Below are 144179 nucleotides of genomic sequence, written 5' to 3' on the forward strand. Positions count from 1 at the left end.
TGTGATTCTCTTGCCTCAGCCTCCTAAGTAGCTGGGACTACAGGCGCCCGCCACAACCCCCGGCTATTTTTTTGTTGCAGTTTGGCCGGGGCTGGGCTTGAACCCACCACCCTCGGTATATGGGACCAGCACCCTACTCACTGAGCCACAGGTGCCGCCCGGAATTAAACATTCTTTAAAGACAACAGATTGAGGACAGAAATGTTTTTACCCCAGTTGGGGACCATCTCATTCACACAGCAGCATCACAATCACGCTTGTCAATGATTGGCTGCTAGTTCTAAAAATGACACTGAAAATGATTATTGGACTAATCCTGCTGGGTCCTAGTTCTGCTGAATGCTTTTTGGCAGGAGAAGGTGTCCTCCTGAGGGCCGATGCATTGCATCAATATGAGACAGTGCAGCCCTGGGCTTTTGAAATCAGCATTGCTTTTGGTGGTGGCAAACCAACATTGTTTGCAATATAAGCTACTATTGATGGTTGTCACAGTTAACTACAATACAGAAAGCTTAAAAGACTAAAATAGTCCTGGGAAGATGTGCCCATATGAAAAATTTAATTGTGCCTGAATGATTTAAATGTCTAAGTCACTGTATTCTCATAAGCACAAAACTTAAAACTGCAATTGACTCCGTCCAGAAAAGAGGCAAAGCCCATAGGTAAGAAAAAAAAAGTTAACTTCTTTCCCAGGAGTGCCCAATGGACCCTCCTGTGCCTACATACTCTTTACCATTCAGCTAACACATGCATTTTAAGATGATATATGGAATTTCAAAGTAAACTTAAAACATTCTAGAAATAAGATAACCACAGTGATAATTTTTCTTCCTAAAATGATCTGTCTATATGTCCCTTATTGAACAAAAGAAGATATCACAACATTTTTACATAGGAATCTCAGTTTTATTTCAGTATAGCCTTTATTTCTATGAAACATAAGTTGGTTAATATCAGAAAAGGCAAGGATCAATACACGTAAACCCCAACGAAAAGAAAACAATGGGTAAAACAGAGAGATAATAATGGGAATAAGAAACTGCCAAAAATGTTTCTGCTAGGATCAAAAAAAGTAGGACAAATAGCTAAAGGTTGGAATTTATGTCAACTCTGGCCTAATGGGCACCATGTTAAGGGTATGCAGCACCCCCTGGGTGAAGGGCTCAACTACAACTTGGACTTTACCTAACAAATGCAATCAACGTAACCTAATCATTCATGCCCTCTTACAAATCTGGAAAAAAAACAAAAACAAAAACAGAAATTGAAATTAGGTCAAAGAAGTAACCAAAGCATGAAATGAAGTCAACAGGGAAACTGCAACAGAACCTACAAGTCCACTCATAAATGGTAAAATCTGAAAAGTTATATAATATTCTTCTCATAACTGATGCCACTGATATAATCTAAAAAATTTAAACCCTTAGTCAAAGCGTTTAATTACTTTTTTCAAATTATATGAGATCATATATCATATATACCCACGTATCTATCTTGTCCTGAGTCAATAAGAATGCTTTTAAAAAATTCTGGAACTTCAATTAGATTGTATCCTTTGGGTCTACAAAGTGAAGTTGAATTGGTCTGTGGCTCCCTCTGTTGAGAAACTTGTTATTTGGGTACTAACTTAGTTAACTTCATCTACTTTTGGGACCAAGACCAGGTATAACACCTATATGATAGTGGTAAAAATACAAAAACTTTCTCTTTGGTAGACCCAGGGATTAGGCCCAGGGATTTAAGACTATTGAACTCATGATCTACAGATTGTAAACGCCAAGCATCCCTTAAGCAAAGATCTTTTTCATGATAAAGGCAGTGTCCAGTAATGGGATTAGGAGTCGTCCACATTTCTTCTCTTCAGCTTGATCCAGATGCCATTACACGGACGAAGAATCAGCTCTCCTGACAGACCTAGTTCTTCTCTTTTCTGGTTGGATTCTACCCAAAAGTGCCGTAGGATGCAGGAGAGAATGGTCTTTTCTTCCATGATGGCAAACCTTTGACCTTTAAATTAAAGTAAATACCATCACTTTAATTATAGATCTACCTCAAATTTGAGAAATAAAAGGCCTTATTATAGGAAGTGAGCAAGTCTCTATTTTTGCAGTAGGCTATAGGAGGATCGGATTCATTGAGACACTTGTTAAAAATAAAGACTGCCACCTGGTGCATCCTGACAGCTAGGGTGGGCCAGGGATTCTGCGTGTTAGCCAGGCTAAATACAGAATCCTAGACTCATTGAAGTTTGAGAATAGTTATTCTAGATTGCTGCTTATTGGATCTTTAACTTACTCTCAAGCCATCAAATAAGTTTCAAATTCATCTATTTAAATCTGGCCTCATTTCACCAATGCCTGCATTTACATAATTGATAAAATGCTATAGATAAACACTAAAGCTAAAAGTGTTTATAATGCATGGTGGCCTGCACTCCCTTTGTGTAAGTACTCCTGGCCGTGTGTGTTTTGTTCATGAAAAGTGCAATTTTTAAAAGCAACAAACACAAATATTAGGTTAAACATAACTATTTAAAAGCAACAAACACAAATATTAGGTTAAACATAACTAATTATATAAATAAGTTTCCAACCATAACAAATTATATTTCACTTTAATCCAAAATAGATGACATTTTAAAAGTCTACTGTGAAACCAATAATGCTTTTCATTATGGGATGAACTGTTATCTCTCTTCCCTCCACTGCTAAATTTCCTATGTTGATGGCCTGACCCTCAGTCCCTCAGGATGTGACTGTGTTTCACTGATTTTTCAACTGGTGTGCCATGAACATTTTTGAAGATTGTTAATGAAATTATTTTTGAACACAGTTCAAAGAACAATAAGTATATTCCCTTTTACACTCTCTCTCTCTTTTTTTTTTTTTTTTGAGACAGAGTCTCACTTTGTTGCCCTAGGTAGAGTGCCATAGAGTCATAGCTCACAGCAATCTCAAACACCTGGGCTTCAGTGATCCTCTTGTCCCAGCCTCCCATGTAGCTGTGACGACAGGCGCCCATTACTGAGCTCAGATAGTTTTCCTCTTTTTAGTAGAGACAGGGTCTTGCTGTTGCTCAGGCTGGTTTTGAAATCCTGAGCTCAAGTGCTCCTCCCAGCTTGGCCTCCCAGAGTTCTGGGATTACAGGTGTAAGCCACCTCACCTGGTCCACTGTTTGTTTTTCTGATCAACATAATTAAAGCGTGCTGTGGAAGATTAACTACAGGTTCAAGTGTGCCACGAGATAAAAGAGATTAAAAACACTGCTGTATTTGGAGGCAGGACCTTTAAAGAGGTCATTAAGCTTAAATAAGGTCATTAGGTCATTAGGGTGGGATCTAATATAATCCAACTGAAGAAGTTAGAACAGACACATACAGAGGACAGACCAAGTGGAGACACAGGGAGAAGATGTCATTCTACAAGCCAAGGAGTAGAGGCCTCCCAAAAAATCCACCCTGCTGACACCCTGATCTTGGACATCCTGCCAACAGAAAATAAACTTTTATTGCTGAAGCCCCTCCATCTGTGTTAAGTTACGGCAGCCCTTGACAAACGAATGCCCTTTCTGACAATAATATATTAAAACTATAATTCACAGGAAAGTGGAGGAAAAAGGAAATGATTTTTGAAAGGTCATTGCATGTGGGCGATGTCACAGCACATCTCACAGAAATGATGATGAGAAACCCACTATCATGGGGCCTGCATGCTCAAACCCATTTGGACAGATACAAACCTATACAGTTCCTGGGCCCCGCAGAAAAGGGCACATAGGCGTACGGATGGCGTCCTTGGGCATTCTCGGGAAAGAAGCGCTCTGGCTGGAATTCTTCAGGATTGGGGAAGTATCTGGGATCTCTGTGCAATGCATAGGGAATGATGACAGCTTCGGTGCCTTTCACAACTTTGTAACCTGCTGTGAAGAAACAGGCAATGATGTGTCATGAGATTGGAACAAGACGGACATTAAGAAAACTTCACTATCCCTACTATTTTAATTATAGAATATTTACCCACTATGCAGTCTTCGTTAAGAGTCCGGGCAAACAAAGGAACAGAAGGAAAAAGGCGAAGGGTCTCCTTAATAATGCATTCCAGGTATTTCAGTTTCTTCAGGTCTTCGGAGGTAGCAGGACGATCAGACTTCCCTGGTTAAGGCAAGAAGATGACAATGAAAGAACTCTCTAAGCAGTGGGGACAGCAAAGAAGAGAATATGAATCAAAGCACTGGTGCTAAACTCTGACAGCTAACGTAGAAAATCTAATGTCATGATAAGCAAAGTAAAATGAGATTCCATGTGGGCCCGGCGTGGCGGCTCATCCCTGAATCCTACCACTCTGGGAGGGGAGGCCAGGGCAGGAGGATTGCCTCACCAGCCGAAGCAAGAGCGAGACCCCATCTCTACTAAAAATAGAGAAACTAGCCGGGCATTGTGGTGGGTGCCTGTAGTCCCAGCTACTCGGGAGGCTGAGGCAGGAGGGTCGCTTGAGCCCCAGAGTTTGAGTTGCCGTGAGATGTGAAGCCATGGCACTCTGCCCAGAGTGAGACTCTGTCTCAAAGCAAAAAAAAACAGAAAACAAAAGCCAAGATCGTGGCAATGAGAGAAGATAACAGCAAGACTTTGTCCCTGAGACACCCCTGTTGACATCAGCCTAGGACTTTTTTCCAGGTTGCTTCTGATATAATGGAAATTTATCTCCTATCAGCATGACATATCTTTTCCCTCCTTTGTGGCCAGAGGGGTTCTGCAGGAAATAGCCTTCCTTCACCCCCCCAAATAGCTTCACCTGTTACTCTGTGCTCCCAAATAGCATCTTCTTCACCCACTCACATGCACAGCCCGTGACTCTCCAGTGCTTTCGGTGTCTGCTCCCCTCAGGGTAGACCCTGAGGGCAGTAATGGCATTCTGTGAGTCCCAGCATCTGGCCCCATGCAGGGGAGGTGACTGGCGACTGTCTGCAAGTGCCTGGATAAGGGACTGCCAAGGGGATGGGCACTGGGGAGGCTGCTGTCTGGGAGCAAAGGATCCTGCACACGGAGCCTTCCTGCTCGTTACACTGTGTTCACAGCAGGTCCCGCCGTTCTGCCTCCCTGAGCAAGAATGACACCGGCTTCAGCGCACTTAACGCCCGCAGTGTAACTAGCCAAGAGGCCAGACATACCGAACACTTCATCCAACTCATTGTCCACTTTTTTCTGGACTTCTGGGTTAGAGCCCAATAGGTATAGGGACCAGTTTATTGCAGCTGCGGTTGTATCGTGACCCTACAATTGGAAGGAAAATGGCAACTTAAAAGGCACAGTTATGGACAATCCTTAAAGAACTCAAAATAAATCTTCCATTTAATCCTGCAATCCTGTTACTAGGGATCTACTTAGAAGGAAAACATCATTTTATCATAAGTACTTTCAGATTGGCTCAAATTACAATCACTAAGATGTGGAAGCAACCCAAATGTCCACAACCCAGGAATGAATTAACAAACTGTGGTACATGTACACCGTGGAGTGTTATTCATCCATAAAATCATGGAGACTTTACATCTTTTGTATTAACCTGGATGGGGTTGAAACACATTCTTCTTAGTAAAGTATCACAAGAATGGAGAAGCAAGTATCCAATGTACCCAATACTAATATGAAGCCAGTAAATGAACTAATACACTCCCACAGAAGAGAAAAACTCAAGTCAATTCAAGTTAGGGGGAAGGAAGAGGAGGGAGGGGGCAACGTAAGGGCACATGGCACAGCTCCTGGGTGTGGGACGCAACTATAAGAGGGACTCTACCCAACAAATGAAAACATGGTACCATAATTGTTTGTACCCTCACATTACCCTGATATAAAAAAAGGCAGAATTATATTGAGATTAGGAACAATGATAATAACTCAACTTTGAAATGTCAGTTCACTGAGATTTGACAGCTGCAGTGAGACTGCAGAACCTAATAAATTAATTCCGCACAGCACCTTGTCTTTGAGAGAAACCAGCAAAACAATCCCCAGAACATAGAAGTTCATGCTTCGAGATGACCTTTCAATGTCACATGATGTGGTACCCCTTGCAGGACGAGTGCTGATAAAGGGGCATCCCCAAAGGGCAGCCTTTTGTTCTTTTACTTCAGATTAATACAAGGGAACAAATGTTTAAGCTACATTGTTTTTGTTTCCAAGGTAAGGTTCAAGTTGTAGTTGAGCCCTTCACCCAGGGAATGTGCCAAACACGCTCACATTGTGCACCTTAGGGGAGACCCTGCCAATTGCTCTCCCCCCTCCCCTCTTTTTTCTTTCCCCTCCCCCTGGCTAAACTATACGTGTGTTTTTATTTCCTGTGGGCATGTAGTTGTTTATATATTGGTTTCATATTGTATTGAGTACATTACATTCTTGATTTTTCCATTCTTGTGATACTTTACCAAGAAGAATGTGTTTTCTTTTCTTTTCTTTTTTTTAATGACACACAATCTCACTCTGTCCCCTGGGTAGAGAGCCGTGGCATCATCATAGCAATCTCAAACTCTTGAGCTTGAGCAATCCTCCTGCCTCAGCCTCCCCAGAAGCTGGGGCTACAGGTGCCCACCACTATGCTCAGCTAGTTTCTCTATTTATTTTAGTAGAGATGGGGGTTTCGCTCTCGCTCAAGCTGCTCTTGAACTCCTGAGCTCGGGCAATCATCCCTCCTTAGCCTCCCAGAGCGTTGGGATTACAAGTATGAGCCACCTAAGTAGAAGAATGTGCTTAAACTCGATCCAGGTCAACATGAAATATATGAAGTCTCCATCTTTTTCATGACTGAATAGTACTCCACGGTATACATATACCACAATTTATTAATCCATTCATGGGTTGATGGGCACTTGGGTTGCTTCCACATCTTGATGATTGTGAATTGAGCTGCAATAAAATATTCTGAGCTAGACCTTTTGGAGGGGAAAAAAGTCTGATGTTCGGGAGCCAACTTGCCAGATGTGTACTTCTTTGCCTTCTCCCATTTTTAAGGGAGGCTTTACCTACTGAAGGTGTGGACACCAGCAGGTACATGTGTGGTTCTGAGGAACATCCTCTGCATTGAGATATTAACAAACAGCCTCATTTAACACTCACTGAGTTTTAGACAAAATTCTAAGTGCTTTGCAGAAACGGACTCAATTAAGCTTCACAAAAACTCCATGAAATACTCTTTACTATTATTTACATTTTAGGATTAAAAATGAAGACAGTAAAAACAACATTAAAAAAGGTCTGGTGTAAGCTGGGCGCAGTGACTCACACCTATAATCCTAACTCTCTGGGAGGCCGAGACTGGTGGATTGCCTGAACTCAAGAGTTCAAGACCAGCCTGAGCAAAAGTGAGACCCCCATATCTACTAAAAATAGAAAAACTGAGGCAACAGGATCTCTTGAGCCCAAGAGTTTGAGGTTGCTGTGACCTATCATGTCATGGCACTCTACCCAGGGCAACAGCTTGAGACTCTATCTTTAAAAAAAAAAAAAAAAGGCCAGACATAGTAGCTCACTCCTGTAATCCCAGCACTCTGGGAGGCTGAGGTTGGTGGATCTCCTGAGCTCACAAGTTCCAGACCAGCCCATGCAAGAGCAAGAATCCATCTTTACTAAAAATAAAAAAATTAACTGAGTGTGGTAGCAGGCGCCTGTAGTTCCAGCCACTCAGGAAGTTGAGGCATGAGGATCTCTTGAGCCCAGGAGTTTGAGGTTGCTGTGAGCTATGATGAGGCCACAGCACTCTAACCTGGGTGACAGAGTTATCAAAAAAAAAAAAAATTAAATAAACTTTCCCTGCACCAGACAGCGTAGGAGGGAGAGGCAGGAACTGAACCCCCAGAGTGGCTGATGACGGAGATGACCAAGCAGAGTCAGGCGAATGCCCCTGGCTATTCCCTGGCACAGTGGCCTGCAGTAAGGGAAACACAACCTCTAATACTGATGTCTACACCAGGATGACCTTGGTCTTCACCACTCACTGTGTGAGGCATTAATTCTTCTCTCCCCCCAGCTCACTAGCACACTTCCATGAGCAAAAGTAGTGAGTTATTCAGGGAAAAACATGTATCCAGAAAACCAATAATAATATAACCCTTCTTGGAGCAAGACTTTTTAGGACAAAAAGAAAGAAGATACATTATCTCCTCTATGGGAGATCTGACTTCTCCATTTTCCCTGTTGTAGCACAAGTGATCATTGTAACATTTTATTTTCTAGGCAGAAATCTCTGAAGCACTTTTTTATTTTTCTTTTTTGAAACAGAGTCTTACTGTGTGTTCTGGGTAGAGTGCTGTGATGTCATAGCTCACAACAACCTCAAACTCCTGGGCTCAAGAGATCCTCCTGCCTCAGCCTCCCGAGCAGCTTGGACTACAGGTGCCACAGTGCTTGGCTAATTTTTCTATTTTTAGTAGAGATGGTGTCTCATTCTTGCTTGAGTTGGTCTCAAACCCCTGAGCTCAAGAAATCCTCCTGCCTCAGCTTCCCAGAGTGCTGGAATTGTAGGTGTGAGGCACCCCACCTGGCCTGAAACACATGTTTTATAAAACAGCTCCTAAATTGAATTGCTTAAGCCTCATTCTGAAATTTCAAACCTATATATAGCCTGTAAGTCTCTGATACTGGTACCTCACTGCATTTTTTTTTTTTTTTTTACAGAAACTAAGCAGAATTCCAGGCAGGGTCTGGCCCTTTTGCTCAGTTTTCTACTGAGTCATGTGGGGATGTCCTCTTGCTAAACAATTGTAATAGCTCTTCTGGAATTTATAAACAGAAGCCTGATCCAAGTGTGTAAGAGAAGAAGTCTGCTGAACTTCCTGTTTCATCTTGTCTGCTCTCAGACAGGAGACAGGCAGGAGGAAGCAGATACACATGCCAGGGTTCAAAAGAGGACAGCCAGGGAGAAAACCTCATAATTAAAGACTGGACTCTGGCTTGAAGGTGTGCAGGTAACAGCCTGCACCCACCTCAAGGAGGAGGTCATAATACTGCACTTATGCACTGAATGCCTCCTGTGCAGTGCAAAGGGGGAAAGAGCAAGAATTTTAAAGGATATGAGAGCTGGAAGATGGACGTCTGATGCTTTTCATGAGAGTAGAAGTCACTGGTGTGAGATGTGTGTGTGTATGTACACCTGTGTGTATGTGTGTGAGTGTGTACGTGGGCAGGGTGGTGAATGTGATGTCCACTTCAACACCAAATAATAATAGCCAACATCTGCCTCTGTTGCCCTGGGGTGAGTGCCTTAGAATTATAGCTCACAGCAACCTCAAACTCTGGGGCTCAAGTGATCCTCCTGCCTCAGCCTCCCGAGGAGCTAGGACTACAGGTGCTCGCCAAAGTACCTGGCTGTTTTTAGAAATGGGGTCTCACCCTTCCTCAGGCTGGGTCTCGAACTCTTGAGCTCAAGCAATCCACCTGCCTCTGCCTACCAGAGTGGTAGGATTACAGACATGAGCCACCGCGCCTGGCCCCACATCCTTCTGTGCATGATTCCTGGTGAACTTTTAAAAATGGAATTATTGGGTGGCGTCTGTGGCTCAAAGGAGTAGGGCATCGGCCCCATATGCCGGAGATGGCGGGTTCAAACCCAGCCTCGGCCAAAAACTGCAAAGAAAAAAAAATGGAATTATCATAATTATTCCATGAGGCCTGTGGTATTAAAGTAAGAATACTGAACTGCCTGAAGTCAGACATCATATGTTAGAGGTAGGATTTAGTCCAAGAGCCCATACTTAACACCTGTATATTTCTCAGCTAATTTATTTATTTATTATTTATTTATTTATTGTCAGAGTCTCACTCTGTCACCCTGGATAGAGTGCTGTAGCATCACTGTAGATCACAGCAACCTCAAACTTCTGGGCTCAAGCAATCCTCCCGCCTCAGCCGCTTGGTAGTTTTTCTATTTTTAGTAGAGACAGGATCTCACTTTTGCTGGTCTTAAACACCTGAGCTGAAATGATTCACCTGCCTTGGCCTGCCAGAGTGCTGGGATTACAGGCGTGAGCCACCACACCCGGCCTTCTCAGCTAATTTAGTTGTCTCTTTTATGCTTAAGCTTTCTTTTTAGTAAAGTGCCCTGCTTAAAAACATAGCTTAGAACTACCAATCTACAAAACCATTGATCAAGTCCATCCCTCTAACACAGAGATCTGAAAAGACTGGAACCATCTCATGGTTGCTAGTAAGCATAGGGCAGGAGCCCGAGCTAAGGTCGGTGGAGCCTTAGAGCCTCGCCCCAGAAGAAGGAATTCAGAGCCCAGGTGGCATGATCTTTTAGGTGGCATGATCTTTAGTGTGCACTGGAAACTCCAGTGCCTTTTTGTTTCCCTGGAGATCACCATATGGGGCTTTTATTTCTTGTTTTTGAGACAGTGTCTCACTCTGTCATCCTATGTGGAGTGCTGAGGCATCATAGATCATAGCAACCTCAAACTTGTGGGCTCAAGCCATCCTCTTGCCTCAGCCTCCTGAGTAGCTGGGACTACAAATGCCACCAGGACACCTGGCTAGTTTTTCTATTTTTTAGTAGAAATGGAGTCTCACTCTTGCTCAGGCTGGTCTCAAACTCCTGAGCTCAAGTGATCCAAAGCTATTCTTTATTTTACAATTCACATATAGATTTTCCACTTAGAACTGGAACCAGACAAGGTTGTCCTCTATTGCCACTACTATTCAACATGGCGCTAGAAGTTCTAGGCAATACAATCATGCAAGAGAAGGAAATAAAGGCATCCAAATGGGGGCAGAGGAGGTCAAATTCTTGCTCATTGCCAATAATATGATCTTATACCTAGAGTACACCACAGACTCAACCACAAGACTCCTGGAAGTGATCAAAAAGTACAGTAATGTCTCAGGATATAAAATCAATGTCCACAAATCAGTAGCCTTTGTATATGCCAATAATAGCCAAGATGAGAAGCTAATCAAGGGTGCAATTCCCTTCACAGTAGTTTTTTTTAAAAAATGAAATACCTAGGAATACACCTAACAGAAAAGGTGAAGGACCTCTACAAAGAAAATTATGAAACCCTAAGAAAAGAAATAGCAGAAGATAATAACAAATGGAAGAACATACCATGCTCATGGCTGGAAGAATCGACATTGTCAAAATGTCTGTACTACCCAAACCAATGTACAGATTCAATGCAATCCCCATTAAAATACCAACATCATACTTTCAAGATCTGGAAAAAATAATTCTTCATTTTGTACGAAACCAGAAAAAAAAAAAACCATACAGCCAAGGCAATTCTTAGTAATAAAAACAAAGCCGGGGGCATCGCCCTACCAGACTTTGGGCTATACTACAAGGTCATAGTTATCAAAACAGTATGGCATGGGCACACAGCCACCTGATCTTTGATAAACCAAACAAGAACATATACTGGGGAAAAGAATCCTTATTCAGTAAATGTTGCTGGGGAGAACCGAATAATCACATGTAAGAGACTGAAACTGGACCCACACATTTCACCACTTACAAAAACTGGATAAAAGGTTTGGCACCTGTATCTCAGTGGTTAGGGTGCTGGCCACATACACCAAGGCTGGTGGGTTCAAACCTGGCCCAAGCCTGCTAAACAATAATGACAACTGCAACAAAAAAATAGCCGGGCACCATGGTGGGCACCTGTAGTCCCAGCTACTTGGGCGGCTGAGGCAAGAGAATCCCTTAAGTCCAAGAGTTTGAGGTTGCTGTGAGCTGTGATGCCATCGCATTCTCCCTAGGATGACAAAGTGAGACTCCATCTCAAAAAAAAAAAAAATGGGTAAAAGATTTAAATCTAAGGCATGAAACAATAAAAATTTTCGAAGAAAGTGTGGAGAAAACACTTGAAGATATCAGCCTGGAAAAAGATTTTATGAAGACTTCCATGGCAATTGCAACAACAAAAATAAACAAATTGGACTTAATTAAACTGAAAAGCTTCTGTACAAATAAGGAGACAACAACCAAAGCAGATAGACAGCCTACAAATGGGAAAAGATATTTGCATATTACAAATCAGACAAAGGCTTGATAACTAGGATCTACAAAGAACTCAAATTAATCAGCAACAAAAAAGCCAACAATCCCGTCTATCACTGGGAGACGTGAATAGAACCTTCTCAGGGAAGATATGTGAATGGCTAACAAACATACCAAAAAATGCTCACTTTCCCTAATCATCAGAGAAATGCAAATCAAAATCACCCTGAGATACCACCTATCCCCAGTAAGATTAGCCCACATCCCAAAGTCCCAGAGCTGCAGATGCTGGTGTGAATGTGGAGAGAGGGGAACACCTACACTGTTAGTGGGACTGCAAACTCATACAGCCTCTTTGGAAAGGAATATGGAGAAACCTCAAAGAACTCAAATTAGACCTCCCATTTGACCCTGCAATCCCACTACTAGGCATCTACCCAGAAGAAAAAAATGATTTTCTCATAAGGACATTTGCACTAGACTTATTGAAGGTCAATTTACAATTGCTAGAACGTGGAAACAACCTAAATGCCCATCGACTCAAGAATGGGTGAACAAATTGTGGTACATGCACGCCATGGAATACTACTCAGCCATTAAAAAAGATGGTGACTTCACATCTTTTGTAATATCCCTGATGGAGCTGAAACACATTCTTTTTAGTAAAGTGTTACAAGAATGGAAAAGCAAATATCCAATGTACTCAATACTAATATGAACCCAGCAGATGATCCAATGCATAGCAGAAGAACTCCTTTCAATTCAAACTGGGGGGAGGAGTAATGAGGGATGGGGGGTTGGGGTGGTCTCACTGAATGGCACTGGGTGGGGGGTTGGCACACCTTTTGTGTGTGGGACATAACCACAAGACAAACTCTACCTTTAGAACCATGAACTGGTTACATTCTCTTCTGCAGGTCTCTTAGCTGGAGCAACTCACGGCAGCGGCTAAGTGCTCATTTGCTAGAACTTCATAAAGTAGGTGGTGAGGACATGGACTTGTGGGTTTGGGAGGTCAGAAGGAAGTGTGGAGCAAAATAGAGAACTGAGAGCAATTTCTTGCTGCCCTTCTGCTTGGGAAAAGTCTGACGAATCTCAGGTTTTCTTAAGAAAAAAAGGTGTTGATTCTTCCCAGCCATGAGCATGGTATGTTTTTGCATTTGTTAATATTTTCAGCTATTTCTTTTCTTAGAGTTTCATAGTTCTCTTTATAGAGATCTTTCACATCCTTTGTTAGATAAATTCCCAAATATTTCATCTTCTTTGGCACTACTGTGAATGGGATAGAGTCCTTAACTGTTTTTTCAACTTGACTATTGTTGGTATATATAAAGGCTATCGATTTATGAATGTTGATTTTGTAACCTGAGACGCTGCTGTATTCCTTGATCACTTCTAAGAGTTTTGTAGTAGAGTCCCTAGTGTTTTCCAGATATACTATCATATCATCTGCAAAGAGAGAAAGTTTGATCTCTTCTGACCCTATATGGATACCCTTGATCGCCTTTTCTTCCCTAATTGCAGTGGCTAAAACTTCCATTACAATGTTAAAAAGCAATGGAGACAATGGGCAGCCTTGTCTGGTTCCTGATCTGAGTGGAAATGATTCCAATTTAACTCCATTCAATATGATATTAGCTGTGGGTTTGCTGTTGCACTGCTGGTGGGAATGCAAATTAATACATTCCTTTTGGAAAGAGATATGGAGAACACTTAGAGATCTAAAACTAGATCTGCCATTCAATCCTGTAATCCCTCTACTGGGCATATACCCAGAAGACCAAAAATCACATCATAACAAAGATATTTGTACCAGAATGTTTATTGCAGCCCAATTCATAATTGCTAAGTCATGGAAGAAGCCCAAGTGCCCATCGATCCACGAATGGATTAATAAATTGTGGTATATGTACACCATGGAATATTACTCAGCCTTAAAGAAAGATGGAAACTTTACCTCTTTCATGTTTACATGGATGGAGCTGGAACATATTCTTCTTAGTAAAGTATCTCAAGAATGGAAGAAAAAGTACCCTATGTACTCAGCCCTACTAGGAAACTAATTTAGGGTTTTCACATGAAAGCTATAACCCAGTTACAACCTAAGAATAGGGGGAAGGGGGAAAGGGAGGAGAGGGTGGGGAAAGGTGGGTAAAGGGAAGGGGATTGGTGGGATTACACCAGCGGTGCATCTTACAAGGGTATATGTGAAACTTGGCAAACAGTCTGTGAAGCTAGTGAATGATGCCCCATGATTATATCAGTGTACACAGCTATGATTTAATAAAAAAAAAAAGAAAGAAAGAAAGAAAGAAAGAAAGAAAAAAATGTGTCCACTGTTCTAAGGAACTGCTACTTAACCATTTTCTTAAATTACACAATTTCTTTTCTTTTCTTCAGTCACTGTAGAGACTGTCAAAAATTGCCAGGGCTGACTATATTTCAAGTCATCATGGTGAAGTATTGAGAAAAATTTTCAATTCACAATAATTGCAAATTGGATAAGCCTCATTGGCTACAATACTGTCACTGCACAAAGCTAATCACACAATTGCTAATTAAAATAGAATGAATTGTCCTTAGTTATATGAAACTACTTTAAAATTTGATTAAATTGGCTCAGCACATGTGGCTCAAGCAGCTAAGACGCCAGCCACATACACCTGAGCTGGCAGGTTCGAATCCAGCCGGGCCTACCAAACAATGATGGCTACCAAAAAAAAAATAATAATAATAATCGGGCATTATAATGAACATCTGTAGTCCCAGCTACTTGGGAGAAGGGAGGCAGGAGAATTGCTTGAGCCCAGGAGTTGGAGGTTGCTGTGAGCTGAGATGCCACAGCACTCTCTACCCCAGGTGACAGCTTGAGGCTCTGTCTCAAAAAAAAAAATTTTTTTTTATTAAATTTTCAAAATAATACTAAAGATCCTTATAAATCACCAGAATTTGTTTAATGATATCTGAAAGCTGACCAGTCATGGTGGCTCACACCTGTAAGCCCAACATTCTGGGAGGCTGAGGTGGGTGGATCCCTTGAGCTCAGGAGTTCAAAACCAGCCGGAGCAAAAGCAAGACCCTGTCTCTTCTAAAAATAGAAAAAACAGCCGGGGGTGGGGATGGGTGCCTGTAGTCCCAGCTACTGGGGCAGGAGGATTGCTTGAACCCGGGAGTTTGAGGTTGCTCTGAGCTATGACACCATAACACTCAAACCAGGGCAGCAGAGTGAGACTCTGTCTTCAAAAAAATAAAATCTGAAAGCAACGTAGCAGTATAGAATACCTCAAACATGAAGGTGTCAACTTCTTCCCGAATAGCTTCATGACTCAGCTTGTTTCCTTCCTCATCAGTCACACTTAAAAGCAAGTCAAGGAAAGCTCTTCGTTTGTTTTTGGAGAAGACAGAGCCCTTGTCACCTTCACTGTCTTCTGCATATGTCCTCATTTCACTGGCCCGTTCAGTGATGACCTGTAGGATTTAAAGAACAGTTACGTACTTTGGTTTAGATTTTGGTACAGCTTGATATTAATAATATATTTGGGCAACAGGGCACAGTGAGTCTGGGGAGATAAGACTCCAGGCATCTCTGGCTGGTGGGACCTGCCTATAATCATCCCTTTGAGGATATAGGGAGTCAGCAAGGGACTTCTGGACCCCAAGAGGAGGACAAAAACAGTGGAAAACTGTCAAATGGTTGCATGTGTCTGATCAACGTAATCCGACTGGCAGCCATAAGTACAAGCAGCAATGAGACTGCAAACCGGAAAGGCCTTACCTGTGAACTGTTTCGGTGTTTTTAGAGTTGGCACTCAGTTGAACTGCCTTTAGGGAGCGCTTGAGCAGGAGTGCAGAGACCTTGGGCATTGTCTAGGGCCCCAGACTGAGCCGCTGAGCTGGACGGAGCTAATAGTGTTCAGCTGTGGGCCGCAGGGAGCCATTGTGAGAGAACTGCCCTGGCAAGCTCCGCCCTCAGCATTGCAGAGCAAGGATGGGGGGAGCTAGTAACTTAGTGACTGAGCAGCCTAAAGGTGGGGTCTGAGCTGCCTTACAGCCTTAACCCTCAGGGGCAGAGTGAGACCAGTTTTGGCACACTGGAGCCTTGGGCTGTTGCCCTGGGCAGAGTGCCATGGTGTCACAGCTCATAGCAACCTCAAACTCCTAGGCTTGGCGCCGCCCAGACCTCCATAAGAGCTGCGCTGTGATCCCCGACCCACGACCCGCACCCACTGGGCCTCCGCATGCCCTGACCAGGAACTGCAGGAGCCGCGCAACCCTGCCCCCTCCCTCCTGTACCCTCCCTGCCTCCACACCGGCCCACTCATCTGACCAGGGACTCTGGTAGTCGTGTGCCCTCTGGAGCCCTCCCTGCCTCTGTGCAGAGCCCTTCTCCTGGCCAGAGGCTGCTTGGAGCCTTGGGCTCTCTGTGCCAAAGTCACTGGGCACCAGGCACTCCCAGAACCATGCGCACCACCTCCCGCCCTGTTGCCGGATCCGAGTGTGTCACACTCCGGAGCTGCTTCCACAACCAGAACTCCCTGGCTGGGGCAGCCCCAGAGGAACTACACAGGGCTACTACCTACAAAGATCCAGCAACAATAGAGTGATCCCGCTGGGGTCTAATCTTGGAGAAAACACCTCCCCAGCTCTGAGGATGGCCAGAGGCAACAGTGAAAAACAGAATTGGTCCAGCAATCCACCCGTATTCGTTTCCCAGAATGCTAGGATTACAAGAATGAGCCACTGAGCCCAGCCTGATGAAACTTAAAAAAAATTTTTTTTAATGCCATGAAAATTAATAATTTTTAAGTGCTATTTTGGCAGTCTTTCCAACACGAGAATAGGATCATAGTTTCCTGAAAAGTTGAAATGGTAAGGAGAATGCAATGATCATATGATGGGCTAATTATAGATCACTATTAACTACATAAATACTGTATTGGAGAAAAGAAACAGAAAGGTGATTAGTCCATTCTCCCTGTATGCTGTGAGTCCTCTGTCTAGAATGCTCTTTCCTCAGACGCCTGTGTGCCTGGGTCCCTCCCTCCTTTCAGGTCTCTGCTTATTGTCACATTAAGAAAGAAAGATCGTCCCTCATCACTGCCACTGTCATCCCTAGCGATTGCTAGCTTCTCAGACCTACTTTATGTTTTCTCCATTTCACTTGCCACCTGCATAATAATTATTTATTATAAGTAATAAATAATAAGTTTAATAATAAGTTTACTATTATATTATACTCATTATTATAGTATTTTATTATAATTCCTGTTTAGTATCTTTCTCCTCCAGGTCATTCACGCAGTAGCAAATTTGTCCTTGTTAATTGATATGTTTACAATGCCACAAGAGTACTGCTTGGCATATTAAGAATGCTCATTAGAATCCTCTCTCCTCTCCTCTCCTCTCCTCTCCTCTCCTCCCTTCCCCTCCCCTCCCCTCCTTTCCTTTCCTTTAGAATGCCCATTAGATTTTCCTTTCCTTCCCTTCCCTTCCCTTCCCTTCCCTTTCCTATCCTTTCCTTTTTCTTCCTTTCCCCTCCCCTCCCCTCCTTTCCTTTCCTTTAGAATGCCCATTAGATTTTCCTTTCCTTCCCTTCCCTTCCCTTCCCTTTCCTATCCTTTCCTTTTTCTTCCTTTCCCCTCCCCTCCCCTCCTCTCCTCTCCTTTCCTTTAGAATGCCCATTAGATTTTCCTTTCCTTTCCTTTCCTTTCCTTTCCTTTCCTTTCCTTTCCTTTCCTTTCCTTTCCTTTCCTTTCCTTTCCTTCCCTTCCCTTCCCTTCCCTTTCCTTTTTCCTCCTTTCCCCTCCCCTCCCCTCCCCTCCTCTCCTCTCCTTTCCTTTAGAATGCCCATTAGATTTTCCTTTCCTTTCCTTTCCTTTCCTCCTTCCTTCCCTTCCCTTCCCTTCCCTTCCCTTTCCTTTTTCCTCCTTTCCCCTCCCCTCCCCTCCCCTCCTCTCCTCTCCTTTCCTTTAGAATGCCCATTAGATTTTCCTTTCCTTTCCTTTCCTTTCCTTCCTTCCCTTCCCTTCCCTTCCCTTCCCTTCCCTTCCCTTTCCTTCCCTTTCCTTTTTCCTCCTTTCCCCTCCCCTCCCCTCCCCTCCTCTCCTCTCCTTTCCTTTAGAATGCCCATTAGATTTTCCTTTCCTTTCCTTTCCTTTCCTTTCCTTTCCTTTCCTTCCCTTTCCTTCCCTTCCCTTCCCTTTCCTTTTTCCTCCTTTCCCCTCCCCTCCCCTCCCCTCCTCTCCTCTCCTTTCCTTTAGAATGCCCATTAGATTTTCCTTTCCTTTCCTTTCCTTTCCTTTCCTTTCCTTTCCTTTCCTTTCCTTTCCTTTCCTTTCCTTTCCTTCCTCCTTCCCTTCCCTTCCCTTCCCTTCCTTTTTCCTCCTTTCCCCTCCCCTCCCCTCCCCTCCTCTCCTCTCCTTTCCTTTAGAATGCCCATTAGATTTTCCTTTCCTTTCCTTTCCTTTCCTTTCCTTCCCTTCCCTTCCCTTCCCTTCCCTTCCCTTTCCTTTTTCCTCCTTTCCCCTCCCCTCCCCTCCCCTCCTCTCCTCTCCTTTCCTTTAGAATGCCCATTAGATTTTCCTTTCCTTTCCTTTCCTTTCCTTCCCTTCCCTTCCCTTCCCTTCCCTTCCCTTTCCTTCCCTTTCCTTTTTCCTCCTTTCCCCTCCCCTCCCCTCCCCTCCTCTCCTCTCCTTTCCTTTAGAATGCCCATTAGATTTTCCTTTCCTTTCCTTTCCTTTCCTTTCCTTTCCTTTCCTTTCCTTCCCTTTCCTTCCCTTCCCTTCCCTTTCCTTTTTCCTCCTTTCCCCTCCCCTCCCCTCCCCTCCTCTCCTCTCCTTTCCTTTAGAATGCCCATTAGATTTTCCTTTCCTTTCCTTTCCTTTCCTTTCCTTTCCTTTCCTTTCCTTTCCTTTCCTTTCCTTCCCTTCCCTTCCCTTCCCTTCCCTTTCCTTTTTCCTCCTTTCCCCTCCCCTCCCCTCCCCTCCTCTCCTCTCCTTTCCTTTAGAATGCCCATTAGATTTTCCTTTCCTTTCCATTCCTTTCCTTTCCTTTCCTTTCCTTTCCAATGCCCATTAGATTTCCCTTCCCTTCCCTTCCCTTCCCTTCCCTTCCCTTCCCTTCCCTTCCCTTCTCTTCCCTTTCCTGACAGAGTCTTACTTTGTCACCCTAGGTAGAGTGCTGTGGTATCATCATAGCTCACAGCAACCTCAAACTCTTGGGCTCAAGTGATCCTCCTGCCTCAGCCTCCCAAGTAGCTAGGACTATAGGTGCCCACCATCACGCCCATCTAGTTTTTCTATTTTTAGTAGAGATGGGGTGTCCCTCTTGCTCAGGCTGATTTTGAACTCCTCCCACCTTGGCCTCCCAGAGTGCTGGCATTACAGGCGTGAGCCACTCCAACTGGCCTATATTAGGTTTATGTAACAAAACATAAAAATCATGAACTTACCAAAAGTTCTGGAAATGAACAGTGGTGATGGTTGCATGACATTGTGGGTATACTTGAAGTCACCAAACTGTATGCTTTGAATGGTTATTTTGTTGTTGTTGTTGTTGTTGGGGATTCATTGAGGGTATAAGAAACCAGGTTACACTGATTGCATTTGTTAGGTATAACCATTCAATTGCTCAGAATGGTTATAATGGGAAATTTTTTGTTATGTGTATGTTACCACAATAAAAAAAAAAATAGGAACTTACATTGTTGGTAAAAGTATGTAGGATCTTAAGGCCCTTTTTGTGTTCCCATCCTTCCTTAAACATAAGATACCAAGACTCAAGCCAAAGCCAGGGCATCTTCATCCTCTGGAATATCAAATCACTCATCCTAGAAAAAGTATAAAAATACAGCAGCTGTTCGATGTGCACTTCTCAAGCATCTATTTGGTACCTGCTGAAGATAATTGTGGACATGATGATGATTTATCTTAGAGGTTATTAAGAGCTCCATGCGTGGGCTCTTACACAGCCAGTGAAGTTTAAGAAGCTAGCAGGTTCTTTAGAGAATGAAGAATACATTATTAAGCATCCTTACTAGATAGCCTTGCAGCCTGTGCCTCTGTTTCTTCAGGGAGAGCTTCCAATTCCCAAGACTGCCTGGCAGCTTTTGTATCAAATATTAAGATGAAATTTATCTCTCTCTGTGTTTTCTTTTCTTTTGTTTTGTTTTTTGAGACACAGTCTCACTCTGTCACCCTGGGTAGAGTGCTCTGACATCATAGCTCACAGCAACCTCAAACTCCTGGGCTCAAGCGATCCTCCTTCCTTGGCCTCCCAAGTGGCTGGGGCTATAGACATCTGCCACAATGACTGGCTAGTTTTTCTATTTTTTTTTCTTTTTAGTGGAGACAGGCTCTCGCTTTTGCTCAGGCTGGTCTTAAACATGGGAGCTCAGGCAATCCTCCCGCCTAGGTTTCCCAGAGTGCTAGGGTTACAGGCGTGAACTGCCAGGCTTGGAAAAATCTGTCTCTGTTTAAGGCCACTCATTTGCCTGATCACTCCTGTGGAGGGACAGAAAGTTAACTGGCTGCCTTCTTGCTCTGGCAAGTGCTCACTGAATACCCAGCTGTCACATGGCCATTCCAAGCACCTCCCTCTCCCTTCCAGTGATACAGCAGAAAGGCCTGGACAAAATTCCTCCTTCAGAGCCAGCTCAGGTGCAGGACATCAGAAAGGCTTTCTCTGGCCACTCACTCTGTAAAATGTATCTGTTTTCCTATGCACTTAATCTTTCCTTTGTAAGCAAGTTATCACGATTCGGAAGTCTATGTTTCTTTGTCTGATGCCTGTCTCCCAGGCTTCTGCTTCGGGGACTCCTATAAACCAGTCAGTACCTTACACAACAATTGGACAATTATAGATGCTCAGTAAATATTTTTAAAATGAACTTATAGACAGACTACGTCAAACCAAATCCTGACCCTACATCTGAATACCCAAATAACTGCAAGCAATTTTAAAGTAAGATCGATTGGTTTTCATTACAGAAACAATGTCTGTACTCTGTAGAAAATATGGGACAGGAGAGCAAATGACAACACAGGGCATCCCCAAGGTCACCATCCATCCATCCGTACATACGTAAGGAAATGGGAAATGTAGCTGAATGTACCTTTATTTATAAAATATTCATTACAAATTTCTACAAAATATTTACAAAATAATTTTCTACATGCTGGTACATAAATATGAAAATATTAAAAATGTAAAATAATATAAATTATGAGTTTATATTATTTAAGGGGAAAGGGGTGAGGGAGCGGAGGGAGGAGGATGGGTGGAGGGAGAGTAATACTGTGCATCTTATAGGGTACGTGTGAAATTTACTAGGTGGAGAATATAAATATCTTAACATAATAACTAAGAGAATGCCGTGAAGGCTATGTTAACCAGTTTGATGAAAACTATTCAAATTGTATATAAAACCAGCACATTGTCCCCCACGATTGCATTATTACACAGCTATGATTTAATAAAAAAATTTTTTAAATAAATAAAAATGTATAAAGTATAATATGAGTTTGTTACTTTTCATATGTCTGGCAGCCTTGGGGACACATACCAGACACCACAAGAAAGAGAAGCTTGGCACGTACACACACAATGATAACCACGGCTAACATTGTGGTACAGTAGCTTCTAGATTGTTTTTCTATGAATAACTTTTTAATATTGTAATGGTTATCATACTATAAAAAACCATGTGTATCTCTTATATATATGAGCGCAACTTGTAAGCATCATTACATACATCATAATCGATCTCATATATTATATAATAATAATTTAAAAATAATTACTGCATAATCTGAATGTGTCACAATTTATTTTTTTGTCATAATTTATATAACTATTCCTCTGCTGCTTAAAGACATGATTAAACAATGAGGTTAACTTTTTTCTTTTGAGACAGAGCCTTTCTCTATCCCCTTGGGTAGAGAAAGGCATCATAGCTTGCAGCAACCTCAAACTCTTGGGCTCAAGCAATCCTCCTGCCTCAGCTTCCCAACAGGCACCTGCCACAATGCCCAGCTCGCTTTTCTATTTTTAGTAGAGACATGTCTTTCTCTTGCTCAGGCTGGTCTCAAACTCCTGCACTCAAGCAATCCCCTCGCCTCAGACTCACAGAGTGCTGGGATTATGGGCATGAGTCACTGCTCCCGGCCAATGAGGGTACCGTTTATGTAACATTTCATATTGAAACAACAAAAAAAGATGCAACACAGAAATGATTAGCAAAAATTTTTAAAGTTCAAATTAATAATAATTTTAAAAACAGTTGAAAGGATTCCATTTACCTATAAACTGCACGGACATACTCGGAATCATCATTACTCTGAGCACCAATATTCTTCCCCATGGCTGTTTCTACAAAACATGGTGAGATGCAACCAGTCAAGCTAGGCACGCAGCTTGTGCTTACTTTGCAGAGGCAGATGTGAATCCTGCTCTGTTCTTACACGTTTTAGAATTGTTCTTTCTTCCTTTGCTCCCCTTTTCTCTTTCTGCTTTTCCTAACCACTTCCCATTTTTCCCTCCCTGTTCCCTTCCCTGTGACTATCTGCTTAAGCCCTCCGTGGCCACTGCTTCTTGGGAGGCTAAGGTCACAGTGGAACCACCATCCTATCTAATCCCTCATTTACCCTCCTAAAGGAATGCGATTTTCCACTGGGGCCATTTAATCTTTACACCATCAGTTTAGAGACAAATCAATGAGACTTACCACAGATGATGTCTAAGGCACAGAGAGTGATGTAAAAAAAGCAGTTAAATGCTTCTTGGTTGACGTGGTTTTCAAGCTTATTAACTAATATATTTGCTTGTTCATTCATGACATCTAAGAAATCTTCCAGAATGGTAAAGTGGAAAGTAGGTGTCAGCATTTTTCTCCTGGAGCGCCATTTGTTTCCAGTACTAGAAATACAAATACATGGTTACAAAAAAAAGAGAAGTAACCTCCAAAACAAAGGCTAAATCTAGCCAGGTCAACAAAATCCCCTTGAAATAGTTTAACAGCTTAATTTACAGATTTTCAAATGCTCTGGACAGAAAGACAAAGATATATATAGAGAGATTAGTATATGCACAAATACAATAGATCCTCTGTCAGTCGTCCACCCAAGGGACTAGAACAAACTGGTGGTCACTATACGGAACCAGGCCTCCTGTACTGATATGTACATGTGGTTCATGTTTGGTCTATGGAAATTAGGTCAACTTAAGGAGGTGGTCAGTGTAGGGAGGGGGTCAGCTATGGAGGTGCTACTATATATAAAATACGCATGCATAGCTAAAAACACAACTATTTTAGACATTGTTCTATAACACTGATATTTAATATTTAAAATAGCACTTCTAAAATTAAAAATTTTAACAACTCTTCTCAGGTTCTAAGCTCTGCATGCGTACAAATAAGAACTTTTCTCTCTTCCCTACTAAGACCTTCTTCCTCACATGATCCTTGACCTCCACTGTGCTTGAGTTCTACGAAGTCCCTATGAGGCTCCTGCCTTCCTCTTGCTGAGCTATCTGTCAGAGGATGGAGTCCTGGTTCTGAGTACCAGCTCAAGGACTGAGGTCGCTGTGATCTCTGATTAGATTTTGGAGATTTCCCTGCTCCAGACATTCCTTTGCTCTATCCCTCTGACATCAGGACATACTAATTCTTCTTGGAACCCCGGGGATAGTCACTACTGAACACCACTGCTGGAGGGCACTGCACACCAGGGCACTTGTCAGGCACAGGTGCACTGTTGGCTGGACCTTTATTTCCAGCCTTTCTCCTCCTTCCTGAGAGCACAGTCTTGCCATGAGGGGTGAGGGGGAACTACCTCGTGTTAATTCCTGAAATAACAAGTTACACACAGGAGGAACCTTTGCTATACGGTGTCTTTACAAATTTCCACAGACATACCTGGTAAGAAGTCCTAGGCCCAGCCATGGTTCTAGAAACTTGTACATGGAGGATTTGTCAATTTGCTTTGAACTAGTTAAAATTACCTTAGGAAGAGAAAAAAAAAAATTGAGAGATATACAGACATCAGAACAACTTCAATTATAGGAACACCAGGCTAGAACACAACTAGTTTTTAAGGCAGCATCACGTAACCTTTATTTTCTCTGTGGTTCATTTTCATTCCTGTGCCTTGAAGAAACTCAAGAAGAGTTTTGAACACACAACTGTCACTCAGTCTTGGGGACTAAATAGAGTTGAGGGAGAGAAAAATGTCCAAGAAGATTCTCTGGTTCTTTCCATAAACTAGGAATGAGGGTGCGGGGATGCAAAGCTGGATGGAGAGAGGAGGAGCCTATCTGGGAAGGCAGAAGTCGGGAGTTCATTTTCAGGTATGTTGATGCTGATCTATTCAAGATGCCATGTTCTAAAACAAGGGGGCAGCTCAGGATAAGGACTGAGTTAGACTGTTAGCAGCATGTAGGTGACACTGGAAGCCATGTGTGTGATTGGACCACCTAGCATTAGACTCAAATCAGAGAGGGAAGAGTGGCTAGGATTGGGCCCAGACTCCATCTGCATACACCAAACCTATTTGCACTGGGTCAACTGTGGCTGAAATCCTATGGCTGGTCTGTCTTCTCTGAACTGGCATTCTGGAGGGTGGTACAAGAGAAGCACCAACATTCTTGCCACAATAACAAGAAAGCCATATCCCAGCATTCTCACCTTACAAGGAAAAGATCTACAGCCTTTTTTTGATTCAGAATCTCACTTTGTCACCCCAGGTAGAGTGCTGTGGCATCATCATAGCTCACAGCAGCCTCAGACTCCTGGGCTCAAGCAATCCTCCTGCCTCAGCCTTCTAAATGTCTGGGACTACAGGTGCCTGCCACAATGCTCAGCTAAGGTCTACAGCTTTTTTGAGGGCTAATTTCCACAGCATGGATTAATGATATCTACAGCATTCTCTTTTAAATGTGGAATAACAAATTTATTATCAATATAAGATGGACCCTGAGCGCCTCAGAGGAAACACACATTTTATTAATCAAATCATTTATTTCCAGAGTCTAAAGCCAGAGTCTGGTGAATAACAAGTGCTCACCTTGTGGAATATCCTATTTATGGTTCAAAAAAACTATATCCTTCTATAGACTTTCCAAAACAGGAAAGCAAATATTTTGGGACCTAACAGCAAATGTGCACTTATATTTGGAGGATATTAGTCTTGTAGGATTCAGACTGCATCTGGAAAGCATGAAATGACGCCTAGGCAGCCTAACGTAGTTAATGAAGTGCTGTTTCCACGAACTGATGATACTCTATTTATTCTGATGAGGCTGTCATGCTACTGAAAATACAGGGCAATATTATATTCATCACATACCCACCTCCACATTTTCAGCCTTATAAAGGGCCAACATTGGCACTGGTCCAACCCAGAGTTTTAGCAGTGGCATATGGCGGTATTCTTCTGTGTACTGACTTAGCTGCTGAAAAAATTCTGGGAGAAAAATATTTAAATTCAATCAAGCCAAGAGTTTTGTGAACAAGAAGTATGGAGAATTCTTAACCTAAAGTTGACCTTCCATTTGATCCTACAATACCATGACTAAGTATTATGTAGAAGAATAAAAATCATTTACCACAAAGACATATGCACCAGAATTCATAATTGCCAAGTCATGGAAGCAACCCAAGTGCCCATCAACCCATGAGTGGATTAACAAACTGTGGCATAAGTATCCCACAGAGTACAGTTCAGCCGCAACACAAGATACAGACTTTACCTCTTTTATGTTAACCTGGATGGAGTTCAAACACATTCTTCTTAGTAAAGTATCTCAAGAATGGACCAACAAGTATGCGAAGTACTCAATATTAATATGAAACCATTATAAAACAACTACATGCCCACAGAAAAGAAAAAAACACAAGAATCGTGTAGCAAAGAGGGAGAGAAAGAAGAGTGGAGGGGGAAGGAGGGAGGGCAGGAGGCGGGATCTCACCGAATGTGCACAATGTGAGGGTGTTCTGCACACCCCCTGCCCCGACTACAACTTAAACTTTACCTTACAAGTGAAGATAATGTAACCTAAAAATTTCTCCATCGCAGCAAGTGTGCAGGCATGGATGTTTATAAACAAAAACTTAAGTCTGATTTCATAAGGGCTTTCTACAATCAGTTCTGTCCAATAGAATATGACTTTTTGCTTTCATATTAAAAATTTGATGAGTGAAGCAAAAGCTAGTGAAATGTGTTAGCAGCATGCTGAACAAAAACTTCAGAGTTTTGTCTCACTATACAGTACATTGTGTAAAGGAAGAAATGTAAATCCTGTAGTAATTGATGGTGAAAACTTTTATGAGCTTTAAAATAAAGTTCATTTTACGGTGTCATTTAAAAATATTAATTTGAGGGCAGCGCCTGTGGCTCAGTCGGTAAGGCGCCGGCCCCATATACCGAGGGTGGCAGGTTCAAACCCGGCCCTGGCCAAACTGCAACCAAAAAATAGCTGGGCATTGTGGCGGGCACCTGTAGTCCCAGCTACTCGGGAGGCTGAGGCAAGAGAATCACTTAAGCCCAGGAGTTGGAGGTTGCTGTGAGCTGTGTGAGGCCACGGCACTCTACCGAGGGCCATAAAGTGAGACTCTGTCTCTACAAAAAAAAAAAAAGACTTACTAAAAATATTAATTTGAATAAAAAAAAAAGAATTTTGTGGTTTCTTGTACCCTCAATGAATCCCTAACAATTAAAAAAAATTTTTTTAAAGAATTTTGTGAACAGATTGTACAGGTTTCACAGTCTCCTTTTGATAAAGCTACTAATTACAGAATGTTACCATTTCAGGAAAGCTAGTATAGGGCACAGACAGGACAGAACTTCCATGTCATTCCTGCAACTTTTGTGTAGGTCTAAAATTATGTTGAAGTAATATTTGCCACTGCATGTACATATAACCTGAAGCATGCTAGTGATGGTAGAATAATTACTGTTGGGTTCTGATGTACCAAAATGTGCTTTCTTTTTCTAATCATTGCCCCATATCAGAGCTAGTGAGTGGTGTACCAAGATTCTAGAACATACCATCTTAACCCTCACACCATCCTGCTTCAGAATAAAATAACTGTCAAAATTGCTGGGCCCAATCACCAGTGTCGAAAAAATCCTGCTTCACACTAATATGTGTTACATTGCCCGCCTAGGTCTGGTGTGACAGAGGGGACAAGGAGGTCTGGATCTGAGGTTTGAAAGCATCAGGCCCAAGAGCTTGGAGCAGTCAGGACACTCCACTGTGTGGCTCTGGAAAACACCAGATTGGGGGTCAGAGGCCACTTGGAAGCCAACTACACAACTCAGAGTAAGATCACTAAGGCTAGAATTTGGACATTAACTGTCCCTTGTGTAAAAAAGACAGGTTATCAAGAATTAGGACGTCGTCTTACTCTGATATTTCCAACTTTGTTACTATTTTTCTTTTTTTTTTTTTTTGAGACAGAGTCTCACTCTGTCACCTTGGGTAGAGTGGTGTGGCACCAGCCTAGCTCAGAGCAACCTCAAACACCTGGGCTCGAAAAATCTGCCTGTCTTAGCCTCCCAAGTAGCCGAGACTACAGGTGTCTGCCACAACATCTGGCTAGTTTTTCTATTCTTTTTTTTTTTATTAAGTCATTTGTAGGCAAAATCTCACTCTTTGTCAGGCTGGCCTCCAACCTCTGAGCTCAGGTGATCCACATGCGTCAGCCTCCCAGAGTGCTGGGATGACAAGGCATGAGCCACTGCGCCTGGCTGAACTTTGTTCCAATTAAAGAATTTATTCTATCATTCTCCAAGATAAAAAATAAAATAAAAACAAAAACTTATTCTAACTAAGTCATCTAGAAACTTTGCATGTATTACATTTAGTTCTTTAAATAACTGTGTAATACAGTTACTTTTACAATTAAGGGGGGGAACCTACTAGAGGGTTTTAAACAACTTCTCAAACAACTTGGTTACAATGCTGGGAATTGAGCAATGGTTTTCCTGATGCCAAAACCCAGTACTCATTGGTGGAATAAAAAGTCCCTTTGCCAAAGACAGAATGTTGTCATTCTCTTTGCTCAAAAAGAAATTCCAAGGGGAGTTACTTTATTATTATTTTTTTTAAGAAACAGAATCTCACTTCATCGCCCTTAGTAGAGTGCTGTGGCATCACAGCTCACAGCAACCTCCAGCTCTTGGGCTTAGGTGATTCTCTTGCCTCAGCCTCTCAAGTAGCTGGGACCACAGGCGCCTGCCACAATGCCCGCCTAATTTTTTGTTGCAGTTTGGCCAGGGCCGGGTTTGAACCCACCACCCTGGGTATATAGGGCCAGCACCCTACTCACTGAGCCACAAGCGCTGCTGGGGGAGTTACTTTAAAAAGGCGAATAAGTCTCACAGTTTGTTTTGAAACAGGTCTTACTTACCAGAGATTTTTAATTCTCAGAATCCCCAAAAGAATATGATGAAACTTTTTAAGTATATCACTTTCCAAAGGTAAAGGGGTATGAAATCTATACTTCTACACAATTATTTTTAATATCATAATACTACAGATTTAAAAAGGCAGTTAACTCTGCTCTTAGTATTAACCGATAGGACTTTCATATCTAACTGTTGGAGCACTTGTAACATCAATTGACATTGATATTTGGGTGGTAAAAAGTTTACTTGGATATTTTTTGTTTGGCCAGAAAATATTTTGTAAATGTTCCCCATGAACCCTCATCTTCTTCCTATGAAGTTGAAGTGTGTTATTTTTATTTGGGGAAGCAGATGAAAATGAAATAATCCTTCAAGCGGGCGGTGCCTGTGGCTCAGTGAGTAGGGCGCCGGCCCCATATGCTGAGGGTGGCGGGTTCAAACCCAGCCCCGGCCAAACTGCAACAAAAAAATAGCCCGGACGTTGTGGCGGGCGCCTGTAGTCCCAGCTGCTGGGGAGGCTGAGGCAAGAGAATCGCGTAAGCCCAAGAGTTAGAGGTTGCTGTGAGCCATGTGATGTCATGGCACTCTACCTGAGGGCGGTACAGTGAGACTCTGTCTCTACAGAAAAAAAAAAAAGAAAGAAAGAATCCTTCAAGCTTTGGGGTTAATGCCCAGCCTGTAAAATGATCATTAACAACCCCAGAAGAAACGGAGTTCTGATCTGGGCCCACTTTAAAACATGCCGTGTTGGGCAAATCTTTTCAACTCTGGCTTTTATACCCACAAAAATAAAGTGCTAAGATCTAATTCACCCTCCTAGAGGAACTGCAAATACCAGGTATTTTGAGAGCTTTTGAGATGGATGCCAGCAGCCTCCTGGGTGCCAGCTGCCTCGTCACCCCTATAAGATGGGTGCTGGCGGCCACACAACGGGCCTCACACCACCCCCTGGGTAGGAGGAAGGGGGAAAAGAGGTAAATGAAACGATGCCAAGTACCATCACTCTGAGACCGGTCCGGACCGGGCAGAACAGGACAAGATAAGAATGGGCCAAGAACTGTCATCAGAGAGTTAACGAGCTAAGTGCTGTGACAAATGGTTTGACTTACCCATTAGTTGCTAGATCTGCATCGTGTTACCTTATTGTTATCCAACTGCCCTTTATGTTACCTATTGGCTAAACCACTCAATTGCAAGGTTCGCTTCTGTAAGAGAGGAAATCGGGACCCTGTGCTCGCTTTTTGCTTCTTTTGCCAATTTTCTTTTTACTTTTAATTATTAACTTTCAGCCCACTTGTTTGGCTCGTTGCCAACTTTAAGACTAGAAAAACCCCAACTTCAGACCCTTCAATGCTCTCTCACTTAGTCTGCTTTAGACTTTGCTGAGACAGCCCCCCTTAATGAAAGCCTCCTTTCGAAATTCTCATTTGAGTCGGTCCTTAAGCTCGCCCCAGAACACTTTCAAATGTAAGGTGATTTTGTTTTTTTCTCATCAGTGAAACATTAGTCTCTTTTGAAAAGATAATTTCAATGTAAAAAAGCACTCTTTCATAAAGAAGGCTTTTGAAACTTGCCAAGTAAGGGGCAACCTCCTTTAAAGGGCTAAATTACGAAGGTCAAAAAGGAAGGGAAGTCCTGACCTAGTGATGTTGGGTGGGGAGTGTGGAATGACCGTCTAATCTCTTATTTTATAAAGGGAGGCTGGGAGAGGGCAACACTGAGGTTTAAAGAATTTGCCAGTTTTAAAGTATCTGCTGTGTGCCAAGGGAGGGTACATTCGGCGTCACAAGCCAGCCCAGGAAAAAAGGCAGACCGGGTTTTGAGAGCTGAGCAGCTGTGAGGAGGGAAAGGAAGGCAAAAGCCGGGGGGCAGGAGTTTGGAAATGCTGCCCTCCGTGTCCTCCGCGGATGTCCACTATGGGACGGGGTACTGGGAATGTCAGCAGGTGTCAAAGGGAGACAGCGGGTGTAATTAGGAATCCAGTTCTCCACCCTCCTAGCAGCCAATGCTTGGGCACTGGAGTTCCCCCCAAGTGGGGGTTGAGGACGGAGTGGGGAGAGGGTGAGAAGGGAGGTGCAGATCGGGGGTGTGGCCCCAGGAGGGGCGCCTGCGAGGGGGCACGGTCCCTACCTGCCCCGTCCCGCTTCATCATCAGCGCGTGACCCACCAAAGGGTAGGCGCTGGCCACCGTGGGGATGGGCCTCATCTGGTACCACTTCCGCGCGTAGCTCGCCACCATCTGCAGGACGCTCAGGGCCAGGGTGGCGCCGGCCAGGGAGACGGCGCTGGCCGCGCCCCAGAGCAGCAGCCTCTGCCCCACCAGCCACAGCCACAGCCACACCATGTCCGCGGCAGCCGCTGCGCTTGGGGACCGCGGGGTCCCAGCCGGGCCGTCTGAGGGGCGGGGACAGGAGGCCCCGGCCACGCCTTTCTTCCGTCCCCGCGCCCAGGGGACAAAAGCGAAACAGCGAAAACAGCTTCTGGGCCCTGCGTGCACCCGAGGGCGCCCCCGCTGGGATGGGGACAAGGGGACGTCACATTTACCGGCAGCTTCGAGATGGAGACGACAGGAGAAAGTGTCACCTCGGCAGCCTTAGGCACCCTGGGGCCACCCGCGTTTGGCTTCTGGACCCTGCAGCTGGGGGTGGGAGTCGCGGGAGCGAGGGGACAGGGCTGCGGCCGGCCGGCGGCCAGGGGATTTGGACTTGAATGGGCCTTTGGAGCTGTCACCGCGGGCTTCTTGCTCAACGTGTCGCTGCTGCGGGAAGGTGCGTCGTCCTGGCTCCTGCCGCAGGCTCATTGGGAGCAGCGAGCAACTTTAATCTAGGGGACACACCTGTCAATTTGTGCCAGTTGTGTTCAACGACATGGTTATGATCCAGATGTTGCATTTTCCCAAAGTGTCTTCTGACCCAGGGAAGCCACAGACCAGGAGACCAAGACAGGGCGTGCAGGAAGGACCCAGGAGGGTTTAGGCGGATGGGGACAGGATGGGGGCTGCGGGGGCGACGCGAGAGGACGGAGAGAGGGACGTGGCCAGGACTGTTCCCTGACGCCCCATTTCTTCTCTCTAACCCCAGTCCTGCCTCCTTCGTTTTTCTACGCTTGACACTTCCTACAAAGGCTAGGAGGGTTCCTTGGGAGTGGCAGGGACCTACTTTAACCGCAGTAAAGTGCCCAGAAAGATGAAATATTAAGAGCGCCCCATCCCTATTTTAATTAGATGAGTTTCTAGAAGCCACTGCACGGCCTGCTTTGATGGATGCACAGAAAGACACGTCTGAGATTTTTCTCCAGTTGATTGTTTTTGTAACTTATCTATATATGCTGACATGGAGAGAGGTTTATTAAATATTAAGTGAAAACAAAACAAGTTGCAGAACAGGTACCTTCCTTCTGATGTCTGGAAAGAAAAATACTGACCAACTCTATTCAGTGGGGATTGCAAAAAGGAGCTTAACACTTTTTGACTGTTGTGTATCACTTGAAGACTGTTTCTTCCCTCCCCTCCCTTTTCCTGTCCTCCCCTTCTCTTCCCTTCTCCTTTTTGTTTTCCTTTCCCTTTTTCTGAGACAGAATTTCACTCTGTCACCCAGGCTAGAGTGCAGTGGCATCACAGCTCACAGCAACTTCAAACTCCTGGGCACACAAAGAGCTTGACAAATACTTAATGAAGCCATAAATCCCCGGTGATTACCACGTAGGACTGCCATCTTCTGAAGTGGAGATTACACTAGAGTATTCATAAATGAGCTCAAAACCATCATAACCACATGTGGACATATGTTTTGAAGCCACTGGGAGAATCTTGCCATGTAGTTAGAAATAAATAAACAAATACCTGTGTATCAGGAACTGCAAAGTAGCAAGATACTTTCACAAATTATATACATATTAGGAGTGTAAAAATCCTTTTCCAAATATAACAAAAAAAATTTTTTTTTGAGACAGAGTCTCACTATGTCGCCCTCGGTAGAGTGCTGTGGCGTCACAGCTCATAGCAACCTCAAACTATTTGGCTTAAGCGATTCTTTTGCCTCAGCCTCCCAGGTAGCTGGGACTACAGGCACTGGCCACAAGGCCTGGCTATTTCTTTTGTGTTGCAGTTGTCATTGTTGTTTCAGCGGGCCCAGCCGGGTTGGAACCCGCCAGCCCCGATGTATGTGGCCGATGCCCTACCCACTGAGCTACAGGTGCCGCTCAAGTAATAGATTCTTATATGCAAACCTCTAAAGGCAACCAAGGTAAAGCTACCATAGAATATATTCAGTGGTTTTCTAAATAAAAATAATTTATTTTGGATACTCTGCCTTAATGTTAGTTTAGGCTTGCATTATCAGCACTTTCTCTTCTAAGAAATCAGATGGTTCCTGGAAGTTGATATAAAATAGCCTAAATGGTTCTGAAAGAAACTAGCTAGGGGTGGCTAGCTCCTTGAGCAGCAATTATGCACCAGAAAGATCATAAACAGTGACCCTATGAATAGGCGCACAAGATTACCCATCTGTCTAAAAATTCCTCAAGTTTGAAAACTGCTGAATGAAGACTGATACTTTCTCTTAAAGCCACTCATAGATAATGTTTGAGAATAATTTAGAAAATTGTTGGGTGGGCACAGTGGTTCACACCTGTAATCCTAGCACTCTGGGAGGCTAAGGTGAGAGGATTGCTTGAGGCTAGGAGTTCAATACCAGCCTGAACAAGAGATAACAGAAAAGCTATCTGGGCATGGTGGTGCAAACCTATAGTCTCAACTACTCAGGAGGATTGCTTAAGCCCAGGAGGGTTGCAGTGAGCTATGATGACCCCACAGCGCTCTAGCTCAATCTTAAAAAAAAAAAAAATAGTCAAATGATTTGTTCTGCATTGTGTGGGAAACTAAGCATTAGGAATATTCCCCAGTGAGATGGAGCTGTGGCCATCCAAAGGAGGTATGAGTATGGTGGTTATTCTTATTTCCACTCTTACATGTTCCACTCCTATAGAAAATGAAGTCAACAAAAGGAATTATCAGCCAGGCATGTGGCTCAGGCCTGTAATCCTAGCTCTCTGGGAGGCCGAGGCCGGTGGATCACTTGAACTCAGGAGTTCAAGACCAGCCTGAGCAAGAGCGAGACCCCAACTCTACTAAAAAGATAGAAAAACTAGCCACGTGTTGTGGTGGGCCCCTGTAGTCCCAGCCACTTGGGAGGCTGAGGCAGGAGGATGGCTTGAGCCCAGGAATTTGGGGTTGCTGTGAGCTATGATGATGCCATAGCACTCTACCCAGGTGGCGAAGTGAGATTCTATCTCAAAAAAAAAGAAAGAAAGAAAAATTCAAATTTCAAAAAAAAAAAAAAAGGAATTATCAACTGGGGCACAGCGTTAGGGTCATGTTTGTATTATTACTCTACGATCAGGAAAACACTGATCCTAGTCTCAACTTACAGACATCTATAGGTAGGCAATAATCCTCTTTCTTGACAACTGAAATGTGTCTGAAAATAACTTATTATACACGTATATCTATGTGTGTGTATATATGTAACATTTATATATATAAGTTTGTATATATAAGTTTCATTTTGGATTAATATAAATCAAACTGATCAAATATAAAAGAAGAGATTATTCTGATTTGGGATCTGAGAATAGTAAATGAGTTGAAGAACTTAAAGGAAAACAACTGAAGGAGGGACAAAAGAAAAGTAAACCTAGAGCCTTGCCTGTTTGATGATTTTCTATAGTAATGTCAGATGGTGAGACATGTTGTGACAAGCAGGGCAGATGGACAGAGCAAAAAGAGGCGGAGTTCTCCCTGGGCAGGTGGCATTGCACAGGTGACATCTGAGCAAAGGTGAAAAGTGTTTGCTGGACGGTGCCTGTGGTTCAGTGAGTAGGGCGCCGGCCCCATATACCGAGGGTGGCGGGTTCAAACCCAGCCCAGGCCAAACTGCAACAAAAAAATAGCCGGGCATTGTGGCGGGCGCCTGTAGTCCCAGCTGCTCGGAAGGCTGAGGCAAGAGAATCGCGTAAGCCCAAGAGTTAGAGGTTGCTGTGAGCTGTGTGACGCCACGGCACTCTACCAAGGGCAGTAAAGGGAGACTCTGTCTCTACCAAAAAAAAAAAAAAGAAAAGTGTTTGCTGCTGCAAAGCCCCCAAAACAGAGAAACACTTCAATGTTAGCAATAAAGATGATATTGCATGCAGTATTTATGCTCATATTCGTCTCTAAAAATTGATGAACTTGTACATGGGCTGCCTGAATTTGAAAATAAAATCAGTAAAAGAAAATGGGCTTGGGAGAATTAGCCACCAACATTTCTCAAAAAGGTTCATGACAAAAGCACTTAAAAAAAACGGTATGGGGGGGCAGTGCCTGTGGCTCAGTGAGTAGGGCATCAGCCCCATATGCCGAGGGTGGAGGGTTTAAACCCAGCCCCATATGCCGAGGATGGAGGGTTCAAACCCAGCCCCAGCCAAACTGCAACAAAAAATAGCCGGGCGTTGTGGCGGGCGCCTGTAGACCCAGCAACTCGGGAGGCTGAGGCAAGAGAATCACCTAAGCCCAGGAGTTGGCGGTTGCTGTGAGCTCTGTAAACCACAGCACTCTACCAAGGTTGATAAAGTGAGACTCTGTCTCTACAAAAAAAATAGTATGAGGGACAGGTTCAGTGTAATCCTAGCACTCCGGAAGGCCGAGGCGGGAGGATCCCATGAGATCAGGAGTTTGAGACCAACCTGAGCAAGAGCAAGACCCCGCTCGTCTCTACTAAAAATAGAAAAATTAGCTAGGCTAGTATGGCAGGTACCTGTAGTCCCAGGTACTTGGGAGGCTGAGGAAGGAGGATCGCTTGAGCCCAGGAGTTTGAGGTTGCTGTGAGCTACAATGCCATGGCACTCTACCCAGGGCACAGAGTGAGACTCTCTCAAAAAACAAAAACAACAAAACATAAAAATAAAAAGGCATGAGAAAGTCAGCCTCTTATTCAGTCTGAGATATTATCTCTAATACAACTTTGCTATTTTTAAAGAATGGAGTAACATCTATTAGTGACTAGGATTTCAATGGAATTACTAACAGAATGAGACCCAAAAAAAAATCAATATACAAAGGTATAAATGGTGTTTTCCTATATAACCTGTTCTGATATGCTAATTAGAGTGTGCATACAGACACACACTAATTATGTTTGTGTATAACTGATAAAATGAGGAATTATAAATACATGTTAGGGTATTCTGAGCAAAGCTCTAATATTCTTTAGAACCTCAAGAATGCTCCCAGCAAAGAAGTGCAGTGACTTTTCATTTCATTCTCTTTATAATGCAAAGTATTCAAGATTATTTATTTGTTTGTATTTCTCTCCATCCAACATCTCCCACTGTCACACAAACAGGTAACTAGAATAATACTTGTCCATCCAATTTTCAAGTTATAAATGATGCATCAAGGCTCTGAATGCTCCAGAGTGCTGTAGTTCTGGTGAAGTCATTTCAAGATGCCACTTGGAATCTCTTCCTTGAAGTCAAACTTGTCCTCTGAAGAGATTTAGGCAGATATTGTGAACCTGAAACATCAAAGTAATTCTTAGTAAAACCTTAAACATTCAGGCTGAGCTTGGTGGCTCAGGCCTGTAATCCCAGCACCCTTGGAGGCTGAGGCAGGAGGATCCCTTAAGCTCAGGAGTTTAAGACCATTCTGAAGAAGAGGAAGATTCTGTCTCTACTAAAAATAGAAAAATTAGCCAGGCATCATGGCAGGTGCCTGTAGTCCCATGTACTCAGGAGGCTGAGGCAGGAGGATTGCTTAAGCCCAAAAGTTTGAGGTTGCTGTGAGCTGTGATGCCACAGCACTCTATCCAGGGCAACATAGTGAGAGTCTGTCTCCAAAAGGAAAGAAAAAAAAATAAAAAAACCTTAAACATTCAACTCTCAAAAGGATTGTTTTGTACGTTCCATGCAGATAATTTTTAAAAATATTTTATTTTAACATCACTTTTGCATGATCCAGGAAGTTATATGTAAAAATTGTCATTTGGGGTCCTGAATAAAAGGAAGAATGTTCCCCCTGCCAAAACCAAGCTCAGGTACTGGACATGAGTTGCCTCAGAGCTAGTTACTTCTGTGCAGAGGTGGGTCCTCAAGGCCCAGGAAGTGGAGCAGGGTGCTCAGGAGACTCTGTGGCTTCACAGAGGCAGAAGCGATGCCAGTCATTGCAAGATCATTGCCACTAAATTCTCCTTATTTTATTTTCTACCACAGATCAAATGAAAAGCTGATAAATTAATAGCTCCTGGTACTTTTTGAACTGGAAGCAAAGCTAGCAGGGAGGCCCCTACATGCCTGCTTGTCAGAGAAAAAGAAAATAAATCCTCAGAACTACAAAAGTGTCTCCCTTACAGAGCCGCAATTATCTCTACAGAAATACAAAAGGCCTTTGACCATCAGTGACAACAGCTATCTCAAAGTTAATAGACTGTGGGGACAGACTGCATATAGATTTAAATCAAATTCAGATCCTGCTTCTCTGTCCCAGCCTCTACCTCTGCACACCCAAACTACTGATGAGACATTTCCACCTGGCATGCTGCAGGAGCCCATTGAACTCCCTCAAGTTCCCTATCTTTACCCTCCTGCATGGTGAGCTAGGTGGTCCTTAAGGCACACACGACAAACACCCTGTTTTCAATTGCAGCCATTAGCATTGAACTTGGCCCAAGGTGAGCACTTGATACATTGTTACTGGTTAATGGGGAACTTGAATTTGGCCCAAGGTAAGCACTTGATACATTGTTACTGGTTAATGGGGAACTTGGCTGCCTACTTTCCCCCTGACCATCTACAACAGGCGTCCTCACACTTTTTAAACAGGGGGCCAATTCACTGTCCCTCAGACCGTTGGAGGGCCAGACTACAGTTAAAAAAAAAAAAAAAGAACTATGAACAAATTCCTATGCACACTGCACATATCTTATTTTGAAGTAAAAAAACAAAATGGGAACAAATACAATCACACAGCCTCATGTGGCCCGCGGGCTGCAGTTTGAGAACCCCTGAACTATGTAAAAAAACGACATCAGATAGGCTGAGTGGAGTGGCTTACACCTGTAATCCCAGCATTCTGGGAGGCCGAGGCAGATGGATTGCCTGAACTCAGGAGTTCGAGACCAGCCTGAGCAAGACTGAGGCACCCCACCCCCACCCCTATCTTTACTAAAAATAGAAAAACTAGCTGGGCATGGTGGCAGGAGGCTGTAGTCCCAGGTACCCAGGAGGCTCAGGCAGGAAAATCACTTGAGCCCAAAAGATTGCTATGAGCTATGACACCATGGCACTTCTACCCAGGGAGACAGAAGGAGACTCTGTCTCAAAACAAAAAAAATACCAGTAGCATGACTATTTTAGAGAAAGAACCGTTGTCATGAGAATGACAGCTAAATCTGTGTTATGCAGTGCTTACATTCTACTAAACTTATTTTTGGAATATAATATATTAAAGATTTCCTGTAAAACAATAAATTATTCTTGACATTTCAGATTATCTATAATGGAAATGGTTCATAAATTCTGAGCAACGGATGCCTGGCACCCAGCTAGGTCCTTTACATGGACTTCCAATATTTATTTTATCTACCCAGACTGGTATAAAAGAAAAACACTAAGGCCCAGGGAGGTTGGGATAATCTCGAGCAACACATTTGGTGACAATGCTATGCTACCTCCTTGGAAAGACAAATAATGTTGGCAACAGTTTTGAAAATTCAAACATCACTGGCCTGGATTCAAAGTAGAATGCTATTCTTCAAATAGCATCCAAGCCTAAGACTATATATTCATCCATAAAAGTCTATGTTATAAAATAATTAGTAAATTTGTATTAATTTTCTCGAGCACTTTTATTATTAGGTGTTCTTAGAGAATCTAAGAGAAGGGTTTCATTTAGAAGTAACACATGAAAACTCTTTAGCAAAGAGAGAATGTGACTTCTTCTAAGATAGCATTTTGCTGGCTTTAATGAATTACTTTTTCTGAGAGTGAGGGCTCCAGTTAATTCAAAGCATCTGGACCTTTTCTCCTACATGGTCCAACAGGAGGTGAGTGCTTGTCTGTGCGGGTTTGCTGTTTGCTGGACGTTTCTGAGGTCAGGCCACGGACCACAAACAGTTGCTATTTCCTCCTACATCGTCGACATAGGGTTACCAAGGTAGATAATCTTCAATCTCACTTTCTGCAACTTAATATCTCATGCAGGTTACATCATATTAATAATATGTGAAAAAAGCTGACCTGTCAAAATACTTTGACCTGTCCACGTGTAGCCAGCAAATTCTATTGGCATCAACGAACCCTTCCGAGGTGTATCTGACTATTTAGAAGGAAAACAAGATGAGGAATGAGTTTTATTATTTCAAATATTGCTTTCTAAAAATCAAAGTCAAAGGTTGACAGAGCACCTACTGGGAACATGTGGGTTGTGCTGGGCCTTGTCAGCTGCTCCAAGGTCATAGTTCTTTCTCGAACAGGTGACAACTCTATGCTGTTGGGCACTGCACTTAAAACGCGGCTTTGTGGGTGCCTTCCTCTGTACTGAAACAGAAGAGAATATGTTGTTGTTTACAATAAATGCAACCCTTGAAAAGACAAAATCTACATCTGCTACAATCATTCAATCCCTTATGCAAAAATTTTTATTTAGATACTGCTATGTATCAGGTTCAACTAAGGATAAATAACTATCTGGGGAAATGTATTTTAATTATGTAATAGTGTTATTAAACCTGATAAAATGGCAGTGTCCTAAGAGGCAAATGTGAATGAAAAACTATCACCACATATAATTATTAATATTAAATTGTGATCTGCAGGCAGCACCTGTGGCTCAGTGAGTAGGGTGCTGGCCCCATATACCAAAGGTGGCGGGTTCAAACCCAGCCCCGGCCAAACTGCAACAAAAAAATAGCCGGGTGTTGTGGCAGGTGCCTGGAGTCCCAGCTACTCGGGAGGCTGAGGCAAGAGAATCCCTTAAGCCCAAGAGCTGGAGGTTGCTGTGAGCTGTGACATCACAGCACTCTACTGAGGGCAACAAAATGAGACTCTGTCTCTGAAAAAAAAAATATGTATATATAAATAAATTGTGATCTGCATAAAAATACAAATCTGGATCGCTGACGTGTCAGACTTTTTTATGTGATGTCTGCCTTCTTTTATTATTTCATTCTACGGTAAAATACTAAAGCTTTGTAACTCTTGCCTTCTTGGAGTCCAGTGCTGTGCTCCAGGTTGCACAAGATGTTAAAGAGAAAAGCTTGCCTTGGTTGGTTTTTCTCTCTATGCAACTTTATGTTTTGACAGTGGGGTTCTTCTGTATTTTATAAAATAGAGACAAGTTACGTGTACCACAGTGAAGTGAGGGGTCACTGTAAATCTGGAGGAGACCTAGCTGCACACATACAATTTCCCTCAATTTTTTGCTACTACAGCTGAGTCGAGCACAGAAGATCTTGCCTCCATGTTGTAATTAATATGCCAAAGGTTGGTCATAAAAATAAGGCCTGATAAAAATGACTTGGGTAATAATTTACTAAGCTCTTAATTTCATGCCAGGCATTATTTAACATATGAGTTCATTGATTCCTTATAAAAATTTTTTTTGATTAGGAATCACTATTACCCTTTTATAGGGGAGTCTCCCTAAGGGTCAGGGACATTACAGTGACTTGTACCAAACCATACAGAAGACCCGAGGGGCAGGACCAAAGGCAGACCTCCCTGAACCTTCACCGGACCTAATCTCATACTTTCTCCTTTGCTACGCCATCTAACCATCAGATATTTCTCTGACACCTGGACTTTATGATTTAGTTCATTCCACATTTTAATCTCCCAAAATAGTGAAAACCTTTCACCCTCTATAAATTCTCACAAGCCATTCACTTTCTGCAGGCAGATTGCAGAGCCATTTTGAAGACAGTTAATCAGATCATTCTCATCATGTTGCTGATTTCACTTGGAGGTGCCAAGGTTATTTTTGCTTGTTTGTTTTCCAACAGACTATCGAAATTTAAGGGCAATGAAATTTGTCTTACGGAAACAGAGCGGGGTCCAGGGACTGCTGTGTTCTGCTCCCCAGGGTCTGAGCTTATTGGGGGTAACCTGTTACGTGAGGTCTGAACTGGTGGGGAAGACAGGTTTTCTGGGCCAGTTTGCCTGTAAACACAATATCATGTAACAGCATGTTAAATAGATTAATGCTATGAAGTCCAATTTCATTTTTTAATTTGCCAAATTGATTGTAAAATTGATTTGTCAGGAATAATGATAGGAGACTATTCCCACCAGATACTAAGCTTCAAAAATTAAATTGGTTCTTGCACAAGAATAGAGAGATACAGATTCTAATTCATTTGTTTATTACTGATAAAGTTATGAAAAATACAATATGAAGGCCAGGTAAGGTGGCTCCTGCCTATAATACCAGCACTGTGGGAGCCACGGCTGGAGGATCCCTTGAGCTCAGGAGTTTGAAACCAGTCTGACCAAGAGTGAGATCCGCCTCTACTAAAAATAGAAAAACTAGCCAGGCATGATGGTGAACACCTGTAGTCCCAGCTACTTGTGAGGCTGAGGCACGAGGATCACTTGAGCCTAGAGTTTGAGGTTGCTGTGAGGTCTGATGATGCCATGACGCTCTACCCAGAGCAACGTAGTGAGATTCTGTCTTGAAAAAAAAAAGATACAATATGATAATTTTTGACCTATAAAACTATCCAGCTTAAAAAAAAACATAGTAACTAAAATGTGGAGACCACAGGGAAAGAGATAGTCTTGTGTACTGGCAGTGAGGCTACAGATTGGTCAACCATTCTGGGAAGCAATTTGGTGAAATATTTCAAGAACCTTAAAAATACTCATCATCTTTGACTTGGTAAGTTTATTTCTAGAACTGCCCCTCCAGGAAAATATTTTAAAACATCTTTCTTAAGATTTATATAAAATGATGTGCACTGCACATTGTAAGAATTAAAATACAGGAAAAAATGGAAAAGTTTTAGTAATAGGGAAAAGCTTAATTATTATACATGATTTATAGTGATTAAAAGTATGCTTTCATTGGGAGGCCAAGATGGGTAGATCCCTTCAGCTCAAGAGTTCCAGACTAGCTTAAGCAAGAGGGAGACCCCTTCTCTACGAAAAATAGAAAAAGTAGCTGGGCATTGTGGCAGGTGCCTATAGTCCCAACTACTTGGGAAGCTGAGGCAGGAGGACTGCTTGATCCCATATCTGTGTGCAATTTGCTGGGTTGTTATGAGCTGTGATACCATGGCACTCTACCCAGGTCTACAGAGAGATTCTCTGTCTCAAAAAAAAAAAAAAAAATTGTGCTTTCAAAATATTTGATAATATGAGAAATAGGAATGATATAATGTTAAGTTAAAAAAAAGCATAAAAAAGAATGCAACATTATACAATAGTAAGATAAAACTAACGTTAGAAAAAAAGACAGTGGGGACAGGCATGGTGGCTCACACCTATAATCCCAGCACACCCGGAGGCTGAGGCAGGAGGATCTTTTGAGATCAGCCTGAGCAAGAACCAGACCCTATACACTGACAGATCTTATATCTAGTACACAACTAAGTATGCCACCAGAACAAAATTAATCTTAAAGACTCAAATTAATGAACCTATTAGAAAAGTCTCTACATAAGATTTGACAGATGTTGCTTTGTCTGTGATAATGGATAAACCCAGTTTGAAAATGATGAATTGTGTCCTGTGTGGCTTCCCGTTCATCCCAAGAGAAATAGACTTACAGTTTTGTTCCCCTAAGAACTTCATCACTATACACGTTGGGGGTTTTTATTCTCTGTGAATCGGAAGCAAGAGAAGGCAGCCTCCTGTGTGCCAGAGTTTTCTTAGCAGAAGACTGTGATCCTGGCGTTTCTGAGATCCGCCCCAGTTGGTTCCTGGCGCCCCCGCCCGGGGGTTTCTCCTCCTGCTCCTTCCTGGGGAACGAATCCAGGGGGTTACTCAGAAGCACATGGCATGAGATGGGGGCATATCTGTGTGCAATTTGCTGGGTCTTGTGTAGAACCGTGCAGGCTGCATGGAACACCTTCCTAAGTATGTTGAATAAATGCACGGACTGTCTTTCCCCTGAAATGTGCTCAGGTGCCCCAGGGTGTGGGATGAAATGGGGTCTTCATTAGCTCATGTCTCCTGGAGTCTACAGCACTCCACTGTTTTCCAAACCAAGGAAGAGGCTGGGTCATTTTTGTTATGTGAGTCACTATGAAAGTTTCGAGGCAGATTGTGTTAGGTCCATTATTTTACTTCCAAAAAAACACAGTGGACAGGTCCTTTCTGATTCACCTATGCAAGTTTCTTTCTTTTTTTTCTTTTTGGAGACAGAGTCTCACTCTGTCACCCTGGGTAGAGTGCCATGGCATCATCATAGCTCACAGCAACCTCAAATGCCTGGGCTCAACCGATCCTCTTGCAAGTAGCTGGGACTACAGGAGCCCGCCACAGCGCCTGACTAGATTTTCTATTTTTAGTACAGATAGGGTTTCACTCTTGCTCAGGCTGGTCTTGAACCCCAGAGCTCAAGGGATCCTCCCTCCTAGCCCCCCCAGAGTGCTGGGATCACAGGCATGAGCCCCGGTGCCCAGCCCCACCCGAGGAAGTTTTAACTTGCCAGGCTCATCAGTGTGGCTGGGACGGCTTCATTTGTTTCCATCCCTCTGGATTTTATATTTCCTAATTTTTTTATATCTCAAAAATGTCATCATGACCCATGTACGTACGTACTGTGCTTTATCTGTGAAACAGGTAGGTCTCTGCTGCAGCGGTTTTGCTTGAATTGTCATCACACCGTTCAAATCACTATAAAAATTGTTAGAGAAGCGATGAATCTGAGAAAAGTAAAAGAAAAAATAAAATAAAATGAAAATGAAAAAGTATCCAGTGCCATTGCAGTTACCAATGTTAGTCAGGAATCAGCAGCAAACAAATGGCACTGTCCAACCAGCTAATTTGAGGAAAAGTTAATAAAGGAACTATATTTTATAAAGATGTGGGATGAGACAGTAGCAAAGAATTGCTTAATTCACCAATGCTAGTGATAGTGGGGACATTTAGCACATTGGGCCTGACACGGTGAGAAGTGACATCAGGGCAGGGGGCGGGCGGTGGCTCAGGCATGTAATCCCAGCACTCTGAGAGGCCGAGGCCCGTGTATTGCCTGAGCTCAGGAGTTCAAGACCAGGCTGAGCCCCTGTCTCCACTAAAAGAAAAACTGGCCAGGTGTCTGAGTTCCAGCTACTTGGGAGACTGAGGCAGGAGGATCACTTGAGCCCAAGAGTTGGAGGTTGCTGTGAGCTGTGATGCCACAGCACTCTCACCCAGGTGACAGAGAGAGAGAGAGACTCTGTCTCAAAACAAACAAACAAAAAGAAGTGAAGAGAGGGCAGCTGCATGTAGAGGAATGCCACTAGCCCACGGTGGCCCCAAAGGGCAGCCAGAAGACAGCAGGGTCCAGCCTCCCCCTCCCCTTTGCTCTGAGCTCCCAGAAGCTGGAGGGCCAGGGAGCCGCCTACTCAATGTGTATCAGCCTGTGGGGCCCTCAGGGCGTGGGAAGCAGGGAGGATGAGCAGAAGAGTAGGAAAGGCCTCAGGGCTCCTAGTTCCTTTTCCAGACTCGGGAGACAGGGTGGGTAGGGCTGGGGAGAACAGGAGTGTGAGATCCCAAAGGCTTCGATCTGAATCCCAGTTCTACCTGAGTCATGATGAAAGTTTTGAGACACACAAAAATCAAGAAACATAAGATCTATCGGAACACAATCAAACGAAGCCATCCCAGCAACCCCCATACGCTGAGCAAGTTGAAACTTTGCATGGGGGAATTAGGCCGCTGTCGGCTGTGTTTCTTAGAAGTGAAATCATGGACCATTAACATAGTCCATCTCAAAACTTTCATCTGTTTTAGTCTGTTTCCTGTTTCCTTGGACAGATTACTTTGCTTTTGAAGCTTTAATTTCCTCCTCTTCAAAGTACTCATGGGGAGGTATGCAGCACTTTTCCTAGGGTACCTTGTGTACTCATTGATTTCCTTATCACTTTGGGGAGCAAGAGAGGAAACCCCTGATAACTTTCAACTTGGCTAAAAATGTGAGGGAAAAGCATGTCTTCCTCTCCCAAAATACAGGAAACAGTTCCACAGTTCAACACCGTGTTTGTACCACCCTGCTCCATTGGAGAAGGTGACGATTCTGTCAAACTTCGTGAAATCATACTGTGTTTTACTCTTACTGACAAATGATCCAAATATCTTGACCCTAGAATTCAACAGAATGGCCCTCTTGCCTCACCGAAGTGAGAGGTGTAAAGACAAGATAGGAGAGAGAGAGGGCACACAGGCACCTACCTGGGGGGGATGAAGGTGGGACCCCAGAGGCACACCGCGGGTCTCAGAACTTCTGGATGGGGGAACGCTTGATACCTCGGCAGGAAAACGGGGAATGGGTACATGCACACATTTGCTGTCAGCTACTTTCACGATTTCCTTCTGTTTTTTTTCTTCTATGTCAACAGAAGAATGATAAGAAACGTTGGATTATCTAACACAAATACTGAAAAGTAACTCTTCAAACAGAATGCTAACTATTTGTTGTTGTGGTGCCACGAGTCCATGCCATCTCCACTGGTAAAAATGGAGAAAGCAGAGATTGCAACTGGCTGATGTGACTACTATTTCAGTGGTTTGTAGGAATACGGAGGTTATACCATGAGCTAATATTCTCAGAAAGATGCTCAGTATTTTATAAAAGCCCAACTAATCCCTTCAGCCCCTTTTGGCCGGGGCTGGGTTGAATCCACCACCTCCAGCATATGGGGGCGGTGCCCTACCCCTCTGAGCCACAGGTGCCACCCAAAAATAAATAAATCAATTTAATTAATATGATTATTGCCTTATAGTACAAATTATTTTAAACTAGTCCTTAATGTCCATAGCTAACATTTCTTTTTCTGATTCTTTTTTTTTTTTCTTCTTGAGATGGAGTATCACTCTGTCACCCTGGGTAGAGTGTTGTGGCGTCATAGCTCACAGCACCCTCAACTTCCTGGGTTCAAGTGATCCCCCTGCCTCAGCCTCCCATGTAGCTGAGACTAAAGGTGCCCACCACAACACCTGGCTACTTTTTCTATTTTTAGTAGGGACAGGGTCTTGCTCCTGCTCAGGCTGGTCTCAAACTCCTGAGTTTAAGCAATCCACCCGCCTCTGCCTCCCAGAGTGCTGGGATCAGAGGTATGAGCCACTGTGCCAGGCCCATGGCTGACACTTCTGTGATTTATTTATGCTCCATTTTAAGTAATTTAGAGACCATCTTGAAGTTGAAATAAAGGTAAAGTGATCATTCAACCGGCTATGCTTACATCTGATCTTACAAATAATGTCATGACCAATGAAAAGCAGGTATCCTATTATTAAAGATTAGTTAGATAAATTGTTTTTAAACCACAATCTTAAAAAAGTAACTTCTGGCTTCCTTCATATGTATTTCTGTGTTATGCATATGCACTATTTTTGTAGCTCAAAAAACAGTCCTGTCCTTCTGGAAATGATGGAGATCACCTATGAATAAAGGCAGAAAGTTCACAGCGCCTCTCAGCCTCATCATGTCCTAGGTGTGGCCACGCTCGGGTGGGAAAGCATGGAGCTCAGACAGCAGAAAACATGGAGCCCTGTGTTCTTTCTTATTAGGCCAAATTCTCCAAATGAGTACCTCTGAGTGTCGTTTCCCAGATTTTCCTAATCAGCTCTTCCAAAATTGCTACCACATTTGTCCAGACATGATCGAACACCTCTGCTGCCACCGCGCCTTGGATACAGTCTCGAGGGGAAATGGGAGGCAATCCGAGTTTCTGCAGTTTCCTGCTATGGAGAGCTGGCTTTCGCTCAAGACACTCATCATCACTAAGAATAAAAATCCTTCTAATTACTGAAAACCCCCATGGTTAGAGTTAAAGTAATTCTATCAATCATGCATGCATATACACATTCCATTTATACCATTAATATATTGGTAACATTCATTGTTTTTTAAGCAACACACTGGTATTTTGAGGAATTTTTTCCTTTTGAGACAGGGTCGCTCTCTGGGTAGAGTGCTGTAGCATTATAGCTCACAGCAACCTCCAACTCCTGGGCTGAAGCGATCCTCCTGCCTGAGCCTCCTAAAGAGCTGGTACTATAGGTGCCCACCACAGTGCCCGGCTAACAGCATTATTTTTTAATGTATCCATCTGCCATCACAAGGCACATTTTTATCCATGATATTTGTAGCTGTTCTTAAAAACAAAATACATATTTAGTGCAGAGACTAGAATTTCCCCCTTCTCCTCTTGGGCAGCTATGCACCGGCTACCTAGAGACCCACTCGTTGAGTGAAATTCTTGTTTTCTGTCTGTGTCATGTTGTCAAGAAGAAAGGGACACACTGACCTTGCCTATACACTCCCTGCTAGGAATCGAAAAACTCTGGATAGTACATTACTCTCAGAAGAACAGCAATCTTTCAGACGAGTGAAAAAATACACAAAACACGAAAGGAGTACACGATAAAAAATAAAGGTCCAGTAAATTCATATAATACTATGAAGTCAATGTCAAATAAAATTCTGTTTACTCCTCTTTTTCGTCGAAAGCCAAATATTCTTCAATCTTTCCATCCGCATCATAAACTTCTTCCAGGGACAGACGTGCCATTAGGTCCACAACCCCTGTGCCATCAAGGCCTGGGAGGGCAGAAGCTGACAGTGCTGCTGGGACTATTTGAGAACCAGAGATGCACAACCTATGGGGAAAACCAAAAAAACAGATTCCACATGGGAGTTTGTAGAACATCAAGAAAGCAATGCTTGGTGGCATCTGTAGCTCAGTGGGTAGGGCGCCAGCCACATACATCCTGGCTAATGGGTTCGAACCCAGCCCGCACCTGCTAAACAACAGTGACAACTGGAACAAAAAAAAAGAAAAAGCTGGGCATTGTGGCGGGCGCCCGTAGTTCCAGCTACTTGAGAGGCTGAGGCAAGAGAATTGCTAAGCCCAAGAGTTTGAGGTTGCTGTGAGCTGTGATACCATAGCACTTTACTGAGGGCGACATAGTGAGACTCTGTCTCAAAAAAAAAAAAAAATGCAATGCTTGCATAATCATGGTGAGTCTTTATCCATAAAGTACAGAGTACCAAATAAAAAAATCATTAAATATTATATTTGATGAGACTCAGATCCTTTAAGACATTCTAACACAGGCATCATTAAAAATGGGCATGGTGGCTCATGCCTGAACAAGAGTGAAACCCTGTCTACTAAAAATAGAAAAACTAAGGGTGGTGCCTGTGGCTCAATGAGTAGGGCACCGGCCCCATATACCTAGGGTGGTGGGTTCAAATTCGATCCGGGCCAAACTGCAACAAAAAAATAGCCAGGCATTGTGGCGGGCGCCTATAGTTCTAGCTACTTGGGAGTCTGAGACAAGAGAATCGCCTTAGCCCAAAAGCTGGAGGTTGCTGTGAGTTGTGATGCCATGGCACTCTACCAAGGGGGGCAAAATAAGACTCTGTCTATGAAAAAAAAGAAAAAGAAAAAAGAAAAACTAGTGGGAGCTTGGTGGTGGGTGCCTGTAGTCCCAGCTACTCGGGAGGCTGAGGCAGGAGGATCATTTGAGCCCAAGAGTTTGAAGTTGCTGTGAGCTATGACACCGCAGCACTCTACCAAGGGCAACAAAGTGAAACTTTGTCTCAAAAAAAAAAAAGAAAGAAAGAAAAAGAAAACAATTTAAGGTCTTCTTAAAAGCCTAAATTATTGTTTGAGTTTGTATCCTCTTTGGCTGTCATGAAAGCATGTCTGGGCAGTCTCTGATGCATGAAGTGTGTGAATGGCATAAAGAGATTTAGGAATACTTTCTGAGAGTAACGGGTGGGAACATACTGTCTCACACCGCTGCTGCACCCACTGGCATCACGGGAGGGTTTGTGGCCCGAGGAACTGGATGCACTACTCTGGATGTGCTGGACCCCCTCCTCATCCGGCAGAATCAGCTGTCTTCCTAATACTCTGCAAGGCAAAAAGAAAAAAAAGAAGAAGAAGCTGCTACTATTTCTGATTAGAGAAGAGAAAAAAGTTTTGCAATCTGAAAGGCAGGACACAGTACCGATTTTGAAGGCACATGTATGTCGTGATAAGGTAAGGACAGGGGCGTGGAAGCATCCTGTGTCACAGAAAAGGCATGGCTGTGAGGGAGTAGGCCAGGGGGTGCTCACCACTGACTGGGTCTTCAGGCAAAGGTCTCAGGCTTTCAAATGCCAAATAAAATAGTAAGGGTTGCCTTGCAGGGGTGATGAGTGGCTTAGAAATAAGTGCCTCAGGCAACTCTGGAGCACAGAAGCGTGCTCTGTAAATGTTAACCAGTATATAAACAATGAATAAACATATAAATATATGAGGTGGGACAATTAAGTTTGCAAACTCCTCCTAGAAAAAGTGCTACACATCTCATTGCTGAATATCACTACGGTCACTTTCAAATCTATGCAACAACACCAGCACCTAGTCCACCCTTCAAAGCACTTTTTCTAGAATGTTTGTGAACTTAATTGTCCATCCTTGTATACACTTGGCTTATGTACTTTGCAATCTTTTCCCCACCCTTCCTTCCTCATTTTTATGTTAACTATGTAAGATAATAGTAATAGGAGTATTAAGCGTGAGCTCCTGAGTTTTGCTAACTGCCTATTCAGTAGCTGAGTTAACACCAATATGACCTGTCATATCTGTGAAGGCAGGAGGCTTATGAAGGATGGAAAAGAAAAAAAAATAAATAAATAAACACCTAGGGTGGCGCCTGTGGCTCAAAGGAGTAGGGCACTGGCCCCATATGCCAGAGATGGCAGGTTCAAACCCAGCCCCGGCCAAAAACTGCAAAAAAATTAAAAACACCAACATAGTCAAGATTTCTTAAAAAGTTATCAGGTGGAGGTAACCAGAAAATCCATACACATTTATAAGAGTTTGCTAATTTATTGTCCTCAAATATAATCTAGAGCAGTGTTTTTCAACCTTTTTTTCTCATGGCACACTTGAACCTATAGTTAAACTTCCACAACACACTTAAATTATGTTTATCAAAAAAAAGCAAGAGTAAAAAAAAGGAATATACTTACTTTGCTTTAAACTTCTTTCAAATATAATTTTTTTATTTCAGAGCGATATGAGGGTAAATGTTTAGGTTATATTGTTTTCATTTCTAAGGTAAAGTTCAAGTTGTAGTTGAGCCCTTCACCCAGGGGGCGTGCTGAACACCCTTACATTCTGCACCTTAGACTCTGCCAGTCACCCTCCCTCCACCTCCTTAGTAGACTATACTTGTGTTTTTCTTTTGTGTGGGCATGTAGTTGTTTACATATTGGTTTCATATTAGTATTGAGTACATCGGATTCTTTTTTTCCCATTCTTGAGATACTTTACTAAGAAGAATGTGTTTCAACTCCATCCATCAAATTTAATTAATGATCTTTAAAATTTTTCCTAAGATCTTCTCAGGGCACACCGGCTGAAATCACTGTCTAGAGGACCTTACAGATAACTGTGATAAACTTTCTCCAAAGTAGTCTGGCTGAGTTACCGAAGGAAGAAAAGCTTCACTTCATACCCAGTCCACAGTCTCTTTAACATAAAACAATAAATGATCCCCCACATGAGAAATGGGGCAAGAGGAAAAGATTCATCTGTCTGGTCCTTCAACAAACAGCCCCTGCCTGCCCGAATCCCTCAAGCTGTTCTCAAGACCAGGTCAGACACAGGTGTTGCTCACATACTCGTGAATGTGGAGGTGAAAAGCGACTTCTTCCATTCTCAACACGTGACATGTGTCATGCCTTTCTGAGAAGGAGCTAGATTTGCTTCTCACAAGTCAAAAGGCACTTGAGGGTTGGACTATCTCAATGTTTACTCAGACGCTTCCACAAAAGGTGTGATTTCTCAGTACAGGCCTGTGTTCTGGACACATATTCCAACTGGGCAGTGTGCTCCTGGTCAAATGGACTGCTTGCCTTAAACAACGTCAGAAGCGGAAAGTTCAAAAACCCATTCCAGAAAATTCTATGAATGAGATCCCTACCTCAGATGGAGGAATCTTCTTGTCCAATCGCTGCATTCACCCAGCAGATTCTGGGTCTGGGAACTTACTTTCCCTTCAAACAACAGTTCCTCCACCTCCCAGAATAATTGCTGTACTTTCTGTGCACTGGCTTTGTCAAACTCCTGAAAACAGAAATACACATGGAGTTATAATACTAACAGTTACAGAAATAGTCGCTTCACAATCCATGACATTCTAGACATTTAAAGTGACCCATTATAAAGAACGGAATGTAACATGGTAGAAAGAATGTGGGCTTTGCAGTTAGACATACTAGTGCCCCAGTTTTTCTTTTTCTTTCTTTCTTTCTTTTTTTTTTCTTAAAACAGAGTCTCACTCTGTCACCCTGAGTAGAATGCCCTTGCATCATACTCACAGTATCCTCAAACTCCTGGGCTCAAGCAATCCTGCCTCAGCCTCCTAAGTAGCTGGAACTGTAGGCACCAGCCATCATACCTGGCTAATTTTTCTATTTTTAGTAGAGACAGGGTCTTATTCTTGCTCAGGCTGCTCTTAAACTCCTGAGCTAAGGCAATACACCTACCTCAGCCTCTCAAAGTGCTGAGATTACAGGTGTGAGCCACCCCACCCGGCCCGGTTTTTATTTTTCTGATAAAGCACATCTCATTTTGAGCTTCAGGCTCTTCATCGTCTAATAAAGATAATTCCTATCAGGTGAGTTATAAGATTTTGCATAGATACAGATATAGGTACAGATTAATAATGACACAGACATATGTCACACCTCAGGGTTGTTCCTGGTATCTAAGCATACCTGTAAAATACAAGCCATTTTTTTCTAATGATGATACGGAAATTACTTTTGCAGAAAGGGCCTTCTTCTAATCAATGAAGTAGAAAAAAAAAATTTTTTTTTTTTTTTTTTTTTGCAATTTTTGGCTGGGGCTGGGTTTGAACCCACCACCTCTGGTATATGGGGCCAGCGCCCTTACTCCTTGAGCTACAGGTTATTAATATCTTAAGAAGTATTATTGGAGTGAGGCCAGAATATCAATTTCTTCTCTGGCCTTGAGAGATTCTATGGCTACAGTAAACTGTTGGTGAGAAAACCTTTCAGCAATGGTCTTGGTTAGGAGACAACACTCCCAGACCACTCACAGCCAGTAAGGAGAACGGAAACATTATTATAATTGGAAGAATGCACACTGCACACACAAGCCAGCTCTGGACAAGAGCCTCAGCCATGTTTTCTAGGAGCAGGTGAATCCGACATCTAATTCTCAACTCAAGCAACTCAAAGGCCATGTTCAGTCTGACATACTTAACCTAAAATGGTCAATCCAGGTTGATTTTCACAGAATGTTATTCACTATTTTCTGTGTTAGTTCTTCTCTCATATTAATATTAATCCAGATTCCTAGATTATAAGAGAGATGGATTAATCCTTTGAGCATGCAAATGAGAAGGAAAAGAATATACTAATATTTGTCTCCTTGGAGGGGACATGGGCATGGGAGAAGGCTCACTCTCTAATAGAGCTTTTGCATTCTGTTAGTTTTGCAAATATTTCCCATCAAAAACTAAGTACATTTTTTAAAATTAAATGAAACTAACTGTAGGATCTGGAGTGTTTTAAATCATATAAACAGGACAGGGCACGGTGGCTCACGCCCATATCCCAGCACTCTGGGAGACTGAGGCAAGTGGGTCGCTCGAACTCAGGAGTTCAAGACCAGCCTGAGCAAGAGCAAGACCCCGTCTCTACTAAAAATAGAAAAACCAGCTGGATGTGGTGGGAGGTACCTGCAGTCTCAACCATTTGGGAGTCTAAGGCAGGAGGATTGCTTGAGTCCAAGAGATTGAGGTTGCTGTGAGCTTTGATGCCATGGCATTCTACCCAGGGTACAGGGTGAGATTCTGTCTCAAAATAATAGTAATAAATGTAAGAAAAATAAATAAACTTTATAAATAGAAGTCACAACTCTCCTGGGTAATTCCATGAAATTCTGCACTAAAGATTCCTAGAATTTAGACAGTCTGAAGCGATGGCTCTCAGCTTTCTCCACAAGGGCATAGCCAGGAGTGGGCCCTGTTGGGAGGGTGGGAGGGCCCAAGGTGGGAAGCAGACCCTAATTGAGGGAGTCACATGCTGGGAAAGTCCTCTGAGCATCCTAAGCTGAGCCCCTTCCTGTATCCCCTGCCACGCCCCCTTCTGCTGTGCTCCTTTGAGAATCTCTGCTGTATGACCATCCAGGGAGGACACTCAGGCATGCTGTGGGGAGGGCAGTGGGCTTCACAAAGGACAGTTAGGTATATTCCTCTTTTACTCTTTTTTTTTTTTTTTGATGAATATAATTTAAGTATGCCATGGAAATTTAACTATAGGTTCAAGTGTGCCATGAGATAAAAAAGGTTGAAAATATCTGACGTACGGGCGTGGTGACGTTTCACAGTTTTAGTCAAGTTCTTCAGTGCCTGTGTCAGGGTTTGTCCTGAATTTCCAGCCACAGATACCATACAAGACGTCATGTGGAACACGTTAACAGCGAAGGGCGGAAAGGTAGAAAAAAACAAAACTATCTACAGTTGAGGCTGCCCTATGAGATCATGACTGATTTTTATTTTTCCCTATATTTTGCCATTTTAATATTTTTATTATAAAAATGCTTTCATATGTCTAAATGTGTCACTATGTAATAGCTAACGTTTTTATAATTGGTAAAAAGACTTTTTGAACACAAGGAAGCAATTCTCCACTATAAATTGTAAATACAGAATTATCCAAAGTATTCTGAGACATACGTCATCTCTCCAAGAATAAACTGAGCTCCTCTCTGTAGACAAGCTGGGGGTAGTGCTCTGTGTCGCAGACCCAGACCAAGAGCTGTGGGCTTCCGTGGGTGTGTGGCTTCCGCTGGACGAAAATGATGATGGGGACTCGCTGCAGGAATGAGTATAAGCAACAGAAATAACATTAACTGGGAAGAGGTTATACTAGTAACTGGCTTCATGCCTCTGAGTGCACCCCCCCACTTCTTTCCTTAAATACATTTGTTATTTTCACAGTACACTAATTTTGTTCTATTATTATTGTTATTATTATTAATAATAAAATATTATTGTTATAGCCACTCTACACGCTGGGTAGAGTGCCGTGGCATGATCATAGCTCACAGCACCATCAAACTCCTGGGCTCTGAGTTATCCTCCTCTCTCAGCCTGGGACTACAGGTACCCACTACCAGGCCTGGCTAGTTTTTCTATCTTTAGTAGAGATGGGGTCTTGCTCTTGCTCAGGCTGGTCTCAAACTCCTGGGCTCAAGTGATCCACCGACCTTGGCCTCCCAGAGTGCTGGGATTACAGGCATGAGCCACCGTGCCTAGCCCAAAATCCACTAATATTAAAATGTTTGCAGCGTAACATTTTCACTAGGTTAAAAATAAAACTGCATTTTACTTTTAGAAATTCATAGCCCATAGCCTATTTTGTTTCCCACATTTGCGATGGGCATTTTGTGATTTTGAAATCAGAAGCACTTAAAAGGTTAATTCTTACCCAGTAAATTTATGAATGGCTTTCTGTACATTTCTTGTAAAATAGGTAGGCAAAGGATCTTTGCTTTTCACAGCTAAACTCTGCTTTCTATATCCTTCCGACAGTCCTCTTCTGAAAAATAAAACAAAACATGAAAAGTCTCCCTAGCATAATAACATGGTTTTATTCATTAAGACTTTTAAAATTTCCTGTTGTGTAAAGTTGCTCCTTTTGTCTGCCATGTACCCTAACACAGACACTCATGCCATGTCCTCAAGAAACCGAGGCCCAGTACCCCACATATGCATAAATGTATTCATGATTTATGTGTATTTGACTTAAAAAAAGAAAGAAACCTAGGCCCAGAAAGTTGCCATTTTTATTTTTCTTAGAATCAAGGTTAATATCAACCTACACTTTATGTCAAGGGAAAACAACAGCAATGACCTTTTGTGACAGCCAGGGAAGTAAATGTTGCCCCAGACAGCTGACGGTACTCCAGACACAGCCTGACTCCAAGCCCAAGGTTTGGCAAGTGAGACCCAGGCTGGATTTTAAGTCTCCTTTGTCCCTTGACCAGGGCCCTTCATACTTGTAAAACTCAACCAGTAAAAAAAAAAATCATCAATCCTGTATTAATTCTGTAATCTATCAAATTCTTTTGAGTCAACTAAAAAGGCACACAAATATCTAACTCATTTTACTTTAGCATTATTATCTGGTATGTGTCCTGAGTTTTGGAAAATTAGAAAATATTAAACTTTAATGGAGAAATAAAACAGAAGCAATATCTAGATTTTTAAATAATCCATTAAATCTACCTGCTGTAGTACCATTTGTTAATCATTCTAGGAACCTCTTAAAACATTTACTTCCCTCTAGTCAATATGCCTTCCCAATGTTTAACAGACAACACCTTCTGTTCTCTTAACAGAAATATTATTTTCTTATATAAATAAAACATATATTTACTTAAGACATGATAATGAATTTTTAAAAAAAACCTTCAACTTTCAATATTTCGAATAAAGACACCGCTTTAGCATGCATTAAGAAAAACATTTGCTTGCACTTTCAATAAAATGATACCTAATTTTCAACACTTCTTTTTTTTTTTTTTTCTTTTGAGACAGAGTCTTATTCTGTCACCCTGGGGTTAACTTACGTGCAGTGGCATCATAGCTCACAGCAACCTCAAAATCCTGGACTCAAGTGATCCTCCTGCCTCAGCTTCCCAAGTAGCTGGGACTATAGGTACCTGGCTAATTTTTCTATTTTTAGTAGAGATGGGGTCTCACTCTTGCTCAGGCTGGTCTTTAACTCCTGAGCTCAAGCAATCCACCTCAGATTACAGCCTCCCAGAGTGCTGGGATTATAAGTGTGAGCCACATTACACGGCCAACACTTGTATTTTTTTAATGGAAATGGATAAATTCTGTTGTAATTATGTATATATAGTACTCTACAACAAACAGAATTTTTAAAACAAATTAATTTCTTAAACAGAGATTAGGAAGACCCTCTACCTTCCACCTATACGTTTTGTATAAGAGCGAATAGTAGAAATACATGATTTTTCCTTTTCTTTTTGCTTGTATGTGGTAAGTACAACCAAGTAATTGTAAGAATAAGGATGTTAAATAGTCCAGGCTTAAGCCTGTTATCCCAGCATGCTGGGAGGCTGAGGAGGGAGGATCCCTTGAGCTCAGGAGTTAGAGATCAGCCTGAGCAAGAACAAATCTCATCTCAAAAAATTTTTTAAAAAAGATTTTTAAAAAAGGTACCAGAGAGAACAACATAGGACAAGCTAATATGCTAACAAAGTGCTTTACCTTCAATCTTCATCAGTTGTTTTTTTAAGCCATTAATTATTTATCGTTTATATGTAACGTAACAACTTTCTACAAAAATATAAAAATACATAATGACATAAGATAACAATCAGTAGTCAACTAAAAAGTAAATCAAATAGATCTGGGGTTTTTTGTTTTGTTTTTTTGAGACAGAGTCACACTATATCACCCTCAGTAGAGTGCCGTTGTGTCACAACTAACAGCAATCTCCAACTCTTGGGCTTAAGAGATTCTCTTGCCTCAGCCTCCCAAGTAGCTGGGACTTACAGGCGCCCGCCACAACGCCCAGCTATTTTTTGGTTGTTGTCATTGTTTGGCAGGCCCAGGCTGGGTTCGAACCCACTTCACCGCTGAGCTACAGGGGCCAAGCCCAAATAGATTTGTTTTGAACATTAAGAAATACAAGCTCGTATATGAGTTAACATGTTATTGAGAAACTATTTTATTTTGTTTATTTTATTTTATTTTTTGAGACAGAGTCTCACCCTGTCACCCTTAAAACAGTGCTGTGGGTTCATCATAGCTCACAGCAAACTCAAACTCTTGGGCTCAAGCAATCCTTCTGCCTCAGCTTCCCAAGTAGCTGGAACTACAGGCACCCGCCACCACACCCTGCTAGTTTTTCTATTTTTAGTAGAGGCAGGGTCTTGCTCTTGTTCAGGCTGGTCTCAAACTCCAGAGCTCAGCTGATCCACCTGCCTTGGCCTCCCAGAATGCTGGGATTACAAGTGTAAGCCACTGCACCCAACTATTGAGAAAAATTTTTTAATTCAGCATAAATTACCTAAAACATTGTTTCTTTAGGAGACATATCTACATAAGAATAATAGTCGATTAGAATTTGCTCTGTCATTGATGCTTTGAGCAAGTTACTTTTTCTCTTCTGGACTCAGTATTATCCACATTTGTGAAACAATGACAATACTGCCAAGTTCGTTTATACAATTCGGAGACTTAAAATAGAGAAAATAAATGAAGCATATATGTAATCAGTGCTAGATAAATCCGGGTTTCCTGTTCACTGCTATTATTATCATATGCTACTCTAAGAAGACACCATCTCTTGCTTCTTTGTACTTCCCATAGTGTTTTGTATTACATAGATCTCTTTACATTTTAATGTTTTTACTGTGATTTTGACACTTTATTCTTTTTTTTTTTTTTTTTTGGAGACACAGTCTCTCTTTGTCACCCTGGGCAGAGTGCCATAGCATCACAGCTCATAGCAACCTCAAACTCCTGGGCTCAAGTGATCCTCCTTTCTCAGCCTTCTGAGTAGCTAGGACTAAAAGCACCTGCCACCATGCATGGCTAGTTTTTCTATTTTTAGTAGAGATTGGGCCTCACTGTTGCTCAGGCTGGTCTTGAACTCCTGAGCTCAAGTAATCCCCCCGCCTTGGCCTCCCAGAGTGCTGGGACTACAGGCGTGAGCCACCTCTCTCAGCCTTACTTTTAAATCTGTAGACCTAAAATAATCCTTGTCACATAACAGATGCTCCACTTGCTTGTTGAAAGAATCAGTATGGGAAGATTAAATTAGCGACTGAAACAGAACACATTTTTGCTCTGTACTCTGCTTGAAACAAATGATTACACTGTGACCACACGTTAAAAAATCCTCCAAATTCAAGACATCTTGGGGAGAAGTTTGTTCTCTTCATAAGGAAAGAAAAGTCACAGCTCTTCTTTGAGTAGCTGACATCCCAAATATGACTTTCACCCCTGAATGGAGGACTGCACGCACAATCCCTCTTTCTGCTTTCAGCCCCTCGGCTGCCTTTTGTGCAGTTTGAAATCTCAACTTACTAATGGGGTGTTTGCCATTTTTTTTGATTTTCAATCAACAATAATTTCTTCCTCCAGAAAATGCACTCCCTTTTAGTGAGGTTTGGAGGGAGGAGGTCTTGAAACTAGGTAGAGACTTATTTACAACATGGAGGAACTAATTCCTCTCTTCACATTGCACCATATCCTCTCCAAGATGGGCATCCTTACTCACTTGGAAGTGTGGCTGAGGATGGGGGTCTTAAAGGGGAAGCTTGGCAATGATTACAGAAATTACAATTAAATGGATGCCTTAAAGCTACGGTCCCTAACCTCTGAGTGTCCCTGGCCTGTTAGTAACTAAGCTACGCAGTGGGAAGTGAGCAGCAGGCAAGGGCAAAGCTTCTTTTGTATTTACAGCCACTTCCATTGCGGCCTCACTGCCTGAGCTCTGCCTCCCATCAGCTGCATTAAACTCTTATAGGAGCACAAACGCTACTGTAAACTGCACATTCAAGGGATCTGGGTTTTGTGTTCCTCATGAGAATCCCCACTTCTGGGTGGTGCCCATAGCTCAGTGGGTAGGGTGTCGGCCACATATACCCAAGGCTGGTGGGTTTGAACCCGGCCGGGGCCAGTTAAAACAACAATGACAACTGCAACCAAAAAATAGCCTGACGTTATGGTGGGCGCCTGTGGTCCCAGCTACTTGGGAGGCTGAGGCAAGAGAATCACTTAAGCCCAAGAGTTTGAGGTTGCTGTGAGCTGTAACACCACTCTGTCTCAAAAAAAAAAAAAAAGAAAGAAAGAAAAATTGAGCTCATAATTCAATGCCTGCCCAGGTCACCAAGAAGATAGGGATGCAGTTGTTTCCAGAACCCAGGCTACTGACATGTACGCTCTCTAGGTGACACAAGTTACCAACATTGCAATTTAAGAAAAGAACGGTATAAAAATATGCCTTTTAAAAGAGATCTAAAAACTAAAAGTAGACCTACCATTTGATGCCGCAATCCTATTACTAGGTATCTACCCAAGGATAGCATTAAAAAAAAAAAAAAAATTTTTTTTTTTTTGAGACAGAGTCTCATTATGTTGCCCTCAGTAGAGTGCTGTGGTGTCACAGCTCACAGCAACCTCTAACTCTTGGGCTTAAGCAATTCTCTTGACTCAGCCTCCCAAGTAGCTGGGACTACAGGTGCCCACCACAACACCGAGCTATTTTGTTGTCATTGTTTAGCAGACCAGGGCCAGGTTCAAACCCACCAGTCCTGGTGCATGTGGCCAGCGCCCTAACCACTGAGCTACGGGGGCCAAGCCAGCATTCAAATGTTTATAGCAGCTCAATTCACAACTGCCAAGACATGGAAACAACCAAGTGCCCTTCAATACATGAATGAATTAATAAACTGTGTTATAAGTACACCGTGGAATACTATTTACCCACAAAAAGACAGAGATTTTGTATCTTTTGTAACAACCTAGATGGCTTTGGAGAATATTCTCCTTATCAAAGTATCATAAGGATGGAAACTTTAGCATCACAGGTACTCAGCTCCAATTTATAACTAGAAAATTAACTAAATATCCGTCCACATGAGAGGAAAACTAAATTAAATTCAAGTTGGAAGGTGGAAAGGCTATGGGTAAGTTCCCACATAGCGAGAACACTGCATGAATATATGGGTAAAGGACGTAACTACAATATGGACTTGAACCTTACAAAAGCAATGTATGTAACCTAATTGTATGTACCCTCATATTAACCTGAAATTTAAAAAAAAAAAATCTCCATCTTCTAACCAAGCATTGTAGTGTTATTCTTCCGTAAGCTGTCAACTACAGTATATTCTATACAGCCTAGGAAAGTGTACCCAACTTATAGGATCCATCCTGTATTTTTCGATCTTTAATGGAGCGGAGTGACTATTAAGCTTATATCACACAATACATAATGTACAACGATTTTACACTTGTTCCATCTCTACTGCTTAAGTTTTAGAGATGACAAAATACTCCTTGTCTATACCTTGGAGAGACTGTTCATTTGAGGACAGTACCTAAGTTCCCCAAGGGTGCACTGAAGTGCAATCACAAAACTACAGAAGGCACAAAAAAACTGTATACGCATTTTTTTTTTTTTTTGCAGTTTTTTTTTGGCAGGGGCTGGGTTCGAACCCACCACCTCTGGCATATGGGGCCAGTGCCCCACTCCTTTGAGCCACAGGCACCGCCATGTATACGCATTTTAAGAAAGGAAAAAACTGGATTAAAATTGTCCTGCTTAAGTCATGTTGAACTTGTGCAATTACAAGAGGTGCTCAACGTGACTTGTGTTCATCTTTTGTTACTGGTATAAAGTATTACAATTTTAATGCAGTTTTTCCTTTTTTAAAATGTGTATACATTTTTTTGGCACCCTGCATACTGTACTAAAGTGTTAGCGCATCAAAGTTAAGGCAAAGGCCCAGTCTCCATGAGTCACTGCATTCCAGTTATCAGGGAAATAATAATTGGATGATCTGTTTTTACTGTTTTAGGTTAGTTCTTGATAGCCTGCAAATCTCTGCCACATTGCCCTGCAGAAATTTAAAGGTTCATAAACAGTGATGGATGCTTTCAAAATTTTGTACTTCTGTTTGAAAGAAAGGGCCTGACATGAGCGCTGTGTCCTGAAGGGGTTAAAATGCAGGCTGGTTTTCCGGATTGTCAGAGTCAGGGGTAGGGTGAGGTCACTCAAGGGTGGTCACCATCAGGCTGCCCTTCTCCAGAAAACAAAAGAAGTCCTGGGAGGGGGAAACCACCCCAGCCGCCACTCAGGCCGCCCTGCTTTCTCGGGACGCGAGCGATGTCACCGCGCAGGATGTCACCAGTGGCTGCGGGCTGACACACACCGCCTGGGCTCCGTCAGGCTTTGCAGGCAGGACATGAACAGGCCACGCACGACAGGAAACGCAGACCAGGACTTACCCAATCACGGTCAGCCCCAGGCCGGGGCCGGCGTCCCCCGGGTCGGGCGCGGCGCCACCAGGCTCGAGAGCCGCAGCGGGTTGGCGGCTCCCCGCGCGGGCCCCGCGCAGGCCGCGGGCAGCCCCGCGCCCCCGCGCCCCGGCTCCGCGGAGGCCCAGCCCCGTCCCTGCCCGGAGCTCCGGGACAGCCGCGCGCCCCCTGCTCCTCCCGCCGGGGCCCAGATTTCACCGCCCAGCGGTCAAAGCCACGCCTCGGCTCTCCCGGCCTTCCCGCCCCTTTCCCGCCCGGGGCAGAGAGGTCTGTCCCGGCACGCAGGCGTTCGCTGCTCTGAGTTCTTCCAAACAGGATTTTAATTCACAGGGGGAAGGCGGGAACCGGCGTGGAGATTTCATCTGTCCCTTCGCCCCCATCAAAAGTGCCTGGATGGGGTGGGGCCGGGAAGTGAGGTTAAAAAGACAGGAAGCCCCAGATCTGGGAAATTCCAGATCCACCATCCCATCCACAGGGACTCAGGTGTGCTTGTGACACCAAGTGTCCCGCTTTCATGCCTTGCCTCTGCATCTACAAACAGGTACTGCTTGTGTCACAAGCCCAGGACATGTCCTTCTTCCTTTCTCTCTTTCCTTCCTTCCCCTCTCTCTCCCCTTCCCTCCTTTCTTTCTTTTTTTTTTTTCTTTTTTGTGACAGTCTCTCCCTATCCCCTGAGTAGAGTGCAGGGGTGTCATCATAGCTCCCAGCAACCTCATACTCCTGGGCTCAATCCTCCTGCCTCAGCCTCCCAAGTAGGGACTACAGGTGTCCACCACCAGGCCCAGCTAGTTTTTCTAATTTTAGTAGAGACAGGGTCTCACTCTTAGGTAGACTGGTCTGGAACTCCTAAGCTCAAGAGATCCACCTGCCTCAGCCTCCCAGAGGACTGGGATTACAGGTGTGAGCCACCATACCTGGCCTCAGAGGCCATTTCTTAGCTTTGCCCAGAGAGGTCATAATGGTGAATGAGTTTTACTTTGAAACCCTCCAAATCCTGACTCTTAATATTTCATGTGAATTCTTCTCAAAACATGAACAGTTCCTTCTTGCATTTATGCTGTAGCTTGCATGTTTGTCCCCCCAAATGTCATGTTGACATTTGATTCAACATTGGAAGTGTTGGGCTGTAGAGGACGATCCCCAATGCAAGACGTGGTGCTGTCTCCAAGGTAGGGAGTAAGTTCTGAAGAGCTGGTGATTCAAGAGTCTAGCACCTCCACCTCCATTTCTTGCTTCCTCCCTTGCCAGGTGATCTTGCACACACCAGCTCCCTTTCACCTTGGAAGCAGCCTGAGACTCTCAGCCACATGCGGATGCTGGCATACAGCCTGCCAAACCATGAGCCACAGACACTACTTTTTTTTTCCAAATACACTTCTTAATAAATTGCCCAGTCTCCTTTCTAGTAACACAAGGGACTAGGATGGTTTATATCAAGTTTGTCTCATATTTCAAATCCTAAAGCTATATTAATTGCTTAAGATTGAAACAATAACCCCCTGTGGAGAGACATTCTACAAAGTGCAGGATACATGACCAGAATTCAAAACTGTCCCAGTCGTTAAACAGAGAAGTCTGAGAAACTGCTTCAGACCACAGGACACTAAGGAGGCATGACGGCTAAAGTAATGTGCCATCCTGATGGGCCTGAAAGACAGGAGAGACACTGGAAAAACTGGCTGTGACTGGTGATTGCAATTCAGTGGGTTTGGCATAAAGCAAATGGCCCTCCATTGTATGGACCTTGTCCAAGCAGTTGAAGGCTTTAAGAGAGCGAAGAATTAGCAAGAAAAAAATTCTGACAACCGATGGCCTTTAGACTTGAACTGCAGCTCTTCTCTAGGTCTTGAGCCAGCTGCCTCACTCCACAGATTTGGGACATACTAAGACCCCACAATCACATGAGCCAATTCCTTAAAATAAATCTCTTTTTCTCTTTCTGTCTAAACACACACAAACACACACATACACACATCCATCCTGTGGATTCTATAGAAAACCCTAACTAATATTTTTTCTGGGCTGGGTGCAGTGGCTCCCACCTGTAATCCCAGCACTCAAGGTGAGTGGATCACTTGAGCTCAAGAGTTCAAGACCAGCCTAAGCAAGAAGAGATGCCATCTCTACTAAAAACAGAAAAACTAGCTGGACAAGCAAGGTAGTGGGCACCTGTACTCCCAGCTACAGGGGAGGCTGAGGCAGGAGGATCATTTGAGCCCAAGAGTTTGAAGTTACTGTGAGCTATGACGCCACAGCACTGTACCCAGAGTAACTCACCACATCGGCTAGTTTTTTATTTTTTAGTAGAGACGGGGTCTCACTCTTGCTCAGAGTGGAGTCCATTTCCCAAGTTCAAGCAGTCCACTGTCCCCAGTGGGCCTAAAAATAACTCTGCCTAAAACAAAAAAATTATCTGGTGAAATCAGCATGAAGTGGTGGGGGGGGAGGATTAGTTAATAGTAATGTATCAATTCAGTTCATTAGCTGTAACAATAATTTGTTAATAATAGAAACTTTTCTGTTAATCTAAAACTGTCCTACAATAAAGTCTATTTTAAAACCAGCACATGGTACCCATGATTGCATTAATGTACACAGCTATGATTTAATAATAATAAAAAAAATAAGGTCTATTTTTAAAAATGCTTCTGCACTAGCCTACTCTACACATTTAAATATATTTTACAGGGTGGCGCCTGTGGCTCAGTGAGCAGGGCGCCGGCCCCATATACCGAGGGTGGCAGGTTCAAACCCAGCCCCAGCCAAACTGCAACCAAAAAATAGCCGGGCGTTGTGGCAGGCGCCTGTAGTCCCAGCTACTCGGGAGGCTGAGGCAGGAGAATCGCCTAAGCCCAGGAGTTGGAGGTTGCTGTGAGTTGTGTGACGCCACGGCACTCTACCGAGGACAATAAAGTGAAACTCTGTCTCTACAAAAAAAATATATATATATTTTTTACAACTTTTTTACAAAGTTAGTAACTATCTTCAGGGAAGACTAGTATTATCTCAATAAGAAAAGTACAAAAATCTTAGAAACTGCTTACATAAAATCATGGAAAATATAAAATTAAAATACTATGTAACATAAAATTGAAACAAATTACCTAAGGACATTTTTAAAATGTATTCTTTATTAATTTTATTTATTTTTGAGACAGAGTCTCACTCTATCGCCCTGGGTAGAGTCCCATGGCATCATAGCTTGCAGCAACCTCAAACTCCTGGGCTCAAGTGATCCTCCTGCCTCAGCCTCCCAAGAAGCTGGAACTGCAGGTGCCCATCACCACATCAGCTAGTTTTTCTATTTTTTAATAGAGACTGGGTCTCACTCTTGCTCAGAGTGGAGTCAAACTCCCAAGCTCAAGCAGTCCACTGGCCCCAGGCTTCCAGAGTGCTGAGATTACAGATGTGAGCCACCACCCCCAGCTAAGGGTATTATTTTTTAATAATTCAGGAAATTATAAGAAGTTCTATCTGAAATTAAGCAATAACAGAAATTTTCTTTTTATTTAAGTTTTCTTGGAATAGCCTGTGTAAAGGGAGACACAACTACAGACTTAGGTTCACTTTGGGATTAAAATATTTGCACGCAATATTGGCAGAAAGCTGCTAGATGGCACAATTTCCTCTCTTTTGTCACTTAAAAAACCTTGCTTGGGTCAGGTGAAGTGGCTCACTCCCATAATCCCAACACTTCTAGGAGGCCAAGTCAAGAGGATCCCTTGAGTTCAGGAGTTAGAGAACAGTCTAAGAAAGAGTGAAACCCTGTCTCTACTAAAAATAGAACAACTAACTGGGCATGGTGTTAGGCACCTGTAGTCCAGCTACTGGGGAGGCTGAGGCAGGAGGATCAATTGAGCCCAGAAGTTGGAGGTTGCTGTGAGCTATGATGCCAGGGCACTCTACCCAGGGCTATAGAGTGAGACTCGGCCTCAAAAAATAAAAAAATAATATGAACCTTGCCCGGACAGATTTGTAATACCACATCCCTATTTTGCAAATTTAGAGTTGCAAATTTAATTTTCATTCCAGTGTAAATGGAGTGTCCCATTTAGATCCTGATGTCACTATTACAATGAACAGTATTGGGTACACACAGGCCATTGATAGTGTCATGACGTTTTTACTTTGGATTACTTGTACTGCTTTGCATTACTTGTAAACCTCACAACCACCCTGAAAGGAGTCTCCTCTTTTGTACAGAAAAGGAAACCAAGAATCAGCAAGATTAAGGAAATTACCCAGGGTAATCAGTTTTATCCAGATGGGTCCAGTCTAACTTCAGAAGTTTCCCTTGTAAAGATTCATCTCAAAGCCAATTTGTTGATTTCTGTCAAACTCTCTTTCATTGTGGGTCTGTGACAGTGTTCATTAACATTGCTTGAGTATGTACCATATGACAGCTCCTGGTTGTTGTTTTTTTTTTTTAATTATTATTTCGGATTAATTTGAGAGCCCAGAGAATTAGGTTACAAGGTTTGTATTTGTTAGGTAGAGTCCCTGTGGTAGTTGTGTCCCCCCCCAGGAGCTGTGCCATATGTCCCCACATTGTGCATGATAGCTCACTAATCTCTCTCCCTTCTCCCCTCTTCTCTCATCTTAGATTGAATTGAATTTTTCTCATGTGTGAGCATGTATTAGATCATCTAGCCAGGTCTTGTTGAAGCACTTTCATCTATACAGGGCAATGCCCTGCAAAAACCTCATCAAATGGTAAGTCTCACTACTAAGTCTCTACTACTTAGCAAAGAGTAGGAAAGAGTTTATAAATGATTAAGTATGTTGCATCTGAAAAGAGATAGCAGATGAACAATTGCTAGACTTCTAGGAGGAAGAATAAAAAAGCCTTAGAATAGCCGGGCGTTGTGGCGGGCGCCTGTAGTCCCAGCTGCTCGGGAGGCTGAGGCAAGAGAATCGCGTAAGCCCAAGAGTTAAGAGGTTGCTGTGAGCCGTGTGACGCCACGGCACTCTACCCGAGGGCGGTACAGTGAGACTCTGTCTGTACAAAAAAAAAAAAAAAAAGCCTTAGAAAATTGTAGGCAAGGCCAGGCATAGTGGCTCACACCTGTATTCCTAGCACTCTGGGAGGCCAAGGCGAGTGGACTGTTTAAGCTCAGGAGTTCGACATCAGCCTGAGAAAGAGTGAAAACCCATTTCTACCAAAAACAGAAAAACTAGGGCGGTGCCTGTGGCTCAAGGAGTAGGGCGCCAGCCCCATATACCGGAGGTGGCGGGTTCAAACCCGGCCCTGGCCAAAAACTGCAAAAAGAAAAAAAAAAAACAGAAAAACTAACCAGACATTGTGGCAGGCACCTGTAGTTAGTCTCAGCTACTCGGGAGGCTGAGGCAAGAGGACTGCTTGAGCCCCAAAGTTTGAGGTTACTGCGAGCTATGATGCCATTGTACTCTATGCAGGGCACAGAGTGAGACTCTGTCAAAAAAAGAAAAAAAAAAGAGGAAGGAAGAAAGAGAAAGTTCTAGGCAATCTGAGGCCTACATGCTTATATAAAATTATAGAAAATATGGAATTAGTATCTTATTCAAAATAAGACAACTAATTTCTGGACCCAAACTTATATAAGTATTAACAACTATCAATGACAATACTTATTATAGGTTTCATATGCTAGGACCATATAAAATAGTCTCTATTATATGATTTTGACCTAGAAAAATAAACAATTCAACCTAATATACTGAACGATTGGGTTCAATGACATTGATTTTTTTTTTTTGAGACAGAGTCTCACTCTGCCACCCAGGCTAGAGGGCCTGCCTCAGTCTCCCGAGTAGCTGGGACTACAGACACCTGCCACAATGCCCAGCTAGCTTTTCTATTTTAGTAGAGATGGGGTCTCACTGTTGTTCAACTCCTGAGCTCAAGGGATCCTCCCACCTCAGCCCCCCAGAGTGCTGGGACTATAGGCGTGAGCTACTCCCTCCCCCAGGCTCTTTAGTATTCAACATTGTTCCTACTTTTAAACATTTCTTTTACTATCCTTTCATCTGTAGAAAGTGAAAGAAGAATCCAAATATATTTTATCAAAAATTAGTCTTTCAAAATGAAAATAACTACTCAAATATGTTCCACAAATTCAATTGCCCTAACTGCAACATCGACAGGGTCAAATTTTCCTAAACTGTGTTTTTGAATGTTTGGTTTGATTTGTTTCAAACGGTATGCTAAAAAAACAAGGACCTGATAGTAATTACTAGGCCACTATTGTGAATTACTGTTTCATTTTATGTGAGTAGAAATACTAAAGTACAGTTGATTGTCAGCATTCTCTAGTTTAACATTTGATAGTTCATCTATTAACATTTGATAGTTCATCTATTTGCTAAATTCAAGATCACCCTCGTGGGACTTTCAGCTCATCCCAGGACATGTGCAGAATGATGATGACCTGAGTCCCTCGAAGTACATGCTCCTAGCTGAGCTCAGGCAAGGCTATTCGGCCTTCTGGTTTCAGCTCTCATACTATATAAAAAAATGGGTTAATTTAGGGGTCTATTCAGTGACATATTTTTCCAATTTTTGTGCTTTGTGTTGATGATTTTGCTGTTTAGACTGGCCCCCAAGTATTATGCTGAAGTTCTGGGTTGGGTTCCTGACACACAAAGTTGTCATGATGTGACTTACGGGGGAAACGCATGTGTTAGATAAATTAGTTTCCTTTGGTTACAAGTTGTAGCCCTGTTTGGTGTTAGTTCAATGGTAATGATTCAACAAACCATATTAAATAAAATGCCTTTGAACAGAAACATACATTACGCATTCTGTATTGATCTGGTGATGAAAATGTCGAGCCTAAAGGCTCACAGCAACCTACCCCTGTATTTCCTCTAGGAGCAAAGGCTCCATAGTCACTATTTCCGTGTTCGCGGGTGACTTTATGTCACCTAACTCCTGGGAATAATGAAAATCAACTACATCACCTCTACCATTGTTCGTACCTTACAGCATCATTTATACAGTATCGTCATCAATCTATTATTTAACTTTAAAACATACAAACTATTATTTATATAGTTATAAACAAATATACAATCTATTATTTAACTTTAAATTATACAAAAATAATTTCAAAGCACTAGAATAGGGAGATGAAAAACTTAAAGCAAAAAACGTCAGTGTAGAAAGCAGAGGGGCAGTGCCCACTATTTTCAGCTCACACAGCATTCGGCTGTTATTTTTAGACTTTCTTTTTTTTTTCTTTGTAGAGGCAGAGTCACATTTTACCGCCCTCGGTACAGTACCATGACGTCACAGGACTCACAGCAACCTCCAGCTCTTGGGATCCCATGATTCTCCTGCCTCAGCCTCCCGAGCAGCTGGGACTACAGGCGCCCGCCACAGCGCCTGGTGGTTGCAGTTCAGCGGGGCTGGTTTTGAACCCGCCACCCTCGGTATATGGGGCCGGCGCCCTGCTCCCTGAGCCACAGGCGCCGCCCTGCATTCGGCTGTTAGATCACCATCGCATTTAATGGTTCTTGCATTACAACATGCACCAGAATGACCTGAGTACTTGTTAGAAAACAAGTTGCCAGGAAGGTAAACTTGTCGGACCGCGAGGATGCGGGGAATGCGAGGCGGGGAATGCGGGACGGGGGACAGACGACTGGACAGGCCAACTGTGCTCGTGTCGCCCCTGAAACAGCCTAAGAAGCAGGCCAAGGAGATGGATGAGGAAGATAAGGCGTTCAAGCAGAAACAAAAAGAGGAGCAGAAGAAACTCGAAGAACTAAAAATGAAGGAGGTGGGGAAGGGCCCCCTCGCCACAGGTGGAATTTAGAAATCTGGCAAAAAATAAGTTGTTCCTTGTGCCTGGGATGATGGTGATTGATTCCTATTTAAACATCTGTATTCCCTGTCACAACATCTTTTGTCACCTATAGCTAAAATGAAGTGTTGTATTAGAGCCTATTGTACATTTAAGAATAAACTTTTGGAAAAAAAAAAAGAAAAGAAAAGAAAACAAGTTGCCAGGCTGCGCCTGGAGTTTCTAACACAATGAGTCTGCAGGGTGACAATTTGAATTTCAGAATGGCACTCTGAGAACCAGTGCTCTAATTCATCTGACTTAACAATTCCATTCCCCTCCACACCCTGCCCACTAAACTGCTGGAGTAGCCCAGCCTCAGCACAGAATAGAGCTTTCATCTTTTTGCAGAAGAAGGGGCACTAATCAAAGCTTTCATATTACAGAGAAGGAAAGTCAGGCCTCCCGAGGGCTGGCCCTTGGCGGCTTGGTGAAGACCAGACCCCAGATTCCTACAAACCTCCAGCACCTGAAGCTGTCAGTCAGGCTCTCTCTGGAAATGGTTAATTGTCCTTGTAAGTAAAATCTAGTCTCTCTCTGGGTGGCCACAGTAGCAGAAGAATACCCTTTCCAAATGCAAAACAACAACAAAACAGATTCTGGGCCAATGCAGGACACTCAGGGAAAACCTAAGTCTGACTCAGAGACACTTGGGAGAACATGAAAGAGGTTTCTCATTTCTTTAAGTCCAAAGCTGACCAAAGCTGAAAGGAGAACTTAGTCCACCAGACACTCTCAAAATGACTGTGTCCTTCAGTTTTCCTTCTGCACCCAAAAAACCAAGGGTCTCTTCTCCCTCACTGTGGGTCAGGCATGAAAATGCCAAAATTCCTTTTTTACAGTAAAATGTGTTTTGTGCTGTTTACAAGTCTATTTGAGTTATAAAACTCAGCTCCTCCCCATTCTTTTATAATTTCTCTATTTCTTCCATTCAGTCTTCTCTGCCACAATCAGACAGACAGAAGGGGTAATGATACTTTTTTCTTGCATCTGTAGAGGCAGCCTCAGCAACAGAAATTAGTTGCTACAACTTTGTCAAATAAGTGTACCTTTATGTGTTTTTGAAACTATGCTATTGCTGCCTATAAATACAGACTGTTTTTGGAGATTTCTGCTTAAATTTTATATTAATTCAAATTTTTCATTATTTTTTATTATTTCCGATTACTATGAGGGAACAAATGATTAGGTTACCATGTTTGCATTTGTCAGGTAGGGTCCCTGTTGTAGTTGCGTTCCACACCCAGGGGGTGTGCCAGATATCTTTACATTGTGCCTATTAGGTGGGAACTCCCTTCCCTTTCCTTCCTCCCCATCCCTCCTCCCCCCTTCTCCCTTCTTCACCTCCTTCGCCCTCCTTCTTTCTCTCTTCCCTCTGCCCCCTCCCTTCTTCCTTCTCCCCCCTTACTCCTCCCCCCAACTTGAATTGAATTGAATTTTTCTCTTGTGTGGGAGTGTATTAGTTTATACATTCAGAATTTTTACATCTTCTCACGACCAGCTCTTTTATCTTTATGAAGTGGCCTTTGTACTTCTACAATGCTCCTTGTTTTAAAGTCTGCTTGGTCTGGTATTCTAAAAAGCACACTGTCTTTCTTTCGTTTAGAATATTTGCATGTGCAAATGCTTGACCCATATATTTATTTTTAACATTCCTATCTTCTTGTATTTGAATGGTGTCTTTGGCAAGCAATATAGGGTTGTTGCTTGCAGCTTAAATTCAGAGAGGATTACATGTGCCTCCCTCCCCTGGCAGCTGTCCTAGGGGCACCAGTGAGCCCAGGTCACCCTAATCCAATCAGGAATTGAGAAGCTTGAAAACCGTTGGTCTGCCTGCTGTTCACCCTAACTGCTGGGTGGCTTTTTCAAGCCTGTCCAGCTTTTGGAGTGGCTCTCAGCAGCTGTTTGCTCTGAAATGCTAGTCCACTCTGGCTGGAAGTAGGGAAATGTATGGTATGTGATACAAATCATCATTCATCTTCCAAGGGAATCTTTATTAAAATCTACAGTTTTTCCTAATGATTTGATGTAATAATAATTCACTAATTCTTTAGAGGAAAAGTAGGTTGCATTCTGCTTCCTGGTTAGTATGGGGCAAAAATGGAGGCTTCCAACAGGACAGCAGGGTGTGGGGACAAGCACACACAGAGCCGCATACAGACACACAGACAACACACAAACAACACACAGACACACACAGACAGAGGCACACCTACATCCACATAAATCTTAATCCTAAACAAACTGAATTTACTATTGACCTTGAATTCATAAAAATCATTCATCTCATTTTTCCTACTTTTTGATAAGATCCATTTCTAGTCCTGGCTCTGATTTCTCAAAAAGTCTAGCTCCATATAGACCTTAGATGGAATCAATATCTGTTAAGTAAAGGTTGATAATTAATGTTTGGAAAATAATATACAAGGTGTCCATAAAGTTCGTGTGCAATTTAAAAATTTATTGGAAAATTGTATGCACTAAAACTTTATGGACACCCTGTATTAACCTTCACTGCAGAGTATCACAATAAACTGTACTTTGTACAAAAGATGCTGACTGTGAGTGACAAAGAATACATGTATATATAAACATTGAACATTATAAAACAAAAAATAATACCATTTATTGTTTGTGTACCAGTCACCACAGAGACAAGTTGTATATACAACCTCTTTTAATCTTTACACTAACTCTGAAGAGGCATTATCATTAATTCCCATTTCATGGATGAAAAAGTGAGGCATAAAGAGATTAAGGAAGGTATCCAATAGGAATACTTAATTAGTATTCTTAGGGTTTGTTTGTTTGTTTGTTTGTTTTTGAGACAGAATCTCATTCTGTCACTCTGGGTAGAGTGCTGTGACATCACAGCTCACAACAACCTCCAACTCTTGGGCTCCAGTGATCCTCCTGCCTCAGCCTCCCGAGTAGCTGGGACTATAGGTGCCCACCACCATGCCCAGTTAATTTTTCTATTTTTAGTAGAGATGGGGTCTTGCTCTTGCTCAGGCTGGTCTCAAACTCCTGAGCTCAAGCAATCTACCCGCCTCAGCCTCTCAGAGTGCTGGTATTATAGGCATGAACCACTGCACCCCTCTCAAATACTATTTTTTTTTTAATGTCCTTTTTTTTGTAGAGACAGAATCTCACTTTATCACCCTTGGTAGAGTGCCATGGCATCACACAGCTCACAGCAACCTCCAGCTCTTGGGCTTAGGCGATTCTCTTGCCTCAGCCTCCCGCATAGCTGGGACTACAGGTGCCCACCACAACGCTTAGCTATTTTTTTTGCTGCAATTTGGCCGGGGCCAGGTTTGAACCTGACACCCTCAGTATATGGGGCTGGCGCCCTACCCACTGAGCCACAGGCGCCACACTCAAATACTATTTTTTAAAGGAATTTGTGGTCATGTAATTAATAGAAAATAAGGATCATAAGACAATTATACACTGATCTCACCATTCATCCTCATGGAAAGCATTATTAACTTTAGGAAAACTCTAAGACAATGAAACAAAAATGCCCAGATAGCAATTAACTCTCTCTAGATTTTTATATGATTAGGAACCCAGGAAAGAGGATTAGATGAAGAAGAAAATTGTTTTATTCATCTCTTCAATAAATACTTATTATATACCTTTTATGGACATGTGTTGCCCTAAGTGTTAGGACAAAGAGTTTGTAGTCTAATAATGGATGTAAGATGTGAATATATGTCACAGGATTTAGAGTAAGAAAGGGCGAGAGCTACACAAAGCGCTGGCCATGGGTAACTTGTGATTCTACTGATTATTCCGTATCATCTCCAAAACTTACAAGTCTGATACCAGAGTGGTAATTTCCTTCTGGGTGTTACACAGCACGCTGCAGTAATCTAATTAAATTAGCCTTTATCTTCTGTATGTAGTGCCCGGAAAATAAGGATGAAAAATTATCATGTGCCGCTCTCTAAAATAACTGAACTAAAAGATGCCATTTATTATAATTCCATAATAAATAACAATGAGTCATTTTTATTTCTTCATCTTCTTCACTTGGAATATTTATTTATTTTTGAGACAGAATGCCTTTTTTAATGAAATATGCTCTCAGTTTCATTTCTGTGCCAAGAAGTAGGTAGTAATCAAAGTTACCATTTTTCTCAGCATTTTTCCATGTCTTAGGACCTTTATAATACTATTTCTTTCTTTGTTCTTCCTTTCTTTCTTTTTTTTTTTTCAGACAGAGTCTCACTTTGTCACCCTCCATAGAGTGCTGTGGTGTCATACTTCACAGCAACCTCAAACTCCTAGGCTTAAGAGATCCTCCTGCTTCAGCCTCCTGGGTAGCTGGGGCGACAGGCACCCACCGCAACACCCAGCTACTTTCTTCTATTTTTAGTAGAGATGGGGTCTCACTCTTGTTCAGGTGGGTCTTGAACTTCTGAGCTCAAGCAATCCTACCTGCCATGGTCTCCCCAAGTGCTACCTTAATATATTATTTCAATTAATTTGTGGAGCACCCTTACATGGAAATAATTATTGTCATCTCCATTATTCAAGGAGGAAAAACTACAATTTAGGAAGAATCAATAACTTGTTCAAATGACTCAGCTAGCAAAAATGATGTGAGTTGGAGTCCAACTCATCTGGGTCCACAGGCTTTACTCCAACTCTAGGCTGCCTCAGTGACAAGAGCACGTGAGATATAAGTCTCTCCATTGTCATGTTATTGGCAGCCACATTAACCTGACTTTCTCTAACCCTAACTCTAACAATGGAACATAATCACTCAAAAAAAAAAAAAATAGAATAGTCATTTTTTTTTTTTTTTTTTTTTTTTTGTAGAGACAGAGTCTCACTTTATGGCCCTCAGTAGAGTGCCGTGGCGTCACACAGCTCACAGCAACCTCCAACTCCTGGGCTTAAGCGATTCTCTTGCCTCAGCCTCCCGAGTAGCTGGGACTACAGGCGCCCGCCACAACGCCCGGCTATTTTTTTTTTTTTGGTTGCAATTCAGTCGGGGCCGGGTTGAACCCGCCACCCTCGGTATATGGGGCCGGCGCCTTACCGACTGAGCCACAGGCGCCGCCCCAGAATAGTCATTTTTTATGACTTACATAAGATGTAAATACTTTTCAAACAAGTGAAATTTACAATCTATCAATACTCGTGTACAGCAATTATCTATCCATCTACCCACACAGACCAGTTATCTATCTATCTACCCATCCATATTCCTGCCTACTGCTAGGAATTCTTATACTTGCAAAACAAATAAAGCATAAGATCTTTATAAGACAAGAATCTGGTTATGGTTCAAACAAGAAGTACAAAAAGAGGTAGTGAAGAGGGATGTGGGATAATGTAGAAATGGGGAAGTGAAGGTGAAGTTCAAAGGCACTGGATCATCTATCTGGGGATGGTAAAGAAAGAGAACTCAATACTCTCTGCCTCTGGCTCAGACGTAGCCCCGGTATGTCCTGTGGGGTGAAAAGGGCAAGTCCATTTTCTGGGCTGTTCATTTATTGAATTGAAGAGTCAGAGATCAAAATTTCTGCTACTGTTCAGCATCTCATGGGGTGGGGGGCGGTTAATAAAGCCTCTGGAGTATCAGAGACATTGCATATCTTCCCAGCTCAAGTTCATTTCACTATTTAACAAAGGTCAAGTAAGACAGAATCAGACAAATGGCCAGTGCATGAATGAACTTCAAAAAACTCCAAACTGTAGCCAGGCGTTGTGGCAGGCGGCTGTAGTCCCAGCTACTTGGGAGCCTGAGGCAAGAGTATCGCTTGAGCCCAAGAGTTTGAGGTTGCTGTGAGCTCTGACACCACAGCAACCTACTGAGGGTGACAAAGTGAAATTCTGTCTCCAAAAAACAAACAAACAAAACCCCTCCAGACTGTTCATTAGAATATTCCTTTACCCCTGAGTAATTCAGTCTTAATGTCAGGTCTACAGTCACATCTGTTTTACATGTATTCACATTCTTTCTAGCCACTTTATCTTTTTTCCCCTCTACTCCTATTTTAACTCTCCTTTTCCATGGCCCCAGCCTTTTGAAAATCAAATTTACGGTTTTAATATAAACGGAGCAGGCTAGCAGTCATAGCTATCTGCTGACAGATGAGATGGTAGGGATAATTTAAAGGTGTTATCTTATGATGTTTGTTTATTCAGTGTTAAGAATAGTCAGAAATGTAAGAGGGGAAAAAAAATCCTTCAAGGTGCAAAAGATCTGTAATGTGGCAGGAAAAGGCACCTGAGTGCTTTCTTCCTTCCTTTTTGTCCCTTTCCGCATTTTAGTGATTCAGAAAGAAATGGGGTGTGATGGGAGGAAGGGAACGTGGTGCTTCTGCACTGCCTGTACCTACCACTGCAAAGAGGAAGAACACACGACCTCAGGAAGATTCTGGACAACAGAATATCTGTGCATACTATTTCTCTGGCAATTATCTAAAATTCTATTTCTTCACATAGTAAATTTAATCTCTTCTGTACATAATGCCAAATGTTGTGTTATTCAAAAAGTGTCTATTGCAAATTTTAGACCATACAAACATGGGCTAAAATGTTTGAGAATTTAAACAAACACCAGTTCTTTCGCTGGCGGTGCTGGGTAGTCAGAGCTTATTTGTTAAATGCACTTAAGACTAGAGTTTAAGGTCAGTGGATGGATCCCTTTGCTCATAAAACATTAATTGCATAAATTTTAAGGACCAGTTGCCAGTAACAAAGGTCTCATTCCTTAGGCATATGTATTCTAGAAGGTTAAACATGATTAATTCCCCTTAGGGGGAAAAAAGTTCTAGTTTCCTAAACATATTTCATAATACAATATTTGAAATGAACAGGAACAATTTATTACCTAACAGCTTGCCTTAGCACTGAGATGAATGTCCCTAGTTTTGTAAATTTGAAACTATTTAATTTGGGAATGAGTTAGAATCTGTCTTAATGCAAAAATCAGTCAGGATTGGTTTTGTGTGTGTGTGGTGGGGGGAGAGTAGTGTGGGGAAGGACCTCACTGCGATGACAGTGCTGAAGCCTGGGTCTGTGAACCAGCTCTTTTCGTCTGCCCTTTACCCCTTCTCTGTTCTTTCACAGCAATAGACTTGTTCTGCTCATTAGACATTAAAATTCATCTTAGTTCTAAAATACACATTTTATAAAAGTAATGTTTGCACCACGGCTCTTGGTAGCAAAGTGTATGGGTGTCCGCATATGTGTGTTGAGGGAAGTGACCTCTGATTCCCAGGGAAATTGTCCCCAAGAGGTCAGTCGGCTTCTGTAGAAACTCCGGCCCTCAGTCAAGCACACCAAGACTCCAGGGTATAATGATCAGACTTGTCCAGTGTCTGATGATGTGATGCTTACGTAATTAACTACTTGGCACACAAAGGGAACCCATCTCACTTGGGCTAGACTCAGGCTGCTCCTTAGGCAGGAGGAGAGCGCAACGTCTCACCATTTCTTAAATTCAAACTATTGCTGCCAACAGGTGTATTTGGTTACCTGCATACCTGCTGCGTTCAGCGGCCAAGAAAGAGGACTCCAAGGCTCCTTTCAAAATCATAAAGAAAACCAGACTCACAAGTGCTCTGAGCATGGATGCTTCTGGGAGGAGAGAAGCAGAATTCTGCCCTGTCCTTCAGGCCCTGTCCTCTCCCCTCTGGTCACCAGTGGAGGACTCGCTAGAGAAAGTTAAGCCAAAGCACATCCCTGCTCATATTAGAAAAGACCAGAAAGCCAAAAAATAAAGGCCCAGGCAAGAACAAAGAGGGGCCCTGGGTGGTCGTCTGTGATGCAGGTGGTGGGGTGCGGGGTCCCCCCAAAAGACAGACGAGCTCCACTCGCGGCTACTCACGCGCTCCCGCCGTCGTCCGAGTCGCTGTCCCAGCCCCTCTCCTCACCGATGTCCGGCAGGGTGAAGAACAGAGTTTTGGGGCCTGGTCCGGGAGGCATCCGAGCACCCAGCTCCCGCTCTCCCGGGCCAGGCTGGCTTGGGGTCCGCGGGCTCGTGGCACCCGCGACGGTCGGCAGTGCGGGGGTCCCCAGGGGTGCGGGGGAGCGCGCTGGGCCGCCGCTGGAGGGGGGCAGGGACGGGACTCTGACTGCCCTCGGGCTGCAGGGCAGTGACAGCGGGGTCCCGGTTGCTTCGGCCACGCGGCCGGCGACTGAGACCCGGGGATAGGAGGCGGCCAGCAAGGGGTGCGGCGGGCTGTGCAGGGAGCCCGGGGCAAGGGCGGGGAAGAGAGTCGGGGCTGGGGTCTGGGCGGTGCTAAGCGGGGTACCCGCGGCCGCAGGCCCTCCCGCGGGGGACGCCGTCGTGGTCTTGAAGATTTTGGCAAAGAGAGACCCAAGGTCCAGCACGGCCACCTTCATGCCTTGACTTTGGCAATGCTGTCCTCGCTGTGGCCCGGATCTCCAGCCCACGGCGGGGCTCCATCCACCAGCGCCCACGGGGATCCGGACTGAGAGGCCCCGGGTTGGGGCGACGATGCTGGGGTCCCCGCACGCCGCGGAACCCCGGGGGCTTCTGGATCGGTCACCACCAGGAGAGGCCTCTCCGCGCGCTCAGGCCGCGCCCCTGCGGACCGACCTTTTCCTACTGCCCGGGGCGTCCGAAACGCGTGGGAGCTGCGGACGGCGGCGGCGGCTGGGGGCCCCCGCGGGGAGCTGTCCCTTCGCCCGGGGCCGGGAGCGCAGGTGCGGCGCGCGGAACTATCGGCGCCACAGCGGGCTGAGCCAGGACCAGAGAACCTCGCCGCCCCCGGGACCGCGGCCGTTGCTAAGCCAAACACAAACCCTGCTTAGCTCCGGCTAATTGGGTCCCAGTCTAGGGGCCCTGTCTACAGCGATAACACCCGCTCCCCTCGGGGACTCAGGCCTTAAAGGAACCGTCTACCATTTCTCCATCTTTCTTAGAACTTGGCCAGGTTCGCCCAACTCAGCGCCCTGAGGGCAAGGAAGTTGAACATTAGCGCTGGGAAAGGGAATACTGGTTCCAGAAGGTTCTGGAACTTGTCTAGTCTGGCCAGGCCACACCAGCAAGGGTCAGGCCACCCCTCTGATAGGAAGAAATGTGGGTAAAAAGGTGTATTCAGGCTTGAGCAAGCTTGAAACAGCGGCACCCGCTTCACCTGCCCTAGGACCATGTTCACAGGGTGTCACTGAGGGTGACATTTGGAAAGAACAGCACAGCAAGGTCCCTCACCAAATGACTTGGGAATAAGCCTGGGCTCTGACAACAACGTACAGCACCTGAAAACCTCAATAGACTGTGTCATTAAAACCTGTGAACACTCAAACCATCGGAAGAATGACCTGATACAAGAGATGAAGGCAGAGTTTTTTTAAGTACAGTAAGTTGCATTTGATTAATCTGAAGAAATATGTGTGAAAGGCAGATATATGACCGTGACTGCAGGAGTTTGGGGTCAGTTTTGAGCAAGGTTATAAAGCACCTGTGGACGTAAAACAAGATGTTGACAGTTTTTCTATTAATATTCAGTTTGATCTCAGGAAATATATTTTCTGATTTGGGGCAGGGAAAGGGGAAGAATTAAGTCTGTTATTCAATAAATAAACTGACGGTCGCGATCATATGCTTTCGTTAAGACACCAAACTGGATTGGGAACTATGGGGCATTTCCATGGTAATGCCAAGTTTAGTAGGTTTTTTTGAAGCCGGCTAACCAGTTTTTTTCTTACCACGTCCCCATCTTGTAACAATCCCTTCTCTGCATCCAACTGTCACCAGCAAACATGTACCAGGCACTTTTCTGCTTCAATATCGTGTTAAGTACTGATATGCAAAAAAAAGAGGGGGGGGGGGGACATTCTTTTCCCAGAACAGGAACAGGAAATAATCAGGTTCATATCATGTCCTAAGTATCAAGTGGATGCCCCAGAAAAGAAGTACAACTGGTGGCAGCCATCAGGGTTAGCATTCCCTGGGGACAGCAGAGTGTTTATGTGCATAAGAGAAGAAAGAAACATGGCCCATTAGGGTCAGATTTTATTTTTATTTATTTATTTGTTTTTGAGACAGAGTCTGACTCCGTCGCCCTGGATAGAGTGCCATGTTGTCATAGCTCACAGCATCCTCAAACTTTTGGGCTCAAGTGATCCTCTTGGCTCAGTCTCTCAAGTAGCTGGGACTACAGGTATCCACTATGCCCAGCTAATATTTCTATTTTTAGGAGAGATGAGGGTCACACTCTTGCTCAGGCTGGTCTGGAACTCATGAGCTCAAGCAATCCTCCTATCTTGGCCTCCCAGAGTGTTAGGATCACAGGTGTGAGCCACCGTTCCTGTCCATTAGGGTCAGATTTTAAAGGGCCTCAGATATGAGGAGAGGCAAGATCTTACTGTGGTCGGCACGTGACCAACACAAGTGCTGATTGTCAAAGTATGGGAATCAAAGTATGGGAAAGAGGCTGGGCACGGTGGCTCACACCTGCAATCCCAGCACTCTGGGGGGCCGAGGCAGGTGAACCTGGAGAGGTACTGACCCCCCAACAACATGAACTCCTCGAGCTCAGAAGTTCTATTAGAGCCTGAGCAAAAGCAAGATCCCCACCTCTATTAAAACTTGAAAAACTAGCATGGCATCTTGGTGGGTTGCCTGTAGTACCAGCTACTCAGAAGGCTGAGGCAGGAGGATCTCTTGAGCCCAAGAGTTTGAGGTTGCTGTGAGCTGTGACACTACAGCACTCTACCGAGGGTGATATAATGAGACTCTGTCTCAAAAAAAAGAGCAAATGAATTTGAATGATGGTTAGGCGACCATGGGATCAAAACATGGCTCTCTGGGTTAAGTATTTCTTTGCTTGCAGTCCTAACCACTTCCCTTCTATGGACATGACTTTCTTTCAATAAATGGATGCTGTCTCTCTCTCTCTCTCTCTCTCACACACACACACACACACACACACACACACACACACACACACACACACTACCCAAAGCTACAGAAGGGCTGCATGCTCTTCTGGACCCTAACCTTGAAAGCATTCTCTCTCTAAGGCAGTGTTTTTCATCCATTTTGATCTCATGGCACACTTGAGCCCATAGTTAAACTTCCATGGCACACTTTAATTATGCTGATTTAAAAAAAAAAAAAAACAATAAAAAAAAAGAATATACTTACTGTTCTTTGAACTTCATTCAAAAATAATGTAATTCGTGATCTTTAAAAATGTTTGAGTTACACCTAAGATCCTCTCTTGGCACATGGGTTGAAAATCACTGTTCCAGGGTGCATTTGCCCATATAAGCTATTGGTCGGATTGTGTCTCCCTAAAAGATACTTTGAACTCCTAAGCTCCAGTTTATGTAAATGTGACTTTATTTAAACATAGACACCCAGGGAGGACACCACGTGATGACAGAGGCAGAGACTGGAGGGATGTAGCAGCGAGCTGAGAAACACCACAGGATCAGTAGCCGATGCAGGACTGTAGGAAGAGGCAGGGAACAATCCTCCCCTACCGGGTTCATAGGGAACATGGCCCTGCAGGCAGCTAATTTAGGATTTCTGGGTTCCAGAACTGTGTGAAAATAAATTTCTGTTGTTTTAAGCCACCCACTTTGGAGTGCTTTGCTATGGCAGCCTTGGAAAACAAATCATAATTAGGGTATTAATTACAGTATTAATTAATTTAGTACAAATTTTGTTTGCACGTCTGTGGAAATGTTTGATGGGTGTATTCACCCTAAAAAGCTGGCTAAAACTAAAATGGCACTCACAATTGTTTAGTATCTACAGGGAGAAATCATAAAAAGGAGGTGGCAGAGGGGAGACTGGACATTAAGGTCCTGGGTGTAAGGATCTGACCAGCCAGGCTAGCAGAGAAGGGGACAACAAATGAATGACTGATCCTTTTGTTGGAGGTCCTTCCTTTGAAAATGATCTATAATTGCAAACATGATAAGCAGTTATTAGCAAGCTGCTAAGTCATTTGTCCCCATTGTTCACCTGTCAACAGTCTTTCAGGCAGAGGTTAGATGCCAGCAGGCTCCTTTCTTTCATTGCCAACAGCTTATAGCTGAGTCTCAGGCGGTGGAGCCACCATGGTCTGGCGCGAGCAGGCTCGTGAAATGAAAACAAATATGAGAAATGAGTGTTTCTAACTGGGACAGAGTTGATTTTAGATAGATGATTTAGAAATGTCAAAGTAGAGGGGTGGGGAAAGGAAGAGCAGAAAGAGGGAAGGAGGGAGGGGGCTGGGGTCTTGGTGTGTGCTCCACCTTTGGGGGGCAAGACATGATTGCAAGAGGGACTTTACCTAACAAATGCAATCCGTGTAACCTGGTTTCTTGTACCCTCAATGAATCCCCAACAATAAAAAAATTAAAAAAAAAAAAAAGAAATGTCAAAGTCGTGCTTTATGTGATAAAATTCTTCTGCTTATATTGATTAACAATTCAGTTTATTGCTTTTCTGATGTGTGTAATCACACTTGGCCACGTCACCAACCAAGTATTAGGAAGTTATGACCATGTTGCTATGAAGAAATGCTATGTTTTGGAAACCTGAAAGTTAAAACAAATAACCTTAAATTGCTGCACTTAACATGGCACCAGGGCCAGAAACTACCAGGAAAAATACCCCCAAGTTTGATGACAAAAATTTCAAACTTCTAAGCAATGAAGGGCATCTGTTGACTCTGCTAATATTTACTAAGCACCACAGAGAAGAAAGCAGGTACCCTGGGAGACTTTGGAACGAGACTTTCTAGGTTTGAATTTTGTCTCTGTCACTTGGCAACACTGAGGTTTCTTTCCCTTCCTTAGTTTCCACAGTTGCAATTCAGGGATAATAAATAATGGCACCTGTCTCAATGGTATCTTGTGAGAGTTACATTAATTAGTACATGTGAAATTACTGGAACTGCACATAGCACATGACAAGATCTTAGTAGATGTTCATTTTTATTACTGACTCCAGTTTACCTTGAATAACAAGAGAAAATGATCCATGGAGACTTTACATCTTTTACATTTACCTGGTTGGAGTTGAAATGCATTCTTCTTAGTAAAGTATCACAAGAATGGAAACATAAATATCCAGTGTACTTCATACTAATATGAAATCAATATATAAACAAAACAACAACAACAACAAAAAGAAAATTATCTGGAAGGAAATTATGGTTATATGTACTTCAAAGTATTGATTTTTGTCTAATTTGAATGCTTTCGATGCATGTGTGTTGTTTTCAATAGTAAACCCAATTTAAAAAAAGCAGAACAAATAAAAACCTTTCTAAAATCTTTATCAAATTTTCTTTCTTCCCCCCCCCCCTTTTGAGATACAGTCTCACTTTGTTGCCCTGGGTAGAGTACCCTGGCATCATCATAGCTCACAGCAACATCAAACTCGTTTGCTCAAGCAATCCTTCTGCCTCAGCCTCCCAAGTAGCTGGGACTACAAGCGCCCCCTCCCCCCACAGACCCAGATACTTTTTCTATTTTTAGTAGAGGTGGTGTCTTCCTCTTGCTCAGGCTGGTCTTGAACTCCTAACCTCGAAAAGTCTACCTGTCTCAGTTCAACTTAGTGGGTGGGATCCACCCACCCCAGAGTTTTGGGGTCACAGGCATGAGTCACCTTGTCCCACATTAAATTTTCTTGAGATTTGATTAAGGGCCCTGGATTCTACCAAGAAAAAACAATTAAGCAATGTCAGGCTGGGTTCCCCTCCCCTCTTAATCCTAGCACTTTGGGAGGCCGAGGTGAAAGGATTGCTTGAGGCCAGCAGCTGCAGACCAGCCTGGGCAACAGCCAGCGTCTCCACTACAAAAAAAACAGAAAGAAAGAAAGGAAGGGAGGGAGGGAGAGAGGGAGGAAGGGAGGAAGGAAGGAAGGAAAGAAGAAAAAATTATCTGGACATGGTGGCACAGACCTGTAGTCCCAGCTACTCAGGAGGCTGAGGCAGGAGGATGGGTTGAATCCAGGAGTTTAAGGCTATAGTGAGCTATGATGTCATCCAGGCTAAAGTGCAGTGGTTACTCTAGCCTGGGTGACAGTGAGACCCTTTCTCTGTGTTAGGTCACAGAGATTCCTGAGAGACCATTACAGAATCGACTGGGTGTTATAACAGATATAGTGAGTGAGAAGGGCGGAGACCAGTCCTAGGAGGCAGCTAAGGTGTGTTCAGCTACAGGGAACATTGCAATCCCTCACTAGCACTAGCCTGAGCATTCAAGATGCTTTAAGCCCTTCACAAAGTATATTCACAGCTGACTAGTTCTGGGATGGGTGCAGTGAATTCCAAGTGTCATCAGGGACACTGGTCTCAAGATCTTTCTGTTTTGTTTACAGATCATCAGGGTGTTATGATTTGTTTCCTGGCAATCCTCAGGTGTCACCTTCAGCAGCCACCATTATTCAAGGCAAGAGGGCTCAGTTCGACCCTCTCTCTCTCTCTCTTTCTCTTTTCCTCTTCTCACTAAGGAACAGAATCCTTCCCAGAAACTGCTCAAGCTGACTTCCAAATGAGTCTCTTTGGCCAGAAATAGGACTATAGTCCTTCCCTAAACTAATCATTGGCAAGGGAAATAGCATCGCCATCTTTATAACCATCATGTGTCTCCCTGGGGCTCAAGAAGGGTTCCACTTGTCTGGACCCATGGCCACCTGAACAAAATCAGTCGTGCATAGACCAGGAAAGGGAGGGTGGTGGGACGCATGATGGGCAGGTAGCCACAAGTGTCTGCTGTAACAGAGAAGGGCCAGGAAATTGTGTGACTGTATGTTACCATCAAATTAAAAAGCTCCCATCATGAGCATTTCTTCACCGTTGCAAATACTATCATTAAAGAGACAGAACTTGTAAATCCAACCTTCATCTTTCTGGATGACACGTCAGTGTTACATCATATAGTATTTTGGTAAGAGGCTGGTAAAGCAAAAGAATAACGGCTATGTCCGTATTCATTATACATATCTGTTCTCCCCGGTGCTTTTCTGCTATGCGTGCCTCCAGACTGGGGTGTGGTTTGAGGATAACAGAAGGGAAAAAATGACTGATTGGGGTAGACAAAAAGAAACAGAAGGAAGACTGAGGATATGGTACGAAACCGGTGAACCTGACCTTAAAGTTGGTACGTGCCCTGTAGGACCTCCTGGAATTTATTCAGAGGGGCAAAGCTGAAAATGCACATGCTGTGCCAAGATCAACGGGAAGCCGGCATTTCTAGCCACGGTCTTGGAACACCCCTTAAATACCTTCTCCCTTTGTAAGACACTAGGTTATGTCCAGAAATCACCAGGGGCTCCCTAAGGAGCAAGAGGCGGTGAGGGGGTGATCCTGCTAGCGCCATTTTTCTCCCGAGGGAGGATCAGATCTTAGGAGCACACACTTTGAGGCCACACCATGGCACCTGAGCTACCAGAGACAGATGACATAAGGGGGACTGTCCCGCCAGGAGGCTGAACTGTTGCCAGGGAAGTCTAGAGGGACCTTCTGTTTCTTACCAGCTGCTGAAGTAACAAGGTTTCTCAGAGGAGGGATGGCCTCACTTGATCCAGCACATATCCCAGGGGAGACTGCTCTGCCCACAAGCCACCTGGGCAGAAGGACAAGGTTATTTTCAGGGAAATAGACTGGAGAGAAGGCTCTGACCTGAGAGCCCCCTCCAAAGTCATACTGCCCAGGAAAAGTCCCCTTGCCCACCCCAGGCTTGTGCAGATTCTTTTTTTTTTTTCTGAGACAGTCTCACTCTGTCATCCAGTGCTGTGGTATCATAACTTAAAGCAACTTCAAATTCCTGGGCTCAAGTGATCCTCCTGCTCAGCCTCCCAGAGTGCTGGGATCACAGGTGTGAGCCACTGCGCCCAGCTGGTGCAGATTCTGGGACTGGCACAACTGGATCTTAAGGTCACGCCTCTGGAGACCCTGACAGACACGGGTACCAGCAGAAGGTAAAAGCCTAACTGACCCATCCTGAGGAGGAGCGGTGAGGGAGGCTTGCAGGAGAAATGGACACCTGACATAACTCTGAACCTGCAGAATTCAGCCAAGCAAAGAAGGTAGCTCAGCAGTAAAAGCAGAGCCACAGGTGGATGAAATGCATGGCTGTCCGTGAGGCTGTATTCCTTCATACCCTTTGGGGAAGCAAATATGTTGTGGGTGTCCCAGGCCCCGTAGGACATGAGGCAAGAGTGGAAAAGAGAACAAGATGACAAAAACCTTTTAACAGTGGTTTGCACTAGGGTGCTGCGGCACGCTGGTCTGTCATGAGAGGATCTTAGGTATGCCATGAAAATTTTTAAAGATCATTCATTAAATTATTTTCTAAAGAAATTCGAAGCATGGTAAGTATATTCTTTTTTTTTTTTTAACTCCTTTTTAAGAATCTACATAATTTAAGTGTGCCATGGAAGTTTAACTGTAGGTTCAAGTGTGCTGTGAGATTAAAAAGGTTGAAAAACACTGCTTTAGAATGTAAACCAAAGTTTGGTGGGGGGATGCTGGAATTCTTTGCAGGGCTGAAGGCAGTAGGGATTCTGGAGTAACCGGATGCTCTTTTCTTTTTCTCCCCCAGAATCAGAAACGACTGGATGTGGACTTTACTGATGGTAAAGATGCATTTCCACAGTCTCCTGCCACAATTCAAACATCTGCTTTTCCTCAGCGTAGCGTCCTGGGTATGAAGGATGCATGATGAGCAAGACGGGGCTCCCTGTGGACAAGGTGCTCATGTCCCAAGGGTGCAGGACACAGTCACATATTAGCAACATGCAAAACCCAAGCATGCCTTGGACTGATGGGACCCACAAAGCACTGTGGATGCCTACTGTAATGTCCGGCTTTGCCGGTGCCCATAAAATCACAACTTCAAAACAACCAAGGGATTAAATCTGAACGCCTCTGCCACACTCTCTGCAACATGGTTCTGTCCTCTCACCGCCCGACTGTCTGGCAACACCAAGTTCATGTCTCCCTCTCTCCTGTTCCTCTTCCTGTTCATTCGGCCGTCTTCTTCCCCACTCACCAAAACCCTGCCTGCCTCGGAAGGGTCTGGTTTTCTTCTACCAGGGAGCCTTCCCTGTCCAGGCTTATCTTTGACAATCCTTCCCCAGCCTCAATCCTAATTCTCTGTTTCTGGACTCTTCTCTCACATCCTCTTGTACACTCTGGTGCACAGGGCGAGGCTCTAACAAGCCAATTGCATCAACTTCTGACAATCTGAAAGGTACCATTTTTAGGTAAAACCAAAATACCGGGGATTTATTTTAAATTCAGCATCGATTCATTTGGGTTTTGTTTTGCAAAAGTGAAAAAGTTGAAGTGGACAAATTACATGAGAGCACACTGAGAGTATTCAAACAAGGCAAGTCACTTGTGGAAATTAAATAGGAGGACAGACAAACATCCTTTCTGGCAATCCCTTTGTCTTGACCCCTGGGGACAGGGGATCCTCCTGAGAACAATTCTAAAGGACAGCCTGCAGAAGTTTAAGATGCTACTTCCTGTGTAGCTCAGATACAAGTCCGAGTTTACACACTCCATTACTTTTATTTGTACTCATTCCAATACCCCCTTCTCTGTACATCTTAACTTCTTAAATATTAAGCAACTTTTAAAAAATTACATTTAAACTCCATTTCAGGCTGGGCATGGTGGCTCATGCCTGTAATCCTAGCGCTCTGGGAGGTGGACGAGGGTAGATTGCTCTGAGCTTAGGAGTTCAAGACCAGCCTGAACCAGAGCAAGACCTCATTTCTACAAAAAAAGCTGGGTATTGTGGTGGGCACCTGTAGTCCCAGCTACTTGGGAAGCTGAGGCAAGAGAATCGCTTGGAGGTTACTGTGAGCTATGATGCCACAGCACTTTACCGAGGACAACAAAGTGAGACTGTCTCAATAAATAAAGAAAGAAAAGAAAAGTTAAAAAAAAAAAAGACTTCAAATTAAACTCCATTTCAACTATGGTGACTTGATCAACTATTTTATAAGCCAATAAACAAGGGAATAAAAGAAAATATTTCCTGCCTTGCTTTTCACAAATTGATGATTAATTCACAACAACAATTGATTACAAAACATTTTAATGAAAGAATTGAGGCTATTGGTAGATAATAACATACAAAAGTGAAGCAAGAAAAGAAATCATAGTGATTATTTTATGATACCAAAATAAAGTAGGATTGCCCCACAGTTAAAAAAGAAATATTAGCTAAAATAGTGATTCAGACACTTGAATGTGTCTCAGGGGTTAGGGTGGTAAATGATATGGAAGTGAAAATTACATACATCCTACATACACGCACACTGTTGGCAGACTATAAACTCTTAGAATCAGCACTGCATGTTACTTATTCCAGGGTCACGTGAATTTAGCCCCAAGAATATTAAACTACTTAAATTAGTTTCAAATGCGACTTCTCAAATGCCCCCTAAATTCATCAGTCAAATAAGTATTTCAAGTACAGAAATGAACTCAGCCTTATAATCTCAACTTTCTCTTATATTTAAATATCAGAACTATAAATATTTCCCCCCAAAAAAGCTATTCATAACTATAGCTAATGATTAGAGTCTTTATTGTTAAACAGAAATAAAAACTTTTCTATTTTATTGTAAACCAAAAATAAAACAATAGTCTTTCTAGATAATGATCGACTTACACATAGCGTATTATTTTACGGTAAAATAATATATTGCCTATGAATATATTATAAAAATATGTGGTATCATCATCACTATTTATATAGGAATATTTAAGAGTTTATTTGTCATCATAATTTTCAAGATCAGGTGTCAAAGAATCCCAGTGAGACCAACACTATCTCCTGAGTCTATGACCAGAGGAGGAAAACTCTTTGTTTCTGGAAAGCCAGTCTACTTACTCCCCTTCAGAAAGCAAACCTGTCTGTGATACTTTTAAGTAAGAGAATTGTTTCTATCCTCTTGAGCAGAAATGTTATGAGGAAAATACAATATTCATTAAAATATTTCTTTCCTTAGGAAATCAAAATGAATTGCAAATATGTTCTACCTCTAGCTGTGCATATTAAAAAGGTATTTAACATTTAACAAAACCCACACTGGGGCAGGCACTACTAAAATACAATATTTTTCAACTGAGAAAAATACTGTAACCAAACCTTTTATAAATGTGGTTATATATTTTACTGTTTTACAACTGAAAGAGCATAATACCCATTAAAACAATGATCTTTCATTCTAAGTACATCTTAAAAAATGACTATAGTAAACCCCCACATAACTCTTTTACTTAAATGGAAAATATTTAAAAGCCTTAATTAGTTGTCATAGGACTCAGTGACCAATTGTATATTCATTAGCAGAGGATGTTCTTATGTGCTTATATATTTATTTGTGGTCCAATTCAATCAGTTGCCAAAAAGAGGCCTGGGATAGGGAGATACATTTCCACGGAAGACATGTAGTTGTGATCTAATGTCATTACCTACAAGTATGAATAAACGGATTACATTACTTTCAAGTAAAACTCAAATTTACCATGGAACTTTTTAAATTTAGGAAGTCTCTCCTTTGCTAACTTAATCTTTCAATCAATTTAATGTACTGAATTTCTGGACCCAAGTGCTACTTGCAATTTATGATGAAAGGCATTTATCCGTTCTTTCTGTACCGGCCAATTCAAGATGCAGTGAGATTTAAACATTCCTCTTCGAAGACAGAGTGCATGGTTCAGTTTATAATCTGGAATGTCTTCAAGAAAAATCAATATAATGGAATCCAAATTTTGTTCAATAGCTTGCTGAACCGCATGGTGGACCTTGAATCTGAATAAAAAAAAAAAAACAATATATATGTATATATATATATACACACACATACACACATATATAGTTAAATAATCAAACCGTTTTACAGGGGTCCTCAAACTCCCCACATGAGGCAGAGTTTCTAAGAGTTTTTGTCCCCGTTTTGTTTTTTTACTTCAAAATAAGATATGTGCAGTGTGCATAGGAATTTGTTCATAGTTTTTTTTTTTTTTCAATTATAGTCTGGCCCTCCAACGGTCTGAGGGACAGTGAACTGGCCCCCTGTTTAAAAAATTTGAGGACCTCTGGTATAACACCAAAAGCTCTGCAATCTAAAATCTTCTGTGGAATTTATCCTGGCACTAAAAATCCGCTTTAATTTTATTTTTAAATCTGAGTCGTGAGTAATAATGTTGATACCATGGAAAAGTTCAATTGAAAAATAAGTAGAGGACGGGTGGCTCACATCTGTCATTCTAGCACTCAGGGAGGCTGAAGCAGGTAGATCCATTGAGCTCAGGAATTTGAGACCAGCCTGAGCAAGATTGAGATCTCATCTCTACTAAAAATAGAAAAACTAGCTGGGCATGCTGAAGGGCACCTATAGTCCCAGCTACTTGGGAGGCTGAAGGAAGAGGATGGCTTGAGACCCCAGGAGTTTGATGTTGCTGTGGGCTGTGATGATGCCATGGCACTCCACCCAGGGCAACAGAGTGAGACTGTGTCTCAAAAAAAAAAAGTACATAAAATTTCACAATGTTCACGTACCTTTTGCATAATGGATCTTTTAATAAATGACGTGTTATAACAAAAATAATTTTTTTGCTTCTTCTTATGCTATTAACAATTGCTTCCAGTTCAAGGACACCAGCCTCAAAGTCCCTTTCTTCCAGGCAAAACTTGAGAGAGTGGTCTTTCTCTTCCATTGGGCACAAGTGTTCCCACACCCAAACCCTATCTTTATAGGCATGAATTATATATGCTGCATATTCGAACTGCTCTGGTTGTCTGTCTATTTCTTTAAAACCAAGAACTCGGTGCACTGAAACATTCCAATAGAAAGATATCCTCCAGCCCTCAAAATGGATGAGTAGTATAATAAAGATAAAAAACAATAGGATACTGGTGTTGATCATGAAAAGGAGTTCAAAGGGGGCACTGTCTTTGCAGGGTGATGTGTCAAAAAGCATGACTGGGAACCCATGATACTGAGGTGGAGTGTTGCAGAGGTAATGACTTGACAGATCAGAGATGTTGATATGGGTCTTATTGATCCAATTAACAAACCAGGCAATACTTTCACATGTACAATCAAAAGGGTTAAAGCTCATATCCAAATTACTCAGAGTATTGAAAGCTGGTCCAAAAATATCCTTCTCTACTGATGTTATGAGATTCTTCTGAAGGTTCAGTGACTTCAGAGACACCTGAGCATCAAAGACAGATGGTGGGAGAATGTTTAAATTATTCAATCCTAAATCGATGCTCTTAAGTTCAAATAAGTCCTTGAAGACCCCCGGTGGGATCTCGTCAAAGCCATTAGACTCTAAGTTAAGGATGTGGAGGTGAGGAAGACCCTTTAGAAAATAAACAGGACCACCAGGGTTTGCACGTTTCCAGAGGCGTGCTAAATTGTTATGCTGCAAATCCAGGATTTCTAGTTTCTCAAGACCCTCCAACATTTCGTCATTTATGTTGGCTATATTATTGTTGCTTAGATCCAAAATGGTCAAGTTGTGAAGAGTGTGGAAAGGTGAAGGGGACATATCCACGTTCTTCAGGGCTACCCTTCTGAGCATCAGTCGCTGAAGGCTTGGGACCGAAGCAAAGGACTTGCTAGTCAGTTGCAGGTATTTGTTGTAGGAAAGGTAGATTTCAAAAATATTGTCTAGACCTCTCCATTCCTGGCCTGTGAGCTCTTGCCCAATTTCATTGAGACCAAGGTCAAGTATTTTCAGACGGCCCAACAGAGAGAAAGCACCGCTCTCTATTTTTGAGATTTTATTTTTGGTCAGGTTGAGTACAAGTAATGGTGAATAGGCAAGTGATGAGAATGTCTCATTTGTTATGGTTTGCAAACTTGAGAAGGAGCTGGATAAACTTAAGTATTGCAGATTTATCAGTCCTGTGAACATATTGCTTTTTATGCCTGGAATATCATTGTCTTCCATGTTTAGGTACTCTAAACGTTTTAGCCACTGAAAAGAAAAGTCATCAATCTTGGGGAGGGAAGTAAGGGAGATACTTTTTTTAGTAAACGATTGTTTCAAATTCAGATATCTCACATTGAAAAGGCCGTGGAAGGAGTGAGATGACAGATGCTGTATATTATTATACTCCAGGGAAACATATTCTAGGTGTGGAAGCCACGCAAAGGAATCATTACCAATCGCATTTAAATTGTTATGGGAGAGATCGAGGGTGGTGAGATTTGTCTCCTTTAGTCCAGTGAACGTCGTGTTGCTGGTTGTGAACAGCTGGACGTTGCTCAGAAATAGATTCTGAATGCTTGAGTTTGATAACTCCAAACAAAGCTTCTCGGTGAGACTGGGGCCCAGAGGGGCATTGTTCAGACAGAGGCCAAATAATTTTCCAATTGCGTGGAAACACCCTGGAGAAAACTTAATGTGGGAGAAAAAGAGGTTAATAATCAAAATATAATAGACGCTGTAAGACCATGGAAAACTTAAATGCAATTCTTCATTCAATCTGCATTCACCTTCCACCATGGTCCTTGATGGGCAGGGCATTCCTCTCGTCCCTCTAACACTGTGGTCCCCACTCCCCGGGCTGTGGATGGGTACCAGGACCAGTCTGTGGCCTATTAGGAACTGGCTGCACACAGGGGGCAAGCTAACAAGAGAAACTTCATCTGTGTTTACAGCTGCTCCCACTGCTTGCATCATCACCTAAGCCCCGCCTCCTGTCACATCAGCAGCCCCATCAGATTTTCACAGGAGCACAAACCCTACTATAAACTTCACGACTGGGTGAGATCTAGCTTGTGTGCTCCTTTTGAGAATCTAATGCCTGATGATCTTTGGTGGAGCTGAAGCAGGTGATGCTAGTGTTGGGGAGTGGCTACAAAAACAGATCAGCAGCAGCAGAGAGCAGAGACCATAATAAATCGATTGCCTGTAGACTCATATCAAAACCTTCTGCCCCCCCAAACCTTCCTTCCCTTCCCCATCCATGGAAAAACTGACTTCCATCAAAGTGGCCCGTGGTGCCAAAAAGGTCGGGGACCACTGCCCTAACACACTGCTCTTCTTCTTCTGAGACTGTAACACACAGTCCCAACTCCACTCCCAATGTGCCCTGGCCACTGGCTAATTTGTGCTCAGCATTCACTATGTCAGCTTGGATGCCACCTCTGCAGGGGGACTTCGCTGACCTCCCAGGCTAGGTTAGGTGTCCTGGGATTTCTACTTCAGCACACCATTATAATGAACAAATTACTGGTGAAGTTACCATGGGGGCACTTCCTAGTTCCATTTGGTGGCTGCTGGTTCTCAGAGAACATCGTGGACGGAACAAAGGGATAGTTTTTATGACAAAATAGCGGCACACACTTTCCCTTCTGCAACTCCGAGCTCCAGCTATGTCTTTCCTCCCAAATTTTCTCTTGACTTAATTTTGCTCTGGTGTGTCCAGGTCCCTTCCACTCTGTTCCACGCCCTTACCAGAGAGAGCATTGGCTACTCTGGGACTCCAAGCTGGGACAAGAGCACGGTAGGAGAGAGAGGAGGAATCCAGAGAGAAGGGTGGCCGTCCCTGCGATTAAACCCACCAGACAGCATCAGGGCTCTGACTTCTATTGTGTGGCTTGGGATATGTTAGGGTTAATGTGGGGGGCGGGTGGAGAGAGAAGTGTGGGGAAAAGAGTGTTTTATTATAAATAAAATGAGTTAAAAAGCAAAGCAGGTAACAAACTGTGGCATGTGTCCACCATGGAGTGGTGGAGTACTACTCAGCTGTAAGAAAAGATGGAGACTTTATCTTCACCTGGATGGAGTCGAAACACATTCTTCTTAGCAAAGTACCTCAAAAATAGCGGGGGAAAGTATCCAATGTACTCAATACTAATATGAAACCAATATATACACGATTACACATCCACAGAAAAGAAAAACACAAGTATATTCTAGTGAGGGGGAGGGGAGAGGAGGCAGAAAGGAAAGGGGAGGGGGGAGAGAGAGAAAGGAGGGGGAAGAAGGAAGGGGGAGGGAGGGTGACTGGTGGGATCTCACCTAATGTGCATAATGTGAGGGTGTTCAGCATGCCCCCCAGGTAAAGGGCACAACTACAACTTGGACTTCATCTCGAAAATGAAAACAGTGCAACGTAAACATTTATATTCTCATATTAAACTGAATTTTTTTTTTTTTTTTTTTTGCAGTGTTTGGCTGGGGCTGGGTTTGAACCCGCCTCGTCTCGCATATGGGGCCGGCACACTACTCCTTTGAGCCACAGGCGCCGCCCTAAACTGAATTTTTTTTTAAATGCAAAACAGGAAATTGATTTTGCTAAATCTACATGATAGCATTATTCTGCATTCACTAAAATAAGGTTCTGAATGAATGTTAGTGAGGCAGAAGATGTTCATGACATGATATTAATTTTATGAAGCAGGAGACACCATTACCCTCAAGAGAAATAGCACAGCTGTTAGGAGCTGGTCTACTGTGGCCAGCAACCCAGCTCTGTCCCGGGAGGGCGCGGCCTGAAACATGTCACTTAACACTTCTTCATCTCAATTTACTCTTGTGTAAAATGGCAATAAGAGTACGTTTATTAAAAAAGATTATGTCCATAAAATACACAACAAAAAACGTTTCAGTGCTTGGCACATAGTTATGGACTGCAAGAATTTAAAGAAGAGTAATAAGGTAAATAAAGTGAGAATTTCAGCTGTTTTTATTTTCTTCAGAATTATTCAAAGAAATAACTGGTGATAAATATACCCAAATGCGATTAGAGTGATTTACTTTACCATTCCTAATTTTTATTGCCCCTCATTATTTATGTATTGTATGAGATTATTACAACGCATGTTTTAATCAGGCCAAAATGCTGCTTAAAAAATAAAATGAGCAACTTGCATGAAATATTTTAATACTCGGGATAATTTTGCTCACAGTCTATTTTTATGTCTGAAAATAATACAGACTTGTAAAAAGCAGCTTTATTAGGGATTTTCAGCAGCCTTGTAGCCTGTAAAGGAACAAAATGTCTATAAAACACAAAAAAACCTGTATATAAAAAAGGTGAAATTGAACATTATGGATCCAGAAAGATACGATTAATTAGGTTACTTCTTCATAGGAAGTGTTTATTTCCTATCTATCTATCTTTTGATCGATTGACAAGTCTCACTGTTCCCTTAGGTAGAGTGCTGTGCTGTCACAGCTCACAGCAACCTCAAATTCCAGGGCTCAAGCGATCCTCTTGCCTCAGCCTCCTGAGTAGCTGGAACTACAGGCACTCAACACAATGTCCATCTAGTTTTTCTAATTTTAGTAGAGATGGGGTCTTACTCTTGTTCAAGCTGATCTCAAACTCCTGAGCTCAAGGAATCCATCCATCTCAGCCTCCCAGAGGGCTGGGATTATAGGCGCGCGCCACCACACCAGACCCATAGGAAGGTTTTTAGAATAGCATAGTGCTATTTATCATTTATTGTGCCCTTACGACTTGCCAGATAGTACTAAATCCTTTACCATACAGTTCTATGAAATAGTAGTATTATTACTTTGCCAATTTGAAAATGAAAGGCGGGGGACTGGATTAGAGAGAACTTGACTAACTTAGCCGATTATACAAATGTTAAAAGGTAAAGACCAGGGTGGTGCCTGTGGCTCAAAGGAGTAGGGCGCCAGCCCCATGTACCCGAGGTAGTGAGTTCAAACCCAGCCCTGGCCAAAGAAAAAAGCTAAACCCCAGAGAGGGAGCAACTCTTAACCCTGTGCTCCTAACTACCATACTATTTTAATTCTTTTAAAGATTTTGAGATAGATTGGTATTATTTCCATTTTACAAGAGAGGAACCCAGACTCAGGGAGGTTCCCCAAGGTCAGAGAGCTGGATGTAAAGCCAGGGAGGATGGACTGCAGGGTCCTGTTTCCTGACATCTCCGGACAGCTGCCCGAACTCTCCTGAGAGGATGACACTAATGGCCCTGAGCAGTAAATACGAAGAATTTTTGGAAGATGTGACAAAGGCTAACGGTCCTCAATCTGAGGATCTTTAAATTCCTATTTGTGCAAGAGTTAGGAAGTACCAATGCTTAAAGGTAGAATGCAAAATGATTTCACCTCCCTCTTACCTCTTTAATTTGATTTGATGACAACTCTAATTTTTTTAAAGACGAATTGGCAAGGAAGTCAAGCTCTTCGCTCCTCAGGGCATGAATTTTATTGTTGGATAATAAAAGCTCTTGGAGATTTTCCAGTTGGACCTGGGCTCCTAATTTTGTAGATGATAAACCATTATGAGAGAGATCTAATTTGATTAAATTCTAAGAGGAAAAAAAATGTGAATGTTAGATTCTGTCAGAAACAGTTCCTTTATAAGTATAGGTAAATCTCAGAAATAGCTCAATAGTAAATGTCACCTCTTTCTTTTTTTTTTTTTTTTTTTGAGACAGAGCCTCAAGCTGTCACCCTGGGTAGAGTGCTGTGGCATCACAGTTCACAGCAACCTCCAACTCAAGCCATTCTCCTGCCTCCGCCTCCCAAGTAGCTGGGACTACAGGCGCCTGCCACAACACCCGGCTGTTTTTTGGTTGCAGCCATCATTGTTGTTTGGTGGGCCAGGGCTGGATTCGAACACGCCAGCTCAGGTGTATGTGGCTGGCGCCTTAGCTGCTTGAGCCACGGGCGCCGAGCCTGTCACCTCTTTCTTATTCTCTAAAAAGCTAACAACACGAGTGATAAATAACCTTTGCTGTGATTAAAAACATCACTATGAAAGCCGGACAGTGGTTTGTGCCTATAATCCCAGCACTCTGGGAAGCAGAAGCAGGTGGATTGCTTGAGCTCAGGAGTTGGCACCAGCCTAAGCAAGAGTAACACCCCATCTTTACTACAGAAAAAAACTAGCTGAGCGTTGTGGCAGACACCTGTAGTCCCAGCTACTCAGGAGGCTGAGGCAGGAGGATCGCTTGAACCCAGGAGTTAAGGTTGCTGTGAGCTATGATGACACCACGGTACTTTACCCAGGGTGACAGTGAGACTTGGTCTCAAAAATATAAAAAAATCCCTTTGCAAGGATTTAGTTTCTTACTTCAAGAATCACTTTATTTCTCTCATCAAAATAAAAAGGATTTAAGCTTATTTATTGATAATATAAGGAGTATTAATAATTTAATTGCTTATTTATAATTTATAATTTGATGTTACTTATCAGACTGTCATGCATTATCCCTGAAAATAAATAAGAGATAAAAGTAGGAAAAAGTTTCCTGAAAAACAAATGAGTAGAATTTGCCTTCTATGAAATCCTAAAGAGATTTTTTTTTCTTTGAGACAGAGTCTCATTATGTCGCCCTCAGCAGAGTGCTGTGGCATCACAGCTCACAGCAACCCAAACTCATGGGCTCAAGTGATTCTCTTGCCTCAGCCTCCCAAGTAGCTGGGACTATAGGTACCTGCCACAATGCCCAGCTATGTTTGTGTTACAGTTGTCATTGTTGTTTAGCAGGCCCGGGCCAGGTTCAAACTCGCCAGCCCCTGTGCATATGCACAGCGCCCTAACCACTGAGCTACGGGCACCGAACCCTAAAGAGATTTTTATATTGACAAAGATTCATAGTTACATAATTTTGAATCATGACTAGTAAAGAATATCAATTTTTCTTTTGTTAGCACCGTGGGATACTCTATCACCCTATGTCACTTTCAAACACAGAAATTTCAAACTTAGGTAGGGAAAAGCTGGTATCTGTTAAGGCAAAATCTAATGCAATCTCTATTAAAGAGGACCAGACTTTTATTTATGTTTCAAAAATAAAGATAATGTTTTGCCAATGACCTCTCTAATCAGATTTTAATGTCTCTGTATCCAAAGGCATTTTATCCACATCAGGCACAAGAAAGGATTTAAATAACTGGTGAGCAAATTTAATGTTTCACAGTATATTAATTAATTATTGAGATAGCATCTCACTCTGTCACCTGGGTAGAGTGCAGTGTCATAGCTCACAGCAACTTCAAAGTCCTGGGCTCAAGCAATCTGCTTGCCTCAGCTATCTGAGTAGCTGGGACTACAGGCACCTGCCACCACCCCCAGCTAGATTTTCTTTCTTTCCTTCTCTTTCCTTCTTTCTTGCCGTCTTTCCTCCCTTCTTCCCTTGCTTCTTCCCTTCCTTTCTTGACAGTCTCACTCTGTCAGCCAGGTTAGAGATCTGTGGCATCATAGCTCATGGCAACCTCACACTCCTGGGCTGAAGTGATCCTCCAGCCTCAGCCTCCTAAGCAGCTGATACTACAGGCATCCACCACCACGCCAGGCTAGTTTTTTCTATTTTTAGTAGAGATGGGGTCTCACTCTTGCTCAGGCTGGTCTAGAACTCCTGGTCTCAAGGGATCCTCCCTCATCATCCTCCCGGAGTGCTGGGATTATGGTCACAACACATTTAAATTTGTACATTTTTCTCTGCTTCTGAGAAGGAGGAATACTCAAATTTTCTTTTTTTTTTTTTTTTTGCAGTTTTTGGCCAGGGCTGGGTTTGAACCCACCACCTCCGGCATATGGGGCCGGTGCCCTACTCTTTTGAGCCACAGGGGCTGCCCCACTCAAATTTTCAGAAGGCCGCAAAATGAAGATGACAAAGAGACGTGAAAATTATTTCACTTTGGTTTAAGAAAAGGACTTAATAATTGCTTCGAATTTACAGACAACAACTTGCATTTTTCTGATCTTCGACAGCACTGCGGATGAGTGTAGTTAACTATGATTTACTGTGTATTTTCGAATATTTTGAATATTCACAACATAAAGAAATGATAAATATTTGAGGAGATAGATACCCTCAAATATTAGAGGGTATCTATTACTAATTAGTGTATTAGATACACTAATTACCCTGATTCGATCATTACACATTGTATATACATATTGAATTATCACTCTTAATCCCATAAACATCTAAAAATTATTACATGTCCACTAAAAATAAAGGTAAAAAATTTTTTAAAAATTCAAGCAAAACGCTGAAAAGAAAAGGTAGCAGATACTACTTTGAGAAGTTTTTGTTTTTGTTGTTGTTATTGTTGGGGACAGAGTCTCACTCTCTCACCCTGGGTAGAGGGCCTTGGCATAATGGCTCACAGCAATCTCAAACTGTGGGCTCAAGCGATCCTCCTGCCTCAGCCTCCAGAGTAGCTTGGACTACAGGTGTCCACCACACCACCGAAAAACATTGGCTAGTTTTTCTATTTTTAGAAGAGGTGGGGTCTCGCTCTTGCTCAGGTTGGTCTTGAATGCCTGAGCTGAAGCCATCCACTCATCTGGGCCTCCCATAGAGCTGGAATAACAGGCATGAGTCACAGCACCCCAGGAGGAGATTTCTTAAATTGAGAGCAGATAAATTTTAGTCAATTGTAGGATCAGTTGGTTAACTTTATTAAGTCAGAATTTGTACTCAACATTTTTTTTCATTACTTCACATACTAAATCAGCAGCATTGAAAGTTTATTTTCTGGGTTCTTAAGAGGCATTCTGACTCTGATCCTGAATTACACCGCTGAGTCTAAGTTTCCCTTTTAGAAACATCTTCGATCCTAAAGACAGTATTTGTGTATGGGGCTCCACACCATCCACCGGGGTATATTCGATTTCTTCCTCTTACCTTGTTAGTAGATACTAAGTCTAAGGATGGAGAAATGACTAAAAAACTCAGTCTTGGATAACAGTGGACGTTTTCACCTTACCTTCTGGTTTTTAAAGGGGTTATTTTGGATTTTCTGAATCGAGTTGGACCTGAGATTGAGCTCGGTCAAATTCTTACAGTACATGAAGGTATTATCAGAAAGATGAGATAACTCATTGTGCTGGAGGTTCAAAACTTTCAGCAAAGGGAGTGTTTGGCACAATTCTGGCTCCAGTTTTGATATGGAGTTAAATCCTCCATCCAAGATAGTGAGTTGTCTGTATCTTGTAAAATTGGCAGAAGGTAATCTCCGGAGTTGATTGTGGGTAACATTCAGCACTGTTATGTTGGTGGGGAGGTCATCGGGGACTTGAGTCAACTTCAGGTGACTGCAGTCAGCTACTTCGTGTCTCACAGTGCATTTGTCGGTAGAGGATGAACACAGAAGCCAAAAGGGCAGAAGTCCCCAAAAAGAGCAGATATAATAAGGCAAAGCCTGGTTCATGATTGTGCTGGATAAAGGAAATACAAAAAGAATACATCACGTGAATAACACAGGCTTTCTTACAGGTGTGAGTTGGTGTAGTCCAACCAAAAGGAGACTACGTATGAGATTTTTACTCATTCTTTTATGCCATACAAGTATATATTTCCCAAGGAATACCTCAAATGGAAAAAATTCAAGCAGCACAGAAAGGTAAACAATGAAATTTACAAACTTCCTCCCCATCCTTCACCTCCTTCCAACTTAGAACGTTCCAATTGACAGTTTCTATTTTTAATTCTCATGGTCACTTCCAAAACTTAAGTAATTTGCTTGCCTTTATATTTTTCTTCATTTACTGATGTCAAGCATTTTCTTCTCACTATAAAGAAACCTATATTAGTCTCTCACAACTTTATGCAATTCTCTTCACAAATTTCCTTTACTTATTTTTTATTTAATTTATTGTTATGTGTGTAATTTTAACGACTATACCCAAAACTCTATTTCTTTTTTTCTTTTCTTTTCTTTTCTTTTCTTTTTTTTTTTTTTTGAGACAAAGCCTCAAGCTATGGCCCTGGGTAGAGTGCCCTGGCATCACAGTTCCCAGCAACCTCCAACTCCTGGGCTCAAGCAATTCTCCTGCCTCTACCTCCCAAGTAGCTGGAACTGCAGGCGCCTGCCACAACCGCCTGGCTATTTTTGGGTTGCAGCTGTCATTGTTGTTTGGCGGTCCCGGGCTGGATTCGAACCTACCAGCTCATGTGTATGTGGCTGGCGCCTTAGCCACTTGAGCCATAGGTGCCAAGTCCAAAACACTATTTCTTGATCAATGATATTTATTTACATTTATTTATTTATTTATTGCAGGTTTTGGCCAGGGCTGAGTTTGAAACCGCCACCTCTGGTATATGAGGCCAGCACCCTACTCCTTACAGGCGCCGCCCAGATCAATGATGTTTATATAAACTCTCTACAGGATGCCTCACCTGTGACATAGGAAGTGCACACCTCTGTGTTTGCTCCCTGTTTCTTTCATCCTTATACTTCCTAAAACTGTCAGCTATAACATTGCTAGACATTCATCAAGGGATGGGATTTTAGCGTTCTATCCTGAAGCTGCAATTAAGTCTGAGGTTCTTGATCTAGGTTAATTTGGAAGTCCAAAGTCAATAAATATCATTTATAATTTTATGATTGTATACATAAAAATTCGCCACGGAGTCAAGAAGACTTAGAGAAACACACTGCCTGCCTTCCCCTACTGGGGCCTCTACTTTGTAGCCTTTGAACCACTGGAAAACAATAGAGGTAATCTTTCAAATGTTTAAAGGAAACTATTATTATTATTATCATCATCATCATTATTATTTTTTAAATTATCTATATATTTAATGTTTATTAATTAACTCAACTTTATGCCAGTTCAGGTTTCTACTCCTTTGAGCCACAGGCACTGCCCTATCATCATAATAATTATTATTATTAAGACAGAGTCTCACTCTGTTGTCCGGGCTACAGTGCCATGGCGCCATAGCTCACAGCAACATCAAACTCCTGGGTTCAAGCAATTCTTTTGACTCAGCCCCCTGAGTAGCTGGGACTACAGGTGCCCACCACCACACCAGACCAGTTTTCTATTTTTAGTAGAAACGGAGTCTCTCTCTTTCCAGGCTTGTCTCCAACTGCTGAGCTCAAGCAATCCACCTGCTTCGGCCTCTCTGAGTATTAGGATTATAGGCATGAGCCACCACACCCAGTCAAGAGGAAATTATTTTGAATCTAAAATTTCATATCCATGTGAACAATTAAAGGAAAAGGAAAATTTCTTTGAGATATACAACAGATAAAATGAGAGTGAAGAAAAAATTACTGCTGAATATGGCCTAACAGAGGCAGAAAATGAAAAGTAAATGAAAAACAGCATCACTGGACTCCAATTTTGTAAAGATTTCTTCGAGGGTGCATAGAATTACATTTCTTTATGCACCTGGGAGATGACACTGCATTATAGTTAGGACCCGGAGTCTGGACCCAGACTACCTAGACGATTCAGTTTGGTTTGTATAGTCTGGTTTGTAAACTCTGTAATACCTTTACTAAGGTGTACACAGACACCTATAGGCAACACAAAATTGTATTGTAAAGTTGAGAATCAACTTACTGAAATTTTGTTTTGTTTTGTTTTGAGACACAGTGTCAGTTTGTTGCCTTAAGTAGAGTGCTGTGGCATCCTAGCTCACAGCAACCTCAAACGCCTAGGCTTAAGTGATCCTCCTGCCTTAGTCTACTGAGTAGCTGGAACTACAGGCGCCCACCACCTCACCCAGCTAGTTTTTCTATTTTTAGTGATGGGGGGTCTTGCTCTTTCTTGGCCAGGCTTGTGAGCTCAGGCGATCCACCTGCCTCAGCCTCCCAGAGTGCCTACTCAAATGTTATACCACTAAAGACTGGCTTTCACCTGGGCACCCCACCATTGCTGGATTTGTGATTTCCCTGTATAGCTGAACATCTTTCCATTTCTCAACCTCCTCCATTTTCCTTCCTCAGGTAACCAAAAAAAAAAAAGAGAGAGAGAGCCATTTACTAACTCTTAAAGAACACCTGAAGTGTTCTCTTTTTTCAGAACGTTAACATAAAGAGCCATCTTCACTTCCTCCCTCCCACTAAGGAAAGCAAGAAAAGGAGATAAGCCCTTTTTAAACTCCTGGGATTTTGTTTCCTTAAGGCAAATATGTGATTTAAAAAAAAAAAAAAAAACGGCTGCTGCAAAATGATTTCCATAGCTTCCCAATGTGTTTTTCCGGGTACAGAAATCAACAGAGAAAATGTTTTAAATTACTACATAAAATATATTAAGGAGACATTGTTGCTATTGCTTGTATTCTGATCCAAGTTATGATACTTTTCTCCCCATCTCGGTATCATTTCTCTTTTCTCCCCTTCTCCTTGTTGAATGATTCTGACTAGATTTCAAGCTCCAGGTCAAAGAATGCCAAAACCAAAGTGCGTTCTGACTTTACATAACAAGAGAGATCCCACCGCCTCCGCTTTACATAACAAGAGAGATCCCACCGCCTCCGCTGATAAATACCTTTACTTATTCTGACCACTGCTGGCCATTCCTTTTTTCATGACTCCAAATCCAGACGTTTCCATGAGGGAAGCATGCAGCAGTAACTTTACTGCACTTTCGAAAGTGAAAGTAAAGCTTAAAAAAAAAGTGTGGTTTTTTTTTTTTGAATTGGGTACATTCTAAGGAAGGCAAAGGGAGAGGGGGGGAAAAAGGACCATATCAGTAAGATGTCTTAAATGGCATCTGAAGAGAAGGTATTAGATTTGTTGTTGTTGTTTATTTTTAGGGACGGTCCCCTGGGTTTCACTGAAAGGATCACTCACAGATTTAGCAACAGAAAAAGCACAAAGGGTGGGACTTTCCCATCTGGTGTGGACAGGGCCGAAACTATACAGGTTAATGCATGACTGAGGGTGAATTCCTGTAGTCAGGATTGAGTAGAACGTGCGTGGTCAGAGGGACAGAAAAATTCTCACACAAATCAAAGCGAAAGCACTTTCATCTCTTACCTCACTTCATCTCTTAGCAAGGCTATGAGCTAATCAAGGCAGAAATTAACCTCTTCACCATAGAAGAGACCAGGTGTCACAGCAGGTGTATTTTATATACAGGTGGACATAAAGTTCATGTGCGGTTTAAATTGGTCGGACTTTATAATAACTATGTTGTTTTATAGTAAAATATAACCATTGGAAAGAATTGTAGGGAACACCTAACCCAACTTCCTTGTCAGAGAAATGAGGAAAACGAAACCTAGCGATGTGAGTTATTTGCCTGAGGATACACCACAAGTTACCTTATGATTCTTTATATAAACAAGTGCTGCGACAGTTGAAACATGTCATTAGCTAGAATGGATTGCAGAATAGACAGCAAGAAATGCATTTATATCACAGTGCAAAGCACCCTCCCCTGGGCTCCATCCTTACCTAGACCACCCCAGGGCTACTGGGTTCAAAGTCCTACTTTCTGATTTTTCAGTTATGACACTGTAATACAAAACCCTAACCAATCAGTCCTCCTGAGTATGTGATGGTCCACCCCACCATCTACTCATTGGGACATGCAGTGAAACATTACTAGTACTCAAAAGTTTTCTTCTCTAAGTCCTTTGAAGCAGAGCAAATTAGATTCTTTGGATTGGAATTTTTTTTTTTTTTTTTTTTTGGTGGGAGACAGAGTCTGGCTCAGTTGCTCAAGCTGGAGTGCTATGGTGTCATCACAGCTCACAGCGACCTCAATCTCTTGTGCTCAAGCAATCCTCTTACCTCAGCTTCCCTGAGTAGCTGGGACTACAGGTCGGTGCCAACTGTGTCCAGCTAATTTTTTCTATTTTTAGTAGAGACAGGGTCTCACTCTTGCTCAGGCTAGTCTCAAACTCCTCAGATCAAGCAATCTTCCCACCTCAGCATCCCGAGTGGTGGGATTATGGGTGTGAGCCACCACACCAGGCCTCTCCTTTAGGTTATTAATATAACTTTTCTGGCTATCCTTCTGTGGCAGGCTGTTCCTTTGGCTTGCAATGAAACAGTCTCCTCGGCAGAATTCAGACCCTTGCATGGTCATCTGACCTGCTGACTCTGGGCATGACCATTTGACCAGCTTTAGCCAATGGTATTTTAGCAAGAGTGAAGCCGGGCTTGATTGCCAAACCTTGACAAACACCTGCACCCTCCTGGAACACCAGTTCCTAGGATTCCTGCTTTTGGAACCAAGTCCCTATGTGAGGAGGAGCCCAACCTACTTTGTGAGAAGATGACATGAAAGAGAACTGAGGCTCCAGGGAACATTCCAAATGAGCACCCAGTAGACAGCCACCATCAGCTTGTTAGCCACATGAGTAAGCCATATTGGAAGTTGGTCTTCCAATACCAGTTGATGCCACCTGGAGCAGAGACGTGCTGTCCTCAAAGAGCTCTACCCAAATTCCAGGAGAGTAAGCGAAAAAATGATTGTTGTTGTTTTGAACCAAAATAATCTGGGGTGATGTCTTATGCATTGCTAGCTAAATGAAACTCATTTTCTCCATAATCCTTCATAGCTATCTCTTCTACCTTATGAGTCTTTACTTATTTTAGGTTTTCCAAAATGTTGGTTGACTAATGAATGGCTTTCAATAAAATTGCTATTGATGGTCTCATCACACAATAATCACTTTGTACTGATTACCAGGTCATATCAGATATTATTAGTCCTCAATTCTTGCTAGTTGTTAAATGCAAAACAAATTGTTTTCTCTCCACTGTACATTTCTTTTTTTAAATTCCAGGTTAATATGAGTGTACAAACAATTAGGTTACAATGTTTGTATTTGTTAGGTAAGGTCGTAGTTGTGTCCCGCACCCAGGAGGTGTCCCATGTACCCTCACATTGTGCCCATTAGGTAGGAGCTCACCAATCCCACCCCCCGACTCTTACCCCTCCCCCCAACTTGAATTGAATTGATTTTTTTCTCGTGTGTGGGCATGTGCTAGATTATTACAGGCTTCATATTAGTGTTGAGTACATTGGATACTTCCTTTTCCATTCTTGTGATAGACACTTTACTAAGAATCACTGTACATTTCTTAATTATTAATCAGGAATTTACTGAGCCATTATGGTAGTAGGTGCTATAGTGAAAAAGCTCATTTTTTTCCTTTTATTTATTTTTTTTTGAGACAGCCTCAAGCTGTCCCCCTGGATAGAGTGCCATAGCATCACAGCTCACAGCAACCTCCAACTCCTGAGCTCAAGCGATTCTCCTGCCTCAGCCTCCCAAATAGCTGGGATCGCAGGCACCGGCCACAATACCCGGCTATTTTTTGGTTACAGCTGTCATTGTTGTTTAGCCGGCCCAGGCTGGATTCGAACCTGCCAGCTCAGGTGTATTTGGCTGGCGCCTTAGCTGCTTGAGCCATAGGCGCCAAGCCCATTTTTTTCCTTTTTAAAGAATTAAATAAAAATCGTAACATAAGCTCATGAATGTAAAATAACAAAGCCAGTCTTTATTAGTATTTCATGGCATTATAGATCAGCTAATCTCAAAATAAGGTGAAGCTGTATTTTTCCTAGCAGAGCTGAGAGCTACAGAATTCTAAAAGCCAAAATCCTTTAAATTTATTAAATCTCTAAAACATTAATTAAAATTTCTTCCTTCAGGGCCACACCTGTGGCTCAGTCGGTAAGGCGCCGGCCCCATATACCGAGGGTGGCGGGTTCAAACCTGGCCCCGGCCAAACTGCAACCAAAAAATAGCTGGGCGTTGTGGTGGGCGCCTGTAGTCCCAGCTACTCGGGAGGCTGAGGCAAGAGACTCGCCTAAGCCCAGGAGTTGGAGGTTGCTGTGAGCTGTGTGAGGCTCACACAGCTACCGAGGGCCATAAAATGAGACTCTGTCTCTACAAAAAAAAAAAAAAAATTTCTTCCTTCAACTTGAGAGGGCAATTTTATGAGAATTTAATAAGGAGATGCATATATGACTGAAGAAAACAGCATGTTCCAGAGACTAGAAATGAAAAGCAGATAATAATCAGTAATTTACCACTTACATAGTTATTAAACTCAGACCATTATTCTTCTCTGCCTGCTCCTCATAATAATTCTTAATAAACTACTCACTGTTTTTAAAGGATAATTACAACCATTTTAATTATAGACAAAGATACTGTATTACCCACAGGAAGTCTAGTCACTTCATTATTAGATTTATAAAGGAAGGCTTAATTATGATGTTCATTGTTGTCATTATCAGCACCTATAATACTAGACTACTGAAGCTTTAAGGGGCAGTCATGACAATACCCCAAATGGACTATTTTATTTTATTTTATTTTTATTATTTTTTTATTAAATCACAGCTGTCGAATGGACTATTTTAGACATGAAAATTGCATCACAGCAGCTTCTGACAACACATATATGGAACTGAAATCAGGGGCCAGGCAGTAGACTTCCCTCTCATGCATTATGGTAAAAAGGTGGATGAATATCGAACAATACAATAGTTAACACTTTTGCCAGACTCTGTGAGAGCCAAACAAAGAGAGTGCGGAGGAATGCTTACACTTGTGCCAGCAAAAGTTGTTAAGTATTCAAAAGAATACTATCATGCATAGGTTTAATTTAAAATGGTTCTTAAAGGTTGGACATGGTGGGGAGGCCAAGGCGGGTAGGTCCTTTGTGCTCAGGAGTTTCAGACCAGCCTGAGCAAGAGTAAAACCCTGCCTCTACTAAAAATAGAAAAACTCGCCAGGCATGGTTGCAGGCGCCTGTCATCCCCGGTACTCAGGACACAGAAGCAGGAGGATCACTTGAACCCAGGAGTATGAGGCTGCTGTGAGGTAAAATAAACAAATAAATAAATGACATTTCTTTTGGTTTTGAACCATTTCTCTAGAGTGAAGGTGCAGTTCCTCTTCCCAGTGTCATTTCCATTTCTTCTCACCGAACTTCAGTTACTTTAAACTAAGCTCAACCAGGCAAGTATCAGAACGAGAACTTTAACAAGACAGGAAATGTCACTTTGCCCCATCCCTACTCTCACTCCTGTCTACAGAGCAAGTTTGAACTTGAACTTCCCCTCTGAAAAAGGAACCAATGTTCCCCACAAAAAGGTTCTGGTTTAACCTGAACTTTTACTTATTTGGGGTGGGGTTTTTTTTGTTGTTGTCATTTTTTGTTTGTTTTTTGTAATTTTATAAGTTAGTTGAAAGATGGTGATATCCTTTTTTTTCTTTCATGAGATATGCATAGCTTCACTTGTCTTTCTTCTTTTTAAACCACTTTACTGAGGTATAATTGATGTAAAAATGCTGGGCGGCGCCTGTGGCTCAGTGAGTAGGGCGCCAGCCCCATATGCCGAGGGTGGCGGGTTCAAACCCAGCCCCGGCTGAACTGCAACCAAAAAATAGCCGGGCGTTGTGGCGGGTGCCTGTAGTCCCAGCTGCTCGGGAGGCTGAGGCAAGAGAATCGCGTAAGCCCAAGAGTTAGAGGTTGCTGTGAGCCGTGTGACGCCACGGCACTCTACCCGAGGGCGGTACAGTGAGACTCTGTCTCTACAAAAAAATTAAAAAAAAAAATGCTATGTATATTTAATGTATACAGCTCAGTGAGCTTGGAGACAAGTATACACCTATGAAAATATCACCACAATTTATACCATAAACCTATTTATGACCTCTAACTATTTCCTTATACCATATATATTTATTGTTTTTTTTTCTTTGTAATAAGAACATTTAGAATATTTACCCTCTTAGCAAAATTTTAGATATACTACAATTGAGTATTGTTCACGATACGTTCCCATACCATATGGTTGATCTCTAGAACTTATTCATCTTGGACTTTCCTCTAGAGTTGATCTCTAGAACTTAGTCATCATTTGGACTTTGCGTTCCTCTTCCCAGCTTCTGGCAAGCACTACTATGCTCTCAGCTGCTATGGGTTTGGCTGTTCTAGATCCACCACATAAATGATCCCATGTAGCCTCTGTAACTGGCTTATTTCGCCTAGCATAGTATCCTCCGAGTTCATCTATGTTGCCACAAAATGTCAGAATTTCCTTTTATAAAGCTGAATAATATTCCATTGCATGTGTATGCTGTCTTTTCTTAATCCTTTCATCCATCAATGGACATTAGTGTCGCTGCCATATTTTAGCTACTGTGAAGACGAGACCATTAAAAAGAATGAAATACTTAGGACTGAGCTCAAAGAAGCCAAAGACTTAAATACTGAAAACTATAAAACACTGGGTGGCGCCTGTGGCTCAGTGAGTAGGGCACCAGCCCCATATACCGAGGGTGGTGGGTTCAAACCCTGCCCTGGCCAAACTGCAACCAAAAAATAGCCGGGCATTGTGGCAGGCGCCTGTAGTCCCAGCTACTCAGGAGGCTGAGGCAAGAGACTTGCCTAAGCCCAGGAGTTGGAGGTTGCTGTGAGCTGTGTGATGCCATGGCACTCTACAGAGGGTGATAAAGTGAGACTCTGTCTCTACAAAAAAAAAAAAAAAAAAACAACTATAAAACACTGATCAACAAAATTACAGTAGACACAAATTAACAGAAAGTCATTCTGTGTTCATGGGTTAGAAGAATTAATATTAAAATATCTCTAGTATCCAAAATGATCTATAGATTCAAGGCAATGCTTATCAAAATCCCAATAATATTTTTTAATAGAAATAGAAAAAAAGGCTTGGCACTCATAGCTCAGTGGTTAGGGTGCTGCCACATACACCAGGGCTGGTGGGTTTGTACCAGGTCAGGGCCTGCTAAACAACAATGACAACAGTAGTGGGCACCTATAGTCCCAGCTACTCAGGAGGCGGAGGCAAGAGAATCATTTAAGCATAAGAGTTAGAGGTTGCTGTGAGCTGTGATGCCATGTTCCTCTACCAAAGACAACATAGTGAGACTCTGTTTCAAAAAGAAAAAAATACTAAAATTTAGATAATATCACAAAAGACCCCCAATGCAATCTTGAGCAAGAAGAACAAGCTGAAGATTTAACATTTTCTGATTTAAAAGTATATTACTAAGCTATTGTAATCAAGACAGTATGATACTGACATAAAAACAGACTAATGAAATAGAATAGAGAGCCTAGAAATAACCCATTCATATATGGTCAACTCTTTTTTGAAAAGAGAGTGTCTCACTCTTGCTCAAGCTCGTCTTGAACTCCTGAGCTCAAGAACTCACCATGGGGGACAGATAGTCTCCTCAATAAATAGTGTTTGGAAAACTAGACTCCACATGCAAAAGAATGAAATTGGACCATTGCTTTACACCATGCACTAAAATCTACTCCAAATCATTAAATATTTAAACTTAAGACCTGAAACCATGAAATTCTTAGAAGAAAACATAAAGCAAAAGGTACTCACCTTTGGTCTTGGCCCGTGGCTTTTGGGATATGGTGTCAAAAACCCAGGCAACAGGAGCAAAACTAGAAAATTAATGATATCTTGCTGTTTCTTATAAATCTGTGAAGTGGGTTAGTGTGCATGGGGTCTCCCTTTTTTCATTGACAATGTCATGACATGGCTAAGGGCTCTTCAAACTCTATGCCCTGAATTTGATATTCATTTATTAAAACCAAAAATAAAATTCTAGACACAACTTTCTTATCACCTTGCAATCAAAATATCTTTTTTTTTTTTCTTTCAGACAAAGTCTCACTCTGTCATCCTGGGTAGGGTGCCATGGCACGCCCATAGCTCAGAGAAACCTCAAACTCCTGGGCTTAAGTGATCCTCCTGCCTCAGTCTACCAAGTAGCTGGGACTATAGACGCCCACCACCACATCTGGCTAGTTTTTCTATTTTTAGTAGAGATGGGGTCTCACTCTTGCTCAGGCTGGTCTCAAACTCCCAAGCTCAAGGGATCCTTCTGCTCCCAAAGTGAGCCACCATGCCTGGCTAAAACTTTTGCATAGTTAAGACAATCACTTAAAATCCAAAAGCAAATGACATATCAGGCAAAATTTATAACACATGTGCATGAAAGCAAATCTTCATAATATTCCTAAAGTTCCCACAAATCCATAATAAAATATGAAAACCAAATAGAAATTCAGACAAGTGACATAAATGGGTAATTTAAAGAATTTCTTCGATGATGTTAAACTGTGCACTAAATTCCTATATAGGCCTATTTCTATACGTTCTGTGATGTCTATTTTAGAGCTCAATGGATTTTGTTAAGTTTCACTTTATCTTCAAATATTGATGATAGTAAGCCTTCCCTCTCTCCACTTCCTTCCACTTTTACTTCTCACTTTTTAAGGACTAGTTCCATATTCTCACTATAAGATTATCCCATGATAAAGACAAAAGTTCCTCTTTAATGAAAAAGCAACGGATATGTTCAAAAGCAAGTGTGTATCCTTTTCAATTCTAGGCTTTCTTTCAATTTCCCCTGTTTATTTAAAATTTGCGTTATAAAATGGAGATCAACTTGTGTGATCTTTAACTGTCACCAAGGACCAGTTCCATCTTATCATGGTAAGTTATTACTTGCTTTTGCTACTTTAAGCTTCCTACTGTCAAGTGTGATTACGGTTTTGTCGGACACTTATGGTTATGTTCTTACCTGCCTAGTAAATTAATTAAGATGTTTGGATTGGCTGGGTGGGGTGGCTCACGCCTCCCAACACTCTGAGAGCTTAGGAGTTCAGAGACCAACCTAAGCAAGAGTGAGATCCCATCTATTTTTAGTAGAGACAGTGTCTCCCTCTTGCTCAAGCTCGTCTTGAACTCCTGAGCTCAAGGGATCCTCCCCGCTCAGTCTCCAAGAGTGCTGGGATTATAGGTGTGAGCCACTGCACCTGGCCATTTCCAACTTAATCTAATGTCAAAGCCAGACAAAGTCACTACGAGAAAATTGCACACTGCTATCCTTTTTAAATGTTGATGCAAAAATCAACAAAATACAAGCAGACCAGATCTGGCAGCCCTATTAAAAAGATTACACATCGTGCTAAGTGGGGTTTATTCCTGTAATGCAACCATGGTTTAACATACAAAAATTAATCAGTGTAATACACCACATTAACAGAATGAAGGAGAAAACCACATGGTCATCACAAATGATGCAGAAAAAAGCATTTGACACAATTAAACACCTTTTCTTGATAAAAAACACTCAACTCTTTTATAAGGTTTAAAGATTCTTTTGATGACAAGGCACAATGCAACGATTGCCAGAGAGAAGAGAAGGAGAACTAGTTGGTACTTACAGCTCCAAATGCGAGAAGGCTGTCAGGCAGGGTCATACGTGGGACTGAGTCTAGGAATAGGGTAAGAGCGAGCCAGACCTATAAGGAGCAGCTTACTTATGACAAGCTGGAATGGAGCTGGCTAGTTCGTGGGTTTCCTGCGGATTGGCTAATTCAGATAATTCTGGACATCTGTGGGGCATATGTGGTCCAGTTCCTGGTCTTTAGGTGATCAGATAGGGTATATAATGGCCTCAGCTGTGAAAGCCCCATAGGGGAAGTGGCTAAGTTGTGGACTTAATCATCTCAATTAGGGGAGCTAACCAACCTCCAACCAGCTTTTCAAAACTGGGTCAGGACCACTTTAAATATATATATATATATATATATGTATATATGTCACAATAGACTTCTAGATGTCTTGGTATCAGTTTTGAGCTTTTTTTTTTTTTTTTTTGGAGAGGGTGCAGGGTAGGGATGGTATTTGAGTGGCCTGAATAGCAGAGAGAATGTTCAGAGTGCAGAGTATAGGTGTCCTAAACAGTGTAGACAGTAATTTAGCAGGAGAGTACCATAACGGAAAAGAAATGAAGGTATAGAGAGTCTTCGTAGGCCGGCTCACACCCAAGTTCCCTGCTTAGATGGAATTAGTTTCTTGCTTGCTTTCTTTCTCTCCCTCCTTCCTTCCTTTCTCCCTCCCCCTTTCCCTCCCTTTCCTTCCTAGTCAGAGTCTCACTCTGTCACCCCGGCTGGAGCGCCATGGCCTCAGTAAAGCTCACAGCAACCTCAAAGTCTGGGGGTCAAGTGATCCTTCTTGCCTCAACTGCCCCAATAGCTGGGACTACATGATGCCTAATTTTTCTATTTTTGGTAGAGACGGGGTCATCCTCTTGTTCAATCTGGTCTCAAACTCCTACCTTGGCCTCCCAGAGTGCTAGGATCACAGGCATAAACCACAGTGCCCAGCCTAGATGGCTTTAGTTTAGAAAATAAATCTGAAATTTCCAAGGGTTCCAGGTAGAGTGGTAAAGTATGTTCAAAGTATGAGTTATATTTTTATGACATTAGCACCTTGGCATATTTCTTGGGTCAGGATGGCACGTCTGGAGGGGTATGAACCAATATCTTAGAAAGATATATGTAAAGAGGGCGGTGCCTGTGGCTCAAAGGAGTAGAGCGCCAGCCCCATATACCAGAGGTGGCAGGTTCAAAACCGGCCCTGCTGGAACGTAGTCTCCTGAGTAAAGTAGCTCAAGAATGGAGGAAAAAGTATCCAATGTACTCAGTACTCCTATGAAACCTATTTATATTTACTCACACTTTCTTATGAAAGATAGAACACAACTATAGCCCAGGATGAAGGAGAGAAATGGAGTGGGAAGGGAGGGGAGGGGAAGGTTTGACAGTGGGAGGGTAAAAGGCAGGACCACACCTATGGAGCATGTGACAAGGGTAAAGCCAAATCTGTCAAGTGTAGAACATAGATGTCTTGGCACAATAATCAAGTAAATGAGGTGAAAGCTATGTTGATTGGTTTGATCTAACCACATCAGATTGCATAAAAAAAAACACATTGTACCCCACATATGCATTAATGTATTCATGATCAAAAAAAATTAAAATGAGCAGCTCTACTCTAAAAAAAAAAAAAAAAAAATCGGCCCTGGACAAAAACTGCAAAAAAAAAAAAAAAAATATATGTAAAGATTAATGGTATTTGTTTATAACCAAAGGAAAATAGGGTTGGTGGTCATGGCAGAAGATATACGTCAGGGGGCTTGTGGTTCACAGCTGGGGGTGGGAAGGAGGAGATGGTGCTGGGGCGAGGACTCTCTTCCTTGGATCCTGGTGGGGACTGATATGAACTAAGTGCTTCTTGGGAAAAGCAATGATTTTGTATTCGTATTTAGAGTGGTGCCGATAGTAGTAGCCTCTGTAAGATTTGCCTTGGGCATGGGAGTGTAGGGGTGTACATCTTGGCAGAGAATCAGGTGTGTACCAGGATCCATCAAGGGCTGGGCAAACAGAAAGCTGAGGAAATGTAATCGAATCTCTTTAAATCCCGGTTTTCCTATCTGAATAACGGCCACAGTGATATCCAACTTAGAGGAACATTGTGAGGATTAAGTGAAATCATGTACATACCCATCTGGCATAGTAAATACTGCACACAATGGTTACTAATAATAGGAAAATTCCGTGATAATTTTACTTTCCTATTTAACACTTTCATTAATGTGCTTTTTATAATCATGTAGCCCTATGACAGTGTATCTACTTAATATATTCATTTATTTTTACCTCTAGGTGGTTATTGGGTATGATCTTTCCATCCTTCTTTCCTTCTTTCTTTTCTTCCTTCCTTTCAGAATTGCACATAAACTTTTATAGTCCATGATGTAATTGTCCCATAATCCGATGTTGCTGTTAAATTTAGGAGAGATGCATTCCTGGCTGTGTTTATTCTCACCCTACTGAGAGCTGCTCAGTTCCGTCTCACGCCTGAACTTCCAAGACAGCCATTGGATTACAACTGCTGCTTTGCCCTAGTGATTTAGAGATTTTCTTGCCAACCATGGAGAGGGTTCATTTGCGGCTAGGAATGCCTAATCTTCTGCTTTGGAACACGTCTCACAGTTCCGTAAGAGGAGAGGCTAGTTTTCCCACGTTCCTCCCTCAATTTCTGATTCTCTGGGTTGTAGGAGTCGCCAAGTAGCCAGTCAATTCAGAATGGAACACTAGATGGAGCAAGAAGATCAGCTTTTTCATTTAAGGCCCTTCCCTCCTAAATAACTAGCAAAGTAAAATTCCTGCCCTGTGTCAGCAGTGACTGGGTGCTGAACTTTCAGAGCTGGAAGGGAGAAGTTTCTCCCATTGGCTCCTCTAGAATTGTCAAAGCATCATTTATCGAGAAGCAAGAAGCCAATTTTCCCTTTCAGGGGAGGGAAGACTTTTCCTCTACCCTCTGAGGGAATTAATAACTGAGTCTGTGAAATAAACAGACAACAGGAAGATTCACAGAAGAAAAGGCACACCGGTTTGTTACTCACACAGGGATATCAAAGGAAAGAAAGTGAGTTCCCAGCCGGGCTCAGTGGCTCATGCTTGTAATCCCAGCATTCTAGGAGGCTGAGGCAGGACGGCCTTTGAGACCAGCCTAAGCAAGAGTGAGACCCATCTCTACTAAAAATTAAAAAGCTACCCAGGTGTTGTGGCAGGCGTTAGCAGTCTCAGCTACTTGGGAGGCTGAGGCAGGAGGATTGCTTGAGCCCAGCTTTCTGTGACAGAGTGAGATTCTGTCTCTAAAAAAACCCAAAATGAGTATCCTCAAAATCAGTGAGATCTAGAAGATTACACACCCTCTTCATACAAGAGTGGGGTGTAGGCTCCAGAAGGATGAATAGTGACAACCTGCGACAAAGTCCACTTGGGAGTAGCATGGACCCCCATCTCTTCTGTGAGCCATTTGCTCTTCTCTGGTTGTTGAAATTTCCTGGCAGGAGACTCATGACCACTGAGTTCCTTTCCGGGTCTTTAGGCAGATAAGGGCAGTTCACAGAAAGCCCCTCCCTACATTTGCTGCTCCCCCCATGTCCTCGGTTGCATTTTTTGAACTCCTTTACCCAGAAAGCTTTGAAACCCACCCCTTCAATGGCTGAGATACCCAGAGCACTAAGATTCACAAGTGGAAACACGTCTTAAAATACATCTCAAAAAACTTTGTGCCCATGTACTCAATACAAATATAAAGCCAGTAGATGAACTATACGCGCCCACACTAGAGAAAAACTTAATTCAATTCAAGTTGGGGGAGAAGGGAGGGAGAGGAGGAGGGTTGGTGAGCTCCCACCTAATGGGCACAATGTAAGGGTACATGGCACACCTCCTGGGTGCAGGACACAAGTACGACAGGGACCTTACCTAACAAATGCAAACCTAATTGTTTGTGTGTGTGTGTATATATATGTATATATATATATACACACACACATATATATATATTTTTTGGTTTTTCTGCATTTCACTATGTCACCCTCAGTAGAGTGCTCACAGCAACCTCAACCTCAAACGCTTGGGCTTAAGTGATTCTCTTATCTCAGCCTCCAAAGTAGCTGGGACTACAGGCACCCGCCACAACACCCAGCCATTTTTTTGTTGTAGTTGTCATTGTTGTTTAGCTGGCCTGGGCTGGGTTCAAACCTGCCAGCGCCCCCGTAGGTGGCTGGTGCCCTAGCCACTGAGCTATGGGCACTGAGCCTGTACCCGCATATTAATTTGAAATTTTTTAAAAAGACCATACCAAAAAAACCCCCAAACTTAATTCCATCCTTATGGTGCCCCTTATGAACCATCCTCAATACAACTTCCCCTCCTTCGTAAATAGCCGATTTCACATGGAGCAAAAAGTGAGTCTGAGGGGCAGTTGGCTCTGCCAAATCACACAAGTACAGGAAAGTTACAAGGAAGCATCCCCATTGAAAAAATGAAAGTGAAGGGTGAGCGTTACCAAGACATTTTAAAAAATCTTCTTAATTTGCTGTCGTTTGTTGACTTCTTCACTGCTGGCTTGCTTTTGAAATACGGAGAGCTGACAAATTAATTACTTGGAAGAAGCACGTCTCCGTTCCAAGTCCAGGTCACTCCAAGGCACCGGGAGATTTCTGCTCTTCCCAGGCAGCCAGACGCAGCAGAGCAAGCCTCTCCCTCACATGCCTGGCCACAGCCTCCTGCCATGACCCCCAGAGGGGGGACTGCGACTGACCCCCATCAATCTCTTCATATGCAAAAAAGAGGGAAGGCACTCAGGTCCCTAAGCCCAGTGGTGGGGACACCAACAAAATGGCAAGTTGAACTCTCGGAGCCCAAAATTCTTCTCATTCTAAAGCCAAGAAATAGCTCCCAACTCTCAGAATGCGTCTTGCTAAACTCCCTTTCTGGCCATTAGTCAGCTACCTTGAATCCCTCTAAAGCTTCTAGCCCCCTTTTAGCTATAGAAAGAAACAGAATGAAAAACATGCAACCTAAGACCTTGGGTCTTCCGCCCCCCACCCCCCCACCACACACACACACTTTCTTTCTCTGTGGCCACTCAGTGTGGACAGTGCGCTGGCTCGGGCCCCAGGAATGAGCGTCACTCCCAAGGTGATGTCCGGAGCAGTGGTGGCCATAGGCAGGCAGGCACTTCCAAACATGGGTCCAGCCGCACACCAGCACTTTTAGGGTGGGGATATGCTGGTGACACCTCTCAGACCTGGGATGTTGAATTATCCAACAGATCAATAAATCAAAAAGTTGGTTTTTTGAAAATGTCAATAAAATAGATAAACCTTTGCCTAACCTAACCAGGAAAAGAAGAGTAAAATCTCTAATCTCATCAATCAGAAACAACAAAGGTGAAATAACAACAGACTCCTCAGAAATTCAAAAAATCCTTAATGAATATTACAAGAAACTTTATTCTCAGAAATATGAAAATCTGAGGGAAATTGACCAATACTTGGAAGCACGTCACCTTCCAAGACTTAGCCAGAATCAACTGGAAATGTTGAACCGGCTAATATCAAGTTCTGAAATAGCATCAACCTTACAAAATCTCCCTAAGAAGGAAAGCCTGGGACCAGAAGTCTTCACATCAGAATTCTACCAAACCTTTAAAGAGGAACTAGTACCTATATTACTCAACCTGTTCCAAAATGTAGAAAAAGAAGGAAGACTACCCAACACGTCCTATGAAGCAAACATCACCCTGATCCCCAAACCAGGAAAAGACCCAACAAGAAAAGAAAATTATAGACCAATATCACTAATGAATATAGATGCAATAATATTCAACAAGATCCTAACAAACAGAATCCAGCAACACATCAAACAAATTATACATCATGACCAAGCTGGTTTTATCCCAGGGTCTCAAGGCTAGTTCAATATACGTATAATTCAGCACATAAACAAATTAAAAACCAAAGACCATATGATTCTCTCAATTGATGCAGAAAAAGCTTTTGATAATATCCAGCATCCCTTCATGATCAGAACACTTAAGAAAATTGGTATAGAAGGGACATTTCTTAAACTGACACAGGCCATCTACAGCAAACCCACAGCCAATAACGTATTGAATGGAGTTAAATTGAAATCATTTCCACTCAGATCAGGAACCAGACAAGGCTGCCCATTGTCTCCACTTTGCTCTTTAACATTGTAATGGAAGTTTTAGCCACCGCAATTAAGGAAGAAAAGGCGATCAAGGGTATCCATATAGGGTCAAAAGAGATCAAACTTACGCTCTTCGCAGATGATATGATTGTGTATCTGGAAAACACTAGGGATTCTACTACAAAACTCCTAGAAGTGATCAAGGAATACAGCAGCATCTCAGGTTACAAAATCAACATTCATAAATTGGTAGCCTTTATATATACCAACAATAGTCAAGCTGAAAAAAACAGTTAAGGACTCAATTCCATTCACAGTAGTGCCAAAGAAGATAAAATATTTGGGAGTTTATCTAACAAAGGACGTGAAAGATCTCTATAAAGAGAGCTATGAAACTCTAAGAAAAGAAATAGCTGAAAATGTTAACAAATGGAAAAACATACCATGCTCATGGCTGGGAAGAATCAACATTGTTAAAATGTCCATACTACCCAAAGCAATATACAATTTTAATGCAATCCCTATTAAAGCTCCACTGTCATACTTTAAAGATCTTGAAAAAATAATACTTCGTTTTATATGGAATCAGAAAAAACCTCGAATAGCCAAGATATTACTCAGAAATAAAATCAAAGCAGGAGGAATCACGCTACCAGACCTCAGACTATACTATAGAACGATAGTATCAAAACAGCATGGTACTGGCACAAAAACAGAGAAGTAGATGTCTGGAACAGAATAGAGAACCAAGAGTTGAATTCAGCTACTTACCGTTATTTGATCTTTGACAAGCCAATTAAAACCATTCAGTGGGGAAAAGATTCCCTATTTAACAAATGGTGCTGGGTGAACTGGCTGGCAACCGGTAGAAGACTGAAAGTGGACCCACACCTTTCACCATTAACTAAGATAGACTCTCACTGGATTAAAGATTTAAACTTAAGACATGAAACTATAAAAATACTAGAAGAGAGTGCAGGGAAAACCCTTGAAGAAATTGGTCTGGGCAAGTATTTTATGAGGAGGACCCCCTGGGCAATTGAAGCAACACCAAAAATACATTACTGGGATCTGATCAAACTAGAAAGCTTCTGCACAGCCAAGAACACAGTAAGTAAAGCAAGCAGACAGCCCTCAGAATGGGAGAAGATATTTGCAGGTTATGTCTCCGACAAAGGTTTAATAACCAGAATCCACAGAGAACTCAAACGTATAAGCAAGAAAAGAACAAGTGATCCTATCGCAGGATGGGCAAGGGATTTGAGGAGAAACTTCTCTGAAGAAGACAGGCGCACGGCCTACAGACATGAAAAAATGCTCATCATCTTTAATCATCAGAGAAATGCAAATCAAAACTACTTTGAGATATCATCTAACTCCAGTAAGATTAGCCCAAATCACAAAATCCCAAGACCAGAGATGTTGGCCTGGATGTGGAGAAAAGGGAACACTTCTACACTGCTGGTGGGAATGCAAATTAATACATTCCTTTTGGAAAGATGTTTGGAGAACACTTAGAGATCTAAAAATAGATCTGCCATTCAATCCTATAATTCCTATATACCCAGAAGAGCAAAAATCACATTGTAACAAAGATATTTGTACCAGAATGTTTATTGCAGCCCAATTCATAATTGCTAAGTCATGGAAAAAGCCCAAGTGCCCATCAATCCACGAATGGATTAATAAATTATGGTATATGTACAGCATGGAATATTATGCAGCCTTAAAGAAAGATGGAGACTTTACCTCTTTCATGTTTACATGGATGGAGCTGGAACATATTCTTCTTAGTAAAGTATCTCAAGAATGGAAGAAAAAGTATCCAATGTACTCAGCCCTACAATGAAACTAATTTATGGCTTTCACATGAAAGCTATAACCCAGTTTTAACCCAAGAATAGGAGGAAGGGGGAAAGGGAGGGGAGGGAGGGGGGAGGTGCATGGAGGGAGGGTGATTGGTGGGATTACATCTGTGGTGCATCTTACAAGGGTACATGTGAAACTTAGTAAATGTGGAATATGTCTTAACAGAATAACTAAGAAAATGCCATGAAGGCTATGTTAACCAGTGTGATGAAAATGTGTCACACGGTCTATAAAACCAGTGTATGGTGCCCCATGATCGTATTAATGTACACAGCTATGATTTAACAATAAACAAAAAAAAAAAAAAAAAAAAAGCCGGGCATTGTGGTGGGCGCCTGTAGTCCCAGCAATTTGGGAGGCTGAGGCAAGAGAATCGCCTAAACCCAAGAGCTGGAGGTTGCTGTGAGCTGTGACGCCATGGCACTCTACCGGGGGTGATGAAGTGAGACTCTGTCTCTAAAAAAAAAAAAAGTTGCTATGCAAACCAGCCAAATTTTAAAAAAAAAAAAAAGAGTGTGTGGTCTCATATCGTAAAGTCCAACAGGAGGCCACGCTGCCACCGAGGAATCTGTCTGCACGTCTCCCCTCTGGCTTTCATTCTAGGACAGCTTTCTGATGGGGTGGCAAGGGGTCACTCGCCGTCCCAAGCTTACTTTTTAGCAGCTCAGCAGCCTTATAGGAAAGAAAATCTCTTTTTCTCTCAACAGCTTAACAAAAGTCCTCTAGTTAAGTCTCCTTTGAACACTTTGGCTCATGTAGCTATCTTTAAACCAGTCACTGCAGCCAGAGCCCTGAGGTGTGCCAATGGTCCAGACTAGTGTGACCTGGAGCCTGGAAAAGGCATTAGCAATTGCCACCTGGTCTGAGGGTAGAGAGAGATGTCACGGTTTGCCAAAAGACGATCAGGATGATGTCATTAAACAAAAGTCATAGAAATGGGGGGCAATGAAAACAAGCAATCTTCTCAACCCACCTCGCGTCTGTTTATTTTTTTAATTCTGAAGTGTTACAGGGGTACAGATATTTTTGGTGACATGGATCGCTCTTAGAATGCATGAGTCAGGGTTGTGAGTGTGCCCGACATCAGACAGTGTTCAGTGTACCCATTAGGCGGTTTCTGCCCCTCCCCTCTCCCTCTCTGCTTGCTTTGTGCTGAGCTTCGCTTCCCTCTGTGCCCGCGTGTGCTCATGGTTACTTCCAGTTTAACCATGAGTACATCGTTCTTCATTCTTTACATACTTCACCTAGGATAGTAGTTGCCAGTTCCACCCAAATTTTTGCGCAAGGCATTAATTTATCCTTCTTCCTGACTGGGTAGTACTCCATAGTATACACACGCCACATTTTGTTAACCCACTCGGGAATTGACGGGCACTTGGGTTGATTCCACAGTCTTGCAACTGCAAATCGTGCTGCAATAAAAATTCAAGTGAGGTGTCTTTCTGATAAAATGACTTATTTTCCTTTGGGTAAATGCCCAGTAGTGAGATTCCTAGATCAAATTGTAGGTCTGCTTTCAGTTGTTTGAGATAGGTTGTACTAAGGTGCATTCCCACCAACAGTGTATACTGTTACTTTCTCTCTGCATCTATTGGTTTTAGACTTTTTATTTTTCCTTTTTTGAGACAGAGTCTCACTCTGTTGCTCAGGCTAGAGTACGGTGGCATCACAGCGCACAGCAACCTCAAACTTCTGGGCTCAACAATCCTCCTGACTCAGGCTCCCAAGTAGCTAGGACTACAGGCACCTGCCACCTCACCCAGCTAATTTTTCTATTTTTAGTAGTGACGGGGTCTCCCTTTTGCTCAGGCTGGTCTCAAACTCCTTGGCTCAAGCATTCCACCTGCCTTGGCCTCCCAGAGTGTTAGAGTTATAGACATGAGCCACTTTGCACCTAACCTGTTCTTGGACTTTAAAAATAAAAGCCATTGAATCTTTTTCAATCATAGAGAAGTCAGTCTGTGTGAAGTGATTTGATTTAGTCTCACTTCCCTCCTAATTAATCATACTAATTTGTTAGTATGAACTTAATGAAAAATCCATCATGTCTCATAAATAATTACACATGATTTTGTCTGAGACAGTTATACATAAGGCAGGTTTTATAGGCCAAAGTCATTATTATAATCCTATAATAAAGATCAAGGAGTTAATATATTTAATGGAATATATGAATGCATGAAGTGACAAAAAATAAAGCAAAAATATTTAGGATTTTTATAAAGATGAAAAAAAGTAGTTGAGCAGTAGCTCCTGCTGTTTTACACAAAAGTAGACATTAAAACGTGCAATAAGAGCTTGATTGTGTTGGTGAAATTTATCCTAAATGTGATTCGGATCTAACATTTGTTTATCCTGATAGGATGGAATATGGGCAATCATGATTTTGAAACCTGGAAACCCCTCCAATATTATTATAAGTGAGAAAAATCCAGAGCTTGAAATCTTGTGTTTATGAATGATTAGTTTTTTTGAACTCTTATTTTTCAGACTCTACATAATTATGTTGTGAGCTCAGGGAGTGTGGTTCCTAAAATCCTAAAATTGGAAACAGTCATGGTCCCACTCTTACCAAATATGGGTGTGTTATGATACATCACATCAAAAGAATGAAGGACAAAACCCATATGATGTCTAGAACCACATTCGTGTTCTGATTCCAGAGCATAAAATAACAGAAATTGAAAAATTTATTTTGTGAAACTAATGAATCTCTCTGGTATCAAAGCTTGACAGAGGCAGCTTGAAGACATGGCATACAAAAATTCAGCGTTTTAAGCATTGTAAGTCTGTGAACATATAGTAGAAAGCAACAAAATTGAAATGTAACATTTCAAATTGCAAAAAATATGGTCATTAAAAAATATTACAGGACACTAATCAATGTCAATTTAGAAAGTTCTACCCTGCTAGCCACCCAGGTATTAGATTCCAAAACTTACACCACTACATTGGAACAATTATGTCAAGGATAGGAAAAGGAACACGTCATTATTGAACGCCTCCTGGAAGTGAAATACTTCTCGTCTCATTGGACCAACCCTATCACACAGGGGAGTAAACAGAAAGGTGAAGGCATTTTCCTAAATTCATGTAGATATTTACAGGCTCCAGATATGAACGTAGATCCAGTTGTTAATCTTCTTTTTGGTAAACCATGTCACACCAAAGAGTATTAAGCACCACTTTTTGTTGTTTTTTGTTTGTTTGTTTGCAAAAAGAAAAACTCAGTTTCTGTAGGCTGATAGAACATTACTATGTGAATTTAGTATGGATATGGTGTTACTTTTCCCTCAGATCTAGACACACTTGAGACTCGTGTTACCTTTTGTTTGAGTGTGTGTATCTGTCTTTAACAGCAGTGAAATAGTCAAATGTATTCACACTTCACATTTGACAATTCTGATTTAAATCTATAGGATATATTACGTGGTATATCCTGTTATAGTTGAGACCCTATTATTCTAGGAGGCTTCAGGATTATAATTTATTCTTGCCTTTTAATTAAAGCAATATATTGGTGATTTTTCTTGCCTTTTAATTAAAGCAATATATTGGTGATTTTGTTGTTATTGTTGTTTTATTTTTTGTTTTGAGTCAGAGTCTCACTCTGTCACCCAGGCTAGAATGCCATGGCCTCCCAGCAACCTCCGAGTAGCTGGGACTAAAGCACCTCTTACCATGCCCAGATAATTTTTCTGTTTTTAATAGAGATGGGGTCTCACTCTTCCTTAGGCTGGTCTCAAATTCCTGAGCTCCAGAGATCTTCCTGTTTCAGGGTCCCAGAGTCCAGGGATTACAGGTCAGAGACACCAAGCCCAGTCACAGGTAATGTTTTTGAAGTTTATTTTACCTTCAGATATTATGGAAAAATTGATGCAAATATATTCAAGTAGAATATGATTCAAGTTTTATGTGTTTTGTATGGTTTTCTCCCACATTTAAAGGACTGTTTCATAGGAAATTTAATTTTTATAAAAGTTCATTTGATGGACAGCCTACCAAATCTAATAATATTTCTAATATATGGTAAATTCTAATCAGTTCACCCAGAACTTCATCACCTGTTAATGGTCGTTTTTTTATTTTTATTTTTATTGTTATTTTTTGAGACTGAGTCTCACTATGTTGCCCTCGGTAGAGCACTATGGCGTCACAGCTCACAGCAACCTCAGACTCTTGGGCTGAAGCGATTCTCTTGCCTCAGCTAGCTAGGACTATAGGTGCCTGCCACAACGCCAGCTATTTTGTTATTGTTGTTGTAGTTGTCATTGTTGTTTAGCAGGCCTGTGCTGGGTTCGAACCCACCAGCCTCAGTGTATATAGCCAGCACCCTAACCACTGAGTTTCGGACACCGAGCCCTTGTTAATTGGCTTTGAAAACGGAAGCCAAGTTCAATCCCAAGATAATCACATTTCATTCGCTCATTTTAGCTCTCCGACTAGCACAGTCCTTCCTACCTTACTTTCCCCTGAAGCCATTTTCATTTTGCAGAATTCAATTTCTGGCTTAAGCCTATGTTTTAGAAGAATGGGGTCGCTCAAATCTCCTTCGCCAGATCTCTCCACCAAAAGACAATAACCAAGCACTGAGTGGAAAATCTCGCACACAGCCAGATTAGGATTCGTGAGACTGAGAGGCAGTGTGAGTCACCCCAATGCCATCTCCCTTGGGCAGCATCCTTACTGTGAATGCCCAGTCACTGCAAGCTCTCCTGGGCAGACCCAGAGACTCCACATCTAGATTTGACCTTGTTTCCAAGAGTTTTGCTTTCTTTACCGTGTGAAATGACCAGGGCAAGTTCCAGAAATCAAGGCATAACATTAGAAAAAAGTGTAGCATCCAGCTATAACTATGTTAAATGCAACTGATGTCTCATATTATTCAATTTCATTACAAGTGTGGCATGTTGTAGAGGTATTTTAGTATACAGAAAATACTTTGGACTGAGAGACCTAATGTTTAGCTCACATTTACTTGCTATATGATTCTGGGTTGATCATTTAAGCTTCTCACTTAGCTTTCAACTCATTAAAAATTGGAAAAGAGGCTGGGCACAGTGGCTCATGCCTGTAAGCCCAGAACTCTGGAGGATGAGGTGGGAGGATCCCTTGAGCTAAGGAATTTGAGACCAGCCTGAGCAACAGTGAGACCCCCTCTCTACTAAAAACAGAAAAACTAGCCGGGTTTGGTGGCTGGGTTTCCTGCTTCAGCCTCCCTGTAGTCCCAGCTACTCGGGAGGCTGAAGCAGGAGGATCACTTGAGCTCAAGAGCTTGAATTTGTTGTGAGTTATGATGCCACAGCACTCTAGCCTGGATGACAGAGTGAGACTCTGTCTCAAAAAAAAAAAAATGGAGAAAAAATAATAACAGCTACCAAACTTACTCAGAAACGTGAAAGTATGAAGGATAAAGAAGTACAAATGTGCAATACTGTTATCTTTGATGTTAAGGTAGAAAAAAAAACAAAAAAACTCTAGGGTGGCGCCTGTGGCTCAAAGGAGTAGGGCACTGGCCCCCGGTTTTCAAAAAACCCGGCCCCAGCCAAAAACTGCCAAAAAAAACCCAACTCCAATCTTTAAACTTGGACAGACCCTGCACCAACACCACCAGTGGTAATAGTGATATCATGATATGATCAACCAAATTAATCTTCCTGTGGCATGTTTATCAGAAGGAGTACTACACAGGCATTTTTTTGTACACGTCTGAACAAGCACAACTCCCATGAAATTATGTTTTTCATGGAAACATTGACCATATTAATCTTGACAGGATCTGGATAATATTTCTGTAAGTGTGAAAACACTCTTTCGTGTGAATTCTCATGAAAGGCATTATTTTTATATACCGTATTAGGAAAATACAAAATGAACAAAAAAGAAAGCACCATCATACTTCATGCTTTGGATGGTATTTCATGGAAATAGGACACGAGAGTCTTTAGTATATGGCCAGATGTACCAAATATTTTACCAGAGCATAAGAAGGTTCACTGGTTCTCTACCCTGGCATGTACACGCCCTCCTCTGCCATCGCATGACTGCCAGGCCAGTCGCACAGATGTTAGCAGCCACGTGCCAGTCACCAGTTTCTAGAATGCTTATAAAGAAACTAAGTTGCTGCCACAAAGAGGTACCATGTTATGTTGATTTAAAATAGGGCTGTGCATGGGTGGCACTGTAGCTCAGCCGTTAGGGCACTGGCCACATACACCAGCCTTGTGGGTTGGAATCTAGCCCAGACCAGCTAAATGACCAGCTAACAATGATAACTGCAACAAAAAAATAGCTGGACATTGTGGCGGGCGCCTATAGTCCCAGCTGCTTGGGAGGCTGAGGCAAGAGAATTGCTTAAGCCCAAAAGTTTGAGGTTGCTGTGAGCTGTGACACCATGTGACTCTACTGATGGCGACAAAGTGAGACCTTGTCTCAAAAAAAAAAGGGCTGTGTGCAGTGGCTCACTCCTGTAATCTCAGCACTTTGGGAGTCTCCAGCAGGAAGATCTCTTGAATTCAGGAGTTCCAGACCAGCCTAAGCAAGAGGAAGACCCTGTCTCTACTAAAAATAGAAAAACTACCTGGGCATGGTGGTGGGCACCTGTGGTCCCAGGTACTTGGAAGGCTGAGGCAGGAGGATTGAGCCCAGGATTTTGAGGTTGCTGTGAGCGATGATGCCACTGCACTCTAACCAGGGGGACAGAGTGAGACTCTGTCTCAAAATAAAATAAATAAATAATAATATAGGGAATCCATGTGATTTATTTTTATAATGAAATAAAACCCCATTGTTAATTATGCCAAGACTAACAGGCAGGCATTCAACAGGACAGTCCTTCCTGGCCTGGCTGTGACTCCTGGCCAGGCTGGGAGAGGTTAGGGGTCATTTTCACAGTTCTCTATTCCATCCTGGGCTTTTGTACCTGGTACGTAAAAATTCATATTGCTTACCTCCTAGGTTTTTCACTGGAAATTAGGGTTAATCAGAGTTAGCATTGTATGTGCAATTACTATATGTAATTAAAACTACTAGATGTAAGAGAAACAATTCTGTATACACAGTATATTAAAAAAGTAGGGTGTATTTTTGGTAAGAGAGGTTATAAAACCATAAAGATGTAGTTGTGGTTAAAGAAAAAATAATTTCATCTCATTTAGAGGTTATGTAATGGTTGTTTCAGATTAAAGGAATAAAAATGGTATGAATAAAACGAAATGATATAAAACGTTGTGAAATTAGGGCGGCGCCTGTGGCTCAATGAGTAGGGTGCTGGCCCCATATACTGAGGGTGACGGGTTCAAACCTGGCCCCAGCCAAACTGCAACAAAAAGTAGCCAGGCACTGTGGTGGGTGCCTGTAGTCCCAGCTACTCGGGAGCCTGAGGCAAGAGAATCACCTAAGCCCAGGAATTGGAGGTTGCTGTGAGCTGTGATGTGACAGCATTCTACAGATGGCAACAAAGTGAGACACTCTTTAAAAAAAAAAAAGTTGTGAAAGTAAAGAAAATAGAAAAAATCTTGCTAAAGATTGTTAAAAGCTTATGGAAATCTTTTATTTGTCTGTCTGCCTTATGTAAGAGCAGGGGACTAAACATTCATATGCAGAGCTTATTAAAGTGACCTGAACTGCTGGAAGACCTGGCTGGGCCACTTCTTAGATAATATCTTATATTGATGCCTTTAAGTCTTTTTTTTTTTTTTTTTTTTTGAGACCAAGTCTCACTCCATTGCCCTTGGTAGAATGGCATGGTGTCATCATAGCTCAGAGCAACCTCAAACTCTTGGGTTCAAGTGATCCTCCTTCCTCAGCCTCCCAAGTGGCTGGGACTACGGGTGTCCACAATGCCTGGCTAGTTTTTCTATTTTTAGTAGAGACAGGGTCTTGCTCTTGCTCAGGCTGGTCTCAAACTCCTGAGCTCAAGGGATCCTCCTGCTTCAGCCTCCCAGAATGCTGGGATTAAGTCTTACCTTTTTGAGATGGTCAGATTCCCCAGAGAGCACTCTTCACATCTCCTTTCTGCAAAGTTCTCCTAGGAGCTGAGTGAGGAGGGAAGGCCCAGGGTCTTGACATCTGGGTCCTATTCACTTTCATATTTTCAGTTTGTTACCTTTTTTCTGAGCCATGCCAGTCCAGCTACTTCTGTTTCAGTCTCTCTGGAGAATAAACCTCTAGTGTTCTGCTGAGGTGAAGGAGGGACAGCCAGACCACCTGCTGTTTTTAGCCCCTCCCATGCCCACTTCTCTTATGTCCCCAGTCTCGGAGCTGATCGGGGCCAGGGCGTTGTGAATGTTGCTGCATGCTGACTTTCTCCACTGCCAACCTAGAGTCAGCTGTCTCTGCTCACTTAGCACTTACTCATCTGCTTTCTAGTCTTCTAAATGTGTTATTTGTCCTATTTCTTTGTTTGTATGGATTTACGGTTTTTCAAACAAAAATTTTATTGTCACTTTCGTGGGCTTTTGTGAGGGAGAAGAAGTCAAATGTGTGTGGTCAATTTGCCATCTTTCATAAGAAGTAACTGGCTGGGCCCATAGCTCCATAGTTAGGGTGCTGGCCACATGCACCGGGGCTGGCCTCCTGCAGGTACCAGCCACTGAGCCCAGCTTCAAATGCATATTTTTCAATACAGTGTTCTTAACCCTTGACAAAACTCAATCCATGGCTGGGAGATGACAAAGATCTACTTTTTTATTCTTTTCTCATTTTGATTATTCTCATAGAGTAAAAGAATTGATTTTTGTCTGTTACTTTTCACCTGTCATTCACTTCCCTGCTTTTGTTTTCAGAGCTCTCTAAAATCAACCATGAAACATTGAGCCATTTTTGGAAGTGATTTTTAACACTTTCTGGAGATGGCTTTAGCAGCCTCATTCAGCTGCATCTCCTGGTATTTTTGCATAAGCCTCCTAATGTATTCTGTCATCCCCATCTGTTTGGATTTAGGATTGATTATACAAACACGTCACGCCGCAAAAAAGCCACCTGATCACTGCAGCCATGCGTTCTGTGTGCTTTCAACTCAAGGTATTTTCTGAGAGGACGCGGGACGCTGCTACTATTATAAATGATAGCCGGTTTATTAGGGCTCTCCTGGGTAGATTACCCAGAACTTTGGAGAATTAAACATTAGACATGTTCATGGAGAATCATGCCCCTGATTTTTAAAAAGCAGGTCTTTTTAACCTGCCACTGGCTCGCTAGCCAGCAGTGCTCTGACCACGTCCCCAGGGAGAATGTATTGAACACAGTGGAAGGTTAAGGCACAGCAAGCAGCCAGGCTAGGACGCAGCCAATCAGATGGGGGAGGGCCTGAAGATCCAAAGCCTCCGGGCAGGCAGCACCAAGCTGGGCTGGTTAGCCTGCTTGTATTGGGGATGAATGCCACTTGCATGTCGTGAGTGCTGCCCAGGTTGGCTGCAGCTACCAAGCTCGCCCTGTAGCTAGGAAGGGAGGAATACATGCCTAAGCAGCTCACCCCGCTCGGATGGCAACACCACGACGATATTCCCCTGCTGGAATGTTCTCCTGCAAAGGTATCTATGGATTCTTTTCCCTTGAATTCCTGTATTTCCTAAGAGTGGTGAAAGCAGAAATGCTGAGGCTAGGGGACGATTTCCCTGCTGTCTGGGAAAGCTTTGTTCCTGTTCTCAGCCTGAACACAGGCTTTAACGGGGTTAACCTTTGGGGGAGAAGGTACTAAGGCCAATAAAGGGACACTTTACATTCCCGGAGGCTGGCTATGCACAGACCTTTCATGGGGCAGACTCTTTGTTAATGTTCTATTGTTCTGAGGGTAAGCTGACTATAGACGCATCTCTAAGACGCGCTTTCTGCTGTGTTTGTAACAGAGGAGACCCTGGGGATGGGCACTGAGGCAGCGGCGGGGTGTCTGTGTCTTAAAGGTTGCTGCAAATTTATCTAGCCTCAGAGAGAAAAAAGGGCAAATTGCCAATCAAAGACAGAGAAAGAGCATTTAGTCAATCTTAGGAGTCCTCCAGGCTTAAGATGCAAGTTTTGTAAGAAAATGAACGCTTGGCATGTTTTCATCGTGCTTAATAATTAAGATACCTTCATGATCATTTGTAACTGGCAGCTGGGGTAGGCGTCCAAAATTCATCAGCATGTTAGGAGCTCTTGTTTCAGTTGCCAAGGTAATTGGAAGGATAATTTAATATGTTACTGAGTAACAAAAGACCCAGGAGAAACATATTGCATTAGGTGAGGCACGAGATTGCTTTGTGGAGCATTTATTTTGAGGGTGAGCCCCTTCTTTTGTTTCTGAGACTCATCAATTATCTGCTAAAAGGAATGGATAAAACAGGGGTTTCCATTGTGTGTCATACAGTTAAACTAACAGGTGACTCGTTATACACAGCATACAGCAAGCAAGGTTAATTTCTGTCTCAGACATTACATTCTTAGTCATACGGAAAGGTTTTAGTGCCAACCTGTCATTACCCACCCTCCGTGGGACATGTGAAATTAGACATCAGAAACTGTTTTCTCCAGGAGTAGAAAGGCATGCCAGGAGCGCTCTGCTTCCTTTCCTAGTTATCTCTAAAAAGAATGGCCCATATAAAATCTACACTTCACAGCAAATGATCAGGGCTGACACTTTCATAGTACATCTCTGAAAGCTCTCATGAGTGACACAGATTCTTTGTGTATTTTTTTTCTTTTTTAAGAGGGGATATATTAAGATTTTGATTATAGTTTCTAAATTGCCAGGGTAATGGTATGTTTTTATTCTCATTTATATATTTATTAATTATGGTCTGTGGAGCTAACATCATCAATTATGCTATTTTATGATATATTTTGTGATTTGTGGTTTCCCTAAATATTTATAATGTACATGATTTTATTTATAAAATATCATGATATAAAATATATTTTACAAATAAAATATATTTTACAAATTTTATTTGTATTTTATAAATTTATTTGTAAAATATAGCTATACATAAAATTAATATGTATAGCTATTATTTAAAAATCCGTTTAATTATATATGATATAAAATTCATTATAAAAATATAAAAATGAGGCTAGGCATGGTGGCTCACACCTGTAATCCCAGCACTCTGGGAGAATAAGGCAGAAGGATCCCTTGAGCTCGGGAGTTCAAGACCAGTCTGAAGAAGAGTGAGACCCTGTCTCTACTAAAAATAGAAAAACTAGCAGAGTGTTATGGCAGGCACCTGTAGTCCCACCCACGTGGGAGGCTGAGGCAAGAGGATCACTCTAACCCACGAGTTTGAGGTTGCTGTGAGATATAATGCCACAGCACTCTACCTAGGGTGACAGAGTGAGACGTTTCAAAATATGTAAAATAAAATAAAATTAAAATAAGGATTTTATGTTTGTGCAATTATTGCCTTTCCCATTTCTATGTTGTAAAGACATTGATTTTGAGAAGATAAATTAAGCAATGAATTGGGTGGTCATTGGGAGTCCATTAGCAACTTTGATGAATGGGACCAGGATTGGAAGAGTTGATATTACTCTGCGGAAGAGCAGACAGAGGGTAATACCTTGTACTTGAACTGTGCAATGTGTTCTTACAGCTGAGATAATGTCAAATCTGCTTCTACTAATGGAAGAATAAAAAGAACAGCCAGAATGTAATCTTATTAAATAAGCTTAGCACCAATAAAGCATTTCAGGGCAGGAGAGATGAGTTAACTTAGGGAACGAATCAAAGAAAAAGAAGAGGCATCTCCCTCAGCAATGCATAGGGATAAAATAAAGCACTAAGACTGGCTGTGGACACCACACAGAAGTCACAGAAAACCCACAGCTGCCACCTACTCCATGGACACACTGGGAGGATGAGCCCTTCCTGTCATATGAGTTGTAAGAAGTCTACATAATTATAAGTAGTTCAGCAAATACAAGAAGGGTGTAATTATAGAGATATGATAACAAAATAGATTCTCGCCTTATTAGGGCTTGTTGGGTGATGTGACTACTCCTCAGGAGCAGAACTGATCTCAGTGAAGCAGAAGGAAGGTCCTTGTCAGAGTCTTTCTGTCTCTGCCCTCCTTGTTCCCTTCCATCTCTCAAATTCTATCTCCACTGTGTGCTGGTTGAGAACTTTACCCTCATGTTAATGCTTTGAATCCTATTCAAATGCAAACATCCTTGAAAAGACTACTTTAAGATGTTGTTACACCTTGGTGTTCTGGGGAGAGCTGAGAGCAGAGATTGAGCTGAAAAGAGACTTTTCAAAGTGGAGGACATGAATTCTGTGTAGAAAGGCGTGCCAGGCAGACAGGAAAAGCTGAGTGGGGAGCTCAGAGCCTGGAAAACAGTCGATAATATGAAGATTACTTAATAAATGCCCACTGACAGACCAGGTTAACAAGTAACCTACAATCAAGATCAAGTTGAAAGCCTTGCTAGGCAGGAACCTTGGTGAGAAATACAACACATACAAGTTTTGTTTTCCTGGGTCACTTATGAGAGCATTCGCTGCAAGCAGGGACTTTCATGCTATTGGAAGGAAGACCTTATTTACTAGCTTGAAGGGAAATAAATAAGAGGGAAGGGAATGAAATCCAAGGGGCAGAGCAGAATTTTTATTTTTTGTGGCATGGTAACTTTGACCAGGGTACCTGTGGGAGAAAATGTTAGGAATGGCTTCTGTGAGAACTAACTCAGGCTGTACAAATGAGAAATTCCCAACACACAGGTGAGATTTCCGCCTCCTCAACGAAAGAAAACAATGCAACCCCTGGGCAAGGATGAACTTCAAAAGCATGCAGCCCTCCTAAGTTTCTCTACTCACAGTAACTCAAGTGCACCTCCTTGTTTTTCTTGAACTTGAAATGGTTCCCAATCATACCCACCTTTAGAGTTAGGAGTGATGAGACACAGAGAAGGTTGAATGCTACCTAAGGACTAAACACTTAGGACACTGTGCAGGCAGTGTGGTTTGCGGGAGGGTGCTGACGTGCCCAAGATCACCCCAGCCCACTGGACAGGTCTTGGTGCTACCTTTAATCCCACTGAAATGCAAATATGTTTGGATGGAGAATCACTAGAAAGAGCTATTTTAGTGTTCTCTTCTCTACCACATTTTGTTTGTTTGTTTGAGACAGAGTCTGACTCTGTCACCCTGGGTAGAGTGTCATAGCATCATAGCTCAACAGCAACCTCAAAATCCTGGCCTCAAGTGATCGTGCTGCCTCAGCCTCCCGAGTAACTGGGACTACAGGCACCTGCCACAATGCCCAGCTAGTTTTAGAGATGGGATCTGACTCTTGCTCAGGTTGGTCTCGAACTCCCGAGCTCAGGGGATTCTCCTGCCTCCACTTCCTAAAGTGCTGTGATTACAGGTGTGGACCACCACACCCAGCTTTTCCTGTACCACTTTTGATACTCTGCTTTCTTTTTATAATTTGAGGGATGTTTGTTTGTTTCCTCCACCAGATTGGGATGCTTCCAGGAAAAAGCAGAGTCTGACTTCATATTTGCCATTGCCTAACAAAAGATATGTCACACAATGGAAAATATTACATGAGTGTACCTCTTCATCTTAGTGACACAATTCATTTCCCAAGAAGTTCATCACTGTGTGCTCCTCGAACTACCCAGCTGCCTAAGTTAGGTGAAGGTTACGGTGGCCAAGTTAACAGCCTCAATTTGATCTCACAGTCAAATCTGAGGATTAGGAAAAATTTACCTTTGCTTGACATCCCTCAGCAACCTTAGGTCAGTGTATCTGCCACCATCATGCTACTGCTGATAGCAGGGAATGGGGTGTGTGCCCAAGCAAGTCGAGAAAATCCACACTGATACAATGATAGTTCGCTCTAGTTCATTAGCGTAGGAGCCAAGCCCAGAATGGCAAAGCCAGAGAGGGCTGGTGAGAGCAGGTGCAAAGGGCTACCACGAGGATCTGTCAGCTGCTTTGAGGTGAAGGTTGGCTTCTGAGAGCTGCTGAACCAGCTGGGCAGTGAGCAGGGCTTCTGGAGTCAGAGAAGGCCCCCTGGAATGAGGCAGTGGGACCAACCCCACTGCAGCCATCAGAGAACCTACCCAGCCTTGTGGCAGGCATGGCATGAGTGGTCCTCTTTTACGTTCCATGAGTTTTTAAATTCTTCTATCTTCCAAATCCTTGTCCAGATGGAGAAAGGAAGCCTAGTTCATGTTTTCCTTGATATACCCGGAATGGTGATGTGTTGGTTACAACCGGGGCTGTGTGATTCTAAAACCCCTATGAGGGCTGGGCACGGTGGCTCACGTTTGCAATCCCAGCACTGTGGGAGTCCAAGGCTGGAAGATCCATGTCGAGGTCAGGAGTTCGAGACCAGCCTGAGCAAAAGTGAGACCCCGGTCTCTACTGAAAATAGAAAAACTAGCCAGGTGTGGTGGCAGGTGCCTGTAGTCCCAGCTACTTGGGAGGCTGAGGCAGGAGGATCACTTCAGGCCAAGAGTTAGAGGTTGCTGTGAGTTATGACATTACAGCACTCTACCCAGGGGACAGAGACTCTGTCTCAATAAATAAATAAAAATAATTAATTAATTAATTTAATAAAAATCCCCTTTAAGGTGGGTAATGGAAAATGATAAGGCTCTTGGGAGGCTGTCAGAATGTTTGTCTTTTGTTTAGTCTGTCGTTGAGGGATCAGAAGGCAGCCTCCGGGTTGATGACCTGTGAATCAACTGGTCTGAGATCCCCTCCTTTCTGCCCTGCTTTAAACTCTGACATGGGTATTTTTTTCTACCAGTGGACACAGGAGAAACATTCATACTGAGTCATTCGGTGGACATTCAGCTTCCTCACTCTATTCTGCTCAGCTTCTGTCCCCCCCGGTTCAGATCACTGCACAATGTCTGACGTGTCTCTCCTCACCCAGCAGCCTGCCCGGAGAGGGGGACAGGAAACAAGAATTAAAAAGAAGACTCTCAACAAGTCAAAATATTTATTTAAAGTTGAAAGTGTTGCTCTTGGCATGGTCTTATATTTCTTAAGGTTCCACATATGCATTTAAAAAGAAATCATTAGGCCAGTGCCAGGGGCTCACCCTGGTACTCCCAGAACTCTGGAAGGCAGAGGCAAGTGGATTGCTGAGCTCAGGAGTTTGAGACCAGCCTGAGCAAGAGCAAGAGCCCAGTCTCTAAAAATAGCCCAGCCTCATGGTCGGTGCCTGTATTCCCAGCTACTTGGAAAGCTGAGGCAGGAAGATGGCTGAAGCCCAAGAGTTTGAGGTTGCTGTGAGCTGTGACAGTACAGCATTCTACCCAGGGTGACAGAGTGGCACTCTGTCTCAAAAAATAAAATTAAATATAAAATTAAATTAAATAAATCATTGTTGGGGGCTTGGATGGGACATTTATCACTCTTGGGTCATACATTGCTGGGCGCAGATGAGCACTAGGTAAATATTGGAGTTGAATAAAGAATCTCTTGTGAGGTAACGTATAAAAATTGCCTCCAAGCCCCCAGTCCGTGCAGAAATATAGAGCTTCTATAATCCAGCCGGGTACCACCTTCTCCTGACTATGGCAAAGCTCCCTCGACTATAGGCTATCCAAGAATTTATACTCTACTGGTCTCTCATTTCACTGTATCCCTCAGGTCTACAATTTCTTCCTCATTCACTATCAAAAACTGATGGAGGTCCGAGCTATAGTCTGATCTTACCAAAAATAACCTCATTCTCAAAATATTCCTGATACTGCCAGTTGCCAGTTGTGGCAAAAACCCTTCATTCTCCCCTTCCCGTCTTCTGGTCATGATGAGATGGTGGCCCTTTGGTAAGGTGTGTGTCATGTGATAAAATGTCAGTGATCATTTTTGTTTTTGAGGCAGAGTCTCACTCTGTCACCCAGGCTAGAGTGCCATGTGTCATCAGCTCACAGAATCTCAAACTCCTGGGCTCAAACGATCCTCCTGCCTCAGCCTCCCAAGTAGCTGGGACTACAGGTATCCTCCCGTGGCATTTAGACCATGGGACAATCTGAGATCACCAAAGGAGAGAGCAGGGTGGAAGGTCAAGGACAAATTCTGAAGCCACGAGGCCAAGTGAGCAAAAGGCCTTGAACCTACATCCAGACTTCACAGCGAGGAGAGCATTGGCTACAGCAAGGATGTTTGAGTTCATTATCATGGAGAGAATGGGAGGGAAGGAAGTTGAGTCAGAAAGTACAGATGCTTCTTTTGAGACATTTTCCTGGGAAGGAGAGTGAAGAAATGAAGGAGTAGTCAGAGATGGATGTGGGCCAAGCGATCCGCTGAATTTTTGTTAAGATAGAGAGATTACAGTGCGATTGAGTGCTGAGAGACAAATCCAGTGAAGAGGAAAAAATCAATGACTAGAGAGATATCAGAACAATTACTGGGAGACTGCAGTGAGCAGTGGAAGAAATAACTATGTAGTAAATGGCGGATCCGTCTGTATGGTGCAGAGGGAAGGAGGGACTGTTCAACAACATGGGAGAAAAGAGAAATTTAAGAGGCCCAGGTGCCGTGACTCACTCCTATAAGCCCTGCACTCTGGGAGGCCAAGGCAGGTGAATCCCTTGAGCAGAGGAGTTCAAGACCAGCCTGAGCCAGAGTGACACCCCATCTCTAATGAAAATAGAAGAAAGCCTGGTATGTTGGAGGGCACCTGTAGCCCTAGGTACTTGGGAGGCTGAGGCAGGAGGATCACTTGAGCCCAGGAGTTTGCGATTGTGGTGAGCTGTGATGATGCCACAGCACTCTATCCAAGGTGACAGAGTGAAACACTATCTCAAAAAAGAAAAAAGAGAGAGAGAGAGAGAAATGTAGATAATGTGGTGAATTGGGGGTGGAAAATGAAGTAATTCATCTCAGGATACATCTAACTTCACAGAGTCCAAAGCAAGATCATCAGCTAACCGTGCACAGTCAGTGGATATTTAAGGGTTGGGAAAAAGGAGAAAAAGACATCAAGCCGTCCTTTAGGAGGTTGAACGAGAGTGTTTATTATCTGTTGGAATTGCGAGGCAAGATCAAATATCTATTTGAAATGTACAGTCATGCACTTAGAGTGCATCTGTGTGCTTTTTCTTATTCGCATTCATGCTGTGAAGCAGATCTAAAGTGCTTGGGGGTGACCAGACAGCAGGTCGCCAGACAGATGCCGAAGGGAGAAGTGGGGGGTAGAGGGACAATGGAAGATTACAGGGGGCTGGGTTCCTGACCGCTTCTGGAATTCACATTGCTGCACAGGGGACAGGCTGGCGGCAGTAAGGACTCCACAGTGTCAGCCCTGGGGTTCTCGGGGACGTGAAAGGCAACGGGAGCAGAGGTGGCATGAGAATAAGCTGCCCAGAATGGTCAGAGGTAATTGTCGGAGTGGATGCTCACAACTGAAATTGCAGAGACGGTCCAGTCATTGGTGGTGACTAGTAGAGAGTGTCAGCTTTCAGGGCAGGAAGTTTAGATTCTGATCTCCAGTGAGTTGTTTGGCCTGCAGTTCTTGGACAAGCTTTAGAGCATGGAGCTGGAGTAAAGGTGTGTGTGTGTGTGTCTACATTTTGGGAGGCAAGAGGATTCTAGGTTCTTTTGCATTATAAAAAGAATATCAGAACAACAAAATGTTGAGAACCACTTCTCTGAAATCTGGGCAGTGGGCAGCCATGGTGATCATGCCTATGACCCCAGCACTTTGGGAGGCCAAGGCGGGTGGATCCTCTGAGGTCAGGAGTTTGAGATCAGCTTGAGGAAGAGTGAGACCACCGTCTCTACTAAAAATAGAAAAACTAGCTGGGCACAGTGGCAGGTGCTGGTAGTTCCAGCTACTTGGGAGGCTGAAGCAGGAGGATGCTTGAGCCCAGGAGTTTGAGGTTACTGTGAGCTATGATGACGCCCTGGCACTCTACCAAGGGCACAGAGTGAGACTATGTCTCAAAAAAAAAGAAAGAAAAGAAAAAAGAAAGAAGGAAAGGATGTCTGAACAGGGGCCATAGGGTGTTTGGAAAAATGACACTGAGTTTGAAGGGGCAGAGAGGAAAAAAGATACTCAAGGTGAGATGAGAAATAATTCTCCACTTAACATTGCACAGAGGGGCGGATGCTGCAGCTGACTGCCCAGACAGCACCTCCGAGCCTGAGTCTCAGCGCCCCTGAGGCAGCAGCCCTTGCGCACATCGCAATACCTAGCTAGTTTTTCTACTTTTAGTAGAGATGAGGTCTCACTCTTGCTCAGGTTGGTTTCAAACACCTGAGCTCAAAGGATCCTCGCAGAGTGCTGGGATAACAGGTGTGAGCCACCGTGCCCGTCCATGTTGTACAGTTTTAATAAGGCATCGCCTGGTGGGCTCTTGAATCAGACACCTGTAAAAGAACTCTGCCAAAGAGGTGAAGCCCTGTTCAGTGCACCTCTTAGCACTTTGGGGCCGGAGGACAGACCTAGATGTACTTTTTGGACAAAGGATTTCTTGTGTTTGCTGTTGTGCTGAGGAGGCCCCCCACTTCTGAAGTTCATCACTAAGGGCCCATCAACCTTCAGATCTGGGTGCTTTGGCATCGATCAGGAACAAAAGTGTTGGATTCAGGTGCATGGTTTAGTAGCTATTTCACTTAATCCTTATAATTCTTTGTTAAGAAGTAGTACCAACCCCACAGTATCACTGAGTGAACAGAAGTTTAGAGAAATTTATTCACTCAGCAAAACTGCTATATACTTTTCTTAAACACATGCTGAAGAATGTGTGATCCATTTCTCAAAGGCTTAAGAAGCACTTCCATCCAATTCTCTTGATGCTCTCACTCCCCCACTAGTACCTGCCTAGTCAATTTCTCTTAAAATTGGATTAAAGGGCCAGGCTGACAGTCAACTGTGTCATAATTTAAATCAATCAGCTGCCACAACACAATAGAGTGATGTGTCATTCGAAAAGACAATTCTAAGTGGAATTTCAATTAAATGTAGACTTAAAATGATCATGCTGTGCAGTCTTTTAAAATGTAGTCCTGGGTGGGTGCGGTGGCCACACCTGTAATCCCCGCACTCTGGGAGGCTGAGGCAGAGGAACCCTTGAGCTCAGGAGTTCAAGACCAGCCTGAGCAAGAGTAAGACACCATCTTTACCAAAAACAGAAAAACTAGCTGGGCATAGTGGCAGATGCCTGTAGTCCCAGATACTTGGGAGGCTGAGGCAAAAAGATCGCTTCAGCCCAGAAGCTAGAGGTTGCTGTGAGTGGTAATGATGCCACAGCACTCTACACAGGGCAACTGAGTGAGATTCTGTCTAAACAAACAAACAAACAAAACATAGTTCCTTGCTCTTTAAGAAGTTGAATTTTTTTTTTTAAACTTTCTGATTAGGGTGGCGCCTGTGGCTCAAAGAAGTAGTGCGCTGGTCCCATATGCCAGAGGTGGCGGGTTCAAGCCCAGCCCTGGCCAAAAACTGCAAAAAAAAAACTTTCTGATTAGACACTTCTGAGGAATTTCCACCGTTAGAGAAATTGATGACTGTGCCATGCTCTGAGTGGTGAGAGCAGGTGTGGGTAGGAAGGGAGAAGGAGTTTCTGGCACATTCTGGGATCCAGAGAGAAAGGTAAATCTGATGTAAATTGCCTTTCTATTAACCGTATTTCTGGCCCCCAAATTGAGACATGTGATATGACAAAGAGGCAGAATATTCAAATTTAGCACTATCACAGATAGGTGGGATTTATGGTCATCACGTCACTGTTAGTGGTGGCTGGGCTGAGCTTGAATAACTCAGTCTTAAAATTTAGATAAGAGCCTAGGAAATGTACTTCCAAAAACTAATTTCTCATTGGGATTAGGTGATCTCAGGATGGTTTTGATTTGCATTTCTCTGATGGTTAGGGATGGACCATGAGCATTTTTTCTATTTGTTAGCCATTCATCTGTCTTCCTCAGAGAAGGTTCCGTTCATGTCTCTTGCCCAGTGATAAATGGGATCGTTTGCTCTTTCTTTGTTTATTAATTTGAGTTCTCTGTAGATTTTAGTTATCAACCCTTTGTCAGATTTATAACCCACATCACAAAGTCCCAACATTGCAGATGCTGGCACGGATGTAGAGAGAAGGGAACACTTTTGCACTGTTGGTGTGGCTTCAAACTAATACAGCCTCTTTGGAAAGAAGTATGGAGAATCCTCGAAGAACTCAAACTAGACCTCTCCTTTGATCCCACAATTCCATTAGTAGGTATCTATCTGGAAGAAAACATTCATTTTATCATAAGGACATTTGCACTACATTTAATAAGATGTTAAAGCAACCTAAATGCCCATCAACCCAGAACTGGATTAACAAACTGTGGCATATGTTTATAGCTGAATATACTATTCAGCTATAAAAAAAGATGGAGACTTTACATCTTTTGTATTAACCTGGATGGGAGTGAAAAACATTCTTCTTTGTAAAGTATCACAAGAATGAAAAAGCTGGCTCGGCACCTGTAGCTCAAGCGGCAAAGATGCCAGCCACATACACGACCGTTGGTGGATTCGAATCCAGCCCCGGCCTACCAAACAACAATGACAACTATAACTAAAAAATAGCCGGGTGTTGTGGCATGCACCTGTAGTCCCAGCTACTTGGGAGACTGAGGCAAGAGAATTGCTCAAGCCCAGGAGTTGGAGGTTGCTGTGAGTTGTGATGCCACAGCACTCTACTACCCAGGGTGACAGCTTGAGGCTCTGTCTCAAAAAAAAAAAGGAAAAGCAAGTGTCCAATGTACTCAATACTAATATGAAGCCAGTAGATGAGCTAATACACCCCCACACAAGAGAAAAACTCAATTCAAGTTCGGGGGAGGGAAAACGAGGGAGGGGCAAAGGGGAGGAGAGAAGGGATTGGTGAGCTCCCACCTAATGGGCAGAATGTTAGGGCAAACGGCACAACTCCTGGGGCTAACACACAACTACAAGAGGGACTCTACCTAACAAATGCAAACATTGTAACCTGGTTGTTTGTACCCTCACATTAACCTGAAATTTTAAAAAAACACAACAAATTTCTGAATATGCCCTACTTGTGAACATTTAATTCTTGGTCTTAAACCTCTCTTCCAACCTCTTCTAATGTCCCCTTCTGAAGTCCCATACCTGCTTTGCAACATTGTATAATTAATTGCCAGTTAAATGCTCATTGCTGGGGTGGAGCAACACCCCCAGGTTTTGTAATTAATAGTGTGCCCACTCTCAGTCCACCCTAGTAAATGCTGGTTGAAGGCATGGAGGGCCGGTGAGCCTGCAGCCAAGCCGAGCCAGAATAAACTAGAGGCCACTGGTATTTTTCTTGTGAAGGCTTCATGTTTACTACTTTGGAGAATCAAAATCTGTGACTAAGTTTGAATGGCAGATGTCTCCTTACTGAAGACAGGTTGCCAGACCATGGAGTCGGTCCACCTGTCACCCAAGCCAGTTAGCGGAGAAACAGATGAGAGATCAACTGCTTCATGGTTTGTTTGTTTGTTTGCAGTTTTTGGACGAGACGGGTTTGAACCCACCACCTCTGGTATATGGGGCTGGCACCCTACTCCTTTGAGCCACAGGCACCGCCCCCAGCTTCACTTTTATTTACAGAAAAGCCAGCAATTCCGGAGACCTGCAAGGGTATCTCCCCAAAGAACTGGTCTGCCCTCCTGCTTCGCTTTGTTATTTTTATTCTCAGCAATCTTATTACTCATCATACTGTAAATTAAACAGATTCGTTCTCATAGGTTACAAAGTCACACAGTATCTTCCTATCTTAAAGTGGTTATATCATCGAAGCATTTTTACTCCAGACTAAATTTATAGTTAGTCAGCACTTCACTGGGTGCAGAGTGCCCTGGTCTTGAGTACCATGGAGTTCAGTTCCCCAGCTTATCTATGACAGTAGCCCTGGTCGTGAATAAACAATTTCCCGATGTCAGCTCGTGGCAGCAGCGACCTGCAGGAAACAGCTGTCCAGGCAAACAGCGGCTGGTAATAGACACATCTGCGCACTGTCCTCCCACTTAATTTTCAAAGATGTCTCTTTCCCTATTCTCCCGGAATACCTTCCATTAATTACCAGTTATAGCTCTGTTTGATTGTTGGTGTTTCGGTAAAACATGTTTTCCACTTACGTATGGTAAAAACAGTTCACATCTCTAGTGTTCAAGTGGACAGTTTCATACTGGTGATAATTAACCCTACCAATACTCTACTTGAAATGCCTGAAGAACTAATTCTTGGGTCCTGACAAGGGCTTCTCAGTGACAAAAATGCTGTCCTTTTTTTGGTGGGGTTTATTCTGATGACCTAATGTCTAAATCTTGCAGTGTATGAAGGCAAGGACAAATGTCACCCTGGGTAGAGTGCCATGGTGTCATAACTCACAGCAACCTCAGTTTCTTGAACTCAAGTGACCCTCTTGTCTCAGCCTCCCAAGCAGCTAGAACTATAGGCACCCACCATGATGCCCAGATAGTTTTGTTTTTTTTTTCTATTTTTAGTAGAGATGGGGTCTTTCTCTTGCTGAGGCTGGTCTTGAACTCCTAAGCTCAAGAGACCCACCCGCCTCGGCCTCCCAGAATGTTGGGATTATAGGAGTGAGCCACTGCACCTGGCCTGCTATGGCTTATATTTGAATTTCCCTTTACAAGTGGTCATGAAATACTAAATAATAAACTACAAATTGTTTATCGACAGCAGAAACTCAGGGCCTTTATGGTGGGACCGAAGGACATGGAAATAATAGCTGCTGTGGATTAAACCCCTTATGCCTTTAAGACCAGAAGAGCGTCTCAGCTGAATTTGGTTTGGGTTTTATTTTGTCACACCCTGGGCAGCTGATACATTGTTCCTTGGTTTGTGAGTATGAACGGTGTTTTCTTGAATTTTTATAAAGAATTGGATAAAGAACTAAGAACTACGTCAATGAGTCTTTATGGTTGGTTTATTTCAATATCTTTAATGATTTGACTTAAGATTGAAAGGCAGCACGTGGCTTGGCGCCTGCAGCTCAGCAGTTAGGGCACCAGCTACATACACTGGAGCTGGCAGGTTCGAATCCAGCCTGGGCCTGCCAAAAAAAAAAAAATGACAACTATAACCAAAATATATATATATATATATATATCCGGGCATTGTGGCGGGCACCTATGATCCCTGCTACTTGGAAGGCTGAGGCAAGAAAATAGCTTAAGCCTAAGAGTTTGAGGTTGCTGTGAGCTGTAATGTTACAGCACTCTAACCAGGGCGGCATAGGGAGACTCTGTCTCAAAAAAAAAAAAAGAAAAGAAGAAAGAAAGAAAGAAAAAAAAGGCAGCACATGTAAACATAGAAGGAACTACCAATGTCACCTAAAATGCAAATAATGGCAAAAGCTGTTTGACTCAGTAACAAACTGTCTCTAAGCGTCCTGATCAAATATCTCGCACTTGAGGTGTCTGGAGCTGCACCTGGGGACCGCAGAACAATTTTCAGGAAAAGGGACCTAGTGTTGAGTGTCTGATCAGAGCTGAATGTTAACAGCTGCTTTGATTTCCCCTCTCAAAAATGTTTTTCTTTACTATGCGAAATCTCATATTGCTTTGAAGAAGCGTGAAAACTTTCTAAATAAAAGCAAATTAGTTGCCTTAGTTCTAGAAGTACCAGCCTATGGATAGCAAGGACCATACTTCATTACGTCTTTATCCTTCAGAGCTTGCAAAGGTCACACCACAAAGGGTGGAACTCAACACCATTACAGAAAAAACAAATGAATGAAAGCAAGAAGGACTCTTGTCGTCTAGATTCTTATGTGAACCATTTTTGAGTTTCTCTATTATCCAATAATAGCAGGAGGGGAGAAAGACAGAGGGAGGAGGAGAGAAATCAATCAGCAAAATTGTCATCCCGAGAGGGGGGCCTTGAGTGAAACCTGCTGGGAAAAGTTGGTGGGCTGTGTCTTCCCTAAAGATTTCATTTTTTCCTACGGAGAAAATGCTTTGAAGAAAACACATGTGATAGAGAACAAAACTAGGAACCCTGGAAAGCTTGCAACATACATAGCAGCACAGCTATAGAGAAAGTTTAAAACCAGGGGGAGGCCCCTGGTGTGCCTGAGCCTCGAAAATCTTTTCAAGAAGGATCCTAATTTCATGTGGCCTACTTTCACTGCAAAATCACTGGTATTGGTTAAATTGTGTTCCTCTTCAACTCATATTTTGAAGTCTTAACCTCCAGTACATCAGAATATGATCTTCTTGAGAAACAGATTGTTGTTAACTAAGGTCATTAGGTGGAGCGTGATGGCTCACACCTGTAATCCCAGCACTCTGTGAGACCAAGGCGGGTGGATTGCCTGAGCTCAGGAGTTCAAGACCTGCCTGAGCCAGAGTAAGACCCCATCTCTACTAAAAATAGAAAAACTAGCCGGGTGTGGTAGTGTGAGCCTGTAGGCCCAGGTGCTTGGGAGGCTGAGGCAGGAGGATTGCTTGAGCCCAGGAGTTAGAGGTTGCTGTGAGCTGTGATGACACCACAGCACTCTATCCAGGGGACAGAGTGAGACTTTGTCACAACACACACACAAATTAATTCATTAGTTAAGATGTGGTTATTCTGGCGTAGGGCAGGCACCTAATCCAACATAAAAGCAGGGAATCTGACACAGACATAAAGACAAGGAGAATGCCTTGGAGATGAAGACACAGACCCGGTGATGCAGGAGCAATGTGCAGAATGCCCAAGGTTACCAATAAAAGACCAGGACCCAGGGTTGCTCCTCCAGCCCTCAGACGGAACCAACGCACTCAACCTCAGACTTCCAGCTCCGTAACTCTGAGATAATAAATCTCTATCGCTGAAGTCATCCAGTCTGCGGTACTTTGTTATGGCAGCCCTAGCAAACCAACAGACCCACAGAGAGGGTTCCCACACTGCAAGACATTAATGGTCACCGCTAAAGACCACGGTTCATGATATTCATGATAATTCTGTTAATACTGTAACACTGCAAAAATGATGTCATGTTCAAGTAGACGTAAGATCATTGGGTGGATAGTCTTTTTACCAGCGCATGAAAATATAATTATCCATGAGCCCTTAACTGCCTTTGAAGATACTCCTGGGGCTAGTGACTCAGACCTTTCTCGAGGAAACTGGTCATTAGTAGTTAAAGTGATTTGAATCCACTTTCTTAAAAGCTGAAAATATTCATCATAGCCTGGACGGTCTGGGAGCTAAATGTATTCTCCATGTTGTAATGATACAAAACATTTCATTAGCAGAGAGAAAGACACTTTCAGAGAAGCATTTGGAACCAGAAGGCTTAAGGACTTTGCTTTTCCCATGTAGCAAGTAGCTGATTATTAAGAATTGAAAATATTAGAGAAGGATAACTGGGCGGCGCCTGTGGCTCAGTGGGTAGGGCACCTGCCCCATATACCGAGGGTGGCAGGTTTGAGCCCAGCCCCGGCCAAACTGCAACAAAAAAATAGCCGGGCATTGTGGTGGGCACCTGTAGTCCCAGCTACTTGGGAGGCTGAGGCAAGAAAATAGCTTAAGCCCAGGAGTTGGAGGTTGCTGTGAGCTGTGACACCATAGCTCTCCATCAGGGCGATAAAGTGAGACTCTGTCTCTTAAAAAAAAAAAATAGAGAAGGATAATTGTCAAAGTGATCTTTAGATATCTGCATTTACAATGGATGACAGAAGTCTGAAGAAACTTTTTATTAGCTGCTAGAAAAAATTGTATTCTGTGCCGGGCACAGTGGCTCACACCTGTAATCCCAGCACTCTAGGAAACCAAGGCGGGTAGATCCCTTGAGATCAGAAGTCCAAGACCAGCCTGAGCAACA

The 144179-nt window shown here is 42.7% G+C and overlaps 3 protein-coding genes and 1 non-coding gene across 8 annotated transcripts; all 4 read right to left on the bottom strand.

The window, feature by feature from the left end:
• Positions 1-884: 884 nt before the first annotated feature.
• Positions 885-31055, bottom strand: LOC128581453 (cytochrome P450 4V2). Of its 4 annotated transcripts, none has more exons than XM_053584325.1 (11): positions 30521-31055; positions 25332-25444; positions 23899-23984; positions 22708-22898; positions 22283-22352; positions 19686-19812; positions 15267-15452; positions 5167-5269; positions 4016-4150; positions 3739-3915; positions 885-2007 (listed from the first exon to the last, which is right to left on the bottom strand). In XM_053584325.1, exons 1-11 carry the CDS (start codon positions 30732-30734, stop codon positions 1835-1837), a joined length of 1575 nt encoding a protein of 524 aa, XP_053440300.1. In that variant the 5' UTR covers positions 30735-31055; the 3' UTR covers positions 885-1834. The 4 variants fall into 4 exon arrangements, with proteins under 4 accessions (XP_053440300.1, XP_053440290.1, XP_053440313.1 ...); XM_053584315.1 differs by having other exon boundaries at positions 3739-3918; positions 30521-30915; XM_053584338.1 differs by having other exon boundaries at positions 3739-3918; positions 30558-30690.
• LOC128591879 (U4 spliceosomal RNA) lies at positions 14385-14525 on the bottom strand. The gene has a single exon (XR_008381689.1). It is a non-coding gene; the product is annotated as a U4 spliceosomal RNA (small nuclear RNA).
• A 3973-nt stretch (positions 31056-35028) lies between the features above and the next one.
• Positions 35029-76938, bottom strand: FAM149A (family with sequence similarity 149 member A). Of its 2 annotated transcripts, XM_053584293.1 has the most exons (14): positions 76361-76938; positions 54090-54200; positions 53336-53474; positions 50552-50694; positions 48364-48489; positions 47060-47227; positions 46158-46348; positions 44798-44952; positions 43184-43287; positions 42187-42378; positions 40459-40579; positions 38831-38959; positions 38660-38738; positions 35034-35940 (listed from the first exon to the last, which is right to left on the bottom strand). In XM_053584293.1, exons 1-14 carry the CDS (start codon positions 76876-76878, stop codon positions 35867-35869), a joined length of 2250 nt encoding a protein of 749 aa, XP_053440268.1. In that variant the 5' UTR covers positions 76879-76938; the 3' UTR covers positions 35034-35866. The 2 variants fall into 2 exon arrangements, with proteins under 2 accessions (XP_053440275.1, XP_053440268.1); XM_053584300.1 differs by lacking the exon at positions 42187-42378 and having other exon boundaries at positions 35029-35940.
• Positions 76939-86536: 9598 nt separating this feature from the next.
• TLR3 (toll like receptor 3) lies at positions 86537-101800 on the bottom strand. Its single transcript, XM_053584281.1, has 5 exons — positions 101710-101800; positions 98193-98643; positions 94586-94777; positions 89029-90881; positions 86537-88278 (listed from the first exon to the last, which is right to left on the bottom strand). Exons 2-5 carry the CDS (start codon positions 98634-98636, stop codon positions 88050-88052), a joined length of 2718 nt encoding a protein of 905 aa, XP_053440256.1. The 5' UTR covers positions 98637-98643; positions 101710-101800; the 3' UTR covers positions 86537-88049.
• Between the last annotated feature and the right edge of the window lie 42379 nt (positions 101801-144179).

This window comes from Nycticebus coucang, chromosome 1 (genome assembly GCF_027406575.1).
Source record: "Nycticebus coucang isolate mNycCou1 chromosome 1, mNycCou1.pri, whole genome shotgun sequence".
NCBI classification, from domain to species: Eukaryota; Metazoa; Chordata; class Mammalia; order Primates; family Lorisidae; genus Nycticebus; species Nycticebus coucang.

Excerpts from the sequence above, each read along its gene's own strand:
- LOC128581453 (XM_053584315.1), bottom strand. The coding sequence starts at position 30,734 with ATGGTGTGGCTGTGGCTGTGGCTGGTGGGGCAGAGGCTGCTGCTCTGG. Across the intron at positions 22,353-22,707 it reads TGCCTTAGACATCATCTGTG|AAACAGCCATGGGGAAGAAT; the intron begins GTAAGTCTCATT and ends CATGTTTTGTAG. Across the intron at positions 3,919-4,015 it reads TAACGAAGACTGCATAGTGG|CAGGTTACAAAGTTGTGAAA; the intron begins GTAAATATTCTA and ends GTTTCTTCACAG.
- FAM149A (XM_053584293.1), bottom strand. The coding sequence starts at position 76,878 with ATGAAGGTGGCCGTGCTGGACCTTGGGTCTCTCTTTGCCAAAATCTTC. Across the intron at positions 54,201-76,360 it reads TCGGACGACGGCGGGAGCGC|AAGAGGACTGTCGGAAGGAT; the intron begins GTGAGTAGCCGC and ends TTTATTTTTCAG. Across the intron at positions 46,349-47,059 it reads GCTTTCGACGAAAAAGAGGA|TGATGATGAGTGTCTTGAGC; the intron begins GTAAACAGAATT and ends TTTTATTCTTAG.
- TLR3 (XM_053584281.1), bottom strand. The coding sequence starts at position 98,636 with ATGAACCAGGCTTTGCCTTATTATATCTGCTCTTTTTGGGGACTTCTG. Across the intron at positions 90,882-94,585 it reads CATCAAATCAAATTAAAGAG|TTTTCTCCAGGGTGTTTCCA; the intron begins GTAAGAGGGAGG and ends TCCCACATTAAG. Across the intron at positions 88,279-89,028 it reads AAAGATCCATTATGCAAAAG|ATTCAAGGTCCACCATGCGG; the intron begins GTACGTGAACAT and ends TTTTTTATTCAG.